General features: G+C 38.8%; 1 protein-coding gene across 6 annotated transcripts; it reads left to right on the forward strand.

The window, feature by feature from the left end:
• The first annotated feature begins 49,190 nt into the window (after nt 1-49,190).
• SCAF11 (SR-related CTD associated factor 11) lies at nt 49,191-121,426 on the forward strand. 6 transcript variants are annotated; one of them, XM_028532862.2, is made up of 16 exons: nt 49,191-49,430; nt 70,030-70,083; nt 78,353-78,434; nt 80,921-81,078; nt 92,929-93,006; nt 97,326-97,420; nt 99,290-99,348; nt 108,829-108,884; nt 109,057-109,166; nt 110,097-110,198; nt 111,837-111,943; nt 112,590-115,364; nt 116,113-116,459; nt 117,675-117,845; nt 118,247-118,366; nt 118,622-121,426. In XM_028532862.2, the coding sequence occupies exons 3-16, from the start codon at nt 78,374-78,376 to the stop codon at nt 118,766-118,768; spliced, it is 4,386 nt and encodes a 1,461-aa protein (XP_028388663.1). In that variant the 5' UTR covers nt 49,191-49,430; nt 70,030-70,083; nt 78,353-78,373; the 3' UTR covers nt 118,769-121,426. The 6 variants fall into 6 exon arrangements, with proteins under 6 accessions (XP_028388663.1, XP_035875039.1, XP_028388662.1 ...); XM_028532861.2 differs by having other exon boundaries at nt 49,192-49,430; nt 117,675-117,893; XM_036019143.1 differs by lacking the exon at nt 49,191-49,430 and adding an exon at nt 55,138-55,166 and having other exon boundaries at nt 117,675-117,893; nt 118,622-119,311.
• The last annotated feature ends 470 nt before the right edge of the window (nt 121,427-121,896 follow it).

Below are 121,896 nucleotides of genomic sequence, written 5' to 3' on the forward strand. Positions count from 1 at the left end.
CTTTTTTAATACAAGCTGTGTGACTGGGTTACCGAGTAGAAGATGAAGGGCAATCTCTGTTTACAGAAGCATTCTGTAATAAATTAGAATTAGAAAACCACCATTTTGCAACCCCTAGTGAAATAATGGGTTTGCCAGTCATCATCACCAACAGACTACCATCACTAAACTAGAGACAACCAGTATTACATGCCTCCTAATGAAGCAAGATACCACCTTACAAAGTAAGTCTGCCCGAAAAGAAATTAAACCTGAGTCTGATTAAAGCTCTGAATCCAGCAACCAATTTACAGGAAATCAAAGGACAAAGGAACATGTCACACAACAACCCTGCAGAAATGCAGTCAGCAAAATCCACACTGTAGGGAACCACCCGAGAAACAGGCTCCCTCAACAAATGTCAAGGTAAAAAAGATGGAGATGAGATCTGTATATTAAAAGAGATTCAAGAAGTATATCTACCAATTATCATACCATGAGAGGACTGTATTTGAATCCTAATTCACACCAACAAACTTTAATTAAATGAGACCATGGGAAATTAGATCACTGATTGGCAATTTGATATTAAAGAATTATTATTTTTATATAGTATGATTATGTTTAAAGTAAAATAATTCTTTTTCAGGATGAAGCATTTATAAATAAAATAATATTGTGTCTGTAGTTTGTCTCAAAATAACACTGGAAGGGAAAGTGAGAGGGATAGTGGTGTGCTGGTAAACGCCCAGCGACAAGCTGCGGGGGGAAGCCCTAACCCATCGCGTCACATTTGTGTCACCTGCAGACTTGCTGTGGTGTAAATATGCACAGCATGGCTGGCTGCAAGCTGTCCAGGTGCGTGACCGAATTTGGACTTGTAAAGAGGTGCATGCAGTCCATCTGAAGGAGGTATGAGCCGGTTAGGGCCCCTACTGGGGAAGGCGTGCAGGTTAGGCAAGGCTGGCCGAGTCCGTAAGATTTTCACTTCAGAGGTGGGTACCCGCAACTTCATTACCTTATCCTGAGTGTTTGAAATTTGTTTTGTTCTCCATAATAAAACATTTTATAATGAAATTATTAGTTTTCCTTCCGAAAATAGACCACACTACATGCTTAAGGCAAAAAAGTAGCAGTTTTTTTTTTCAGTTCTTAAGTGTTGTTTTTCTCTGAAGTCTGTTCTTAATCATCTGTGTAAGTAAGTATCTTAGCTCTTGCTTTTTCCTAAACGACAGGGATAACAGTAAAATAACATTTTAAATATATGTAGCTATATATATGTGTGTGTGTGTGTGTGTGTGTGTCATAGGGTATTGTTACAGGGTACAGCCCAGAGGGGGGCTCCAAGTAGGGATTTGGAATGGGGTCCAGAACTCAAGGTATCCAGGAAATATTAGAAAGAGATATAGGATGTCCTCCCCCCTCCCCCCACAGGTGTGAGTTGGGGGAGGGGACACATGGAGCAGGAACATGCAGAGCTGTTTTGTGCACAGCAACAGCTTTGCAGCTAACCTCTGGCATCGTCATTTAACATATCTATAACCTTTAACTTGTTGCATAGATATGTTAAATAGCTGTGGCAATGCTTTGAGCCAGGGGGATGGAACTAACTTCCACCCAAAACGAGACTGGGGGGCAGGTCCCCCCCCCCCCCATTACAGTGCCTGTGTGGGAGCTTGGAGAAGATTGGCTCCACGACATGGGGTCACACCTGCCCAGACTCAGGATGGCAGCCTGAGTAAACTTGTAAAAATACAGGAATCCTGGCAGGTGTAACTGATTGCAGGAGTCGGAAATGGGGGTACAGAGGAAGGTTGGTGCAGGAATTTAAACCCAGACTCGACAGCCATTGGAGAGAGTACCACATGGCTTTGGTACAGTGGGGACCCCTGCAGCTTTGGTAGAAGAGGACCATGCAGTTTTGGGTTGCTCCCTTTGGCCACATGGCCTAGGAAGCAGGAGAGAATTTGCCTGGAAGAAAAGGGGTGGAAGGACTCTCGCCGGTAGGCCATGAGAAGGTACCACATGACTTTGGATTAACTGGGGTCCAAAGCTGGGGATCCTGATGGCAACACAGCTGATAGTGCCGAGAGCCTGAATCTACTTCTTTTCCTGAGATACGGTACCCCAAATTAGGGCAGAGGGAGGAGGAAGGACTGTGCGTCTGTGGGTATCCTAAAGCACTTCAATATTTTAATGAAGACATTAGGTTACTACTTTGTCTGTATAGCTTTAAATAAATATTTCCTTTCCTTGTCACAAATCTCTGGCATTGAGAGACATCTCTTCTCTGGTGGCGGACAAGAGAACCTAGTGGGGGGTCCTTTCGGTAACAGTGTATTGTACCCCCCTTGGCCGTGTTCTGTAACGGTGTCACATATGAACCTCCAATCTCCCATGTGGCTTTGTAGACCTGACTGGAGAATATATCTGATTTAGGCAGTGGTGATTATAGACTATTGTCACAGGTATTTCACTACAAACTATGAAGAAAATATATACATAGTTTCTCAGATGAAAATAACTTTGGGGATATCACTGTATGATATTCCCCCCAAATAAAATAATGCAGAAAAACATATAAAGGTAGAGGCTCCTGTTATATTTAGGACATACTAAATGACAGCTTACCAGGAAGTAAATTGTTCCTTTTTTTAACAAATTCCAAAAATGTTTCTCAAAAAACTCCATGATGGTTTAAATTAATTTAGCAACATAAAAACCTAGACTTTTAATTACCATTATAATCATATTAACATCTCTTTAACATTTACCATGTGCCAGAAAACTATTAAAGGCATTCGACACTTGCGACAATACTAGGAGGCAAAGCTACTGCCATCCTCCCTGTCTCACTGGCTGGGGAACAGAGAGACAGAGAGGCTGAGGTCCCATAGCCAGGAAAAGATTCGAACCCCAGAAGCCTGGCTCACAGGGCTAAGCTCTGGATCCCGCACTCAACAAGGAGAGAGACTGGCCACAGCGTTCGCATCGTCATCCGCCCTGCGGCCGGCCGGCCACCTGCGGCGAATGGAAAAGCCTTGGAGCAGAGGGTGGGCTCCACCTCCAGTGGCTGGTCAGCCTGAGCAACTTATAAATCACTCTGACTTGTAACTTCTCATCTATGAAATGCAGATCTCTAAGGTATTTTCCGGGTTAAAAAAAACTAATGAATAATAATTTTGATGGGTGATATTGATTATTAGTATACATTTAATCAATTTCTAAGATTCAAGCATATTTTTCAGCTTTGTCTATAATAAAATATGTCTAAAGTTTACAGAATCAAATATCTCAGAGGCTCTTTGGCAATCTAGACCCTGCATTTATTGGACTTTATTCTCCTACTATTGTGCCCCAAAATGTTGCTGTACTTAATTTCAATCTGGTATTCCTGATACCTACTTTTTAAATTGCTATCCAAACAAATAAATAGAAACAGAAGGTCTAATGATATTGCTATTCAGCTACTATTTTAACTTCCAGTTCCTAGTTCTTCTGGTTTTATACAGCATGTAGGCATCAGCTTGAACGCTTTTGGATGAGAGGGTTAGGATGCAAGAGACACTCTCATCATGAATTTATGTCAAATTGTTGCCTGCCATTATCCAATTGCCTCTTAGGCATCACCTGATATTCCTAACAAACCCTGAGTATCAGAATATTTGATATCACAAAATTTACATTGAATGTTACAACCTGCAAGTCAGCTTTTTATTTTCTGCTGCAATTTTTAATTCTCAGACCTCTGTTTCTATTGTTCTGTTTTCTCCATATTCAAATACCCTCCTGAAAAGTACCTAATGCAACATTTTGTATTACTACTCCAGCCCCCCCTCTGTTAATCAAGATATTAAACACAGAGAGCGCGCAAGCCCTCTCAAACCCCATTGGGAGCTTCGCATATTGTTATTGCCTTGACCTCTTTATCTGCAGGCTCCAGCCAGTTTTCACCGAATTGTTCCATTTTGTGATTGCACATGTTTAAGGCTAATCTGAATTATTTAAAATTGCAGGAGGAATTGGCAAATGATTTGATAATGTTCAAACATAGCTGTCATCCCATAAGGAAATGATTCCATAATTCTATCAAAACTGCAGCAGGCTTTGTCAGAAGCAATTTGTTTTATAGAACCCGTTGCTTCGTCCAAATTATAATTCCCTTAGCCTTTAGATATCTGCATCTTCTTTTAATGTGCCTGACATTATGTGATGGTGCTACAGTTAAATTAAACAGATTTATTGCTGTCCTTCATATTTAAATTTGATGGTCCCCTAGTCTACATGTAAGGGCAGCTGAAGAGACTGAAGATGAGCAGCAGGGGCTATCGAAATGCTATTGCCCCCAAAGGGAGCGATGTTTTTGCTGTGGAGGCTGCATGGAGTTTATCCTGGACGTGAGCCACCCAAGTCTCCAGCTGCACTGTCTGCACTCAATCTGCCTGCTCCTGCCAGTTCCTAGCAATAATCTAGGCTCCATCACCCACCCTGGTCTTGTTCCTGGGTCACTTACTTTCAGTTGTTGCATTTCTGGGGTGCCTTGTTGTCGGTCATTACTGCTGCTGGTACCATTTCATTGCCATTATAGTCACCGTCGTCAGGCAGCAGATCCCGAACTTCTACATGAGCTAGACGGGCATGGAGCATGGAGAAGGCTCGTTTTCTGCTCTTGAAGGATGAAATGGCTCTATAGTTTTCTCTCATCACTACCCTTGCTGTACTCATAACTACCATTTATCATGATCTTCCAGATGCCAGCTTAAGCGACTTATAAGAATTATTTTAATTAATCCTGAAGATGAGAAATTTTACTGACACTTATCCAATAACACACTGACATGCAGCAAGGGTAGGTAAATTGTTCAAGGTCACACAGAGCTGCATCATGGGAGCCACCCTCTAATTCTCATGGGTGAGTGACATGTAGGAACAGGGGGACTTCCGGCCACAAGAGGAAGGAAGAAAGGAGCTGCAGCCCATGTCCTGTCTATAGACAGTGGAGTATGACGCCGATTGGAGGCTCAGCGGGGGGAGAGAAAGGAGAGTCTTGTACGTGGCCTGATGGAGCAGAGCAAGGAGGGCTACAGGAAAGAGTCTTCATTTCATTAACATAAAATATCCTCCTTAGTTTATGTTTTATTTTTAACCTTGAACTCTAATTCATCTTATTTTAATGCAACAGTTATATTGAATGAGCTGAGGTTAATAGTGTTCTAAATTAACTTATTAATGTGTTATAAAACATATTTATTCTTTCCCACCACTCTTTACTAAACTTGTTTCATCAATCTATTTTCTGTCCTTGGACAAAATCTTGGACAGGCCCTGCAGTTCTTTGGATCGCTCTTGGGTAATATAAAAATTGTCTTTTTGTTTTGATATACAGAGGGCAACGCAGTGTGACAATGAGAACTCCCGGCTCCTCCTCCCCCCATGCACCCCTTCTGAAGGCTCGAGTCTGCTCCAGCTGTGGAAGTCTACAACGGGCCAGAGGGGTGTGAGCAGCTTCTCTCGCCTTTGCTCACCTCCTTCCTCCAGGGCTGGGCCAGGGGGAAAGCCACAGAGTATTATCTACTGGTACTATTGGGATCTGCATGTTCTGAGCTGACTCTTTTTACTTACCGGGCAATTTTGTGGATTTAGCAGAGTCCCCCCAATGGAAACATTCTACTGTTGACCCCTTGTTACCAGCGGTCTGCTTTCCACTCCTCCCATAGCCCCAGGCTCCAATAGATTACCATTGATCTGGTGGCCCTCAGCCCTCTCGGAAGTACTCTGTGACTTCCTCAGTCCGGCTTGCCCACCCCACTCCAAACAGTATGGTTCATTTTTGGCCCACAGGAAACACAGAAATTGCCCCAGCTGTCATGCCACCAACTTGTTCCCCAAGCAGCCTTGCCTCTCTCTCTCCTCTGCTTCTTCAAGCCACTCTAACTAGCGATTCTTGTACAGCCCACACACACCCTTAACTCCAAGGGACTTGCACCCCCACCCTTCCACTCGGCAGTGGAAGAAGCACACAGCAGCCAACAACTCTCTCCGAAGCATGCCTTTCAGTTCTCCACCCTTCTGGGAGCTAGGGTACAGCCTTACCATTTCTTAGCATGTCTGGTATGGAGAATCTGGGGCCCACTTGTACTGTTTCAGCACTGGGCCTTCAACCAAAACTGAGACACAGAAGCCTTTTCAACATCCTCTCATATTTGTACTGCTGCTCCTGCCTTCCTTTTGTTAGGACATCTTTTCCCATCCTTTATTTTCAACTTCCTGTGCCATTTTGTTTTAGATGTGTCTCTTACAGACAGTTGATTTTTTTAAACCTAGCATATAAGTGTTTATGGTATCGAGTTTATTTCTGCCATCTTATCTTTTTCTATTTTCCAAGCTTTCTGTTTATTTCTTCTTCTTCTTCTTCTTCTTCTTCTTCCTTTGTATAAATTGAGTTTTCTTTGTTCATTTTTTCCTCAAATGGTTTGAAAATTGTATAGTTTATTTCTCTTTTAATGATTTCCCTTAACGTACATATTAACATTTTTTCCTGGCAATGAGGATCATTAATCAGAACCTACATCCCCTAAACAATATAAAAACCATAACAAGATTGTACTGCCTTCTGCACTCAGCCAATTCTCCCTCCCACCACCCATGTTGTTTTCAATCTTCCTGGATTTTAATTACAGATTATTAATTTTTTATGACCTATGCCAGTTTCCAGGTTATTAGGCCAATTTTATAATGCCATTTTCTAAACACATTATTGAGCAAATAATCATCTTCCTCTGGACTGCACGTACTTTGCTCGAGAACTTCCACAAGCACACTGTGATGGCGTCGCTGGGAGAGCAGAGGCAGGGTGGGCGGGCGCTGTCCTTGCTCTCCACTGTGCCCCCAGAAGGAGCGTGTTTTCCCTTCCCTCATCTCCTGACCTGCTCTCAGCTGAGCGTGGTCCCATCCGTCCTCTACCCAAGCCCCTCCACCTCTCACCAGTTCTTAGTCTTTATTTTAATTCCTAGTGTTTAAAAAAAGTACTCAACGATTTCAACATAGGACCCCTGAAGGGAGTTTTCCTGTTTCACTGCAGCCATGAAGCAGTTCTCACCCCAGCCCCGTTTCATGAGATACCAGCCTCAGCCACTGCCCCAGACAAAGTCGGAAATCACTTGATCTGCTGTACTTTGAGGCTCTGGATGTTTTGAGACCCTGGTGGTCTTGTTCCACATGGTCAGGTAGAGCAGTATCTTTATGGCTCGTTACCTTTGCTTCTTGGCTAGCTAGTAATTCTCCAGATCCAAAGGGCCGGACACTTCAACTCCCCAACCGTAGGCTCTGGCACCCTCTAGTGGCCATTGACAGACTTGCAGTGTCAGTGCTGAGTTCTGAACTTGTTTCCCAGCTAATTGCTCTCTAGTGGCAGCAATCCAGCTACCAGTGCAAGGATAAGAATTAAAAAGAACTCAGCACACTCTCCTACCATCACCTCAAACAGTTTCCTCTCCTGCTCCCAGTCCTCCGGAAGACATTCACAGACAGCTTGGAGGCCCTCCCGCGTTCCTCTTTCAGAAGTGCTTACCTATGGTGTTCAAGTGAGGCAAGGTTTGTCTTCTGGATCTCAAAGTTGAGGGCTATCTGAAGGCCAGCAGTGGCTCTCCGTGGCAGTAGACACCCAGAAAGCCCCTCTGGCTGTTTTGCAGCATTAAGCTACAGGTTAAACATCCCTATGTAGGGATATGACCACTGATAATACCAGAAGACTTTGCCAGGAACCTGTCAGCGAACTCTGCCCACAGGAAAGGCACCTTACCTGAAAATCAAAAGGGAACAATTCAGTCATGAGGTTTGCGTTCCTAGGAGAGCTCCAGGGGGACTGAGTGAGAGGAGGTAATATACACTGTCAGCAGTTCGGACTTGCCTTCCCTCCGAAGGGTCCACCTTGACCCTTGCCCACTGCCCTGGCCACACGCAGTGGTTTTCCACCTTCTCGTGCCGGGAGTCAGTGGCCCATGATCAGCCACTGACCATGATCAGTGATTTCCTAGGACAGGAGTTGGCAAAGTATCACCCACAGATTCAATCCGGCCTGCTACCGTTTTTTCTACAGCCTACAAGCAAAGAATGCCATTTATATTTTTCAGTGGTTTAGGAAAAAATCAAGAGAATAATAATACTTCATGGCACACAACAGTGACATGAAATTAAAACTTCCATGTCCTTGAATAAGGTTTTATTGGAACATGGTCACTCTCCTGTCACCACAGCAGCTTGAGTAGTTACAACAGACCATAAGGCCCACAAAGCTGAACATGTTTACTACATGGCCCTTCACAGAAAAAGCTTGCTGAGTTCTCTCCTAGAAGATCCATGCCTTCAGTTCATCTCAGACTTCAGGAGCCCACCTGCATGGGGTAAAGAATGTGCAACAGAGCCTTGCAGAGAATGATGGTGAATTCGCATTGTGAAGGCCCCAACTGGGAGTTTTGGGTTTAAGCCATTAGGCCAGAGGGAGCCTTTAAAGTTGGTGCCAGTATCAGAGCAGTCCGTTCTGGGACTTCACAGGGTGTCCGTGGGTGGGAGGCCTGAATGAGAGGAGACTTCTGAGTCAGGGACACCAGCGGTGAGGAGTAACAGTTGAGGGCTTGCAGTAAGAAATGCCTATGAAGAGGAAGAAGTGTTCTCTGGTGGCATGCTGGGGACAGTGGCAGAAGGCCGAGGACAGGTTGCCATCAAAGAGGCAGGGGCCACAGTAGCACGTGGTCATGAGACCCCAGGACCCTGTGTTCACAGGACATAGGGACATTACTGAGAGTGATCTGGTCGCACCAGCTTCACCAGACTCACTTTTGCTTTCCACTAGCATCTTTAAAATTTGACTTAGTACCTGACAGATTATGGACATGGAGCAAAAAGGGCTGGAGACGGGAGGTAAGCAGTCTGAGATTAATGTGCATCATTGTATAAATTCATGAGTTGAAGTGGCTGGGGAACTCTCCAAGCTAATGAGTCTGCTCCTAATCCCCTTAAAGTAATACTGCTTCTGCCCAGACACCTCCGGGCTCCTTGCCATACATTTCCATTAGGTTGAATTAACTGGTATGATCAGAACTATTAAGGAAAGGAAACCATCATAATTCTCAAAGAAAAGAAGGTTACATAATTGTTCCTCTATAATTATATCAGAAGGTAAGCTAATGATTTCTGCCCTGAAAAGTTCTCTAAACACATCTGTTTACTACAGGAAATGGGAAAACCATAAAGTTAATATTTTTTCAAAGGAAGCACATTGCAAAATGAAAATAACTTTATTTTATTACTTGAACTTGACATACAGCTCTATTGACACTACTCAGAGCTTGTCCTCAGTTTGTGAATGTACTAGCGATTATATGGTCCAAGTTAAACTCCGAGGCTAAGGCTTCGGTGAACTATAATGGCAGGAGAGTTGGGTTTATCTTTTGCATTCCCAGTTTAGAGTGGATAAAATTTTCTACAAGAATGGTTTAATAGCAGCATATATCTTTGCAATCGACATAGGGGGAATTTTTAAATGACAATTCATTGTTGTAAAATAGTGGTATAGCACAAATTTGTGGCTCTGTTCCTAAAATTTTTGTATATGTTACATTTTCTCTTATCACTCTCAAATTTCTTATACTACTCTTGGTTCACCAACTTCCTATTACAGAACTCACTCCCTCAAAATATTTTTTAAAATGATGTTACATCTAAGAGTCCATAAGATGAGAAGGCTTTCTGAGATTCCCCGCCCCCCCAAAGCACACCCAATGATCCCACAGCATCCCCAGTGCTATACTAGAAGCAGTAACTAGGATCGGATGAAGGCTTTCAGAACACCCAAACTACAAAGATGTGAAAGACCCCAAGGAAGTTAAACATCATTCTTTCAGAAGCAATGCTTAACATAAAAACATAAACACTTTAGGTGTGTATATACATAAATATCATAGAGAAAGGGGAAAGAGAGGAAGAAATTTAAAAATAGGAAAGCTCTATGAATAAAAGACAAAAACAGCTAACACTGGCCCACTCTTGATGTTCCTTCTGGCCTGACCTCTCCCAGCGCTGAGTGATTCACATCGATTCTCCTTCCTCACAAACGGCCATCAGTGAAGCTCCTGCTGTCTGGTCCAGCTGGCCATTGCTCTCGCTTGCCTATTGCTTCAGACACAATTGGGTAGGGGCTGGAGGGAAGAAAGGCAGTCAGGTAAGGAAAGTATATCCTTAGTGCCAAGATAATCTATGGGACTCTGGGAGTATCTAGAAGACATTTTGCCCAGGCTATTTTTTTTTAGAACAGTACAACACACCTACATAGAACAAATTCACAGAGCCCAGGAGTGAAGTGCTCACATTCTGAATTCTGCCACTTCCTGGTTCACCTGAATGGATGAGTTAACCTTCCCAAGCCCCAGACTCACAATCTATGATATAGGGTGATATTACAATGTCACATGAAAATATATTATGTATATTGTTACCTGCCTTATACAATTGTTTATAAAGGAATAACTGAAGGGAAGCAGTAACATTTACCATTGTGATTTGTGAAGAATAAATGCAAATTATGATTAACTTTGCTTTTCTTACAACCTCATCTTTAAAGGATAGCGATGAAGCAACCTTTTACTTTTGCATGATAGCAGGGTTTTGTCTCTAATTCAAATAATAGGCCCTACGACTTATTAAGTGTATCTTCTATACTGCATCTCATTTCATCCTCAGAGGCCCCCACTGAATATGCATTGTCCTTCGCACTGTGTCAGGTAGGGTGCTGAGCTAGAGAAGGTAAGTAACTCTCCCAGAGTCACACAAATTGTCACGATTTAACCTGGAATTCAATCCAGATGTGTCTGATTTCACAGCCCATGTTCTAGGGCAGAGATGGCAAATAGGTTTTACTTCTTACTTCAAATTAAAAACATTAGGAATCAAAGAACTGCCCGCTTACATCAAAAGGCCTGAGGACCCTGTGGAGAGGCTCTCCCTGGCCAAACGTGAGACAACCAGCGTCAGAAACCGTGGTGACCCTCATGGGTTGAAACACACAAAATGTATTTAAAAACTGTGAGTTCATTTTCATTCTTTTGTTTTGAAATAAGTTCATTTGATGTATTTTTAGGTGACTAGGGCACCAGCTCATTGTTCTGAAAACTGGGAAATCAAGGGAAAGAACCAAGCCTCGTCTTGTTTTTCCAGGGCCAGCTATCTGGGCTCGATCTGCAGGTATGAGGAGGAAAGCACCCAAGGCCGGTTCCAAGGACCTGGACAGGCACCTGCCTGCCGTTAGCAAGAACCGGCAGAGAGGCCCTGGGCAGGGACCTGTGTAAGAAAAAAGAAATGTCAGATGACCTCAGAAGGGAAATTGGGTGGGAGTGAGCATGGAGAGTTTTCTAGGCCATTGTAAGAGCTTCGGCTTTTTCTGTGAGAGGAACTGGGAGCCAGGGCAGGATTTTGAACAAAGAATTGACACAGTCTGACTTTCAGTTCTAACAGAATCGCTCTGACTGCTGTGCTGAGACTACATGGAAGGAGAAACAGGAGTACAATCAGGGAAACCGATTAGAAAGTTACTCTAATCATCCTGACATTTGAAGTGCAATGTACAACTTATTTGCCATCTCTGCCCTAGAATATGGGCTATAAGATGATAATGGCTTAACCCAAGACGGCAGCAGGGAAGAAGGTGAGAAATGATTGGACTCTAGGGTAGTCTTGAAGGTGGACCTGCCAGGAGTCGCTGATGGACTGGATATGGGGACCAGGAGAAAAAGGGAAGACAAGGATGACTCCAGGGCCTCAGTTGTGAGGAAATGGAAGTTTGTTGTGCCTTCAACCAAGAAGGAGAAGAGCACAGAAGGAGCAGTTTGGGCAGAAGGTGGGGAGGGGAAGAATAGGAGCTCAATTTACAAACATGACCTTTGCAAAACTTATTGTACATCCAAGTGAAATGACAAGTAAACATTGGATTTGTGGGGTCTGGAGGTATTTGGGTTGGAGATATATAGTCAAGAAATTATTTCAATAAAAGGGAGTGTCAGCTTTGTCCAGTCTTGCTGACAGATTAAGACAGATGAGGGCTGAGAACACACCATTGGATTAAGCAACATGGAAGCCACCGATGGTGCTGATAAGGACAGCTTCACTAGGGGCCCCAGCCGCAGCCCACACTCAGATTCTGGACACTGACGGTTACTGAGCAGGTGACGCCCAGGGCGACAGCGTTAACCCCACCCCGGGGCCCTGAGATGTGCTCGTGTCGCTTTTACGGCGAGACCTTCTCCTAGCTTCTCACCCTTTTCTGTCCTGTTTCCCAAACCACACGTCGTCATACAAACCATGGGGTAAGGACAACCTGCCCGACAGGCTCCCACACACAGCCCCACGGTGCTGTGCGGAAGGGGCCAGCGGCCCTGTCCCTCCGGGCACCGCCACCGAGTGGGCAGGGCACGGCGTCTGCTGGGCCGGCACGCAGCGGTGAACGGTTGATCCTAGAGATCTCTGTGATGATCCCTGCAAACACGTATGAGATTGAAATCCAGATGTCAAATAAAAATATTTAGTTAAAAAAAGCGCAGCTCCATCGGCAGGGCGAAGGCAAAAGTCTGATTGGAGAGAGGATGGGGGGAGGGGTGCTGGCCACCGCCAGGGCATCACTTTCTTGGGTTGACGGACAGGGAAGGACAGAAACGCGGCTGTAGCCGGGGGAGAGGGAGGGTCCAGAGAAGGTCTGTCCGTTTGGTTGGTGGGTTTGGTTTAGCTTGGTTTTTGTTTATAAGATTGGAAAAATGATAGCCTGTCTGTGCCCTCATGAGGAAGATACAAAGAATTGTCAGTGCAGAGGAGAGAAAGAAGTTGCTCCAGCGACGTCACTGAGCAGGGACACTGGATGGGAAGCGTGGGCTCCGCAAGAGGAATCGGGCAGCTGAGCCACAGCACCCGGAGCGGGGAGTGCAGCGGATGGGCGCAGTGCGGGTAAGAGGTGGTGGCGCCAACCGCTAAGGAGTCTGGATGCACAAAAGCAAAAACTTAAAAGCATATAGATGCCTTCCAGAACTTCAGGTGAATGCTAATTTCCCTAGAGCAGTGCTGCTGTTTTCAAAGACAGCTCCATCCTGGAGCTCGAGATCTGCTCACAGCCTTAGGCTCGCTCTGGCCTTGATATCTGGCCTGGGGCAATGACAGACGGACATCTGAAGTCCACGCCCACTGCACTCTTCCACCCGGGACCACCCTCCAGGTACCTGAGCCTTCAGAATTTCCTTCACCTAAACAAGCCATACTCTGGAGTCTGCTCATGCCTCTTCCCCGTGTCTGTCCCGCTGAGAGCAGAGCTGGCTTCTTCCACACACTCCCTCTTCCTTAGGGCATGTACCCTTAGGCCCAAAGGGTGGCGCCTGGGTGACTGCAGGGCAGCAGGGAGGGAAGGAGCTCAGACAAGGGAGCCGGGGGCCCACACACATGTGTGTCAGCCCTTAAGTTACAGAGCAGAGCCACGGGGCCTCCGTCTGTGCACTTTGCACAGAGACGGGTCTGCTGAAGGGAGTAACTGGCGATCTCTGTTGAGGAGACGAAAAAACCTAGTGGGTTCAGCCATCCATGGGGACAAAGGGGGCTATCCTACACAAGCCACAACAAAGAATCACAGTGAAGCAGAAGGAGACACTGTGTTATTTCTGACACCTAAGTCGGAGCCCCCTTGCGCTCCCCACTGAAATGCAGCAGAATGAGAGGGAAAGGTCCTTGGAGTCTTTGCTGTGAGGCTCATCCATCTCTGGAAGGCCAGGAACTGAGGTGAAATGGGCCCCCAGGGAAAAGAAAAATGAGATTTAGAGAGAAGGTGCCAGCCGGATAAAATATAGTAGGCAATATTCATGATAATCTCACACTAAGAAATTATTCCTTGTTTATCTGAAATTTAAATTTAACTGGGCATCCTGTATTTTTATTTGTTACATCTATCAGTCCCGACTGGGTGAGGCGGCACATCTGCTCCGGCTCGTCCCTCTGCCTCCGCACCCCCCCACCCCACCATCTCTCCTGGGTCACTCGGCAGACCTGAGCAACAGTCGGAAAGGCAGACAGGGAGAAGTGAAGGGTAAGAGGGAAGAAAGGAGAGAGAACAGAGGGAGAGCCAAGGAAAGAGAGATACAGAAAGAAACACAGACGGCATGTACCTAAAAAAAGTCAAGGGAAACAGACTTTTAAAAGCTAAAGAATTTCAAAGAAATTACAGACATAATTTTCCATTAGGAAGAGCTGAAAAAAGTAAACTAATTCAAAGAAGAGCTTATGAAGCAATAGAAGGAGATTAAAAAGTGAGCCAGCAAAGCTTAGAAAAGAAATAAGAGAAAAATTAAAATGTCACAGAGATAAAAAGCCACATTAGAAGCAATGAAAACAGAACGAACAAAATTTAAACACAGTTCTGGTGGAGAGTGGGTATAAGGAAATGAAATAAAATCAAACAAATGACAGGGATCGTTCCTGTGAATACGTTATGAATGGTAGAAACAGCAGATACGAAGTAGTAATTATTTATGTTTCTGAAGAAGGAAGCAAAACAAAAGAAAAAAATTAAGTCTAACAACATTAAAAATAACAATGGTAATTATAATAAAAGCATCTATTTATTCGAGCACTTACTATGTACCAGGCACCGGAAAAGTCCTGAGGATTAGCTCATTCGATCCTCACAACAATCATACCAGGCACTGCCATCGCCCCATTGTGCAGGTGAGGACAGCGAAGCAGAGAGAAGCTAAGTACCCGCATGGAGTCACACACGTCAGTGGCAGAGCCAGGATTTAAAACCGCTCAGGCCGCTTTCACAATCCTCGCTCTTAAATACTCGAAGCATTTCCGAAGTCAGCAAAGTCTTGAAACCGCAGATCCATAAAGCACATCTTATCCCAGGAATATCTGCTTCCGATTAAGTAGCACCTGCTCGTCTCCTGCCGCAGTGACTAAAAGGCGAGGGTGAGGAGGGGCGGGAGCGCCCGAGTGGGGAGAAAGCAGGTCGCAGGCCAGAGAATTCACTGCGCTGGTCTCGGACTTCACAGTCACAAAACGTCAGGGTAGCTGGTAGCGCTTCGGTGAGGGGCACAGGAAGTGCAATATGAAAACTTATAATAATAAGCCAGTTGCCCTGTAAGTACAAAGGTAATGAAATGTATTCAGAATGTAAGATTTCAGGAAATTCAGGACCAGGTAGCCCGCAGCATTTCCCTGCGTTAGACCATTCAAGACTGCGGATTGAAGTCTAAACTCTGGGGTCGGCCTTTCCGAATTCTTCCACAGCCTCCCTCCTACCTGCTTTTTCAGTCTTCTCTGGAGCCGCTTGTTCCAGAGCTCTAACTCGGCGGAAGACCATGTTCGGTTCGCAACCGTCCTTCACTGTTTTCGGTTCGGCGGCACTGACCGAGCACTGTGGATGGGGCAGGCCCTGCACTGGGCAGATTACTGTCTGCTGGGGGAGTCAGATCGCATCAGCGGTCACAAACAGGACGTGTGCTGCAGATGCACGGGTATAGGGGCGTCTGGGACACCAGGAAAGGCCTACCTGAAAGAACAAAAAAGGCATTTCAACTAAAGGGAGAGGTAAAATTAACTGGATGGAGTTTGGGACTTGGAGAGAATGGAGGCCAGAAGGAAAAGTCCCAGAGGTGAGAGAGGGTATGATATCGACGAAAAACTAAAACAAACGTAGTCATAACTTTCAATGTTTGTGCTTTCAGATGTACAGCGAGTGTCTTATGGACAGCACCTGCTTAGATCGTTTTTAAATTCAGTCAGCTCTCTCTTCTCACTGGAGAGCAGTTACGGGACAACTGTGCTGGCGCAATCAATAACATATAATAAATTTTTAAAAATCAGGTAGATTTTGTCATACGTTGTCTCCTCTAAATGGTACAGTTTTGCATTTTACACTTGGGTCTATGATCCACTTTAAGTTAACTTTTGTGAAGGGTGTAAGGTCTGTGTCTACATTCATTTTTTGCATACAGACATCCAATTATTCCAGCAATATTTGTGGAAAAGACTATCCTGCATTGAATTGCCTCCGAACCTCTGTCCAAAGTTAGACTGTATCTGTGCCGGTCTATTTCTGGGTTCTCTATTCTGTCTCGTTCATTTATGTGTCTATCATGTGCCAATACTGTAATACTTGATTCTCGTAGTTTCACAGTAGGTCTTGAAATAGAACTACTATTTCAAGAGTCCTCAATTTTATTCTTCTTTCAGTTTTGTGTTGGCTCCTCTATGTTTAGATCTGCATTTTTTACTTTAATTATCTTACTCAAGCACATTGTAACAGAACAGCCAGGCGTGGTGATCTTTAAACTTTGTAGTATTAGGTCAATGTGTTTCAGAAAGAGGAATACAGTTTCCAGGATCCCTGGCTAGGCAGTCATGGGAAGCAATGGGAAGATTTGTTGAAAAGACGTAAGAAAAGGCAAACAATTTATGAGGCTTCCTATTCTAAACCACTGTAGAAAATGTGGGGCTAACACCCTGGATCCCTAAGTTCTGTATATTATTATCATCAGTCAAAATGTCATAGGTGGGCACAGGTAACCAGGTTCTTAGTGATCGAGATAAAGAATTGAACTGAACACCCAGAGTTCATAGCAGAGAACATGGGAGCAGGCCAACTCCAAGCAGAGATTGAACTCATGAGCTGGAGGGACTCTATTCTTATAGGGCAGATCCTTCCTGACTAGTTTTGGTGGGCTTTTACTGTGCATGTGCAAGTAGTTGCATTACTTTAAAGCTACTGCACATGTGGTCTCCCATGATTTTCCCTGATTGGCCACCAGGGAAGAGGGGTCCCACAATGCTACCGAATTGACCCCCATTTCTCCTGGGGTCCCCCTGTACTAGGTTCACCTTTCCCTTCACCAGAGAGTTATAGTTCTCCATGTTAGAGATTGGTGAAAAGGAAAGGAGTTATTTATTCAAGTTATACAGACTTAAGAGTAATGACTTAATGTCTTCATTAAAATCCCAAAGTCCCTTGAAACACCCACAAACATACACAGTCCTTCCTTCCCCCTTTGCCCAGTCTGGGGTACCATATCTCAGGAAAAGAAATAGAAGTCCGTGGCTTAGGCAGCCCCCAGTTCTTCCCAGTAATTCGTGCTCAGCTGGTAGGCTTCCCTCAGTTCCCAGCACCATCAGCTGTGTTGCTGGGATCTCCAGCTGAAGCCGCCTGGTGGTTCTCTGCTAAAGCCTCATGGTGGTTCTTCCCATGGCTGTCGAGGGGGGCGGGGGTCCCCCCACTCTGGCCAAAGCCACGTGGTTCTCCTCACTGCCACAGCTGCATGGTCCTCTCTGCACAATGGCTGCGGGAGTCTCCACTCAGCCAAAACCGCATGGTTTTCTCTCCAGTGGCTGCTGAGTCTGGGTTTAAATATTCTTCCAGCTTTACTGGGCTGCCATCATGAGTCTGTGCAGGGGTGGCCTCCTGTCGTGGAGCCAATCTTCTCCAAGCTATCACGCAGGCGCTGTAACTAGGGGGAGTTGCCTCCCAGTTATATCTCCGGGGGGGGGGGGGGAGTTCCTTCCATCCTCCTGGCTCAGAGCAAGGCCACAGCTATTTAACATATCTATACAACAGGTTAAAGGTTATAGATGTGTTAAATGACCAGGCTAGAGGTTAGCTGCAAAGCTGTTGCTATGCAAAGCAGCTCTCAATGGCCCTGCTCCACGTGTCCCTTCCCCAACTCACACCTGTGGTGGAGGGTGAGGACATCCTATACATCTTTCTAATATTTCCTGGACACCTTGAGTTCTGGGCCCCATTACAAGTCCTTCTTTTGGGGTCCCCCTGGCTGCACCCTCCTACAAAAAGATTAAGTCAGGTCAATGTTTGAATTCATGATTCTACTCACTACCACTGAAACCACTTACAACACCTTAATCATGACAAAGATTTAATTTTACTAGAATACAAAATCTTCCAAGTAAGCCTATTCTTTAAAATTAGGATAACTGAAAGGGTTAGAATTTTGATTTGCAAGTAATGTCTGTGACCAGAATCACATGAGAGATAGCCTGTCACATTCCATTCTAGCTTTTTCCAATGAAGAAATTTTAAAAGTGAATCTGCGGCTGTGAGGAACAAGTGCCCTGTGCTTACTCCTGATGTCGCTGGTGAACTTGAGCAAATCTGAGAGCCATTGTGACGTTAATGCTTCTGAAGAACTGCTGTGTCCTCCACTTAAGGGGCCATTCGAGGCGGCTGCAGAATTAATGTTACTGTTTCAGAATTAGTTGAGGTACTCAGAATGACAGATTTTCAAACAAGCTAGAAAGGTCAAGAAATTCTATTTTTATCATTATTCAAAAGAAACTCCATATTCATTTCTTCCCTTGAGTAGTATGAATTTTAGTGTCTTCGCTTTAGTATTGTTTCAGCATCTTCAGGAAATGTTAAATGTTAAAACTAAAATAATTTGATATTAAATAAAATAAGCACTAGGGATGCCACTTGAAATAATTTGTCTCTACTTAAGGGTCACCGTCTCTCCACCTCTTCCTCAGGAGACAATATGGCAAAAGAGCTCTTGACGTTCAGTTATTTAGCATCTCATTTCCTGTTCCTCCAAAAACACAGGAACTCTTCCTTAAAGGTTCTATAAGGTGAGAACTTTTTCTGTCAGGTACTATGAAAATTACTTCTGTGTGTTTCAATTGGGAAGGAACAGTGTTAATGTTGGTGGTCTCTAAGTAAGGACTGCATTTATTTTAAAACATATTTGGGAGTGGAGTGAGTCATTCTTCAATTTTCTTAAAAGAAATTAGACTTCATACGGATTAATACAAAAGCTCACATTGAAAATGACATATTGTGACTTGGGGATAATAAATATTGGCTTGCTCTACCCATTGTGACACTATCTGTAAGCCAACAAGAGTTTGACTTTATCCTCTTAGTAGCCGAGTAGATGTCAGTTTAGCAAAGGTTCTCTTACTTAATCTGCCTCCTTCACTCGTCGGTAGCAACTTTATGCTAAGAAAAAAAAATCTGCTGCTGATTACTAACAGTGACAAAGGTAGAAAGGGCTTATGTGTCCATGGATATTAGTATAACATAACTGAATTTCACTTGGCATCACAAATCATGTCACATTCTTATTAAGGCCCAAATTTTACTTCCTAGTTACTGCGAAGTAACTAGGGATGATGATGATCCCTTGCAGGCTACCCTCGAAGATATCCTAGGATGTCTCACTTGTCGCAAACTCCCGCTGTGTTTGTTCCATGGGACAACACAAAAAGAAAATCTCTTCCACTATTGCATCCAGCAAAGCACTCCTGCACTGATGACTGCTGCCGCCTCACTGGGCACTGGTGGGAACCTACTGGCACCACCTGCTGTTTCTCCGCATTCCATCATCCCTCCCGCAGCTCTGCCAGGTGCAGCGGTTTTCCAGAAACAGCCACACGTAGCTCACCAGGTGCCGGAGCTACACAGTTGTCTGTAGCAGCCTTGGACAAACGGCTCCCTTGGGAATTCTAACTTATTACTCTATGAGTGGTGCACTAGAGATATTTGGGACCCAGTGGGTCAAGGAGTATAGTCAAACAGCTCTCCTGGTGTTTAGTTTAAGCCACTTAGTTCTCACTCCCTGGGATCCAGGAATGTGTCCAGAGGACTAGGCCCAAGACACATTGGGTAATCATCACTGAGCTGTATTCAGAACCCTTATTCCACCAGCAGGAAATACAGCCAAGTCCCAGGCTGAGGATCTTCTATGTTCAATTAGAGAGAAGCATGAACAAATTGTTTTCTTTTTAGTAAATATACAGAGGGATAACATTTGGATTGAATGTTGATAATATTTGAATGGAAGTGTACCAAGGGATAATATTTGAATTTTAAGTTATTTTTTGATGCAACAATTCTTTCCTCCTCCTTCAGGTTTTTCATCATTAAAATGATATCACTATACTTCTAGTTTCCAATATAGCATAGAAGGAGTTTAGAAGTTCCCATTTCATTCTGATAAGTAAAAAGCTAAACAAACTGAAGTATCAAAAACTCTTCTTAGGTCTGTCAGAGAAGTGAGGTCACAGGGGAAACCACTATTCCCCAAATTAGAGACACACATAGACAAATACTACACAAAGAACCACAGCTTACTGGAGTGGGAACCCACAATGGGAACCAGGGCCAGGGTAGGAAAACCTAACCTGTCACTGACAAATTTCTGGAAGCTCAATGTGGACAATTCCAATAGTGAAAACCACCATTTCACTATTGGGGGGGGGGGGCAGCCATAGATGGGCCCCTGTACTTCGGTGAGGTTCGACTCTCTACCAGGTCCTCTTTGGAGGGAAGCACTCTCGTGCTTCCAGCAGAGGGAGAGGGAAAGGAGCCATTGTGAAATATTCCAGAGCATTCTGTTTTAACAAGGCCTACCCTCAAGAGAAACTATTTTAGCAGAGCATAAACTGTTGGGGTTTTATCACAGCCTAACTCACTTGTGGAAAAGGAAATACCCAACTCAGCCCACACTAGCTATGATGTCCCTCCCTAAGGAGGAAGTGGGGAGTATTGAGAAGCACTTGTGAAGTCCTTGGCCAGAGGCACAGATTCACTAAAAGGTTGAGACCTAATCATAGCACTGTAAAATACTTTCCCTCTTTCTAGAATGTACCGCCCAATTACTAAAGGCCTATTGAAAACAGTTACTTGCATCCAATGCATCATATTCCATTCAGGCCACTATAACATAAATACCATGAAGACGGTCCAGGCCATTGCAGTAAGCTACTTAGACCAGCAGGGGATGAGGAAAATCTAGAATTGGTGGCAGAGAAAGGATATAATCAGCTTTAATTATAGTCCCAAGAGCATCTTCAAGGGCTGTAGTTAATTTTATGGTAAATTTCTCCAGGTAAAGAGGCCCAAAAGAATTTTAAGAGAGCTGCAGAGATCTTCCCATGCAAGACTGAAGCAGTCACTCTATTAGCTGCTGGAAGTGTTTCAACTGAGTCCTTCTTCAGAATTTACCGTTGGCTCAAGAGGGCCACCTTACCTTTCTGAGTTCAACCAAATTGACTGGTCATTGAAGGAGCATAGGGTCTTCAGAGTTCCTTTGGGAACAGCTGAGACCTTTGTTGGACTGTATCACAGTTCAGCTTCTTTCTCCACCCAGTCCTGCTTCCTGTACTCTTTCCACAGGAGGATCCCAAGAGCACTCCCTGATGAAATTTCTGCATTTTCATCTCAAGGTGCATTTCTTAGGTAGCTCAGTCTGTCATAGGTTCCCCTCCCTGTGTTTCTTATAACTGTTAGGACATTTTGGATTTTACGTTTTAAAAATATCAAAATTGCTACAAACAACAAGTGTTTGTGAGGATGTGGACAAAGAGGAACTCTAGTGCTCTGTTGGTGGGAATGCAGACTGGTGCAGCCACTGTGGAAAGCAGTATGGAGTTACCTCAAAAAATTAAAAATGGAACTGCCTTATGACTCAGCAATTGCATGTCTGGGAATTTATCCCGAAGAATCCCAAAACACTAATTTGAATACACTCACCCCTAAGAATACACTCACCCCTATGTTCATTGTAGCATTATTTATAATAGTCAAGACTGGAAGCAGTACAAGTGTCCATCAATAGATGAGTGGATAAAACAGCATGGTACATTTATACAATGGAATATTACTTAGCAATAAAAAAGAAGCAAAGTTTACCTTTTGCAACAGCACGGATGGACCACTATGCTAAGTGAAATGAGCCAGTCAGAGAAAGATAATAACCATATGACTTTACTTATATGTAAAATCTAATGAACAAATTAAACTAACAAGCAAAATAGAGACAGACTCATAGAGAGCAGGATGACAGCTCAGAGTCGTGGGGAGGTTGGAGGAATGGAGGGATCAAGCAAAAAAGAAAGGAAGGACATGGACAACAGTGTGGTACTTGCTGAGGCAGGGGTGGAGGTAAAAGAGAGTATGAGGGGATAAATGATAATGAAAAAATAAAATAAAATAATTGCTTAAATTAGGAAGGGGATTTATTGGCTCACATAACTACCCAAGTATCAGGACTGACTTGATTCCGTGGCTTCATGATGTCAGGAACCCGACTTTGCTCCATTTCTCTTCTCTGCCTTCCCCAAAAGCAGCATTATTCTAAAGCTAACTGTGTTCACAACAGTAGCTGCAATAATTCCATAGTTTACATTCTCAACCTTTACCACCAGGTGGAAAGAGAGCAGGCTTTAGGAGCTTTCTCTGAAGAACAAGGAAAACATCTTTCTCAGAGTTACTGGTTCTTCAAGTTTCTCTGACACGAACTAGCCAAAATCTGGGTTTCCTAAACCACTCACTATGACAAGAGGTATGGGGTTACCTTGAGTGGTTTAAAATAATCAAAGTTAATTGATTGGCTGTCTGTTTTACTCCTTGACGTTCATAATGATGTGGATGCAACACCAGGGGGAGGGATGAAAAATGTGGAGACAAGCTATATTAACTTGCTAGGGCTGCTGTAACAAAGCACCCCACACTAAGTGCTGAAACAAGAGAAATCTATTTTCTCATAGTTCTGGGGGCTAGAAGTCTGAGATCAAGGTGTTGGGAGGGTTGTTTCTTCTTGGTTTGTCGATGGCCACCTTCTCCTTCTGCCTTCACATGGTCTTCCCTCTCTGCCTATGCATGTCTGCATCCTAATCTCCTCTTGTTATTAGGACACCACTCATATTTCAGTAGACTTTATTTGAATTTAATCACCTTTTGAAAGACCTTACCTCCAAATACAATTACATTCTGAGGTACTAGGGGTTTAGGGCTTTAACTCATGAACTTTGGGGTGGGGGGAGATACTTACTATTCAGGCCATAACACAAACTCAACATCAGCATCTACTACATATTAAAATTATGTTCATCTGCTTGACTATTACACTAAATTGTAAATTCTCTAAAGGCTAGGGCAATAACTTACCTATCTTTTCATCGTCAGGGCTAGCACAGAGTCTGGTACACACTAGGCAGTCACCACGAGATAACAACTGCTTCTTGAGGTCAGTAAAAAGTTCACTGTATTTGGCAAGTAGGAGGTCACTAGTGACTTTTTGTTATGTTATGTTATGTTATGTTATCAACATAAGCTAATTGCAGTGGATTTAAGAATGAACATCTGTTCAGTATAGATTAGATATAGTATTAGATGTAGTTTAAATTTTACAGTATAAAAATTAAAATTTTATTATGACAAAAAGCCACTGTAAACAAAGTCAAAAGATGATTAGGAAAAAAAGAAGTACCCACCTATATGGGACACTAAGCATTATGAGCTCTAACATAAAAGGGATCCTATAAAAAGATCAGAAAAAGATGAAGACAAAAAACTTGATGTAAAAAGCTGGGGTCATAATACTTATATCAGACAAAATAGATTTCAAAACAAAGGCCATAAAAAGAGACACAGAGGGACATTTCATAACACTCAAGGGAAGAATCCATCAAGAAGACATAAATATTGTAAACATCTATGCACCCAACATAGGAGCATCCAAGTATATAAGGAAAATCTTGCAGGACTTCAAGAAAGAGATAAACAGCAACACAATTATAGTAGGGGATTTTAACACCCCACTGTCAACAACAGAGAGATCTTCCAAACAAGATGTCAACAAGGATACTGTGAAACTGAATGATGCATTAGACCAAATAGACATAACTGATACATACAGAACCTTTCATCCATAAGAATCAAAATACACATTCTTTTTTTTTTAAGGTAGGGCTTTTTAAAAAAAGATTTTATTTATTTATTTTTAGAGAGGGAAGGGAGGGAGAAAGAGATAGAGAGAGAAACATTAATGTGCAGTTGCTGGGGGCCATGGCCTGCAACCCAGGCATGTGCCCTGAGTGGGAATCGAACCTGCGATGCTTTGGTTCCCAGCCCGCACAATCCGCTGAGCTATTGCCAGCCAGGGAAAAATACACATTCTTTTCAAAGTCACAAGGAACATTTTCAAAGGTAGACCATATGATAGGACACAATACAAGTCATAACGAATTCAAGAAAATTGAAATCATACCAAACTGTTTCTCAGACCATGAGGGCTTGAAACTAGAAACCAACCCCAAGGAAAAAACTCAAAAACATTCAAACTCATGGAGACTGAATAGCATGCTTTTAAACAATGAATGGGTAAATGATGAGATCAATGAAGAAATCAAAAGTTGCTGGAAACAATGAAAATGAACACACAACAGTCCAAAACCTAGGGGACCCAGGGAAGGCAAGCCTGAGAGGGAAGTTCATAGCAATACAGGCCTACCTAAAGATAGAAACATTTCAAATAAACAACCTACCCCTACACCTACAAGAACTCGAGAAACAACAACAAAGACATCCCAGAGCAAGTAGAGGAAGGAAATAATTAAGATCAGTGCAGAATTAAATGACATGGAAACTAAAAGAACAATTCGAAGGATCAATAAATCCAGAAGCTAGCTCTTTGAAAAGTAAAAGGAAATAGACAATCCTGTAGCCAGACTCATAAAGAAAAAAAGGGAGAGGACCCAAATAAGTAAAATCAGAAATGATAAAGGAGAAATTACAACTGATACCACAGAAATACAAAGGATTGTAAGAAATTACTATGAACAACTATATGCTAAGAAATTTGAAAACCTGGGTGAAATGGACATATTTCTAGAAAAATATAATCTTCCAAAACTGAATGAAGAAGAAGCAGAAAGCCTAAACAGACTGATAACAGCTAGTGAAATTGGAGCAGTAATAAAAAAACTCTCAGCACACAAAAGCCCTGGACCAGACAGTTCCACAGGAGAATTTTACAATATTTAAGGAACAGCTAACTCCTATCCTTCTCAAACTACCCCAAAAAACCCAAGAAGAATGAAGACTCCCAAACTCTTTATGAGGTCAGCATCCTCCTAATCCCCAAACTAGATAAAGACACAACAAAGAAAGAAAACTAGAGACCCATATCCTGATGAACACAGATGCTGTTAGGAATGCAGGAGAAATACAGATGGGAGGAACCAGATCTCATCCAAGTGCTTTTATCTTATGCTGCACTTAGCAGGCGGGCTGCATCTACTGACTATAGCCCCAGAGGGAAGGCAAGAATGGGGTTTTTAAAAGAAAAAGTGTGGGGTTTGTGGTTGTAAGGAAGAGGTCAGTCTCTTGCTCTTCTGGGCAGGTGCCTCAGGGTTTCAGGATGTGAGTCAGGACAGTGGGTTAGGTAAAGGGTTGGTCTGTTCCCAGGTTCAGGAAGGTCAATCTGACCACCAGCCATTGTAGCTGGCACCAGATGTCTATTGTGCATGGTGGGAGACAGTTTCAATGGAGCCACGGGCTATCAAGTGAGTCAGGATAACTGAGTCACGGCAGGCCAGAGGGTTGGAAAACTGGCCTGACTCAGGCATGAGCAGTCTGGCGGGCTAGGAAACTGGCCTGACCCTTTCATCCCAGTCTGCTTTTTATTATTTTTGCAAGGCTGGGGGTCAATGGGTGAAGGTCTGTCTTCTGGAACTGCTTCTGGCGGGGAAGGGTCGTAGAGCTGTCCCTAAGCCATATCCATGAACTGTGCTTGTGCTTGAGCTGGCTGATGATGTTGCAGGACAAGTACTGCCCAGATTGGCCTTTTGAACTGCTCCAGGCTGGAAGATGTATACTTTACAAGCAGGTTAAAGATACATGGTCTGAGCATAAGGAGTGGGAATGTTGAGGGGAAGGGTCCCAGGAAAGGCAACAGGCAGGTTATGTCAGAGAGCCAGGAACTAGAATTTATTGAGGGACTCAGATTTTTGATTTTAGAAGCAGACTCCTGTAGACCCTGAATGTTTTGCTGGACCTGGCCTACTTTGCTAACATTGAGAAACAGTACTCTTGTTTGAGATACAGACATATCACCCCCTCTGATGCCGTGAGGAGGTCTAGGCCTCTTCAGTTTTGAAGGGCTACCCCCGCCAGGGAGTCTAACTGTTCCTGGAATGCAGCTAGGGCTTCCCCTGGCTTTGTCAGTGCCTCTGCTGTCTCTAGGGATAATTGGTAATGAATACCTAGGGAGGTGTCACCCACCATGGCCCCAGCCAGGGAGAGAACTCCTAGCAATGCTGTTATGGGGATCAATGGACTTCCCCTTTTGAGTAAGTGTCCCTGTCCCCTAAGGGGAAAGGGGAGTGAAGCATTTTCCCATGCGATTGATATGTGGGCAAGAATGTATCCCAGGGAGCAGGTCCCTGTCAATTTTGGAAGCAGGGGCCAATAGGCCCGTGATCCACAAATCCAATATACCCCTGAAGAGTGGTGGATTTCTGCAGAAAGTCTGTGTTCTGTAGGCAGGATGGGCTGGGTTTCTACTATGGTACATCTCGAGACTGTTTTGTGAGGAAGTTGCGGTAGAGTAAGGAAAATTTGCTGAAGTTGGATGGAGTGGAGGAATTTTTCTGCCTGATTGGATATTAGATCAGAAGTAACATATGGAGAATATAGTTATTGGCTGAGAGTAGGTCAACTTTTGTGCCTTGAGGGTAAGGGCGGCTGCTGCGGCTCTGAGACCAGTAGGCCACCCTCGGGCAGTGGAGTCTAGTTATTTGCAGAAACAGGCTATTGTCCTCAGGTCTGGACCTGACCTCTGTCCTAAGAGAACTAGAGCAATGAATGCTCCATCTTTTGTCTGTGTATAGGATGAAGGGTTTATTGAAGTCAGGGAGGACCAGAGCAGGGGCTTTGGTGAGAGCCTGCTTTAGCTCCAGAAAGGGTCCTTCAATGGGCTTCCCAGGTGGTAGTGGCTCCTGTAGGGGTCCTCTTATTGCTTCATATAATGGCTTAGCCAGAATGCTGACGCTTGGAATCCAGTTTCTAAAGCATCCAGCCAAGCCCAGAAAGGACAAGGGGTCTTGTTTAGCAGCAGGGATTGGCATTGAGGCTATCTGGTGTCATTGCCTTCTCAGTGGGTGTTAAGGTGACGCCTAGGTAGGTTATTGAGATTTGTGATATTTAAGCCTTTTAGGCTAAACATCCTAGTTGTCCTAGATAATTTAGGAGTCTAGAGGTGCTGTGTTGGGAATCTGGAAAGGATGGGCTGCATAACAGGAGGCCATCTACATATTGTAGGAGAGTAGATGGGGAGAGGTCAGTGTTGCACGGGTCATGGATTAGTGCCTGTCCAGACAGGTGGGGGCTGTCACAAAACCCTAGGGGGAGGGTGGTCCAGGTTAACTGTTGGGAATGATGTGTGTCTAGGTCTGTCCAGGTGAAAGCAAATAGGTCTTGGGAGTTGGGGTGTAAGGGGATGGTAAAGAAGGCATCCTTAAGGTCTAGGACAGAGTAGTGAGTGGTGGATTGTGGTATGAGGGAGAGAATAGTGTAAGGGTTTGGGACTACTGAGTGTATAGGAATTACAGCCTGGTTAATGATTCCTAGGTCTTGGACTAAGTGATGGGTTTTGTTACTGGTAAAATTGGAGTGTTATATGGGGAATTAGTCAGCTGTAGAAGTCCTGCCGATGGGAGGCAAGTAATTATAGGTTTAATTCCTCACAGTGCTTTGAGGGGTATTGGGACTTGGCCAGGTGTTGGGTTGGATCCCTGACACAAATAGCGACTGGTTTGTGGTGGTTGGCAATGACTGGGGTTCCATACCTCAGGGTTAACAGAGTGGGGGCAGGGGAGGGAAGCAGGAGGAGTGGGCTAACAGTGTATCTGCTAGAGAGAGGAGGAAAATACCCTGCAAGTGTTGAAGAGAAGGAATGAGTATTTGGGCCCTAAGCCTGGCAAGAATGTCTCTTCCAAGAACTAGTGTAGGCTAGTGTGGGAGCCCCAGGACCAAGTGAGTATATAAGTGGTCCTCTAGTGAACAGGGTAGGAGAGGGGTGGCTAATGGTTGTGAGACTATGTCATCAACCCCCCACTCTTGAGACTGAGGAATGGATTGCTGGCCCAGAGTATTCAGGGAGAGCAGAGTAAGTGGTCCCATGTCAATGAGAAAGATTGGCTCACCTGCTGCTGATAGTCCCCCAAGGTTCTGTCCTGTTGATTATGGTGCAGCCACATGCAGTTCCCAGGTACTGTCAGTCTTCTGCTACTAATCCCAGAAGGTCTGAGAGTTCGCAACCAGGGGTCTGATCCAAGTGAGTAACTGATACCCACTCGCCTTGAGAGGCCCAGGAGCAGTCGGACTTCCAATGGCCCTCTAGTTTGCACAGTGGGCACAGCCCCAGAGGGCTTGGTGGTTTGGACATTGTTTGGCCCAATGCCCAGGTCTTCCACACTTAAAACAGGTTCCAGGAAGGGTTTCCCCCTTCTGTCTGGGGAAATCTTGGGTCTCTTCTAATGCTGAGGCAAGTAGCTGGTAGGCTTGGTTATGGGACTTGGCCTTAGCTTCTTCCCTTGGTCTTTCTTGCTGGGCATGCTCCTCATCTCTGTTGTTGAAAACTTTAAAGGCTAGATTATCTATCTCGTTCTAGCTAGTTTGAGGGCCTGCCTCTAATTTTTGGAGCTTTCAGTATATGTCTGGAGCCAATTAGGAGATAAAATTCATATGGAAGAGTAGAGTGCTCTCCCAGGTGTCTGAGTTCAGATTAATAAAGTGTTGGAGGGCCTCCTGCAGTCTAGCAAGAAAGGCAGCAGGATTCTTGTCTGCTCCCTGGGAGAGTTCCTTTAGTTTATCACAGTTGCCTGCCTTGTATGCGGCAGCTTGCAGTCCCACCATGAGGCAAATTATCATGTGATTGCAGGACTGCCCACCTGGTTTCCCATCCTGACAGTCCCAGTTAGGGTCTTCACAGGGGACAGCGGTGGCTCCTACCAGGCCAGGCCATTTGTGGGGTCTTGCCTGTTTAGGGTGTCAGCGTGAGCCTGGGTTGCCAGCCAAACATGTTCCTTCTCCTCAGGGGAAAGACACATGGAGAGTATGATATAGAGATCTCACCAAGTGAGATAGTAGGAGACAGACACTGAAATTCTTTGAGAAAATGGGTGGGGTCAGAGGAAAAGCATCCTAGGCATTGTTCAACTTGCGAGAGATCAGAAAGGGAAAAGGAAATGTGGACTTGGATGGGCCCTTCTGGTCCCGCCACCTCCCTGAGGAGTAAGACAGGCTGAAACCTGGTGGACCTGGTCCTGTGAGGGATGGGAGGCAGAGGACCTGGGGTGGAGTCAGGAGAGGTAGGAGATTCATAGTCTGCGGTCCCAGCCCTGTCCCGCCCAGATGGAGAAGGAGGGGATGCATAGGGAGGGGAAGAGAGTCCTCAGAGGGATCAAAAGGTGTTTCTGCCAGAGCACTGGGAATAGGCAGATTCTGCTAAGGGAAGGATTTGGTAGGTGGAACAGGTCTGGCATAGGGAGGGGCACCTGCGCAGCTCAAAGGAGGCCTGAACATAAGGGACCTCACTCCACCTGCCAAGACACCAACAGAAATTATCAAGGTCTGTGAGGATTTGAGGGTCAAGCGTCCTGTTTCCTGGCCAGATGGACCCATTATTTAGCTTTTACTGCAGCCATGCAGTGTTACAGAAGAAAATGAGTCTTTTGGGTTTTAGATCCATTTCTAAGCCCATATCTTTTAGACTTCTGAGCAGACACCCCAAAGGGGCGTTGCAGGGAGGCAGTGATTGGGCCCATACATTATGAGGAATAGAGTTGAGAAGGGGAAAGGAGCAAGTCCAGTCTCCCTACCTTAGGACAAATGAGGAGGTGTCCCACCCTCAAGTGTCTTAGGGTCTTGACAGCAAAGTGGAAGGGAAGAGGAAGGTGCCCCACCTTCCTTCTTACTCCCAAGGGGCCAGGAACCGGCAGGGAGTGCTGGGATTTTCGAGACATTGTCCATGACAACAGCATAACAGAGGAGAGTGGTGGGTTGAGGGACAGGAATATACTCCTTACCCATGTTGGTTTCACCAATACGGATGTGAAGGTCAGACAAGTGGTCTTCCCCAATCACAGTCCTTCCAGGTTTTGGCACCAAAATGTTAGAAGTGTGCGAGAAATAGAGGTGGGAGGAACCAGATGGTCTGATCCAAGTGCTTTTATTTGATGCTGCACTTATAGGTGGGCTGTATCTAGATTGACTGCAGCCCTCAGGGAGGCAAGAATGGGTTTTTTTTTTTTAAAGAAAAAGTAGATGCAGGGTTTGTGGTGGGGGAGAGGAGGGATTAGTCTCTTGCTCTTCTGGGTGGGTGCCTCAGGGTTTCAGGATGTGAGTCAGGACAGTGGGCTAGGTAAAGGACTGGGCTGTTCCCAGGTACAGGAGGGTCAGTCTGTCTGACCACCAGCCATTGTAGCTGGTGCCAGATGTCTATTGTGCGTGGTGGGAGACAGTTTCGATCAAGCCACAGGCTATCAGGCGAGTTGGGATAACTGAGTCACAGGCAGTCCAGCGGGTTGGAAAACTGGCCCGACTGGGTCATGAGCAGTCTGGCGGACTGGGAAACTAGCCTGATCCTTTCATATGCTAAAATCCTGAACAAAATATTGGCAAACTTCATCCAGTAATATAGTAAAAAGATTACACACCATGATCAAGTGGAATTCATCCCAGGATGCAAGGATGGTACAAATCAATAAACGTAACACATCACATAAACAAAAGGAAAGACAAAAATCACACAATTGTATCAATAGATGCAGAAAGAGCACTTGATAAGGTACAGCAACCATTTATAATAAAAACACTTAGCAAAGTGGAATAGAAGAAGTGTTCCTCAACATAATAAAGGCCATATCTGAGAGACCTACAGCTAACATCACATTCAATGGGAAAAAACTAAAACTTTTCCAGTAAGATTAGGAACAAGAAAAGGATGTCTGCTTTCACCACTTCTGTGCAACATAGTATTGGAAGTCCTAGCCACAGCTATCAGACAAGAAGAAGAAATAAAAGGCATCCAAATTAGAAAGGAGGAAGTAAAACTGTCATTGTTTGCAGATGGCATGATAGTGTATGTAGAAAACCCTACAGACTCCATCAAAAACCTATTCAACCTAATAAGTGAATTTGGCAAAACAGCAGGATACAAAATCAATATTCAGAAATCAAAGGCATTTTATACACCAACAATAAAATATCAGAAACAGAAATCAGGAAAAATATCTCATTTGCTATAGCTACAACAAAAAATAACATACTTAGGGATAAGCCTAACCAAGGAGATAAAAGACCTGTACTCAGAAAACTACCCAACACTGAAGAAAGAAATTCAGGAAGACACAAATAAATGGAAGCATATACTGTGTTCATGGATTGGAAGAATTAACATTATCAAAATGTCCATACTACCCAAAACAATTTATAGATTCAATGTAATCTCCATTAAAATACCAATGACATATTTCACATATATAGAAAAACATTTCAAAAATTTATATGGAACCATAAATTACCTCAGATAGCCTCAGTAATTTTGAGAAAGAAGAACAAAGTAGGAGGGATCACAATACCTGATTTCAAACTATACTGCAAGGCCACTGTAATCAAAACAGTCTGGTACTGGCATAAGAACAGACACATAGATCAATGGAACAGAATTCAGAGCCCAGAAATAAACCCATGTCTCTACAGTCAATTAATATTTGACAAAGGGGACAGCAGCATAAAATGGACTAAAATAACCTCTTCAATAAATGGTGTTGGGAGATCTGGACACCTACATGCAAACAAAAAAAAATGAAATTCGATGATCAACTTACATGATACACAAAAATAAACTCAAGGGTGGATAAAAGAACTAAATATATATCACAACACCATACAAGTCCTACAGGAGAACATAGGCAGGAAAATTTCATATATTCCATGCTGCAATATTTTCACCAATATGTCCCCTAGAGCAAGGGACATGAAGGAAAGAATAAACAAATGGGACTTCATCAAATTAAAAAGCTTCTGCACAGCAAAAGGCAACATTGGCAAAATGAAAAGGAAACCAACCATATGGGAAAATATATTTGCCAATGATACCTCCGACAGGGTTTGATCTCCAAAATATACAAAGAACTCATATTATTCCATACCAGCAAGACAAACAATACAATTAAAAAATAGGCAAAGGACCTGAACAGACACCTCTCCAAGGAAGACATACAGAGGGCCCAGAGACACAGGAAAAAATGCTCAACATCACTAGCCACTAGGGAAATGCAAATTAAAACCACAATGAGATACCACCTCCCACCTGTCAGAATGGCCATCATTAACAAATCAACAAACAAGAAGTGCTGGAGAGGATGTGGAGAAAAGGGAACCCTAGTGCACTGTTGGTGGGAATGCAGACTGGTACAGCCACTGTGGAAAACTGTATGGAATTTCCTCAAAAAACTAAAAATGAAATTGCCTTTTGACCCAGTGACACTACTGCTGGGATTATACCCTAAGAATCCTGAAACAGCAATCCAAAAGAACCTGTGCACCCCAATGTTCATAGCAGTGTTAATTACAATAGTCAAGTGCTAGAAACAGTCTAAGTGCCCATCAGTAAATGAGGATTGAAAAGCTGTGGCACATTTACACAATGGAATACTACGCAGCAGAAAGAAGGAAGGAGCTCCTACCCTTCTCAACAGCATGGATGGAACTGGAGAACATTATGCTAAATGAAATAAGCCAGGTGGTGAAAGACAAATACCATATGATCCCACCTATAAATGGAACCTAATCAACAAAACAAACAAGTGAGCAAAATAGAACCAGAGACATGGAAATAAAGAACTGACAATGAGCCCTGGCTGGTGTAGCTCAATGGATTGAGTGTGGGCTGCAAACCAGGCATCGCAGGTTCGATTCCCAGTCAGGGCACATACCTGGGTTGCAGGCCATGGCCCCCAGCAACCGCAAATTGATATTTCTCTCTCTCTCTCTCTCCTTTGCCTCTCTAAAAATAAATAAATAAAATCTTAAAAAAAAAAAAGAACTGACAATGACCAGAAGGGTGGGGGAGGGGATAACAGGGAAAAGAAGGGGAAGGATCATTAAAAAACATGTATAAAGAATGCATGGACAAAGACAATGGGGGATGGGTAGTACTGAATGTGGGAAGTGGGGTTTAGCAGGGTGGAGACAAATAATGGGGGATAACCAGGATAACTCTAATTGAATAAGGATAAAAAAACTTAAAAAATAAAGGAAAAAACATACATATGCTATTAACAGCCCAAAAAATATATGAAAAAATGTTCAACCCCACCAGTAGTCAGGAAAACACTAATTATATAATACTGGGGTAGCCTTTAATGCAGATTACACTAACAAAAATTTAAAACTCATGCTTCAGCATTGACAAGACATGGAGAAAGACATTCTTCTACATTTAATTGGAGTGTATACTGTGATAATTCTAGAGGATATCTGGCAGCATGTCACTTAAGACATTTTTGGTTGTGAGCAATAGAAAACCCAACTCAACCCTCCTCTCCAAGAGACATTTATAGAATCAAACAACTAAAAACATAGATACAGGTGAATCCAATCTAACTAAATGGTATCATTAGAATCTAGTGTCTCCTTGTCTGAGCTCTGCCTTCCTCTGAATGGAAGTCATTTTCAGTAAAGGTTTCTCTTCATGAAAGCAACTAACATCCTTACAGCAACAAGTCCAGCAGAGAGAAAAAATCTTTGATCTAATTTTTATTGTCTTGCATTGAGTCATGTGCACATCCCTGAACTACAGAACATTCTAACTAGTGGGATATCATGGTCTTATTGACCAAATATAGAAGCCAGTGGAGGAGTCAGTGCCACTTGTAACCCCATGGATTAAAAGAGAAGAGGGACTAATTCATTGGAATAGAACTGAGGTGCTGTTGCCCAGAAAAAAAGGAGATGAATGCTGAATGGCAAAACAAAACAAAGCAAACCAATGAATGCCCTTTACAGGAAGTATCTATTAAGCTGAAAAGTGGACATATCTTTTGACTCAATGGTCTCACTTTAAGAATTCAATTCTATAAAAAAATAATTGCACAATTTAAAAAATATGTATAAGAACAGTTATTCCAGCATTGTTTATAATGGCACAAAATCTGGACAAATCTGCATTATCAGTCAATAAAGGAATGTCTTAAAAATTATGGTGCATTAATACTATACAATATTTCACAGCTTGTTAAAAGAATGAGCTAGACAAGAGTATCCATGATAAACTGCTGAGAAGAATGTTGCAGAAAAAATATATATGGTATGATTTGTCATTTGTAAAAATAAAAATTGGAACATCTATATGTGTTTCTATGACCATTGGAAAAAGTATGAAGAGAAATATCAATCTTTTAATATGGGTTTTATCTAGGATTAAGGTGGGGAGCAGAAAACTGTATTTTTATTTATGTATTTTTGAATATACTATATATGCTTCTGTGTTAAATAGGTAAAATGAATGCTTATTACTGTTTTAAAAAGTGAATAGAAAGTGAAATGAGGAAGCAGTTTTAAAATGTAAACTATTTTTAGATTTAGAGAGAAGAGAAATAATCTCCAGTAAAAAAAGAGATCGAAAATATTGAAAACAGGAGTTCTGGCCAAGATGGAGGTGTAGGTAGATACACTTCACCTCCTCATAGAACTAAAAGAAGGAAACAACCAATTTAAAAAATAAAAAACAACCAAAACTGCCAGAAAATCGAACTGTATGGAAGTCCGACAACTAAGGAGTTAAAGAAGAAACATTTATCTAGACTTTAGGAGGGGAGGAGCTGGGTAGCTGGAGTGGAGAGGAACCCCTGCAAGGTGGTAGCTGGCAGACTGGGTGGTCCCACATTCACATATGGATAAACTGGGAGGAACAACTAGGGAGTGAGACAGATCATGTAACTCAGGGTCCCAGCAGAGGCAGGATAAGGCCTCAGAACCTCTGGCTGTAAAAAACCTGTGGGGGTTCTCATGGCAGGGGAAACTGCCAATCTCTTGAAAACAGGGCGAGAGTCGAGCAACTGGCATTGTTCCCTGTCTGACCCTCCCCCCACATACAGTGCCACAATGTAGAGAAGTGGGTTGTCCCACCTTGGTGAATACCTAAGGCTCTACCCCTTACAATGTAACAGATATACTGAGACAAAGAAATATGGCTCAAATGGAAGAATAGATCAAAACTCCAGAAAAAGAACTAGTGATGTGGAGACAGACAACTTAACAGATGTAGAGTTCAAAACACTGGTTATCAGGATGCTCACAGAAATGATTGTATGTGATCAAAAAATAATAGAAGAAGTGAAGGCTATACAAAGGGAAAAAAGAAAAATACACAGGGAACCATCAGTGCATGGAAGGAAACTGGGACTCAAATCAATGATTTGGAGCAAAATAAAGAAAGAAACATTCAACTGGAACAGAATGAAAAAAAACAAGAATTCAAAAAAAAATGAGGAGAGGCTTAGAAACCTCTGGGACAAATTTAAATGTTCCAGCATCCGAATCATAGGGGTGCCAGAAGGAGAAGGGGAAGAGCAAGAAATTGAAAACTTATTTGAAAAAATAATGAAAGAAAACATCCATAGTCTGGTGAAGGAAATAGACATACAAGTACAGGAAGCTGAGAGAGTCCCAAAAAAGTTGGACCCAAAGAGGAACACACCAAGACACATCATAATTAAATTACCCAAGATTAAAGGTAAGGAGAGAATCTTAAAAGCAGCAAGAGAAAAGGAGACAGTTACCTATAAAGGAGTTCCCATAAGACCATCAGCTGATTTCTTAAAAGAATCCTTGCAGGCAAGAAGGGGCTGGAAAGAAGTATTCAAAGTGATGAAAAGCAAGGGCCTACATCCAAGATTACTCTATCCAGAAAAGCTATAATTTAGAGTAGAAGGGCAGGTAAAGTGCTTCCCAGATAAGGTAAAGTTAAAGGAGTTCATCATTATGAAGCCCTTGTTAATATGGAATGTTAAAGGGGCTTATTTAAGAAAAGAAGATCAAAACTATGAACAGTAAAATGACAACAAACTCACAACTATCAACAACTGAACCAAAAAAAACAAAAATAAAAATAAACTAAGGAAACAACTAGAATAGGAAAAGAACCACAGAAATGGAGATCACATGGAGGGTTATCAATGGGGAGGGGTGGGGAAAGAGGGGAGAATGTATGAAAAGGTACAGGGAATAAAGAGCATAATTGATAGGCACAAAATAGACAGGGGGAAGTTAAGAATAGTGTACAAAATGGAGAAGCCAAAGAATTTACATGTATGACCCATGGACATGAACTAAGTGGAGGAGATGCTGGGGAGAATGGGGTACTGGGAAGAGGGGGAGAAAGGGGAGAAAAAAAGAATGGGCAACTGGAATAGCATAATCAATAAAATATACTTTAAAAAATGAAAATATTGAAGACAGCATAACCCATGGACCATGTTCTGAGGAGATAGAGGAGACCTGTTTCAGAGCGGAGTTCCAAATGTACCAGGGCTGTGACAGCTTCACTCTTGCACAGGGAAATGCAAATAAACATAGTAGTTCACAAAATTTAGTTTTTGGTGTTACAAATGCATTTCTCTTAGGGAATCATAGAGATAAGAGATGGGAGCACTGTAAAAATGTATACTCTTACTTGACTAGATTAGAAAGCCAGCAGCCCAGTTCCCAAGCTATTAGAAATGTTAATGCTTTGTAAATCACAAAGTCTGGAAAAAAACAGATTTACAGCACAAGTAGAAAGCTAAGCCTTATCAAGAGAAGAGCTACTTCTCCCTGTGTGGTGGAGGACAACAAGTATATGTGGATGTAGACAGTTATAAACAGACTTTGGAGGTATAGGGAAAGAAGTTGAGAAGTTCTTTCCTATGAAGACTGTGTGGTAAAATCTGGTTTCAGGGCTGAAGGGCTCAGCAACAATGACTGTGAGATTGGGACTTGAGGGGAGTGGTAAAAACATGAAGGAGGTGCTGTGGGGGATGGGAGACCAATCTGAGAGAAAGTAGAATCTTCAAATATGGAGTGATAACTGACTACAAAGTTGACTCTTGAACAAGGGGAGGGCGGTGTTAGAGGTACCATGTTACTCTACTCCCACCCCTGAAAGCTGAAAAGCTGTAAGTTTTGACTTCCCCAAAACGTAACTACTAATAGCCTACTGTTGACCAGAAGCCTTGCTGATACTGATACCATAAATAGCCAATTCACACGTACTTTGTGTGTCATATGTATTACATACAGTCTTCTTACAATACAACTAGAGAAAAGACAATATGAAGAAAATCATGCCCCGGCTGGCATAGCTTAGTGGATTGAACGCGGGCTGCAAACCAAAGCATCGCAGGTTCAATTCCCAGTCAGGGCACATGCCTGGGTTGCAGGCTACGGCCCCCAGCAACCGCACATTGATGTTTCTCTCTCTCTCTCTCTCTCTCTCTCTCTCTCCCTCTCTCTCTTTCTCCCTCCCTTCCCTCTCTAGAAAGAAAGAAAGAAAGAAAGAAAGAAAGAAAGAAAGAAAATAAATTATAAGGAAAATACATTTATAGTACTGTATGTATTTGTTGGAAAAATCTGCATTTAAATGGACCCTTGCAGTTCAAATCTGTGTTGTTCAAGGGTCAACTGTACTTTGTTCAGATTTGCTCTTTTATGAACCTGTTCTTGATCCTTTTCATAGTCTCTCCCTCATTTGACATCCCCTATGCCACCCAACAATTTGTTTTTATTCCTTTTATAACATTTATATTATCCTTAGTTTGTTTTGGTACTTGACTTACCTATACCCACTGAACTTTTTGAGACAACGTTCATTCATCTATAATCACCTCCCAGAACCTCCCAGATAGTAGATACCCAAATGATTGTTGCTGAAATAAATTTAATTCCACATAGAAAACAACTGGATAATAATCAGTATCATCTTGATTAAAATTCTTTGCAGTTGTGAAAATAGAAACCATTAGCTTTTTTAAATTCCTGTAAATTAACTTTTCCTAATAGCATGAATTTTGTATTCCTCACAAAGGTACTATTTAGCTATGTTTTGCTAGTAGGAGACTTAAACCACCCTTTGAATTCATACATTTCTGCTATAAAAATGCCACAGAGATCACTAAAATAAAATCTTCCATTGTAATAGATATGGAAACTGAGGACCAGAAAAATAAGGTGAATGTTTTAAAACTGCAAAGGTCTTACAAACAATCCAATTAAAAAATGGGCAAAGGACCTGAACAGACACTTCTCCAAGGAAGACATACAGAGGGCCCAGAGACACAGGAAAAAATGCTCAACATCACTAGCCACTAGGGAAATGCAAATTAAAACCACAATGAGATACCACCTCCCACCTGTCAGAATGGCCATCATTAACAAATCAACAAACAAGAAGTGCTGGAGAGGATGTGGAGAAAAGGGGACCCTAGTGCACTGTTGGTGGGAATGCAGACTGGTACAGCCACTGTGGAAAACTGTACAGAATTTCCTCAAAAAACTAAAAATGAAATTGCCTTTTGACCCAGTGACACTATTGCTGAGATTATACCCTAAGAATCCTGAAACAGCAATCCAAAAGAACCTGTGCACCCCAATGTTCATAGCAGTGTTATTTACAATAGTCAAGTGCTAGAAACAGTCTAAGTGCCCATCAGTAAATGAGGATTGAAAAGCTGTGGCACATTTACACAATGGAATACTACACAGCAGAAAGAAGGAAGGAGCTCCTACCCTTCTCAACAGCATGGATGGAACTGGAGAACATTATGCTAAATGAAATAAGCCAGGTGGTGAAAGACAAATACCATATGATCCCACCTATAAATGGAACCTAATCAACAAAACAAACAAGTGAGCAAATAGAACCAGAGACATGGAAATAAAGAACAAACTGACAATGACCAGAGGGGTGTGGGGAGAGGATAACAGGGAAAGAAGGGGAAGGGGCAAGTCAAGGAACATAAATAGAGGACTCATGGGCATGACCAACGGGGTGGGGATTGACTGTTGGAGCAGAGAGGGGCAGGGCAGGGGAGAGCAAAGGAAGAAAAGGGTGGGGCAACTGTAACTAAACAACAATAAAAAAATACCTGCAAAGGTCTTGAATGACAGAGTCCATGTTACAACCAAGATTCCCACTTAATCCAATGTCTTTATACTGTGATTCCCAACTTAATTTGAATTTTATTTTGTATTCAATTCATAATGATAAAGTAATGATAGCAGTTAGCTCTGGTAAAGCTCTGTCAAAATCAACACACTGATTACCCTTCATTTTTAAAAATGTCACTGTAGGTTTCTGTTGCTCTATGACAGGTTTGATATTTTAAGTGTCAGTTAAAGTGTAACACACCAATGAGACATTCAGTGGAGTGTTGTTTTATGATGTGTATCTTGTGTTTTTTGATAGTTATAATCAAATCTAAAACGTTGATGATGATAATTGGTATATCAATCCTTACTCCTGCATTTTATAGTTCATATTTTATTTATTTAAAACTCTATCTCGTTATTATAAATAAAACATATTGAAACAACAGTGAGAATAATAAATCTTCATCATGCAAACATAATTAGGAGGATGCTGCATGTACAGAAATACACATGGTCTTTTCCCTGGGGAGGCAAGAGATGGCCCGTTACAAACCACCTCCCTCTTCTATTTTACACATGAAAGTAGAAACCATTAGCACATTAGAAGTAAGAGCATTTTTCTCTTAAAACATGCTCACATAATACCTAGGAGGCCAACTGTAAAAAGTGAAAAATGTATGATCTGCCAAGTGAATAAATATACCAAAAATTCATATTGTTCAATCTTGTTGAAATGGTATACTATTATTGTCAATTTAAAAATTATAGTTTTCTATTTGGCAAATGTTATCATTTGATCTTTAATTAAATTTTAAGAGAGAACACCCACCCCAAAATAGATTTTGATATAAAATACACAGAGGAGAATGCTGCAACAGAAGTCTCCATTTGAAGTTACACTCCTAAAGGTCTGCTTCCTTAGGGTGAAGGTATGCCTGTATCCAGAACACAGCTACACCCTCATTGTGTTGGGTAGCTCATAACAGTGATTTTTTATCTAGTTATATCATATAATTCTTTTTTATTTATTGATTTTAGAGAGAGAGAGGAAGGGAGAGAGGGAGATAGAGGGGGAGAAAGAAAGAGGGGGAGAGAGAGAAACACTGATTTGTTGTTCTACTTATTTATGCATTCATTGGTTGATCCTTGTATGTGCCCTGACTGGGGATCAAATCTGTGAGGACATGCTTAGCAATTTTAGCCAGAGGGGAAGGGAGGGAGACGGGGGTGAGGAGACATTGCTCGGTTGCCTCTTGTATGTACCCTGACCAGAGACCAAACCTACAACCTAAGCTTTTGCCCTGACCAGGAATAGAACCTGTAACCTTTCGGTTTGTGGATGATGCCCCAGCCAACTGAGCCATACTGGCCAGGGCTATCATAACTCTTTGAACAAAGTTTTCAGTGATTGTGTTAATCATCCTTGACAACATTTCTTATAATGTAGTGCTTGCTCTGATAGTGATAAGGAAAGGCCCTGCATAAGAATTTCCTTCTTCCACCAGAAGAAAGCATTTTAATTCCTCTAGACCTTGTTCCTTCAAATATCCCAAACACACGAAAGCCCATCTAAATACCCAAACTTCATATCAGAAACTATACATTGTCAAACTCCAAAGACTTTGAAATACAGACAAACAAGGCTGCTATTCGTATATTCCTTCAGCAATTATTTACCAAGGACTTAGTGAGTGACAGGCAGCGTGCCAGATGCTGTTGTAACACAAGTGACAAGACATTGTCCCAGTGCTCATAATGTGGGGCACACACTGAGAAGACCAAACACCACACATTGGATGAGAGTGCCAAAGAAGCCACCTCACAGTTCAGGGGGCAGGGAACAGGGCAACCAGCCTAGTCTGGGCGAGTGTGGCAAAGAGGAGGCCACTCAGTGGGGTCTTGAGAAAGTGGGAGGAAAGTCATCCTGGGCAGGGCTCAGTAATAGGAGAAAGCAGCACACACAGAAAGAGAGGAAGAGGTCAAAGTATGAGCAGCAAGGCAGGTTGTGACTGAGACCTGGGTAAGCCAAGTTGTTGGGGCAGCCCTGGGGGCTGAAGTCATCCTGCAGGAGCTGTTAGCTGAACAATGGCGTGGGCTGGAGCTGCTAAAGGGCCACCGGGTAGAAGTGTGGTAGACAGTTAGACAGACCTGAGCAAAGCAAGGACAATGGGCCAGGCACAGGAGGCACCAGGGAGGAAAGCCCTGGGTGTTTACTGGGAAAACAAGGACGTCACCCCCATGGTAACTTTTCCTCCCCTAGCATATCGCTGGTCATGCAGTTTAAACCCCCTTACCTTTCATATCGCTGGTCATGCAGTTCAGGCCCTCCCCTGACCTTTTTCTTGCAACCTGTTGCTAGTCATACAGGTTAGTTATGCACCCCTCCTTAGGAGGGTAACAAACAAAGGGGCCAGAGAGTAGCCCTTAAATATTACACCCCTCCCAGGACAATGAGGTGCTGAGGTGCATCAAAAACTTCTAGGCCTCAGTTGTTCCAGCTCCAGGCCCAGAAAAGCAGCAAAACCAAACAAGTGACACCATGGCTAACTAACCTCAGAAACCAGCTGCACTGACTAATGACCCCCTGCCCTGGAGCTGACCAATCAGCAGAGACCAGAACCTTGAAAGGACATACCTGGGAAGCTGATGAATACTCCATTGAGGTCCAACCCTGATATCTCCCCTAAAAGCTCCACCCTTAAAAGCCCTCAGGATTGAGTACTCAAGATTCTCTCTCCCTCCAGAGCATATCTGCTCACACCTTTCCTGTCCCGCTCCTCCCTCCCACCAGGTGTGTTACCTTTACCCTTCTCTCTTCTAAGCTCCAAGGGCCCTTCTTTTGCCTCTGCAACTTGTTTTCTGAGCCTATTTCTTCTACAACTCACTTCTTCTACCTCTGTGACTTTGTAAATAAACTTTCTCTTATAGTTCAAGTCTTGACTCTGGATTCTTTCTTAGCCAGAAATCAAGTATAGAAGTTGCTGAACCAAGGTCCAATCTGACTCCACCAGTCTAAGATCTGGTGCTGTCCTCGCCAACAGAAAGGGTGGACACCGAAGGCAGAAGAGTAGTCAGGAAGTTGATGAAATCACCCAGAAGAGAAAACAAGAGGTTAAAGAGCCAGGGACTTTGAAAAAGTCTGTAGAGGTATTTTTGAGGTTAAGACAAAAGATTTGGCAGCCTTGTTAGGGTGGTCAGTGATGTGAGCTGTGAAAGAATTCACAAAGAGAAGAAAGTGTAGAGAATAAAGGTTTTATTCACTCTTCCAGAAACGAGAGGGGCATGGTGTGGAGAGATGCACTGACATTGAGGTCTGGGGACTTTGAGCTTTTATTGGATTGTAATGCAGATGAAGAAAGGGTGGGGGTTGCTGTGCGGCCCCTGGGCTGTTGAGGCGTTGTAACACAAGGCTGCACTTGTTTCCAATGTTATCTTCCACCTGTGGTGTAGAGAGCAGTTAGTTCTGTTCTTGCTTCCAGTAATTTCCAGTCCTGGGGACAAGCTCAGAAGAGTAAAATGTCAGTCATGGTTAACAAGGTCATAGGCCTGCTTGCAAATGGTGCCACAAGAGCAAATGTGGCTGACTTTTTCCTTTCACTTCCCCCTCTGGTTTTAAAATGGATTTATTTTTAATGACCTGGTCCAGTTCTGGTTCTGGGGAGTAGGGACGAAGTTCTCTTCTTCTGGTACTACTTCCTGTGGATTTATGGACGTAGAGTTGTCCCTGCCTGTGGATCCAGGTATGGGTCATTAAGAGGGAGAGGGTGGAAATGGACAGTCTGAAAGGTGAGAGCTGTAGCCAGGGGTTGTTTGAGAAAGGAGTCTCCTGGAGCTTGGACACTTTGTTGAATAAAAGACATAGGACATTTTAGGAGTCAGTAGCCCGGTAGTGATAATGAAGAGAAGAGCTCTGATAGGACCTGGGACAGGGGCTAGCCAAGAGAAGCAGGACCAGATGTTGGTGTGAAAATCCCAGCAGTCAAATCCTCCTCTAGCCCCTTCTTTATAGAATTTATTGGCTTTGTCAATGATATTTCTTAGATTATTTTGTAGTTTTCCAGATTGGTTAATAAAAAAACAACAATCCTTATTACGCATCGCACAGGTCCCTCCCTGGTGAGCTGTTAGTAAGTGTAGGGCTCGCCTATTCTGTAAGACTACTCCTGTGAAAGGAAGTGATTTGTTCTTGTAGGGTGTTAATTTGGTTGGCTACATCAATTCTCTGCTGAGTTACTTCTGAGGTTAGTCGCTGGGCTATAAAAATGGAGTTTAAAAGACCTCCGATGCCAGTTCCTACTCCAACTAGAATGCCAATTATGATGATTATAGCTAAGCCCCCCTTTTGACTCCTGTGGGTTGGGAGTATGAGAGGAGAGGTACACTGATGTTGACAAGGGTGAGTTTGGGAATAATATAAGCAAGAGTACAAGTGCCCATCCAATTAGCAGCTAAACAAAGATAGGCCTTATCCCTGCAGAAGTAGGTGTGAGTATTTGAGTTTAGGCAAATATCAACTGTGATATTGAAGTAGGGCTTGGATAATCCTTTCCTGGATGCCTCAATGTCCTCATAGGTGGTAGCTAGAGCCATTCCCACCAGTGGGGGAGGCATGCAGCATTAGCTGGGATAGAAGGGAAATTGAAGGCCCAGTTGAAGGAAGGAATACTGGAGTCCCAGTCAATATCATAATTTGGGGGAGTGAACAACTTTTTACAGTTGTCGGTTCATGTGGCTGGAACCAGAAGTTATTGGTATTTGTAGAGGCAGATGTTCTGGGGGCCTGGGCAAATAGAAGTCCAAAAATAACTAGCTTGTCTCCATGTGGTAGTTATACTGTGTGGGAGGGGGCTGTTGGGATATAGATTCTGTAAAAGGGAGAGGCGGCGGAGTAGTAGTTAGGGCTAGCTGAGGAAGTAGAATCTAGGGAGACCCATGTCTGAGAAGAAAATAGGATAAAGGAGTGACTATAACTCTTAAATATGTTAGAAAAATCTCTGATTGATGGCTCTGGTCTAATCTCAGTTGTTAGACAGAGGGTCACTTGGCTAAAGAGATCTGTGGAGAATACCGGTCCTCAGAGACTACAACAGGCTGTTTGGTATAGGTGATCGTGGTCTACTGTGGGCTTGACCTTTTCATTAGCAGCCCATCTGGGTTGACTGAAATAGGTGGGGGCTGGATAGGTCTCTATTGACTCCATTCTGAAACAGGGATAGGAATTGCTATTCGTCCTGCTTTAGGAAAGGTGTTGGGCCAGATCCAACAGTTCTTGTAGGGCTGAGTAGTCTTATTGTTTAAAAAACTAAGGGCTTCCTGGACTGTAGGTAGGTAAGGGTGTTGCAAGAGAGCATTTCCCAAAGGAAGAATAATTAGGAGGAGTAAAACTAGAGTTTCCAGCAAGGACAGAGGAGATCTCTTAGCAGGACTGGCATGAAGTTGTCAAAGAAGGGGAGTTATCCGGTAGTACCAGATCATGTCACATGCTTTCTGGGACTCACGTGTCCACCAGCTTGACTTTGGTGAGTTGGAGCCTGGTATCTGAAATTGGCTGGTAGGCATAGGAGGGAAGAGTGGAGTCCAAAGGCAGTTCCTCCTGTGGAGAGTTCTAGGCAGGTCAGTGGGTTTGAGTCGGGAGAGATGCATTCATGATGGAAATTCTGAGAGCTTTGCTGCTGAGGGAGTGGTGAGAATTCCTTGAAAGGGACCCTTCCAGGGATGGAGGGGTTTAGTTTGTCCAGGGAGGTCCTTTAATGAAACCCAATCTCTGGGCTGTAAGTGTTCATTTGGGGGTACTTTGGTAGGTTGCGGCGAATAGGTGTCTGCATACTGGCAGAGGAGATGTCTGGCTAATTCCAGTGCTGGAAGATTGTTGCCTAGGGCTGGAGGTGAAATGGATGGAAAGGAGGATAAAAGTGCAGGACAGCTGTACATGAGCTCAAAGGAGCTCATAAAGAGAGGAGCTTTGGGGGTGATGCAAATAACGCAGGAGCTCTATCCAGCTTTAATGAGTTCTAGTGAGAGTTTGGTGAGCTGTTGTTTAAGGGTACAGTGTGCCTTTTCAAGCTTTCCAGAGGACTGGGGGTGCCAGGCTACATATAGCTTATAAGAGATGCTCAGAGCTTGGGAGATTTGTTGTGTGATTTGGGAAGTAAAGGCTGGATCATTGTCACTTTGGAGTGAGGTCAGTGGTCCAAGCCTGGGAATTATACCCTGGAGAAGACTCTAGTGACCTCTGAGTCCTGTTTAGTGGTGACAGGGAAGACTTTTATCCATCCTGAGAAAGTGTCAGTGATGGTGAGAAGGTATTTGTGTTTGTGATGGGGGAGTGAGAAGGTATTTGTGTTTGTCATGTGGGTGAAATCTACTTGCCAGACCTGCCTTGGTGAATGTCCCCACAGTTGGTGCATGGGTAGAGAGGGAGGGGGCCTGAGGTGGCCCTGTGGACTGACCTGACGACAGATGAAACTGTCCCTAGTGATGTTTCTTAGCTTGCTTTCTAATTGTTTTGAATGTAAGAGGGGAGAGGGAAGTACCTGTAGTAGCCTATTGACAATATAAAGGGAGTTGTGGAGATCTTGTAACATGGAGGTTTCCTGAAGTTGGGGAAGAGTACACTGTCCCCCATGAGAAGCCAAGTGGCCCCTAACTTGGTATATTGTGAGATTTCCTCAGGAGAGTACCTGGGTGTCTGGCCTGGTCGTGAGGGTAGGGATAGCACCTCGTTGCTGGGGATGGTAAAGAGGCTGCCAGTTTTGCCTCCTAATCAGCCCTGTGGTTTCCGAAGGCCTCAACAGATTGGGTTTGCTGGTGGGCCTTACAGTGAAAAATGGCCCCTCAGGTAGGTAATTGTGCTGCTTATATTAGTTCTGAGATTAAACTGGCATACTTAATAGAGGATCCTCGAGTGGTTAGGAGGCCTCATTCTTTCCAGGTAGCTGTGTGTGGATGGAGAATGTGGTAGGCATATTTAGGGTCGGTGTAAATGTTGATTTTGGGCCTCTTCTTAGTTGTAGAGCCCTTATAAGGGCGATTAGTGCAGCTTTTTGAGCTGAGGTGTTGGGTGGTAAGGGAGAGCACTCAACTCTGTGAGTGGTAGTAACTATTGCACATCCTGCTCTCCTCTACCCATCAGGACTGTAGCTACTCCTGTCTATGAACCAGTTATGCTCTGGTTATGACAGAGGAGTATCCAAAAGGTCAGCACAGATTGCGAGGGAATGTTCAAGGACATCTGTGCAGGAATGCTTAAGAGAAGAATGCTGAGGTCCTGGAAGCTCAGTGGCTGGGTTTAGGACCATGCAGGTTGAGACCTTGAGAGAGAGATTGTTTCAGAATAAGGTCTAGTATTGAGTGTTATGGTTATTGGTGAGGAAGTGACAGGCTCTGTTGTTAAGGAGATCTCTGAGAGGCTAGAGAGGAAAATAGCAGGATTCTCATCTGGCCCTTGAGTGATTTCTTTAACCTTGTCATAGTTAACAGGCTTGGTAGTGGCCTGCTTCATTCCCTCTATGAGGCCCGAGAGCATGTGATCCTGTTTACTGAGGTCACTGGACTTAGTTTGGTAGTCCCAATCGAGGTCCTGGTCCGGGATGGTTGTAGCACCAGGGGCCTAAGAATTAGGCTGTCTCTGATTTATGTCATCCCCATACCTCTGTGCCTTGGCCCAAATATGGCTTCTCTCTCCTGAATTCATACACATAGAAAAGATATGAGTATCTCTCCTGGAGAAGTCATAGGAGAGAGTGAGATATTCAAACTCCTTTGTAAACTTAGCTGGGTTTGCTAAAAAACTGCCAAGTCTGACCTCAATTTGGGGGAGGTCTGATATTGAAAAGGGAGCCTGGGCCTGAATAATGCCCTCCGATCCAGCAACCCCATGGAGAGGGAACTGGGTTCCAGGCTTCGGAGGTTCCTGAGATAACCTGAACGGGTATGGCCGGGAGTGACCCAGTCTTAAGTGGGGGCAGGAAGATAGGTCTGAGAAGTAGGGAGAGGAGGGGGTAAGAGTGCTGAAGAGTCACATGACAGGGGATATGGAGGAGGAGGTGCAGAGAGGGGGAGATCTTTAGAATCTTGGGAAGGTGAAGGAGAAAGGGAAGTAGGTGCACGTAATGTACATAAGAACATACGAGAGGAGGCACAGAGATCAGGATGGTGAGAGAATTTGAAAAAAGCCTGAATGTAAGGAACCTCAGGCCATTTCTCAGAGCGACAACAGTACAGGTCAAGTTGGAAGATAGTATTATAGTTAAGAGATCTATTCATGGACCAGACTTTCTGGTCACCCAGTTTGTATTGAGGCTAGGCTATGTTGCAATAAAAAACCAAGTGCTTAGGCTTGAGGTTGGTAAGTCCCAGAGCCTTCAAGTTTTTTAGCAGACATCCCAGTGGGGAGTCCTGGGGTGGGATCGATTGAGTATTGCCCATGGCAAGAACTACAAAAAGAAAAGGCAAGGATATCTCAGAGACAAGAACAAGCAAAGGGGGAGAAGTTTGAGAAGGGCATTCCCAACTCAAGCGACCTGGAGGTCTGCAGCCAGAGCTGAGCATCCTCAAATCTGAGGGCAAACCCAACACTCTAAGTTTCTGCCTTAGAGCCAGGTGTCCCTGGGCCCCAAGAGCAGAACAAACCAGCAGGGAGACGGTTGGAGGGGTCTCTCTCAGCTGAAACCTTGTGAACATGATAGACATGGTACTGGGGTTTATGACGATGAGACAAGGGGATAAGCTATCAACTTCGATAGGATGTTTTCATCCTGAGATTCAGAGACTTACTGATTGCTGGCTATGAAGATGGGTGAGAAGGAGGCTGTCTGCAGAGTCTGGAGGGACAGAGTATTGGAATTTTCTCTCTGAACCTCACAGACAGGGTTAGGGGGTTAGCCTGGGTTGAGTTTCTGCTGCCCACTGCTACCCTAGTCACAAATCTCAGGAGGCTGAAGGAAGAGGGAGAAATAGAGAATGTCTCTGTATGGGCCACCAAAATGTTAGCATGGTTGGTGACGGGGGCTGTGAAAGAATTCACAAAGAGAAGAAGGTGTAGAGAATAAAGTTTTTATTCCCTCTCCAAGAAAGAGAGGGGCATGGTGTGGAGGGATACACTAGCATTGAGGGTTGGGGGCTTTGAGCTTTTATTGGGTTATAACTCTATTAAAGAACAGTGGGGGGTTACTGTTGTGTGGCCCCTGGGCTGTTGGGGCATTGTAACAGAACATCACTGTTTGTTCCAATGTTATTTTCTGCCTGTGGCTATAGGGAGTGGTTAGACCTGTTCTTGTTTCCCAGTAATTTCCAGTCCCCAGGACATAAGTTCAGAATAAAATGGCAGTCATGTTTAACAAGGTCATAGGCCTGCTAGGCAAATGGTGCCACAATAGCAAATGGGGCTGACTTTGTCCTTTCAAGCCCCCTGTGGGGGTGTGGGGGGAGCAATTGATAAGGGTACACATGTTCCATGTCACAGGCTCTGACAAATTACTGAATGAATAATCGTATGTCATTATCTAGCCTCCACTTGGGAATTTTTTAAATGCCCACCAGGAAGGAAGATCGATGTAGGCTCACAAGTTATGGACACTTCGAACTCTCCACCTGACGTATTTTGGATGGGCAACGCTGCTGGGTGAAAACTCAACCCATTAACAAACAACCTATTAATACTCTTTTAATAACAGATAACGATAAAAATAGGATAGCAAATGTTGCACAAACTCCCTCACATCCAGGTCCCCAAGAGCCTCCTGGTTTGTCTCCAACTACTATTCTGGACCTCCCAAGCAGCACCTACTCCAGCACTCCACGTCAAGGCGCCTGAGCACCTCCCGCAGCTTGCGGGAGGAGGGCTGGACCGGGAGAATGTTTCCCAGAAGTCCTCGCCACTGGCTGCCTTTCTCCCTCCGGCTCCTCCCGCTCCCGCCCACAGGCATGACGTGACCCCGCCCACCACGTTCCTCTGTCGCAAACGGTGGTGGTTTGCCTGCGCCCCCCAGCGGTCCGGTCTAGCTCTGCAGTGGTACACTCTGGACCATAACAAGCGAGTACGGGAGTGCGGAGGGTGCTGCAGCCACCGCCGCCGTGGCTGTTTGGCTGCCTCTAGCGTGTAGGCTACAGGCGGCGCAGCTGAGGGAAGGAGGGAGGGAAGGGGGGGGGAAGAGGGAACGTGAGGGGAGGAGGAGGAGGCCCAAGGGGAGGGAGGAGACCAGACAAGGCGGGGGGAGGGGTATCAGCGGTGGCGCAAGCGGCGCGCGGAGCAGCAGAGCCTGGGTCCGCTCCCCACACCGCCGCCGCCTTCCCACCCGGCGGCAGAGCTGGCGCCCCGGCAGCCCCGGAACACCTCAGAACGGACGAAGGACTCCATGTTGGGGAACTTGGTGGTGGCGTGACGGGGACCTAGGGACTTACGGTGGGGCCACTGCTGGAGCAAGAGCCTCGACCTCGGCCTGAGGTAAACACGGGCCGACCTCGGGGGTGGATGGGCTCGCGCAGCTGTCGGGGCGAGGTGGGGCTTCCAGGTTGGCGACTGGAGGGCGGACAAAGTTTCGGAATTGCGTGGCCCAGGCGGCGTCCTGCGCTGGGAGGAAAGTTGGAGCCGCTTCTGGAGGCGGGGGAAGCAGCGGCGGGAAGGGCTCTTCTACCCGGCCAGGGAGGCCCCGCTCAGGCCGCCGCGGCCTCACTTTCGGCACCCTGTCCCATTTCCTCCTTGTGGCCTACCAGCCTCTGCCGGCGAAGCCGTCGCCGCCCGGGTGCGGGATGGGGGCTGGGGGTTGGGGGCTGCTCAGGAAGGAGACTCCACCGAGTGCACACACACACAGCCCCTCCCTGCGGTGGAAACGTGACCTGCTGGGCTTCCGGGAGCTCCCCAACCCTTGTGTCCGCTTTATTGGGGAGACTGCTTTTGTCAATTGCGTCCGAGCCCGCCCGTGAAACCAAACTTTACTACGTCGTGACCTCTCGTAGCGCAGGAATGGGGCGCTTGCTGCAAAACATCAGCGTTGACCCCATGCCCTGGATTTCAAACTATTCGCACTCCCGAAGTTTAAACCCCTTTCCTGGGTTGACAACAAAAGGGCCAGTAGATCTAAACTTCAGTCTCCCCTCCTCAGACGGGGATTTTGAACCATTAGAAACATTCAGTTTGCTGGCGGGCTTGTCACCTACATACACACATTTTGAAAACTTGTTTTAAAAGTAAACACCTGATTTAGAGTGGTTGCTTAAACCATTCACAGATTGAAATGTTGCATTTTAAAATACCCCCCCCCCCCAGTATATTTCTGTACTGGATTACATACCGTGTCTGTGAGTTGAGCATTTTTCATTCATTTTGGATTACATTTTACCTAACATCTTTATCATACTACCAGTGAACTGAGATATTTAAGCAAAAATGATCAAAAAGTTTTTAATGTAATGGTTTGGCTGGTAGACGCTTATCTTAAATTTTCTCAGGTTGGGGATTTTTGCTGAATTTTGGAAAAATATTAAAATGTATTTTTAAAAGGTTAATTGATCCAAAAGACTATTTAGGACGGTAGCAGAATATTGAGGGCAAAAGATTTTTTTTTAGAGTATTTACTTTTTTAGAGAGGAGGAAGGGAGGGAGAAAGAGGGAGAGAAACATCAATGTGTGGTTGCCTCTCGCCGGCCCCCTACTGGGGACCTGGCCCACAACCCAGGCATGTGCCCTGGCTGGGAATCGATTTGGTGGTCCTTTGGTTGAGAAGCCGGCGCTCAATTCACTGAACCACACTAGTCAGGGTGAGGGCAAAACATCTTTAGATAACAGGTGGTTTTTGTATTTTACTGGTAATTGTACTAAAATTGTGATGTGTAATCAAGTTTCTTTCCAGACCATTGCTTTCTCTTTCTTGTTTCTTTGGCATTTGGCTTCATCATCTCACTTTTTTACTATTGATTTACAGCTGGAGCAAAAAGTTTGTGGGACTTTTGTTTTTGTTATTTTAACTTATTGGGCGGAAGAAATGAAATTTTGAAATTGTCTTTGGATTTTTTTGTTTTATACCGTCGTACCAAATATAATCTGAGTTTACTTTGTATTGTTTATGCACTGAGTTATTTTTTAAAAATTAGCATTTCTTACTATTGCTGTGCTTTTTCACTGTTTTTTTTTTTTTTTTTTTTGGTGCTTGTAAGTATACTAATCACTCTGTTTTGCATTCCAATAGTGACCTTTTTGCCTGGGAATTTGAGTACATTTTGAGATTTAGGCAAGATTTGGATGTCTACTTAACTTTTTGTGTACTCATGCTGTGAAGACATTCTTCAGTATGTCAAGGAGGAAGAAAACTGTAGAATAAAAAAATACTCATAAATATGCTGCCTGAAATGTGTGGGGAAAATTTTTCAAGGGAAATTTTTTTGTCTTTTGGTGGTCCATGGGCTAAAAGTGAATGACACTCTTCAGGAGTCACTGACTTCCCCATCCATCAGTGCTTAGGCAATTTTCTTGAAAAGCTGTATTGGTAATTAGCAGAGAAAGGATGAATTAGTGCCATTATATGATATTGTTCATTCATCATCTGTAGCATCTTTTGGTAATAATGTGTAATGTTATAGTACTCATCAACTTAATACTGAACTTTTTAGATATTATCAGTGAGAGATAGTTGTTAAACCTAACTAAAGAGAGTGGCAGGCATAAGTGATAAAAAGTCATCCATCCCTAGAATAGTCATTGTAACTTTTTCTTTTAGTGGGCTCTGCCATCCTCACCCTTGTCTTTCTTTCAGTTATGTAAATTGGATCTTGACTTGTGAAATAAGCTTAAAGCCTGAATTCTTAATTATGTCCTGTGTCCCAAGGAATACATTACTAGCCTTGTACCTTATCTTGCATCTGAATGGTGATAACTGTTAGTAGCACAGAGTAGAGCCCAGAGTTACAATACCCAGTATCTCTGTTGCTGTTTCCAAGAACTCATCTTTGCATTGTTCTCGTAGTATTTTCTTTTCTTCCTCCCTCCCTCCCTCTCTCTCTCCCTTTCTCTCTCTCTTCTCTTTTCTTTTCTTTTCTTTTCTTTCAAGTTGTGGCTTTATGTGCCTAGCACTTAGGCACATAAAGGTTGAATATAAAATGTGAAAACACCATCAGCATCTCTCACTTGCAAAATGGCTTCCTAAAAAGTTTCACTGACCTTTGTTCACTTACAGTCTCAACAGCCAGAGTGATCCTGTTAAAATTTATCAGGTCATGTCACTTCTCAAATGGCTTCCCTGGTAAAATTCATAGTCTTTATTATGGTCCACCAGGCTCCAGATATTTTGAGCCTTTTCTTCCTCTCTGACTTCATTATCTCAGTCTTTCTCCAACCACACTTCTCTGCTACTGAGGTTTCCTCTGACTACTATCTATAAAATAGCAAGTAGTCTTCCCACATTTCCTAACCCTTTTAAATCTAGATATTTCTCCATGGCATCTATCATTTTCCAACATACTGTATAATTTACTAACTTAAGTTTATTGTATTTCTTCTTCACTCTAATGCAAGTTCTGTGAGGATAGGGTTTGTCAGTTTTGGTTACTATTTTGGCCTGAGCAACACCAGACTCATAGCAGGTATATATGTATTTAGTGGATTTTAAAACATTTAAACATTTTAAAAACATTAAAAATCATAATGATGGTTTGAAACTTTAGAATATGCAAATCTGTTTTTACATAAAATGCTAAGTTACTTCTACCCATGCATTATATTTAGTGGAAGGTCCCACATTTTTAGAGGGGAGTATGCGAGAATGTGACCTTGAAACAGATTTGTCAGTATAGAAAAAACTAGAACATTTAGCTTAGAGTGGTCTGTTTTACTGTTTAAAATGTTGTCATTCAGAGGCCAAACTAGACTGAATTTTGATAGCCCCAGAAGGCAGAACTACTATTGCAGTGATGTGTATAAAAAGGGAGGAGAGGCAGTAAGGGTGGATGTGGGAAAATTAGTGAAGGCTTTGCTGTAGTAGTCCAGAAGAGATGAGAATAGTTTGAATTAGGGTGAGAAATGTGGAGATGGGCAACAGTGAATGGGATTTGTGATTAGTAGGCCTCAGTTCACGGACTGAAGGTGAAGAAGAGAAAACTTTCAGAGATGGCTTCTCAGTTAAACAATGGGGTTGATGGTGGTACCTTATAAGGACCATGGTTCTTTTGATTCTGACATTGGGTTTGATCATACCTTTGGAACTTTCAGGTGGAAATGTCTGTAGGCAATTAGATATATTGTTCTAAAATCCAGAAGAGAGGTATGTTATGGGAATAGAAAGTTGGAGTCACTTACATAGGTAATTAAAGCTATAGATTGAATTGCCTAGGGAAGGTAATATAACTTAGAAAAAAAAGGTGCTAGAATGAAATCATAATGGTCTCTAACTTTTTAAAAAAATATCTGCTGGTGGAATATGAGCTCCTAAAGAATACTGGGAAAGTCAGAAATAGGAGAGGAGTGTGGCATTACAGAAACCGAGGGGTAGAGTATAGGCATATCTCATTTTATTGTGCTTTGCTTCATTGTGCTTCACAGTTGTTTCTTAAAAATTGGAGGAAAGACCCTACACCAGCAAAAAGATTATGACTTGCTTTATTGCTATGGTTTGAAACCATACCCATAGTGCCTTGAGATATGCCTGTTTTTCAAGTGGAGAGCAGTCAGTAGGGTCAGTGTTGATGAGAGTTGGTTAAAGTAAGAGCTAAAAGATTTTTCATTGAATTTAACAATGTGGAACTCAACTGGTCTTTTGAATAAGTAGGATAGTAAGATTAATAAATTATCTAACCATGTTAGAAGAGAGCTAATGTTTATCAGATATTTACTGTATACCAAACACTGTTCTAGGCATTTTACATCCATTTTTTTTTTCAGCAATCTTGACTTGATCAATATTGAAGTCTGTACAACTCTTTGACATTTAGTTATTCATCATATCATTTGGCCTCCCAGACTCCTTATCAGTGTAGTAGACCTTTCTGTGAAGTTGGAAGTGTTCTGTATCTATACTGCCTAATACAGTGGCTGACAGCAACAGGTGGCTGTTGAGTACTTGAAATATGTCCAGTGCAACCAGAAAAGTGGTTACTGTTTTGGACAGTGCCACTATAGATCAAAAGTCATTAAGAATCCAGTATATAATGAAGTAGTCTTTTCTTATACAGTAATACCCCTTATTTGCAGTTTACCTTTCTGCAGTTTAAGTTACCTATAGTCAACTGTGGTCCAGAAATATTAAGTGGAAAATTCCAGAAGTAAACAGTTCATAAGTTTTAAATCTCATGTCATCCCTCTCTGTCCCACCTAGGATGTGAATCATCCTAGCATATTCACACTGTATATGTACTACCAGCGGTTAGTCACTTAGTAGCTGCCTTAATTATAAGAGCAAACACAGTATCACAGTGCTTATGTTCAGGTAACCCTTATTTTATTTAATAATGGCCCCAGAAAGCAAGAGTAGTGGTGCTGGAAATTCAGATATGACAGAGACATCATAAAGTTCTTTCTTTAAGTGAAAATGTGAAAGTTCTTGACTATGGTGAGAAAAAATATGCAGTAAGGAAAGAAAAAATTGTATGCTAAGGTTGCTACAGTCTATGGTAAGAACAAATCTATCTTTGAAATTGTGAAGAAGGAAAAAGAAATTTGTACTGTTTTGCTGAGAGACCATGTAACATTTATTACAGTATATTGTTTTATTTTATTGCGTTACTATTATTCTCCAGCTGTGCCTAATGTATAAATTAAGCTTTATCGTAGGTATGTGTGTATAGGAAAAAACAGTATATGAGGTCTATCTGGGAAAAGTCCAGTTATATAATGGGAATGGTTTGCATGACATTGATGTAACCTGGCAGCCAGGGAAGGTAGGCTGCAATGTGCATGCTAGAACAAGGACGGCTTCACTGTACCAGGCAATGGGGGCAGTAGATGCTGTTGAATGGAGCATGTGTGCTGTGTGGCCATCACATTCAAAATGATTGAGCGAGTAGAGGAATGAATCTGCATCAGATTTTGCATTAAGCTTGAACATTCCTCTGCGGAAACTATTCGGATGATTTCAGAAGGCCGCAGCTATTGGGCAACTGGTGATTGGCAGCTTCATCATGACAATGCACTCGTTTATGCATCACATCATCACATCTCAAGTGAGGTTTTTTGGTGAAACATCAAATCACCCAGGTCAGTCAGCCCCCTTACAGCCCAGATTTGGTGCCCTGTAACTTCTGGCTCCTCCTAAAACTAAAATCACCTTTGCAAGGGAAGGGACTTCAGACCACCAGTGAGATTCAGGAAAATATCACAGGGCAGCTGATGGCAATTGGGAGAACTGTGTGAGGTCCCAAGACGTCTACTTTGAAGGGGACTGAGGTATCATTCTCCTATGTACAATGTTTCTTGTATCTGTTATCTTCTTCAATAAATGTCTCTGTTTTTCATATTACATGGCTGGATGCCTTCTGGGCAGACCTCGTGTATAGGGTTCTGTATAATTCATGGTCTCGGGCATCTACCAGTGATCTTGGAACATATCCTCTGTGGAAAGCGGGGAACTACTATAAGACTAGGAGAGGTGGAAACACATACTCTTCATTTGAAAGGAGTACTGTTTTGCTTATATGCTAGTTTCAGGGGCTGTAAGTGAGTATTGTAGGTAACTGTTTTCTTTTAAGTGAATATTATAGATAATACTTTTCCTTTTTTAAAAAATAATCCCAAATTTTAAGGAAAGTTCCAAGTAGAATACAGTTTTTCCCCTGAATCATTTGAGAGTAAATTACAGACACCATCCTGCTGAAGTCCCAAGTGTAAGTACAGAGAACTCCTCCTTCAACCATTTGAGAGTGAGTTGCAGATACATTTGGACAAGGACTTTCTGTTGCATAAATTATACCAAAATCAGGAAATTAACATTGCTGTATTTTTACCATCTAACCCTCAGGCTTTGTTCAAGTTTTGCCAGTTTCCACAGTAATTTCTTTTGTATCAAAAGGATCTAGTTTAGAATCTTGTGTTGCTTTTATTGTGATGTCTTTTATACTCCTTCAACATAAGACAGTCCCTAAATGCTTTCTTGATTTTCCTTACCTTGAAACTTTAGAATATTAGAGGTTAGTTTTGTTGTGAAATGTCTCTCAATTTGGATATGCGTAGTACTTCTTTATGGTTGGATTCAGATTGTGCATTTTTGGCAGGAATATCACAGTAACGATGTTGTGTTCTCATTGCATCCTATCAGATAGATGGCCTACGATTTCATTTTGTCTCATTGCAGATATGCACTTTGACCATTGGTTAAGGTGAAGTCTCCCAAGCTTCCTCACTATAAATTTTTTTACCTCTTAGTAATTAATAGGTGTGAGGAAATATTTTGAGACTTTAAATAATCCATTCCTTATCAAGCTTGCTATTTATTCATTCTCAAATTGTCTCAGCTTTCACCAGTGCAAGCCCTTTCACGATAGTTTCTGTGTTCTTTTCATTTGCTTTGAGCACTTCCTTTTTAACACAAGAAAATGTTCCAGGTTCACCTGTACTTTCCTTGCCCTGCCCTAGAATCAGGCATTTCTCCGAAGAGATATGTCTCTTCTCTTTTCCCTCCCCTCCCCTCCCCTCCTTGAGAAAGTTATTTAGGAACCAAAATTTGGGTGCTATATTCATTTATATACCTGTGTATTGAAAACCATGAGTTGGTACCAATTTCAATCCATAGTGTTTATAGTTTCTTCCTTTCCAAATTTCTGACTTTCTTCTCTTACAAAAAGAAACCCGATTCTCATTATCCTTCATTTGTCAATATTTACTTATATGATCAATCCTCAGTATGTAGCTATTTTCTAGTGCCACTGCTGTTCCCTCCCCTCGTTGCATAATTTTCACTCTGCCTAGGGTCTGACACTTTGCGCCAGGATGCATGTCTCTCTCCACACTTCCCATTCCTTATACTAAAGATCTCACCTTTCTGCTTCAGTTCCAGTACCTCACTTCAGGCTCCCTCGCCATCCTTATGACATTTGCTCATCAACTTGAGCTCCAATACTTCCAGGCAGAGTAGCAACATATAGAGACTTTTTAAAAGATTATACTAACTCGTTTCTTATAAAAGGTATTACATCAAAATTTTTAGTGAAAATCGGTGATAAAATGTCAACTTTTTAAATTTAAACCTTCTTGAGGCTCACATTGCTATTAGTGATAAGACTAATCTTCCTCCTTACTTAGTCTCTCTTTTATCCTTAGAGTTCTCAGTGCACTTCTGGGGGAGTCTTTGTAATGTAATTTTGACAATAAAATAAAAATTGACTTTTTGTATGTAGGCTTTGGAGTCCAATCAGACTTGGCTTTGAATTTTGGTTGTCCCATATACTGATTGTCACCTTGTATAGGTGATTTAAAGTTAATGTTCAACTTTTTTCAACTATTTTAACTAAGTAGCATTTACCTAAGTCAAAGGTAATTTCAGCTAACTGTATCCCTGTGTTTCATGTCCTTCAGTTAGTTCCATTTCTGAGTGATTTTCAAGCCTTTTCAATGCATTGGTGTGCAATGTTGGTGTTACAGTTTTTGATATATACTGTGGTATGGTATTTTGAGGATTAAATGCGAAGACAACTAGACTATTCAGTCATTGCCTGATAAAATGCAGGCACTCTCCCTACCCATAATCCAGTGCTTCAGGTTTGTTGATTATTTGTATCTATTAGGTCTGGGGATGAAACATGGCCTTTGCTCCTTAGTCCTAATCAGACCTTCTTTGTTGCTCCCACGTGTTCTTTCCATTTTTCCCTAACGTGTTTTCTGTACTTTACTCTTTTCCCCCATTGTGCTGCTCCATTGTCTTAAAAATCTCCAATTTAAACATCTTGAGAACCATTCTCAGGTAGATAAATGGGGGAGAGAGAGACTTTTCCTTAGTGATTCTGCTTTTTGCAAAACAGAATTTAAGTTCTACCTTGGACTTAAAGTTTCTTTACATTTGGGCTTATAATTATGTCTTTGTCCTTATCTTCTATTGCTGTCCTAAATGAATCCATTCTGACTAAATTAATCCTGAAAAATGCTTGTATCTCATATTTGGCACCAAGCATTTGCTGCCTTACTGTTCATCTTGAGTATCCTATTTCTCCAACTCTACTTTTTGCACCAGGAAGGGCTACAGTATCTTAATATGTCTTTGTATTCCAATGGCAGGCTCAGTATCCTGACCACATTAGTATTTCAGCAGTTTAAAGTAAATAAAAACAGAAATGTAAACATTAGAGAGAGCAGCCACAGCAACACTGCTTTGAAAGCTGTTCTCAGTGAAACAGCTTATAAATGATATATGATCTGTTAATGTAAGTATAATTGTAACACTATTTTGTATGCCTAGATGGCCTGTCAAGAAAATCATTTCTTTAACTACTGTTCTAATGGGGAGTAAAATATTAATAACTAAAAAATTTGTAAGCTATCATTCATTTCAAAACTTTGTCATAGAAAGCCTTCAGATAGGACAGCTTTGATGCATAAGGCCATACGTATTTCTTTAGGAACTGTGGTACATGTCCAGTTACTTACATACCAATATATGAGGAATATGAGGGAGATACATGAAACAAAATAATTTTGTTTCAAAACTGCCACAGAACTAGATAAAACTAAAATTGAAGGCGGAGAAGCAAATACAGTCAAGCCCTTAAGAGAAGTTTAAAATATATTTTATGTTAATATAGCCTCTCCATATTTGTTTATTATTTGTATGGCATACATATCTTTTCCATACTTTCATTTTAACCTATCCATATCTTTATATTTAAAGTGAGTTTCTTGTAGAAAGCATGTAATTCAGTCTTTTTAAAAATCCAATCTAGCAATCTCTTTTAATTGCTGCTATAGGGATTATAATAGGGATTATAATATAGGGAGTAGAATTAGGTAAACATTCAGTCTACCTAATATTTACCACTTGAAGTAAATGTAGAGGCCCTACAACTCCCTCCTGTATAGTTGTTACATGTAGTACATATACATGCAATGAAAACCCATCTACAATTACATAATTTTTGCTTTTAGTAATTATATATTTTTAAAAGAATTTAAGAGGAGAAAAGTAGTCTCATATATACCTAGCTGTTTACTGTTTTTCTTGTTCTTTGTTAATGATATTTCAGATTTCTCTCTTCAGGTGTTGTTTCTCTTCAGCCTGAAGAAATTCCTTTAGCATATCTTTTAAAGTAGCCCCAATGATAAATTCTTTGTTTTCTTAACTGGAAATGTCTTTTCCACTTCTATTTCTGATGGATTGCTTCACTGGATGTAGAATTCTGAATTAATAGTTATTTAACACTAAAGATGTCCTGCTGTCTTTTTGGATTCCATTGTTTCTGATGAGAAGTTTTTAGTAATTTGAATCATTAATTTCCCACGTGTTGTGTTTCTTGGTCTACATTAAAGACGTTTTTCTTTATCTTTGCTTTTCTTCAGTTGACTATGATTTGGTATGTGCTGAACTTGTGATTTTTAAAATTTGTGCCTTTCACCAAGTTTGGAGATTTTGGGACATTATTTCTTCAAAAAAATTTTTTTTTACTAGTCTCTTTCCTTTTTTCTGGAACTCAAATGACATGAATAGAACTTTGGATGTTGTCCCCTGGACCCTGAGACTTCATTTTTTTCAGTCATTTATTTGTCCATTCTTCAAATTAGATCACTTCTATCGATGTATATTCACATTTACTGACTCTTTCCTTTGTATTTGCATTCTGTTACTGAGACCTTATTTTAGACATGGTATTTTTCAGTTCTAAAATTTCCATTTGTTTCTTTTTTTATAGTCACTCTTTTCTTTTTTTAATTTATTTTTAGAGAGGGGAGGGAGGGGGAGGGAGGGAGAGAGAGACACACACACACACACACACACACACACACACACACATATCAATGTGCGGTTGCTGGGGGTTATGGCCTGCAACCCAGGAATGTACCCTGGCTGGGAATCGAACCTGGGACACTTTGGTTCCCAGCCCGCGCTCAATTTACTGAGCTATGCCAGCCAGGGCTTATAGTCATTCTTTTCTACAGAGGACCTTTGTCTTTCCATTCATTGCAGAAGTGTTAATTTTTTTCTCCATGGAGCATTTGTGTGTCTGTGTAGTGTAGAACCATGCCTAACAAATAAAATATGCTGAGTAAATATTACTTATGGTTGTTATATGTAAATCATTCATGCAGAACTGTTTATTAGGTACTCATTTGAAGACATTAGTGCTGGATCCTGGTAATATAGTAACCAAGACAGATAACATTTTAATAATTTTGCAGTTATTTGAATCATTAAGAGTCTTACCACTTCTGATTTGTTTGAATACTTTTAATATTTAGTGACTTGAATTAATAGTTTTTATTTTCTGGCACAAGACTATTTACCACTGGCTTTGTGACTTTGGACAAGTTACTTAATTTCATTGTATGTAAAATGAAAATAATCTCATAAAATACTGTCAGTGCTAAATTAGAGAACATATTACATGTCAGAAGTAATAGCTAAAAGTAGTATGAAAAACATAACAAAAATCCATCTCTTGGGATGTTCAAAGCATTTGTAATAAGATTACATTTAGGAGAGAACCCCAGTATTTGTCCATGCCTGATGCTAATATGGAAGAATTTTTTTAAAATAAGTTTTTGTACTATGTAATAACATATTTCCAGGTTAGAATATATAGTAGTGTTTCATAGGAGTAGAATTGTGAAATGCCTTTTTAAATTGTGAACTATCATTTGAGAACACATTGATTATACACTTATGTAACAAAATTGTATTTATCGCTAGCTGAGATAAGTATCTAGGATGAGTTTAAGAAATCCAGAAAATAGACATAGCTAGAGTAGACAGAGTAGAAGCCATGTTTACTATACAATACAGTTGCTTTTTATTTTCAATATTAGTTTTGCTATAGCAACTTGTACCAATTTAGAAGGGATTAGTACCAAGAAAGTGACATTTCTTGAGGTACCAGTCAGAGTGACATTTAGTGTTTGTGTAAGACTAATTTCTGGAGTTGACACTCTGTAATGTAAGGTTTTTAAAATCTTGTTTAAACAGAACCACAATATTTCAGAAGGACTGTTTTGAACATTGTTCTTTTTTCTCTATTGACATAGATGAAATCTGTCTCCATTTCTCTGTAACAAGCACTTTTAGGTGGTCATTTATTGTCATTAATTCCTCTCCTTTAATTCTTAGGATTTGTTTGTTTATTTGCAAGTGTTTCCTGTGCCTTGCCTAATTTCCCCATCTCCTTTTTAGGGGTGTCGGTAGATAAGCATTGACATTTCAGTTTATGAGTCTTGCCAAGGTAGACCAGGGTGAAATTAAAGATTAGTTGATATAGTTGACAGTTTTTCTGTTTTGGGTTAGAAGAAAAGGGTAGAAAGACACCAGTTCTTTCTTTACTTCCATACTTCCATCCAGGAAGCGTTTCTTCTCTTGGCATCCTTCCCAGATATGAGAGTACAGTGCTATTGATCCCAACGTAAGATGAATCTATTAACACTTCACTGTTCTTCTGCCTTTTGTTTCTAATAGGCCTAGGCATAATCTTCTAAATGTAAACTTTACCTTTCCATACTTGTAACTCGTCTCTTTCAAGTGAGCTGTAATAGGCATTGAAGAATTGCTAATGGATAGAAACCAAAAAAATGTAAGAGCTTTAGGTTTTCCTCTTTACCATTTAAATTAGGTATACCATAGTGCTTTAGTAAATGGAAATGAGAATTTCAGCAACAAATGAAGATGACATAATCAGCTCCTCCTAGTTCCTTCTCCATACCTTAAGCAGGAGTGGGGTTATTAGAGAAGAATTGCATAAATGTATTGAAGTTATTAGAAGACATATAGCATGCTGATATATAATTTTTTTCTCATTTGGAGGAATAGTGGAACCCTGTCATATATTAAGATTTCTTTATCAAATTCTTTATGGTAATGTTCAGGAACATAAAAGGCACTCATTTTTCTTTTTTAAAATAACGTATTTCCTTGGAGGTATGTTCTTCTCATAGAATGGACAACTGTTACATAAAAGTGTGACCCAAATTGGAGCCAACTTTAGTGCTTTGCTTCCCCCCAACAATTTAAAACTGGCCATCTCCATACCATTACTGTAGTGTTGGAACTGATCTATATCTCAACTCTGGCTTAAAATTTAGTGGGGATGTGAAATTGTGCCTGTTGTTTTCAATCTCTGTGTCTCCACAGGCTATTGATATGTGTTGTCTGTCAGACCTTTTAGTGCTATAGAAATGCAGGAACCAGAGATAGAAATTTCAGATTATCTCCTTTCAATCTCATCTGTGTGATATAATTTGGGTGGCCTCTTTGTGTTGGCTATCACCATTGTTTTGGTATACAACCATTTCAAAGACTGAGATGGTGAAATTGTCAGTCAAAAAGTACCTTTGTTTGCCCTGGCCTATGTGGCTCAGTTGGTTGGAGCATCAATCCTTAAACCCTTTAAAGGGTCATGGATTCAATTCCCAGTCATGGCATATACCCAGTTTGTGGGTTAGAGTCCTGGTAGGGTGGGGGGCAACCAGTTGACGCTTCCAGTATATTCTTACCCCTACTTGCTCTCATATTAGTCTTTACTTTTAAAAACATTTTAAAATTTTAACATACAGTAAAATTCACCTTTCTGGGGTATGTAATTCTGTGAATTTTAACATATATAAACTAGTATTACCACCACCAGAATTAGGATTTAGAATGGTTCCATCATCCCCCCCAAAAGACGCTCTCATGCTGTCCTGTATTCAGACTTTCTCTTATCCTAGGCAACCACTGATAATAGTTCATCACTACAGTTTTAACCTTTTGAGAATGTCATATAAATGCAATTGTGTAGTCTGAAACCTTTTGAAACTGGCTTCTTTCACTCAAAATATTGCCTTTATTTTATTTTATTTTACTTTACTTTAGTACTTAATACATGTGTTTTTTAAATTGAATTACATTTCATTGGTTTGAAGTTTCTGACTGAGGGATTGATCCATTGGTTCTCTTCGCAGAAAGTGGGGGATTTTTCTGGTATTATACATGCATAAATATGACCACCTTGATTTAATTCTACAGAGATCCAGAGTCTTATTTGTGTAATTTGTCAAGTCTGGATCACTGATACATTGTAAAAGGATATAACTCTGGAACAGCCAGATGGAAGAGAGGCATAGGGTAGCACAGGTGGGACAGGTTGTGGAGCTTCCATACCCTCTCCTGTTGTGCACCAGCCACTCTCCCTGCATCTCCATGTGTTTACCAGGTCAGAAGCTCTCAGTATATTATTTTTAAAAATTCATCTAAGTTGTTGAGTAAAACATTAGTCCATTCCTTTTTTTGGCTTAGTGGTATTCCACTGTATGGATGAATGTACTATAGTTAAAATTTTTGTTGTTGTTATAGTTGACATACAATATTACATTTGTTTCAGGTGTACAACATAGTGCTTAGAAATTTATACACCTTATGTTGTGATCACCATGCTAAGTCTAGTAACTATTTGTCATCATGCAAAGTTATTATGATGTTATTGACTATAATCCTCTGTGCTGTACTTCACAACCCTGTGACTTAATTCTATAACTGCCTGTTTGCACACTATAGTTTATTTTTATGAAATACAGTATATCAAATTTTTTCTTTTCTTGTATTATCTCTGGTTTTGGTGTCAGAACAATGCTGAACTCATAAAATGAGTTGGGAAGCATTTATTTTTTATTTTCTGGAAGAGATTGTATTGAATAAATATTATTTCTTCTTTAAATGTTTAGTAAAATTCACTAGGGAAATTATTTGGGCCTGGATTTTTCCTTTTTGGAAGACTTTTAACTATAATTCAATTTCTTTAAATAGTGCTAGGGTTGTTCAGTGCTGTTATTCTTAATCAGTCTTGCTAGAGGTTTACATTTATTGATCTGGTGAAAGTGCTTTTGGTTTCATTGATTTTTCTGTTTTTCTCTTTTCAATTTTATTGACTTCTGCTCTGTTTCCTTCCTTCTGCCTGCTTTGTGTATATTTTGCTTTTCAGTTTCTGAAGGTAGAAGTTCAGATTATTGATTTGAGACCCTTTCTGATATAAGCTCTATAATGCTATAATACTTTCACTGCATCTCACATGTTTTAACTATTGATTCATTAGGGTTTAGGTTTACCATTTTATATTCTGTGCCTTCTGGTTGTGTTCTATGACTCTTTGGGTTATGGAACACAATTTTTTTTAGTGTTCCATTTTAATCTGTTGTGTTTGGCCTCTATATAACTTTTTAGGGGTTGTTCTAGGGATTAGAATATACTTATATTTTATCTTAGAATCAGTATTTTAGTACTTCAAGTGAAATATATAAATCTTTCCACCATATAGGTCCCCTTCTCCTTCCCCTTTATGTTATAGTTGTCTTCTGTTACATTTGCATGTATTAGAAGCCTTACATTTGCTTTTAATTGCCAATCATTTTAAAGAATTCAAGAGCAGAATAGTTAATTGTATTTACCTAAATATTTACCACTTCTGTTGCTCTTTCATTATTCCTTGTGTTCCATTTCCTCTTACTGAAGAACATTTAGCAGTTCCTCTAGAGCTGGCAACTAATCTTACAATTTTCCTTCAACTAAGAATGTCTCATATTTCACATTTATTCTTCAAGGATAATTTCACTAGATTAAGGATTGTAGGTTATAGTTCCACTTCCTTCTAGCCTACATAGTTTATGATGAAAAATCAGTAGTTATTCAAATAATTAACCCACCTGCCCCTCATAAATATACATTATTTTTTCAGTCTGCTTGCAAGATTTTCCCTTTGTAATTTTCAGTAGCTTGATTGTGATGTGTCTGAGCACTGATTTCATTGGAAGTACCCTGTTTGGGGTTTGTGAGCTTCTTAAATCTAGAGGTTTATGTCTTTCACCAAATTTGGGACATTTCTAGCCATTATTATTGTTGTTGCTGCTGTTTCTTCCTGCTCTACCTCCCCCTTTCTTCTTCTTCCTCCTCCCATTGCACTCATTTTCCTCTCCTTCTTGAGCACTTGACATGAGTATGAGGGTTTTGGTATCCCTGGGGCAGTATTAATTTTTCAGTATTTCTTCTCTCATGCTGGCTAGTGTGGCTTAGTGGATTGAGTGCTGTCCTGTGAACCAAAGGATCGCTGGTTCGATTTCCGACAGGGCACATGCCTTGACTGTGGGCCGGGTTCCCAGTAGAGGGTATGCAAGAGGCAACCACACATTGATGTTTCTCTCTCTCACTTTTTCCCTCCCCTCTCCTCTCTAAAAATAAATAAATAAGATCTTTTTAAAAAAAACCTTGAATCAGTGGGTTGAATGCCGGCCTGCAAACCAATATTTCTTCTCTTTACTATTCAGATTGGGTCATTTCTATTAATTTGTCTTCAAGTTCACTGTCTTTCCATTCTGCTATTGAGTGTGTTATATGTTTTCTATTTCAGGTTTTACATTTTTCAGTTCTAAGATTTTCATTTGATAATTACTTATATCTTCTACTTATTTGCTGTGATTTTCTAGCTTTCCACTTGTTTCAAGCGTATATGCGCTTACTTATTGGAGCTTTTTATACCTGCTTAAAATCTTTGATAATTGACCCAGTGCTCTAATGTCTGTGTCATCTTGGTGTTCATTTCTGTTGCTTGGATTTTCTCACATGACTTTGAGATTTTCTTTGTTCTCTCTATGCCAAACAATTTTTTATTGTTTTGAGCATTTTGAACATTATGTTTTGAAACTTAGTGTCTTGTTTAAATGCTGTGGGAATGATGATATTTTTGTTTTGGCAGGCAGTTTGGCTGAAGCCACAAGTTCCAACCACCTTTCTATCGGTTGTGGTTTTAATCTCTGTTCTATTTTCCAAACTTTTGCATTGAATTCTGTTTGATTTTTTTCCATATGTGCACTACCTAGTAGCCATTGGGGGGTTATTCCCATTTTTTAATATTCAGAATCTATGGTATGCTGCTTATGGTTGGTTAAATCTATATACATGTGCAGTTCAGGGGCAAGCTGGGAGTTTATAAGTAATTTATAGGTTACTTTCTTAAGCTCTTTCCTCTTTGTTATATCCATGGTATTTTTTAAATTTCTGGGACCCTTTTTTCTGTATTCTACCTAGAAAGCTTGATATTCATTTACTCCACTGTGTTAAGTACTTTCCATAATTGCATTTGGAATCAAGTGACAGAGAGACAGGAGAGAAAAATCAATGAGATTAGGTGAGAGTTGTTTCAGGCAGTGAGGGTGGTCCCTCTTCCTCAGAATTTTAGGCTCCTGCTGACCCTGCTGCTGTCACCCTTGTAGCCAGCACCACCATAGGATTACCTGGGAACTGGGACCTGAAGGATGAAGAAGAGAGGAAAAAGAGATTTATTTTGTTTTTTCATATCCATTTCTCTTTTATTATTGGTTGGTAGTTGTAAAGTTGGGTGTAGTGAAGCTATTGGTAGAAGTAAAAATGTTGTTACTGTTTTTATAAATAGATATCCTAATTTACTGGTTCTTCATTTTACTTCCTGATTAAGAATTTTTTTAAAAAAGATTTTATTTCTTTAATTTTAGACAGAGGGGAAGGGAGGGAGAAAGAGAGGGAGAGAAGTATCATTGTGTGGTTGCCTCTCACATGCCCTGAAACCCAGGGGGCCTAGCCCGCAACCCAGGCATGTGCTCTGACTGGGAATCAAACTGGTGACTCTTTGGTTTGCAGGCCTGTGCTCAATCCACTGAGCTATACCAGCCAGTGGTATACCAGCAAGAATTTTATTTTTAACTGGAATGATACAATGTTGAAAAAATACGTAACTACTGTGATCATGAATAGAAAGAAATTGGGGGTCTTCCAGCCAAGATGGAGGCATAGGTAGACACACTGCGCTTCCTCGCACAACCAAAAGAAGGACAACAATTTAAAAACAAACAAAAAAACAAGCAGAACTGACAGAAAATTGAACTGTGTGGAAGTCCAACAACAAAGGAGTTAAAGAAGACACACTCATCAAGACCGGTAGGAGGGGTGGGAATGGGCAGCTGGGAGAAGAGGACTTGAGGCAAGATGGTGGCTGATGGACCCAGTGAGGCAGTGGATTGTGGAGTGGGGTGTGCAAGGCTGTAGTTGGCCGGCAAGGCGGCAGCTGGTAGAGTGGGAGGCCCCACATTTGTGCGCAGATAAACTGGGAGAAACAACTGGGGAGTGGGATGGACTGTGCAACCCAGGGCCCCAGCATAGGGAAATAAAACCTCAAACTACTGATTGAAAACACCTGTGGGGGTTGAGGTGGCAGGAGAAACTCCTAGCCTCACAGGAGAGTTCATTGGAGAGACCCACAGGGTCCTAGAAGGTATACAACCTCCCCCACCCCCCCCACATGGGAATCAGCACCAGAGGGGCCCAGTTTGCTTGTGGCAAGCTGGGGAAGTGACTGAAATACAGCAGAGAATGGAGCAAGCACCATTGTTCCCTCTTGGACCCTTTCCCCACATATAGCATCACAACACAGCGACATGGGTTCACCCTGCCCTGGTGAACACCTAAGGCTCCGCCCCTTATACGTAAGAGGCGTGTCAAGACCAAAAAAAAAAAAAAAGGACCCAAATGGAAGAACAGGTCAAAGCTCCAGAAAAAATATGACTAAGCGACGAAGAGATAACCAACCTATCAGATGCACAGTTCAGAACACTGGTAATCAGGATGCTCACAGAATTGGTTAAATTTGGTTGCAAATTAGATTAAAAAATGAAGATTATGCTAAGTGAAACAAAGGAAAATGTACAGGGAACCCATAGTGATGGGGAGGAAACTGGGACTCAAATCAACTGTGTGGACCAGAAGGGAGAAAGAAACATCCAACAAGAAAAAATAAAGAAATAATTCAAAAAAATGAGGAGAGGCTTAGGAACCTTCAGGACATCTTTAAATGTTCCAACATCCAAATTATAGGGGTACCAGAAGGAGAAGAGGAAGAGCAACAAGTGGAAAAGTTATTTGAACAAATAATAAAGGGGAACTTCCCCAGTCTGGCAAAGGAAATAGACTTCCAGGAAGTCTAGGAAGCTCAGAGAGTCCCAAAGAAGTTGGACCCAAGGAGGAACACACCCAAGACATATCATAATTACGTTACCCAAGATTAAAATTAGAGAATCCTAGAAGCAGGAACAGGAAAGGAGACAGTTACCTACAAAGGAGTTCCCATCAGACTGTCAGCTGATTTCTTAAATGAGACCTTACAGGCAAGAAGGGGCTGGAAAGAAGTATTCCAAGTCACGAAAGCCAAGGACCTACATCCAAGATTGCTCTGTCGAGCAAAGCTTTCATTTAGAATGGAAGGGCAGATAAAGTGCTTCCCAGATAAGGTCAAGTTAAAGGAGATCATCATCACTGAGCCCTTATTATATGAAATGTTAAAGGGACTTAGCTAAGAAAAAGAAGATAAAAAATATGAACAGTAAAATGACAACACCTCACAGTTACTAACCACCACACCAAAAACAAAAACAAACTAAGCAAACAACTAGAACAGGAGCAGAACCACAGAAATGGAGATCATCATGTGGAGGGTTTTCAACAGGGGAGTGGGAGGGGGAGAGAGGGGGAGAAGGTACAGAAAATAACTAGCATAGATGGTAGGTAGAAAACAGACAGGGGTAAGGTAAGAATAGTATGGGAAATGTAGAAGCCAAAGAACTTACATGTACAACCCATGGACTGTGGGTGGGATTAGAGGGGAATGTGGGTGGGAGTAGGTGTATAGGGTGGAGGGGAGTGAAGGTAGGGAAATGGGACAACTGTAGTAGCATAATCATTAAAATATATTTTTTAAAAAATTGGTGTGTTGAAGGGACATTTTGTTTATTAAAGGCCTATGCTATTTTTTATTCATGTTTGGTTAGATAACTAATATACTCAGATAATTTGTAAAAATGTACTAGTTTATAAAATTTGAAGAAAAAATACTTCTCTCCACCAGTAAATATGTTAATTAGTTTGAAAAGCCTTTTCTGGCCATAAGCTTTTAGGATGTGGGGTCAGGATGTGTCTTTTATTGCCCATTGGTCATTTCCATAGAGGAGGTCTAAAATGGCCACAACATCACCTGACATGTGTGCTCTTATTTGTGTGTATCCTTCCTTTTTTTTTAATTAAAATCCTCACTGTTATGTTAAAAAAGACAGTTTCAATTCTGAGTCCATAAAGATGGAAATGCTATAATAGGGGGTAGGTAGAAAAACACGTTTGTAATCCATTTGGTCTCAGTTGGTAAGCTTTTTTTTTTTTAAACACGTAAATCTTGAAAAGATTTGATGCTCACTGTATGCTTGTATAATGTACTTATCCCATTACTGTACCTGCTGCATTACAATGTTAATTGTTGGTTTCTGTTTTTGTCAGGTGTATCAGTGCTTAAGGCCTAGTGGTGCCTAGAAAATAGGGAAACTGACTAAATATTTATTAAATAAATAAATTAGAAACAGGCTGTGGAAATGTGGGGGGTCTAGAACAGGGCCTATTTGGAAAAAAGAAAAGTGACAACTGGTTGAGGATACTTTTAAGATCTTGAGTTAAGGAAATAATTTAAATTCTAGTAGTTGTTGAAATGCTGGGATGTTTAAGTATATTTTTTGTGTATTTTTTTCCTACATTGCCTTCTAAGGTGATGTGACCCATCTATTTGTTGGGATAGATTTTTTCTAACTCTCCATTACTTTGTTTTCAGTTGGCTTTTTCCTATATGCTGAAAGTGACTTGTGCTTCTGCTTCACTGAATAAAATGTTTTTATTATTGTTGGCCTTCAGCACCTATGTGTGTCTTCACATTTGAAGGCATGAAGTTACTCTGTCAAAGTGTCTTACATTCTAAATAAATTGTTTTCATATCCAGGGGCCCTCTGGAATAAATTGTTCTTTATACTTTCCAATATCTTTTTTTCTGAACTCAAGTTAAATGCAGGAGCAGCTGAGTGAAAGTGAGTAAAATGGGACTAATTTTTATAATTCCCTCCCCAGAACACTTTGATGGAAAACTGATTACCTGACTGCTTGACCTGAAGAATTTTACAGGTAAGAAGCTTGTGAATGTTTGTATACTTATTAAACACTTTAAATAACCCTCTTAGAAAACAGGTAAGTAAATGATACCACCTAGGTACCGCTATTGTGGTTACAGCTTAACCATTACCTTTTTTTTTGCTATACTTGCCATATGTTACAGCTATTTACCATTTTTTATGTAAAGTAGAAAATAAGACACAAAAATTTTAGGCTTCTTTGCTTTTTACCCTAGATTGTGTGTCTTGGTTCAACATTTTTATTTCCAGGTAAACCCAGAATCTCGATAAATATCACCAGTGTAGAATAAAGAATTTATTTGTGTTTGTGTTATAAGATGTTTGAAAAAGTATTTGACAATTTAAATTTCATGAACTTTTTACTCATACTGTTTTTTTAATATGTGGATATTTGAAATGCAGGAGTTTTCTTTTTTTAATAATGAAAATCTATTTGAGTCCTACAGATTTATCATGCTATACCTAATAAAATCCATTTGGGGTGGGGAGGTTTTCCTGTGTTTGTGTTTGTATGCTTGTTGAGTATTTTTGTGTTGAGCATTTTAAATGGATTATGTGATTGTGTAGTTTTAACTGTTACAATGACTGAAGTGGTTACTACTATATCTGTATTTTACCAACTAGAAAACAGGCTTTAAAGAGATTAAGGTCAGACAACTAGTGAGGTTTGAAGCCAGAGTTTTTCTAAAACCTGTGCTAAAGGAACTTTCTTGCCCGTATATGAAGAGTACTGGTATTAAAGAAAGCCTCAGCACCAAATATGCAAGTGAAGTATATTCTAAACAAAAATATGTCAGAATAACCTAGGCTACCTACAAAGTTTGACAACATTGTTATAAGGTGGAATTCAGGTAAGAAAAATAATACTTGCAGAGCATTCTGCAAGGGATTACAAAATTAACAGTGACATATCAGAGGCAGGAATCAGTTGATTTATGTAGCCAAGAAGCTGGAAAGGAAATAACTATCAAGCTGAAGGAGTTAATTGCCTTAACCTTACTCTGATGTGAATAAATTGAAGGCAGTAGGGCATATATTTGTGATAGTTTAAGCCAGATTGATAAAATAAAGGTAGATAAATCAACAAGATTACATAGCCATCAGGGGAATTTTAAAGGAAATCAAAGATGACATTGCAGAACCATTGACCCAAATGTATAATAAGTAGGTTGTGCCAGAGTACAGATTGAGTACAATGTAGATAGAGTCCTAATCTTAAGAAAGCTTGAATAGCCCTCTGCAATGAGAGACTGAACCACACCTCCAAGCTAGGCAATCTTCTATAGTCTTTAATAGGATTGGCAAACTTTTTATAAAACAGGCCAGAGTGTAATTATTTTAGGCTTTGCAGAGTATATGGTTTCTGTTGCAATTATTTAACTTTGTCATTGTAATGCAAAAGTAGCCATGGGGAATATGTAAAGGAATAAGCATGACTGTGCTTCAACTAAATTTTATTTGTAAGAAACACTCACTCCACCCCAGCTGGTGTGGCTCAGTTGGTTGGAGCATAGCATTGTCCTGTACACTGAAAAGTTGTGCGTTCAGTTCTGGTCAGGGCACATGCCTAGGTGCAGGATTGGTCCTGGTTGGTCAAGGCAACCAGTCAATGTTTCTCTATTATATCCTTGTTTCTCTGTTATATCAGTGTTTCTCTCTCTTTCTTTCTCTCCCCTCCCTCTCTCCCCCTTCCTCTCTCTCTAAAAGCAATGAAAAAATGTCCTTGGGTGAGGATTAAAAAATAGGAATAATAAATAAAACACAGCTAGTGTTGTTTTTTCCCACTGGACTACAATAATGGATAGACTCCCTCCCTAGACATCATTAACAAACAGCCTTGCTCATGGTTTCTCCAAGGGAAAATAACATGCTTACAGGTAGAATCAAATTTTTGAGTAGATAATTGAGAGGCACTTTATTTTAAGACTGGAAGATGCTGCATTAATAGTAATGGTTAACATTTGGATGTATGTTAAACAATATCATAAGCCTAAGTTTGCCTAACACTAATACCCAAGTCATTAATCACTTAAATAACATCTCTCAGAGTACCTTCCTGAATGCCCCCTCTTTTTAAAATTAAAGTTGTTTAGACAGAGAGTTGAATTTGGGGACTGATTTATCTTGGATATAAGATTAGAAATAAAGAATAAATAGGAATAGCCTATCTATGAGAAGTTCAGAGGGTCACTGTGGATTCTCTGAATACCTTAGCCATACAAATCAATATAGTATTTAGCATCTTCATGAAGCATTCTTTGTCCTTGGCCTTACGTGTGCCCAACAAAATAACAGCCCATTCTTTCTCCCAGGGTCTTTATCATTCAACCTTGGCTCCCATTTTTATAGTAGAGTCTGTAATGGCAGGATTGGATTTAGAAATGGGGTAGGAAACAGAATTAAACTTCCTCATGGCCATTCATATACCTTCTTTTTCTTTCTTTGTACCCAAAGGATCTGATTGTACCTTCTGACAAAATATTTTATTGGGTTTGGTGATTAGTTTGTTAGAAATGTTGATTTGTCTTTTTTTCAGTCTTGTGTTTGCCTTTGTCTTTCACTTTTGTCTCGGGAAAACAAAGAAATTGGGCAAACAACAATTTTATTACTGTTCCCTATTTTTCTGTTCTTACTAGCAGTGATGGTGATAACAACAGCCATTAATGACATGGTAGTGGAGTTAAGATTTGAATTTAGATCTGTCGGACTCTTAACATTATATTTATAACTAGAATGTTGATTTCTTTCGATACTGTGGGTTTGCTTGAAGAATAGTAGGAGGAAGCAAGAACAGGGAATTTTGAAGTGAACTGGAAAAGAAAGTTGTTCTGTTTTGTAGTTGATGGAAGGAAGCACACTTTGGAAGAGGACAAGATGAGAAGAAGGGTAGAAGTTTTAAATGGAGCCAGCCAAAGCTAAAAAGTTTAGTTTCTGTTACCAAAAACCTCTGGTCCTTTGTCTGGTTCCTTGAAGTGCTCCAGCAACTGCTGTAGTAGAAAATACATCATTAGCATTGCTGGTATAACTTGAAGCAATTTTCTGTTATAGAGGATGGTAGTTATATCCTAGAGCTGTGCTATCCAACAAAGTTGCCAGCAGCCACATTGGAATATGTAGATTAATTAAAACTTAAATAAAGTTAAAATTTTAGTTTTTTCACTTGCCAGATTTCAAGTGCTTTACAGCACTTGAATATAGTTCCCCCAGTAGGGAACAATTCCCTATTGGGCAGCACCGTTCTGGGGAACTGAACATCCTTATATACCAAGGTATTACTATTCACTGTAAGGACTGGCCTGGGACTCGCACGTCCGTGTGTTTCAGCGTTTGTGTGGGAAAATGTGTGTTAAGTTCCTGGAAACTGTTTCATGTCAGTGGTTTTATTTTTTTTCTTTCATTCCACATTCTAAAAGTTGATAGCTTTTATGATAAATAAAATTTTAAGGGTAGGCCACTTATTCTTCCCAAACTGTTTTTATGAACATATTTGAATTAGTATTTTCACATAACAGAGACAGTAATAGTAAAGGGCAACCTGGAAGGTAGAAGTACTTTAAAATCATTATATTAGGGATAATTGACTTAAAAGGTATTTTAGTTTGGAAAGGTACAACCTAGGAAGAGATGTTAAAGATTGAAATTTGCAAATTAAACCCATCTGAAAAGTAAAGAGTTTACCTAAAATCTAGAGTGAACATCCATTCTTAGAAATTTATTTGAGGTAAACTAAAATTAAAAGAAAATTGTTTGATTTATAGATAATTAACTTACAGAACTTAGTAGTAAGTAGTCTAGATAGAATATGACTGCCGTGGGTGGCATGGCTCGGTTGGGCATTGTCCTGCAAACTGAATGGTCACCAGTTTAATTCCTGGTCAGGGCATGTGCTTGGTTGCAGGCTCTGTGGTCTGCCCCTGTTGGGGTGATGGCAGAAGGCAACAACATTGATGTTTTCTGTCCCTCTCTCACTCCCTCCCCCTCTTTCTAAAATAAAAAAATTTTTTAATTAAAAAAAGGATTCCTTCTCCCCAGATCTCTACTCACCATAATTTAAAAAAAAAAGTCTATGACTTACAGTTATAGAGTCATAAATACTTAATCATGAAATTGGGTTATATCTAACTTTTCTGGAAACCACGAGGAAGGATAGTCCTGGCCGCCCTTAGCTTATTTCTTAGGTCCTTTATTAACCACAAATTACTAAGACCATGAGTCTTTATTGTATTCCTGTGCTCCTATTACTGGAAGTTCAAAGCAAAAATGGTATTAAAAACCCTCAATTCTTAGATTAAAAAGTGGAGTCTAGGCAGATAGAACAGATAAACATAAACAGGTTGCAAGTCGTTGAACTGAAATTTGAGACTTTTATCTAGTGGAAATGCTAAGACCCCATAATTTTGAATGAGTAAACTGGCAATGTAGTGTAATTGTTTTTTAGGTATGGAAAGTGTTAATGAATGAAATGTTCCAGAAGAAGCACACAACTTCTAAAAAGTTGTAACACTCAGCTTTTAAAGCAGATTTCCAACATACAAGGAAAAGTAGTCTGTAACATGACTGAGGTCTCTTAGCTTCTCAGTGATAAACTGTTAGGTATTTTCTTTTTAAGATTTTATTTATTTATTTTTAGAGAGGGAAGGGAGGGAGAAAGAGAGAGAGAGAGAAACATTAATGTGTGGTTGCTGGGGGCCGTGGCCTGCAACCCAGGCATGTGTTCTGACTGGGAATTGAACCTGCGATGCTTTGGTTCGCAGCCCTCACTCAATCCACTGAGCTACTCCAGTCAGGGCAGCTGTTAGGTATTTTATCACATGAGTTAGAGAAGACACTACTTATTTTAAAATATAAATTATGATATATTAATGTAAAAATAATATAAACTTAATGTTCTTAAGGGAGGAAATGTACAAATAGCGTGAACTATTCAATGGGACATAAATTATTTAGCTACATGAAAGGATGGTATTTTATATCTTCTGAAAAATTCCTAGGTTTTAAAAATATTGTTAATTTTCCAGTTAACATTTTACCACATCGAATTAAGTCCAACTTAAATATAGTTTTTAAATATTTAAGATAATGGGGGAGAGGTTATAGTATGACTTTCCCCAAATAAAGAATTACACTCAATTATAGATCATACAGGAGCGCATTATGACTCTAAAATCAATTAAATTGGGAAGTCGTCTAGAGCAGTGTTTCTTAGGCTTTAATGAATACGTGTGAATTATGTACAGATCTTGATAAAAATGCAGATTTGTATTCACTGGATCTGGGACTGTGCCTGATGTGTCTTGCATTTGCAACAAGTTCCCTGGGTGATATTGATACTGTCTTTATTTTTTATGTTAATTTATTGATTAGAGAGAGAGAGAAACATAGATTTGTTGTTTTTGCTTATTTATGCATTCATTGGTTGCTTCTTACATGTGTCCTGACCAGGGATAGAACTTGCAACCTTGGTTTATTAGGATGACACTCCAACCAACTGAACTACCCAGCAAGGGCAATACTGTCTCGCTGGGTGAATATCAAGTAGAAAAACCTATGACTACCTGAATGTTTTAATTTTTTTAATTTGTATTTTTTAAAGATTTTATTTATTTATTTTTAGAAAGAGGGGAGGGAGGGAGAAAAACATTGATGTGTGAGAGAAACATCAAACACTGACTGGTTGCCTCTTGCACACCCCCAACTGGGGATTTGGCCTGCATCCTTTCAATTCATAGCCCCACACTCAATCCACTGAGCCACACCAGCCAGGGCTACCTGAATATTTTAAAAGTAATCCTCTGTCTCAGCAAGTCCATCATTTCTAGTTGCTCAGTTCAAAATACTTTGGAATTGTCCTGGACTCTTGTTCTCTAACATATACCTTGCATTCGATCTTGTCCACAAATCTTTATGGCTGTAGTTTGAAAACACAACTGGAATCTGAGCACTTTTCATCATACTTGATACTACTCTGGTACAAGCCAGTGTCTTGTGCCTCTAGATCATTGGAGTAGTCGCCATGATGGCCTCTGCTTTTGGTTTGCCACCTCTTCTGTTTAAAATCCCCTGTAGGCCTGTCTCACTCAAAGAAGCAAATACCTTAGTCTTCAAAATGTTGCATGATTTTATGTTCTATTACCTCTCTATCCTCATCTACTTTTCTTCTCTTGTACTGTATTCTAGCTACATTAATCTGTTTTTGTTCCTTGAACACACCAGACATGCTCCTCTAGTCTGCCTTTGGACTTTCATATTTGCTGTTCTTTTTGCCTAGAATTCAGTTCCTCAGATACCTATGTAACACTATTGCTTCTTTCAGATTGCTAGGTCAACATGTCACTTTGTGAAAAAGGTTTTTTCTAAACACTGCATGAAATAACAGCTTCTCCACTTTCTCACTTTTAACCATACGATTAAGCCTAATTGTATGGCTTTTAAAAATAATTGTTTTATTTTTCTCTACCGCACTTCTCAACATTTAATGCACTAGATATTTTACTTTATCTCCCCCTATAGAATATAAAGGCAGGACTTTGTGTCTTAATCAGCTCTGTACTTGGGGCATTGCCTAACAGTATGTCCGTAGTACTCACTAAACTTTTGAATAAAAAAAATCCCACAATACATTGTTGAGCTCTCTTTGAATACCTTCACTGATAGATTATTCTACCTCCCTGCAGAGCATCCCATTTCATTTGAAGGTAACTGCTAACCTTCTCCTTACTCTTTAGGTTCTTCCAGGCTAAACAGTCTTACTACCTTACCTTTCTGCATATGGTGGTATGGTTTCCAGGGCTGTCACATTCTAGTCATCTTCCCTGGACACTCATCATTTTGTTTGTCCCAAAAGAATAGCACTAGCATTAAAACAGGTTGTACATGTAGGCTGAATGAGAAGTTTTGCTCTCCGTTTTGACGTTCTACTTTTATTAAGGTAGACTGTGATTGAATTGACTCTTTTTAAGTAACTCTATTCCTGACTAATTTTAAACTCTTAATCCAGTAAAACCGTTAAGTTATTATCATATACAATATTCTACTAAATTTCTTATCTTCTGCTTTACAGTTGGTTTTTGAACCAAAGTCAGGCCTCTGCATATCTTCTTATATAAACCTAATAAAGAATATTCCTGGGCCGTGGATTCTTTTAATGTAGAAACTAGCATGTGTAAATTATTTAGGAAAACTTATTTTTAAAAGTACTTAATATACATGTGGGAGAGTGATAACAGATGAAATTAGTGATTTCTTGTGTCTAGATATTCTATAAAGTATTTGAATTGTTCATTGAAATCATGTCTTGCATCAATTCAAGAAAGAATTCTAAGAGTTGATTTAAAGAACTTTTACCTCATACCTTTGTTCCTCTTTACTAACAAATTAATTCCCTTTCCCACACTTCTCATTTGCCTCTTGTAATCACCATTTTTCTAATTCTCTAGGCCAGAATAATCTCTGATTCCTTCCTTATATTGTTATTTCTGTATTTAGTCATCAAATCCCAGAGATTCTTGAACTCTTTAATTTCGTGCTTTTCTGTCCACTTCACTGCCAGTTACTGTAGCTATGCAAATCTCTCAGTTTCTAATGTCTCCCCGCTGAAACCCATTCTGTGCTTTGCTGGCAGGTCATTCTTTTAAAGGAATCACTTACATCACTTTTATCACGTTAGTCTTCTTCAGGGGAATCTATAAGATCGAATTTAAACTTCTCATCAACCCTTAGAGATACCTCTATAATCTAACCCTACTTGATTTACATCACTCTGCTTTTGTTTTCTTTACCCCTCACTGTAATCTTTCAGATGACCTTCTTGGCATACATGCTCATCCTTTCTCAGGACACACACTTTTCACTCACTCATTCTTGTTCTTGTCAGATTGGCCTAGCTAAATGATGTTTTTTCCCTTGATACTATGTTTCTCCTTTATTGCCTTGAATTCCTCCACGTATATAACCTATCACCTTCGTTGCAAAATTTAGTCCAAATTGATCTCCTTTTTTCTAAGCTCCAATTATATTTATATGTCTGACCACACAATTTAACATTTAGTCTTTGTTGTTTTAATACTTTTTAAGGCTTTTTCTTTCAGTAAGACTGTATGCTTGATGGCAAGGACTGTAAAAGTGTACTGGATTATCCACAGAATTTACTGGCATGTACTGTTTTCTTTCATGTGTAAAATAATTTCTCAAAGTTTTGGGTCCTTTTTATATTATTGGGAAAAGGCATACATTAAAATTCCCTATTATAATTCACCCTATAGGAAACCCCTTTTCAAGGAGAAATGAAGAAGAGAACTGTATATACCTTAAATGTGGGAGATCAGGAGTATGAAGATATGGAAGGTAATTTTTCATTTTTATAAAGTTCTTATGTTGAAAGCAAAACTTAGTGTATTCAAACTGTTCACTTGTATACATTTCAAAATATACAAGGATTTTAATTTTTATTTATTTTTGTTCTTAAATTCTGAAATAAGCTGCCTGAATAAGAAGTACACACATTTTTTCCCCTTTTTTCATGTCTTATTTTTGATTTCTCAAGGTTTTTGGTTTCTTGAGCTCTTTTCTTTTTCTTCTTGAATTTTTGCTTTCTACTGATGTATGAATTACATACTTTCTGTTATTGTTGTCTTTTGTTTTGTTTGTAAAATAATGGTGGTATTTTCTTCTGCTCTCAAAGTTAATTTTAATCTTCATGGCCAATAGTAAAAGAACCTTAGAATACTTTAACTGTGACCATCTTGCTTTAGTTTTATAGGTTGTAGTCATTCATCATTTTGTTTGTTTTTCTGAATACCACAAATGATATTTGATACAGATAGAATATTTGAGGGGGTCGTTTTTCTCCATTCCTTTTTTAAAAAATTTATTTATTTTTAGAGAGGGGGAAGGGAAGGAGAGAGAGGGAGAGAAACATGAATGTGTGGTTGCCTCTTGCATGCCCCCCATCGAGCATCTGGCCCACAACCCAGGCATGTGCCCTGACTGGGAACTGAACCATGACCCTTTGGTTCTCAGGCCCTCTCTCGATCAACTGAGCTATACCAGCCAGGGCTCCATTCCTTTTGTTCTGAAAGAAACCCATAAGTTCCGTTACTGGAAAGTCTATTGGTGATAAAGTCTGTTTTTGTATTGATTTTTTTTTTCTTCTCAAAACTATTCAAAGATAGAGACACAGTTCTGAATTGATAGTTTTTTCCCCCTCTTAGCACTTAATTTCGTCATTTTTTGCTATGAAGAGCTCTTTTCAGCCTTGTCATTCTGTTTTGGATGACCTATATTTTCTCTCTTTTGCTTTTAATATTGTTTTCACCATTAATGTACAGCTTTGCTACATTGCTAAGAGGTATAGGTTATTTTCATTTCTCCTGTTTGGCATATCGTTTTTTTATTTGTTTATTTTATCATTTCCCAGTAATTATTGCTTTAACCATTGCCTCTCCTTTATTTTTTTCCTTCTGGACTTCAATTATGTTAGACTGGGTCTGACCTCATTTTCTAACCTTTCTTTCATAGGTGATATCTGCTTGTGTGTCTCTTACAGTCTGAGTAATTTTCTTTCTCTTCCAGTTCACAATTATTTTTTTCTTCTGGGTCTAGTCTGCTGTTCAGTCATTCTATATAGTAGTTGAAAATTCTAATATTTGAAGTCAGTGTGAATCTAAATAAATTTATAATAAATAAATATAACATGTAAATATAAAAATAAATCTAAATAAATTCTTGTTTCTGCTAATTCTTACTCAAGGCAGTTTATTTTCTTAGGTGTGGTAATGTTTGATTATGAGCTCATATTTGATAAATTTAATTTGTGGAACCCTGGGGGGCCAAATTAAGGATGCTTTCCTGCAGAGGATTTGTATGTTTTTCGTCGAACCTTTGTTGGAACTACTTTAGCATCACTTGAAGGTCTTGTTTTAACATGGGAATCTCTTAGAAAGTTTCCCTACCGAGGTAGGTGTCCTAATGGTTAGTCTTCAGATCTGAACACTAGTGTGGATGTTTGCTCCCAGGAAGATCCCAGATTTTCTGTTTGCTTGGTGTATACTGTTCACATTTCAACGAACCATTTTTTTATTTTTGTTTCATTTTATGTTGAATTTTGGAGTTGCCTTTATTTACTTTTGAGTCAGCAATGCATAATTTTGTATGTTGGTTACATTGCTGGTGGGTATTTAAATTAGTGCAAACCCTTAGAGGTATAACTTGGTATACCCAAAACAAAAATGTACATATGTGTTGATCTGACATAATTCATTTTAGGAATTTAATTCCATAAAAAACTATTAAAATATGAAATTACAAAGTTGTTCATTGCAGTATTGTTATAATAACTAAAGGTTGAAAACAGGTGAATGTTCATCAGTAGGTTCAACGATACAAAAAGCAAACTGGTGTGTGTAGTGTTCTAGCATATGTGTGAAGGAGATTTGAAAGAACATGTGTTAGGATTTGCTTGTCTATGCATTAAAAAAATCTTGGGAAGAATGGAGAGGAAACTTAACAGTTGTGAAATGTTGGGTGGAACTGGATAGATGGGGGTAGATATGAGTGGGAGATTTGTCACTGTGACTTTTTTTTACTTCTAAATTTTCAAGCCATGTGATAATTTAAAAAATAAGTCATGAAAAATTATTTTCATTGCCCTATTAAAAATATAAATTAATATTGGGAGTATTGTGCTCAAAGTATGTTTTTATAACGTATCTAGACCTAATTACTTCATAGTAGAAAGGCCCTTTATTGTTATCTAGCCCATGATATTGCCACAAACATAAGTCATTTGGTCTGGGGAACTTAAAAGAATATATGGCTGCTTTCCTTTACAGGTGAAGAAAACAAAGATAATACTGCTACCACTGTTCTGTTGTACAGTGAAGCTGACAGATGTCCTATATGTCTTAATTGCCTGTTAGAGAAGGAAGTTGGTTTTCCAGAAAGCTGTAATCATGTCTTCTGTATGACCTGTATTCTTAAATGGGCAGAGGTGAGTCTTAAATATTAAGTAAGTATTAAATATTATTGTATTTTAGTTTCTTATCATGATTTCATTCCACCTAAAGATTTGACACTCCTTTTCATAAATTATTTCACAGTAATATGTGTTCCCCTTACTTTGGAAAAATTTCCCTGTATTATTCAAATTCTGTCAGTATATTCAGCTTTTGTTCTTTTATAAAAATTTTAAATATATACTTTAAAAATTTTTAATAACTTTATAGGCATAACAGATTAAGTATTCTCTTCTGGTAGAAATATAGTTACTCATCTTCAATGTACTTGATCCTCTTGGGATAATATCTCTTTACTACTAATATGTTCTGTTTACTTTGTGTTTTATATTTTCCAGAGAATTTTTACATAGATTATTTGATTTCTTGTTTATAGCAGCCTTGTGGGATAACCAGAGCAGATGTAATAATGTCCTTCCGTTTTACAGATGAGGAGATTTGGATTTTTGCATTCTGTAACGTGGCCAAGGAAGGTTTCAAAGCTTAAAAAGCAGAAATGAATCTTGAATTGCACTTTCTAATTTAGTCTGAACTCATTTCAGAGTCTGAGTTATATTACCAAATTTCTTCATAGATTGTAAATGATTAAAAAACAGGACACTTGCAGACTTTATTTATTGTGTTGACTCAATTTGGGCCTATGTAAGTTGATCATAGTACTGGTACATTGAATATTCATTATAAGGCCCATTGTTATGGGTTGTGAAATAACTCATTGTCATATTAATGCTATGTGTTCAGAATTAGTACTTTGTCAGTGTATAAGTATTAGTAAAGGAGGCAAATGTCAAATATTTTTAACATTAATTACATTCAAATTGTTTGATATCCCTAAATACATTGGACTTACCATATTTTTCGGACTATAAGACGCCCCCCCCCCCCCCCCCCCCCCCGAAAGGGGTGTGTGTCTTGTATTCCGAATATAGCTTATCTGACTCACTGTGGGGGTGGGCAGCAGCCTATGTTATTTATGTTATTAAGTGTTTTTTGTTTTTGTTTTGTTTTTTAAAGAAGGACTTCTTTATTTATTTTTTGAGAGTGAAGGGAGGGAGACAGAGAGAGAGAGAGAGAAAGTGAGAAACATCAATGTGCGGTTACTGGGGGTTATGGCCTGCAACCTAGGCATGTACCCTGGCTGGGAATCAAACCTGCGACACTTTGGTTCACAGCCCGTGCTCAATCCACTGAGCTATGCCAGCCAGGGCTGTTATTAAGTGTTTTATCACATTTTTTTCTTCAACATTTTTTTCCTATTTTCCTCCTCTAAAACCTAGGTGCGTCTTCTAGTCCTAAAAATATGGTATTCACTGATTACGTAATTGGGGTTTTGGAGTTCTACGTTGTACTCATATTTTAATAAGTAGTGTGGAAAGGAGAACATAACTGTACACTGACTATAACTGGAGTTTGGGAGAAGGGAAAGATTTGTACCAGTTGAATTCATAGTCATATACTTCGAAACAAGTCTATTTAGATTAAAACCTAAACTGGTCTTTGGCAGAAAGGGACTAAGGATAGGTGAAAATGTATTTAGGGGGAAAGTATTTTGAGTTTAATTTAATTATTTGATATAATTATAGATCTCTGTGTTTGCAGGAGCATTGACTAATGAAATAAGAATGCTTATTCTCAAAGGTGACTTTTTTTTACTCTTCTGGTCCCGAGATATGGCCAGAAGGGATAGCACCGTCACCAAGAATAATTTGGAGGTTGCCAAGGACTTGTTTTAAAGTGTTTTCAAGTCCGACCGAGAACTCTGACATTTAGAAAACAAACAAAAAGAATGCCTATTCTCTACCACCCAACTAAAGATTTCGTCTGCGATGAATTTAGTGCATCTGGGTTTGCTTTGTGATTAAATGTTTATAAAACAGAGATTTGCTTTCAGTAGAGAAGCAGTATTACCGGATTGGTAGAAGGCTCCAATTTAGTGCTTTTCATGAGATTGTGTTCAGTGACTACATAATTGTGGAGTTCAGCAACATAATCTGAGTATGTGTATTTCTCTATGAAAATTAGAATTTGTAAAATAGACACGATTCTCCATCCTTCCTTATACTGTAAATCAGGGGTGTCCAACTCATTTTCACCAGGGGCCACATTAGCCTCAAGGTTGCCTTCAAAAGGCCAAGTGTAATTTCAACTCCTTAACAGTTAAGGAGTAGTTACATTTATACAGTCCTAAATTTATTTTGGCCCTTTGGAGGCAACCGCGAGGCTGATGTGGCCCCTGGTGAAAATGAGTTGGACACCCCTGTTCTACATGCGTCTTTCATACAACCATAAATTTTACTATGGTGTCCATGTTCCTGGTTTCTCTAGAGTATATATCTAGAAGTGGAACCACTGGGTTGTACACTGTGTATATATGTAACCCTAATGAACAGAGCTAAACTTACCTATGCTTTTAACTCTTGTTAAATATTTTTAAGTTGAAAATACTTGATAACATACATAATGTTGCAGTCGACACCTTTCTTGCATGCAATACTTCTTTTGTGTTACTCTTGCATATAAACATTCTGTTGAAGCTAAATTGCTTTTAAAGGAGTACTTATCTGCTGTACTACCATTGCAACTAAATTGTGGTGGGGGTAGGGTGTTGTGGTAAATAAAAGTAATTAACCTTGAAAATGGAAAGTAAACAGAATATTCTGAATTATTTTATTGCCCTTAATGGGGATAGCAGCCATCAGATCAGTTAAATAAACCATTAAATAGAGTGGTAAGAAGAGTACAATCTACTAATAAATTGTTTAAGTAATAAATGAATACTGTTTAACAAAATCACTTAGTCTTTGAACTAAATTTTTAGTTTGAATCTTTTATTGGTATGATAAAAATTAAATGTGTTTTGAAGTGTATATACATACTCTGACAAATAGGATCAGATTTTAGATTCACTAGTGTTTTTTCCATGGCTATTAAGTTATTAATCTCTTCTCATTTTCCTCAAACCTCTCCTGTTTTTATTTGTTTGTTTGTTTGTTTGTTTTTTATCCTCACCTGAGGACACGCTCATTGATTTTAGAGAGAGGGGAAGGGAGGGGGAGAGGAAGGGAGAGAAAGGGAGAGGAACATCAACCAACTGCCTCTCTTGTGTGCCCTAACCTGGGACTGAACCCACAACCCAGGTATGTGCCCTGACTGGGAATCAAACCCGTGACCTCTTGGTTTATGGGATGATGTTCCAATCAACTGAGCCACACCAGCCAGGACTCAAACCCTTCCTGCTTTTAAAGAGAAGGCATATAGTTTACTTTGGATTTCAGGATTAGGAAGTAAATGTCTATATTTATAGTCTACTAATTGTCCAGGCCCTATGCTAATATTCTTTCATTTAAATCACTGTCAGTGTTTATTTGATATTCAAGGCAAGGATTCTGAATGCTAATTTGTTTCTGAGCATCTCAAGGATAGCCTGAAATTAAAATAATTTTAAAAAATTGATCTGTAGTTTAAATTTTTACTAATGTTCACTTCTAGTAGGAAGGTAGAAATTAAAGTGAGATTTCTTTTAAGATTTTATTTATTTATTTTTAGAGAGAAGGAAAGGGAGAGAGAAAGAGAGGGAAAGAAACATGTGTGTGGTTGCCTCTTATGTGCCCCCCACTGGGGACCTCGCCTGCAACCCAGGCATGTGCCCTGACCGGGAATCAAACTGGCAACCTTTTGGTTAGCAGGCCGGCGTTCAATCCACTGAGCCACACCAGGTAGGGCCAAAGTGAGATTTACAGTGGTTGAATATATACATAGTAAGAAAACAGTACAAAATGTATGCAGGATCATCTTCCTAGTCTTATGTGTTTTTCAGAAATTCAGCTGTACTGTCTGAAAATTTGTACTTAAGGTTCACTGAAATATGATTCAGAGTGGATATCAAGAACCAGAAAGAAGGACTCATTTATCTTCCCTTTAACATTTTAGGCATGAAGAAATTCTGCTTTGTAAGGAACAAGTAAAGTTAAGGTATATAAAAATTGAGTATATTTGTTTTGGACACATTCCTGAAAGTTTTTGTGTTTTTAAAGTATCTATATCCAAAGTTAATTTCAGTCTTTTCATGCTCTAAAATTTTGATTTGTGGTTATTTAAAACAAAAGCCAGGTAAGGACTTTAAAGTGATTAAATAACTGAACTTAGTCTTTAGGTATTTCATAGAATCTACTTTAGAGCAAAAAGATTCAGGATAATGGAACCTGTGGTGGCCTAAATGTCCCATGGCCTAATTGCCTGCCCTTAAGGACACTAGAGCAAATTCAGGTTAAGCATGTCCACTATAACTATGTTTAATTTCAAGGAACTCATAATAAGCCTTTTGGTTTATAAAATTATAGAAATAGAATATTGAACTAAACAAAGACACAGTAGTCGACACTTAAGGAGAGTTGAAATTTTTGTTAAAGCATCAATATTACAGTTGAGAATCTGCAATTAAACAAAAGAAAGCCTTTAAACTGATGAAATACATATAGAGCCAATATACTAAAGTTTATCCGCCACTCAGAGTTATTTATGTTACCCACCCTGTGAGCAAAAACACAGTCTAAACATAGAGTTTTTAACTTGCACATGAGTTTGTCTGAACTTGCACATTTTAAAGTACAGTCATGTACTACATGATGTCATTTTGGTCAGCTACGGCCTGCGTTTACAACAGTGGCCCAATAAGACTATAATGGAGTGGGAAAATTCCCTCGCTTTGAAGTTGTAGCCGTCACAGTGTTGTGGAACAATGCATTACTCACATGTTTGTGGTGGTGCTGGCGTAAACAAACCCTCTGCACTGCCAGTCATAAAAGTATAGCAATACAGTTATGTACTGTGCATAATACCTGATGATATGACAAACAACTGTGTTACTGGTTTATGATTTACTACACTGTACTTTTCTTTTAAGAGAGAGGGGAAGGGAGGCAGAGAGAAACATCAACCAGTTGCCTCTCGCACATGCTCCAATTGGGAACTGAAGCTACAACCCAGACATGTATCCTGACCAGGAATCAAACCTTCGACCTTTTGGTTTATGGGATGACACTCCAGCCAACTGAGCCACATTGGCTAGGGCTATGCTATACTTTTTATTGTTATTTTATAATGTACTCTTTTACCTATTAAAAAAAGTTTGCTATAAAACAGTATGCTGTATTAAACTGGCAGCAGCCTCGTACATCTTGTGAATACCTTGTCTCTTGAGTGCATCATTTTTTTTGTGTGTTTAATTTAGTCTGTTTTGTACTGTGGTGTGCTGTATGGGCTTATAGCCTGGGAGCAATAGGCTGTACCATAGAGTGTAGGTGTACAGTAGGCTAGACCACCTAGGTTTGTGTAACAATCACATAATGACGCATTTTTTGGAATGTGTCCCCGTTGTTAAGCAACGTGTGACTGTCAATAATTAGAAAGGCGAAGGCTAGAGAAGTCTGACAAATGCCTGTAGTGGTGACAGCTCATCATAATGATGATTCTTCGTAGATGAGAAGATACCCTGTTCACACACACACAGGTTAAGAAAATTTATGATTTGGCAGGTTGCCAAGAAGTGGTTAAACATTTGGCCCTTAAACAGTTAATGTTTGAGAATTTAGAAATGGTTCATACTTGAAGTGTTCAAGAGTTTTTACTTTATTTAAAGGGACATACAATAATATATGTGATTATGAGGTTCTTGATACCACCAGAGTTCTTTTATCTTTTAAATAATGCAAAACATTTTTCTTTAAGTAATTTTTAAAATGTTATTACCCTTACTATAAGTTATCCTCCCTCAGTTTATTTACCTTAGTCTTCTATTTCATACTGAATTCTGACAGCTTCAGTTTGGGAAAGTGAGGTTAATGAAATCAAAATTGGACAGTTGGCAAAGGTATGTTTTCTCTCATGAGACTAGAAATGAAGAGATCTTACTATGGTGATGTACAGTTCTTGAAGAAGTTAAACAACAGTGTTCAATGCAGACAGGTGAGGAGTACATTTTTTAATTAATAATACATCAAAAATCAAAATATGACTGACTGGTATCTTGACTATTGATGTATTTACATACAGATATTCCTTTATACTGTGAATATAAATCTATATATCATCCTGGCAATTATGTAATTTTTCAATTATGTAATTCAAAGTTTTGGCTGGATTTTTTCAATCAGTTTTTCCTATAATTTTAATTTTTCTTTATTCCTGAACTAAACCAAACTTCTCTGTTATGTAGTTCTCTGTGAATAATAATAATTTAAACCTAGCTGTGGAATGTTACTATTAGTACTTACCCTTATAATTTATAAAGCATAGTCAAATACATTATTTCATTTAATTATTACAACCTCTGCAATAGGTGATTCAGGGCTGTCTCTCTTTATCCTTAAAGTGAATTAAAGAGGTTGCTAGTTCTGATTTCTCCAGAAATTGAATTCATGACTTGATTTTTTCAAATCCCCCATTGCTTTCACCTTGTAGATTAATCCTCTGGTAAAACCCTTAATAGAACAAAGAAAATTTTTACATTGTGAACACTCATTACCTACAGCATATGTGTAATAGACTTTCATTTCATAGTTGTTTTTTACCAGTTGGATGAATTAATACATATTTCTGTGTGGCCTCACTTTAAATACCAGATTTTGTAAAATGATTTATACAAGTAGTTTATAGAATTTTCTGTTTTTATATTAGAAAAAGAAAGCCTTAACTATTAAATATCAAAAGAAATAAAAATTAAAAGCAATTCTACCCAACTGTTGTATAGTTGAGAACCTGAAAGATTTCCTTTAAGTAATTAGAGAAAATGCCTTCTCGGTGTTAATTTTGTCACTGATAGCCATTCGACTTTTAGGAATACGTTCCTGAAATCTGTTATAAAGAATCACAGTTTCACTAATATGGATTGACAAGGACTGTGTTGAAAGAACTGGTTAAGTGTGGTAGGGAACATGTAGGCTGACTACAGGTTGAGCACTTCTTTGGAGGTCCAGACTAGGTATCTCGGAACCATCAACTTAAAAGGATATGTCCCAGTAAATAGCTTTAAAATAAGCACCGACCTCTAATAGTGTACATTTCTAAGTCATCTTTATTTGATTTTGAACTGCAGTTTTATATAACATGCTGTGTTTGTTAGTAGCAAAGATAGATGTTGTAGAGATTCCCATGAACATACAAACCTTGCTGTAAGCATAGGTACTGAGACTTAGAGTCTTTAAGCACTTACCTTTAACACTTGCTTCTCTCTCTCTAGGAGGGGCTATCTGTAGTCAGCCTTTGTGATTGAGGATAGAGCAGCAGCAGAAAGCAAGAAATATTAGAAATCAAGAATCCTGAATTCCCAAATAAGGAAGGTTTCCTCTTGTTACATTTAAATATGGGTTTGTCTGAGCTGGGAATTTACAACGCTTCAGAATATTAGGGTATGTCTTATTGAAATCATTAGGAAGATTTTTGTTCTATCAAAATTGCCTCCTTAGCTGATATAATCTTAGTACAGAGCACAGTAAAATGTAAGCTCTGTTTTAAAATACACATTACATTGTAAAGCAGTGATCAAATCTATTATATTTTGTAGCTGTATCACAAAGTTGAATGATGATATTGGACTATTTTCATTATGACACTAAATAAATTAGATAATTTAAAAATTACTGAAATGAAAACCATGTTGATTTATTTTTTTTAAATATATTTTATTGACTAAGCTATTACAGTTGTCCCATTTACCCCCTCCCATATTGATTTAAGTAGGTGAATAATTAAGGATATTTTTGTTGTTGTATCTAAGGAATCAAATGGTAAATGATCAAGGGGTATTTATTTTGTTGTATATAAGTAAAACAGAAAATTTGGGATAATTTTCTCCAGAACTAAAATTATGTTTAATAGAATAGGTAGGTATATTAGTTAAAAAATTTCGACATTAGTTTTAAATGTGAATTTTTAAAACCACACAACTCAAAAAGAAAATTAGTTGAGTTGCAAAAACTCTGAAAACTAAGATTAAAATGTCTTTGGATTTTTCAAATGGATATCTGCTGGATCTAAGGGTGAAGTACCTTTGGAAATGCCTTAAAATTAGAGCAATGTGAACAATTTTTAAAAGATCTATTTGTAAAACTTTTTCATTACATTATGTATAACTTCATGCCTTTGTATCTATTGATGGTGTCTTTGAACTTGTATTGAAGTAGTTCTATACTTTCCTTACAGTAGACATTTAACATTAAAATTAAAGACCTACTTAATTTTTTAAAACCGGTCTTTAATTTATTGAAGTATGCTATGAAGACTTAATTTAGAATAATTGACTTTTCTGTTTCCCCTTTGAAATGCTTTGCTGAACTGTTCTGTGATCAGAAATGAATATCATCATTTCTTAGTAGCATAGCAAAGGTATTTTGTCTATGCTAGGTAGCTTGTTTTCCAACCTGTGCTTTTGTTAACTTGGAGAGGATAACTGGTTTTAAGAAATTTTTCTCATGGCTGAGACTGAGTCAAAGAAAATCTATTAACTTTTACTTTCTAGTATGAACTAGATTATTTTTGGGAAGTATATAAGTATATGCATGCAGATTATGATAATAGATAGCAGTGATTTTTCCAACTACTGTTTTTTCTTTTTGTTTTTATAATAACAGTGAAAACCTTCAAATGAAGCCTTAGACAAATCCATGGTAATTATGCTTAAGTAAAAAAGAATAAAACAAAATCTTACTCAAAACCCCATTATTTAAAACAGACCAGAATGGAATGGCTCAGGTTCAAGCTGTCAGTTTGAACATTGTAAAGGAAAAAGTGTCATTTAGCTGATGTCAACAGAGGAAATTTAATAAAGAAGAAAGTGGGATTGTGTAATTTCAGAGTTTTTGAAAGATTCAATGCATCTGATATAGCATAAATTTTTTGAACACACAGAGTGGCTTTCCTTGTATCTTAGTAAGTATTACATATTGGAATAGATATAATAAAATGACAAACTTTACTTTTTACATGTCATGAACTTTTGCAAGTCCAACAAAAAGTCATGAAGAACTCACGTCTCTCACATGTGTATGTAACTTGTACATCATAGTGAGGGTTATCTTTCTGTTAATCAGCCAGGCCTTTTTATTGTTAGTCCAGCAAACCTAGTTGGTGGAGCTTATACAATATTTAGTATATATCACACACTCTTCTAAGAATTTCCGTTCCTTTTTTTTTCCCATAAATACTTTAGAAATAAGTTATATTATTAACCCCATTTTCACTAGTAATGTAACTGAGATACAGGGGGGCTATTTGACTTGCACAGGGTTACACCCAAGGACAAGATATGAAAGTACAATGTAAATCCAGAGCCCCTCTACACATTGTCTTAATAGTTTTTTAAAAAACATTGAAGGAAACACATTTTCATTTATTATTTTATCTTTTTAGGAATGTTTATCAAAATTTACCTTTAATAGAAATTAAAGTATGTTTTGAAACTTCATAAAAATGAGTACTTGAAAGTTTTTACTTATTCTTTTGAATTATAAATGTATTAACATAACCCCTAGACTAAGAATTACATACAGTAAATGCTAATGTGGTAAACACAACCACACATAATCATGATGTTGAGTTCTTTGAACTAGAATTGCTCTTGGCAGTGCATTATTAAAAAGATGTGGACACCTTTGTCATTACTTGTAGTAAAGCTTAAGGTCAAGTTTTCTGTGGGGAAAGTAGCAGCATCTTAAATCCATAGTACTTAAAAGTAAGCTGAGCTGGATTCTATCCGAACCAATTTAATATATAGTAAGGTCACATTTCCTAATTCAGATGTGGTAAATAAAGCATTTTTATCAGGGCTTACTTACTTAACCTTAACAGAGTAATAAAAGTAACTCAATTTATATTTTGGTTGCTCCAAAGTGAGTTGCAAGCTTTGTGAAAATATATAATCACTGGCCTCACATAGCCTGACCTGCCTGCAGCTTGTACAAGCATATCTCGAAATGAACCAAAGTCCAGAATGGTAAAAATCACAACAGTTTTTCACTAGGGAATGTAAGATTTTATCAAAATTCCATTACTATATGTGGTCTTTTAGACTATTACTATTAAATTGTTAAAATCCTGTTTGACTTTTGAATTATTATTGAACCATAGGTATTAATAATACCACCTTTTAGTGTTTTTGCCGTAGGCTGTAGGATCTATTCTTCTATTCTGGTAGACAGCTCCATCTTAAATTGTTCAGATAATACAAACCCATTCCTGTGCAAATGTTTAATAGTATTATCAGAGAAATTCTTTTTAAAAAATTATTTTAGAGAGAGAAACAGAAACATCAGTTTGTTGTTCCCCTTATTTGTGCATTCATTGGTTGATTCTTGTATGTGCCCTGATGGAGGATCAAACCCACAATCTTGGTGTATCGGGACAACGCTCCAACCAACTGAACTACCTGGGAAGGATTCAGAGAAACTCTTTAATTATAGTTGATTCACATCAATTTTTAAGGTATAGGAAATATATTTAGATGAAAATAAAGTTGGTTTAGATTGACAGAATGATTAAGGGACAATTTTTCTTAGTCTATGAAGAATGCTCACAATTCCATTTGGAAAGGACCAGCAACCTAGTTTAAAAAAAAAGCTAGGCAAGGGGCATAAATAGACAGTTTTTTTTAAAGCAATTTGAAAACTTATAAAAACATGAAAATATGTTCAACCTAACTCAAAGAAGAAAATGTAAAATTAAAACTAATATGGCATACCACACTATTAAGAATGAGGCAGCTCTGAGGTGGTAATACAAACTAAAACACATAACTAAGAGAATTCAATTCAGTGTATGAAGTAATTATAATATATTTTATATTAAAAATACATATATTTATATACTCATTGGTTATCTCTGAAAGGATATATAAGGAACTACCAGATTTTCCCATGTATAATAAGCTCCCGTGTATAATGCACACCCACATTTTTTGGCCCAAACTTTCAGGGGGGGGGGAATCTTGCATTTTAATTTTTTAATTCAGTTATTTATTTATTTCTAAAAACAAAACTGATTATCATATTCCAGGGTATTTTGTATACAGATATCATTATTGCTTCCTAGGGTTACACTTTTAATGTATAAGCATAAATAAAAGAATTAAAAACATTTATATAGATAGGGAATTAGTACTACCCATGTGTAGTGTGCATCCTTATTTTTCCCTCAGAATGTGGGCAAAAAGTGCACATTATACATGGTAAAATGCCGTACTTCTGGAGAGGACATCTAGGACGGTGGGTGGGAGGGAGGGAGGGAGTGGAGGAATCCTTCATTTTCTTCATATCTTTAAAAAATGTTTATTGCTGGTTTAACCACCTATTTAAAGTAATTAATTTTGGAGACATTATTGCCATAGAATATTAAAATCTGTAAGGGACCTGTATAAGCTATTCCTTTTACAGCTGTGATAGCAAGTTGCCCAAGAGCTTTAGGTCACAGAGTTAATTGGTTTCAGCCCAGCTCTGTTTTCATTACCCCAGTAGTTCTCAACTGGACAAGTAGGTCTCAATAGGTATTATCTTGATCATAGAGATCTTTTCTCTCTTCATCATTGTATTCCACCTACCTACAATACAGTAGATGCTTAATAAATATTTGAATGAATTAAACAAATTTAAGGTATTTATTACTCTGTGTCAGGATACAGGTGGAAAGTTTTTCATCTTTACCCTTAAAAGAAGAAAAAATATTTTTCTGTTTCCTGTTCCAGTGGAAAGCTTATCATAAATGTGTTTGTTATAGATTAATTTTCATTTATTCCAAGGAAACGTTTCTCAAGTTTTATTTTGTTAATCAATTTTCAGACACTGGCTTCATGCCCTATTGACCGAAAACCGTTCCAGGCAGTGTTTAAAGTCAGCACGTTGGAAGGCTGTGTTAAGGTAAGGCTTATATTTTATTTTGCAACATGAACAGTATAAACTTAATTCAGTTTGTTTTAAAAGATCTCCAGTTTGAGTAAATTTGTGACTTCTTCAACTTTAGGTTTAATATGCGATTATCATTCTTCTGCAGCATAAAAACCTCAGTTTTCTACAAGGATTCAGAAATTCCAACTCTTTTTTTACTTTGCCCCTTAAAGAGGACATATTCAACATAGTCATATTTTGTTTTTTACAAAATGTATGAAATCCCTAAAAGTATTTCACATTAAGTCTTAGTTACAGAATATTTCAATTTTTAGAATATTGTTAGTGTAAGGATGTCTGCATCTGTTGATTAATTGGATAGTGCCTTGAATACATTTTTTAATTAAAAAATATTTGAAATGGACTGTTAGATTCAAAGACCAACCCTGTAAAAAACTTAAGTCCAGAATACCTGAAAGGTATGTTTTCATAAAAGAAAACATAATGTTGAGGAGATAAAGATAGTAAAATTAAGTGTAAAATGGTGTCTTTGTTCTTAAATTCTGGTGCTTCCTTAAAGGAAAATGAGTTTAACTGGAGAAAGATAAGGAGGTTTGTGGAAATCTTGAGAGGGACTTCTCAGAGTTTCAAGGTTGGCATAGGCAGATGACTTTATTCTTTTATTAAGTGTAATTTTATTGTAATGCTTGATGTTAATCATGTCTGTGAGATACATGCACTGTACATATCTCATTGGTGTTAATTACTAGGAACCATGATTATGATTTGTATGCACATTTTTGGCTTACAAATAAAAAAGAAATTGGAACACATTCCTGAGTTTATGAGTAAAAGGTTAAAAGAGAAAAGGACAGTAAATGGTTAAGTAAACTGTCTAAGAAAGAGATTTTTAAAAATAATTAATATATTTTAACCAGATGCTGTTATTTGTTCCAATAATGTCCCTTATAGCAAAAGAAAGTCTCTTTGCTCATGTGTTACAATCATTTGTCATGTCTCATCTCTTTCAATCTGCAACATTTTCTCAGGCTTTTTTTTTTCTATGACCTTGACAGTTTTTAAGAGTAAGTTAATTCATTAGCTAATTAATTAAAATTTTATTGATTTTATTGGGGTGATGGTTAAAATTATATAGGTTTCAAGTGCACAGTTCTATAATACATTATCTGTTTGTTGCATTATGTGTTCACCCAAAGTCAAGTCTTTTATCATCATTTATCCCCCTTTACCCTCTTCTTACCTGCCCCCACCTCCATTTTCCTCCCCTAATCATCATACTGTTGTCTATGTCTTACGGGGTTTTTTTTTCTTAATTCCTTCACCTGTTTCACTCAGCCCCCCAACCTCCCTCCTTTCAGACAGCCATCAGTCTGTTCTCTGTATCTGTGAGTCTGTTTCTATTTTATTTTATTTTATTTTATTTTATTCATTAGATTCCATATATAAGTGAAATCATGTGGTATTTGTCTTTAAGAAAGAGATTTCTTGCAGTATCTCTTAATAAGTCTCAAATGATATAGAGCTAAAAAGAATATTCAAAAATATATATATAAACAATGCCATTGATGGGGAAAGCAAACTGTTCCCAGGTAGTACTGTAAATCAACTGTAAACTTGTTTGCTGTCTGTGTGAGAGGAAGGGGTATGGAATACAACTGTTTAAGAATTAGATGGTTTCATTTTAGGTATTCGTACTTTGTTTTGGTAGGTTTTTAGTATATGTGTCTCGATGTACAAATAAGACTGCAACTCAAATAAAAAGACACATGAAAAATGATTTTGTTGTAATTGTTTAAGTGTGGACATCTATGGAAATTAACATACATCTTGAAGAAAATATATTAGTGTGTTATATTATAATCTAAATTAAAGCATGACTTCTCTGAAAGACATGTTCTCTGGTTTTCTAGACTATATGTTATATTGCTAATGATTCATTAACATGAGCTAGTGTCCAAAGATATTTTTCAGTAAGATTTTGTTTGTTGCTTGGAATAAGAATTTTGTTTTATTAATAGTGTTTGTGCTTAAAATTTTGGTGCACTGTTGTCAAACTTGAAAGGGATTTCTTATATATGACATTATCAATGTATGGACTCTAAATATCTTCCTTTGACCTTTGCTTCTTTTGACTCTTCACTTTATTATCTTTTTCCTTTTACAACTGAATTTGAATGAGGCATCTACACTTGCTTACTTCATTTTCTCAATTCCCAGTTCCAGTGAACATTGACCTCTGTCAGTTTGTCCTACTAAAACTGTCCTAAGGGCCAGAATAAACTGCCAACTGGCCAATCCCATCATTTCTGCATATAATGCTGTTGAGTGCTCTTATTTCCTTTGGCTTCTAGGTTATACTTCTCTTATGGGTATGTATGTAAGTATGTGTTATGTATGTGTTTGTTTTACATATCTGACCTTTACAATCTTCTTTCCCACCTCCCTGCCCTCCTTACCTTTTTTTAATTATTGATTTGAGAGAGAGAGAAACATCAATTTGTTGTTCCATTGTCGTTTCACTTAATTTATGCATTCATTGGTTGCTTCTTGTATGTGCCCTGACTGGGAGTCAAACTCGCAACATTGGCGTTTTGGGAGGACACTCTAACCAATGAACAACCTGGTTGGGGCTCCCCTTACCTCTTCTTAAATCACTGGGACTCCTTGCAGCAGTCCCCAACCTTTTTGGCATCAGGAACCAGTTTCGTGCAAGACAATATTTCCAGGGATGGGGGCGGGGGTGGGGATGGTATAGGGATGATTCAGGTGCATTACATTCAAGCTCATCTCCTGCTGCGAGGCCCTGTTCCTAATGACCTGGACCAGTACTCGTCCACGGGGTGGACATTGGGGACCCCTGCCTTTTATGATCTTCCTTTCAATTCTCTAGGTATACTTTCTCCCTAGGTCTTCTTTAAAGTTCTGTCATTAGCCTAGATCTTTTTCCATAGAACTAGACTTGTATTTTCAACCACTTGTTAGATATCTCCATCTATAATACAAAAGGAATCTAAAATTAACAAATCCAAAAATCATCAGGGTGTTTTTAATTTTTTACTCTCTGCCCCATCTTTGCCTGTTACTTCTGCTCAATGTCTTAAATGTGTCCCTTTTCCATGCCTCTGCTATTAACTCTTTGTAGGCTGTCATGCTGCCATCTGGACCAGTTCTGCCAATAGAAACATACAGGCCACTGTGTAATTTAAAAATTTTAATGGCCATGCTCTGACCAGTGTGGCTCAGTTGGTTGGGTGTTGTCCTGCAAACTGAAAGGTCGCCAGTTCAATTCCTAGGCAGGGCATGAGCCTGGCTTGCAAGTTAGGTCCCTGGTTAGGGTGCATACAAGAGGCAACCAATCGGTATTTCTCTCACATTGAAGTTTCTTACACTCTCTTCCTCCCTTCCCCCTCTCTTAAAACAAATAAGTAAAATCCTTAAAAAACCTTTTAATAGCCATATTAAAAGAGTAAAAAACAAAAACAAATTTTTGTAATTATTTAATCCAACATATCTGCTATATTATTTCAACATGTAATATTTTAAAATAATTGAGAGGTTTTTTCCATTTTATTGTTCTAAGTCTTTGAAATCCTGTGTATATTTTTCACTTACAGTACGTCTCAATTCAGACTAGCCACATTTCGAGTGCTCAGGAGCTCCTGTGGCTAGTTACTATTTTCTCAGTGTAAATCTTGACCATGTGTTCTAAGAGCTTTCTTTGGGTTTCCTTTCCTGGCCTTTATAGTCTTTCCTTAACTGCTTCATTCTTCACATCACTGCCACAGTTAATCCTAAAAAACAAATTCCATCATCTCTTTGACTTGCTTTAAAAACCTCACTTATTCTAATTCCTATAGAATTACTTCATTATTCATGGCCCTTTATAATCCAGTCCTAATACTTTACATCAACTTCATAGCCTACTAATCTTCCCATCTGGATTGACGTCTGTGTTTTTTCCTTAATTTAGAGTAATTTTTTTAGACAAATTTTATTTATTCTCTAAGACCAACTCATAAATCATTTACTCATTAAAGTCTTTCCTAGAGTTACTTTTCAGTCAGTGCATATGCTGATCTGTGCTTATATCTCTACTATGAGCACTTAATCTGTTTACGTGCCTATCTCCTACTCTTGTTTTCCCAGAGCTTAGCATAGGTATTAAGTTTATGGTTTAGCATGCTTGAATGAATAAGCATATGTACTTGGGCTAGAGTTTCATTCAGACAATTTTGTTTCTTTAATTTTTTTCTTTTCAAGGGAAAATTGATAGGTTATCATTTGTGATGCTAGATTATTACTCTAAATAGGTGGTTTTGCTTTTCTCATAGGTTCAAGTACAGTCAAGAGAAACAAAAGATAAGATAAATGAAAGCTCTTTTAAGAAACAGCTCTTCAGTCATGAAAATTCTAAAATCTGTACGAGGTTAGTAATGAACTTAAGAAGTGGAGTCAAAATGTGTAGAACCAGAAAATAACTAGTAAAGAAAAACTGAGTACTTCAAAAAAATGATATGTGGTTTAAATGTGTTTAATTGCTTCTTTTAAAGCATATACTTAATAATTTAAGGAAGGACCAGCTGAAATCTGAAAATATAATTTGAGCTCCATCTTTGATAAATTGGTTTTCTTAGTTTTTATCCTAATCTGCTTTTAGATTGATATTTTTATAAAATAAAATGTTACAACAGTGTAAAGTTTTTGTTAAATTTTATGAATGCTTACTCATTTTTGCATATAATCACAACCAACAATGGATAAGTAGTGGTACTGAGACCATATTTTTGAGTAGCACTGCTTTAGTCTTTATGGACAAAAAGTAGAAAGTAACCAATGATGTAACTCACTATTCATGAGATAGTTATTTCAAGTACTTACCATCTTTCTCATTTTGCTTCTTTGTCTTGTAGCAGGCACTTGCTATCTACTGTAACAAATGTTTACATTTTTAAAAGGTTTAACATGTTTGGATTTGTTTGTTTAATTCCTATTATTGAAGCATAATTACCTAGAAATACAGTGCTTAGTACTCGAGTATAATAGGTATCTAACATATCTTTTACCTAAGTTGAGTTCATAAGGTACTGGAAATTAATTTATTATTAAGGCATAAAATAACTTGTGGTATTTACAAAATTTAAGTCTGTTTTGATCTGAAATACATTTAGAGCTGTCCAAAAGTTGTATGGTTAAGTCAGTATACTGTCAGATTCATAATTAAATCTGTAATTCATTAGTTCATTTCATTAGAATATTAATTTCTTCAGAGAATAAATTTATTTTGTTACCAAAATAGTTGGCAGAAGTCAGATTTATTGAATCATGCCACTAATTTATAACACTCTAGCTCTCTAGATCTTAATTTTTGGGAAGTCATGGACTTCTTTAAGAATCTGAAGAAAACTGTATAGACACCTTCTTCCAGAAAATCATGTTATAAAACATAGTTACAGACAAAACTTTGTATATGACTTTAAGGGATTCATGAAACACCCAGTACAAGAGCCTACCTGTAAACCCATGTAACTGCATTAGATTTGATTTTATTTACATTTCCTTTTAACTGTATCTGAGTCAGTTTTGATTCATGCATATGTTTACATGGCCGATAGTAGCACATTTTTCCCAGGCATAATTAAGAAATACCTTTGCCTACTTTATTCTTAATACAGCTCCTAACACTGGTTGTGACAGTGTCATAGATATGTATTTTTGTGCTTTCTCAGAATTACCCCAGTTCTCTTGGCTCTTACTGAGAGTGCAGTGGTCATCACTATATGGCCTATAATAGGGTCATACAATGGGTCTGTGTAACACGGTTGAGGTGGTCCGCATGCTTAACTGCTTTTTCTCAGGGATTTATGGTAGGGGGTGCTGTGCAGAAATAACATACAAATAGGTAATTTGCTTTTGCCCATCAAGTCAGACTCTTAAATGATTTCTCCCAAGGTGGAAAATCTTTTAGCTATTGGGTGTTTACAGTTTATTCTTTTCAGAGTCTTTCCATTCAGTGTTGCTTGACCCTTCTGAAGCAGTAAAACCCTGACAGACACCCTTTCTTTCTGATAATTTCTGCCAGTTCTAGAGAAAGGGATTGCAATGGTATTTTGTTTATTGGTAGTAAACCTCCATTGTCAGTCACTGGAATGGGGAATGGCAACTAGCTGTTCTTTCTTTGCTAGAGTTTAAAAGTCAGTGCTTAATAAATTTCATTTTGGTAGGCAAGGAATTGGTAATAAATGAGCAAAATGGCAGTTTCCTCTTAATTATTTCACCTCTTTTCTGATGTTTACAGGAAAAAAATCATAGGAGAAGATCTATTAAGTGCAAAGTTTTATGACTTGAAGATGCATAGTAAGTGGCTTTTTACTTCTGTTTTCTACCTTGTTTTGGTTTTTCACTTTCGTGCTTGAGTCAGAGTTCTTACTAGTAACATTTTGGTTTGCAAAACAGTCATGCACAGAACTCTTTCGAGCTCTGTACATTCTGTGAAATCCTGTGCAAACTGCTTTCATGGAATCATGCTTTTCCTGCCCATTTTTATTTTATGCTAAGCTTGGAGGAAGGGAAGGGGAGAGTGCATGAGTAAGTGAGAGAAAGAGAAAGGCAAAGAAGAAAGGATATTTTTCAATTACTTGGTGCCTAGCAGCCTACATACGTTATGGTCTTACTTCACTCACTAGTGCAGAAGAACTTAGGGGAGAAGGGATAAACTAACCTAGTGGACCAGTAATTGTAGTAGCAAGAGAAGTTTGTGACAGTGCCAGTGTTAATTCATATTGCCAAAGGAAGTGGTGGTTTGGCTGTACTTCTAATTTGAAACTTTGTTTTGGAATAAAGCACCTTTTACATATTTATCTATACAAGCAGTTAAATATTCAGTATATTGTCTTGTGTTCTTATCTAGTACATAGTTCTCCAATACAGGAATCATTTGGGGCAGATCCTGAGAAAAATAGCACAATAATATCTTGTGACTCCTCCTTGGAGCTTAGCCTGTTTGTTTTATTTGAAAGAACAGCTTACTATGAACTGTTCATAAGCAAGGAGGTGAGCATTTAATTTCCAGGTTAGGTTGCAATGAATTTCTTCATAAATATAAAGAATTAATGAATTCATTGCTCTTAAAGGTAAATGATAATCAACTTGATTTTTTTACATTATGAATACCAAGTTTAATATTGTTACTGTGATTTCTGAATTTAATTAACGTGATCTCAGAGGTTTATAGATTCCAGATTTACAGATTAATAAGTATTCTGCCTTTGATAATTTACTATTAAAGTGAAATTATATTAAAAGGACTTAATGATTAGATTAACATTTTTCTTTTGTTAAAGAATCTTAGATATCAAATTTCTTTGTTTTTCTTTGGCATTGCTGTAGATTAGAATCCTTTTTTAATGGTTAGACTTTGCTTGGTAACTGTAGGATCTGATATAAAATTTACTTGGTAACTATTGGATCTGATATGAAATTTAATCTTTCTTAAGATTAAATGATGTTATACATTTTCTCTAGATAATTTGGCCTGCTCTCACTATGTTGATCTTTGTTTTAAGACTAATTACAATTTTCTCTTTATGTATGTATCTGTTGCCTGGACTTCTTTTTAGAGAGAGAAACCTAGGCAAATCTTACCTAAAGTATTTCAGTGTAGTAAAAACCACAAGAATCTATGATTGATTTGCATTTGAGATTTTTTTACAGTTCAGAATTGATTTACTAAACAAGTTTTTAGTGGATATCCTAAGCTAATTTAACATTGGATGGCTAATTTTATAGTTCTTAAAGAAATTTATTCATGCCAGAAGGTTAACATTGTCCAAGGCCTATAACCTAATGTCATGTCTACTTAAGTGAAGATGTCTGGACATCTGAAGTCATTTGCCAAATACTCATTTTACTTTTATAAGTGGGTGATCAAGGTAATTATGTGGAAATGTCTTAAATGAATGAGTTTGGATTCATTTTTTGGGTGCTAGCTACTTACTAATTATCTATTTAGTTTTTCTATAATGTTGCTTTTTACTTGGTAAGTTAAATACCTCTAACATGGCCAGTTTTATTTTTCTTTTCTGCTTTGGAATACATTATATACCTGGTGAAATAGTTGGTTGTATTTAGGTATTATGTTTAATGAAAATACTCAGGTTTAAATAAACATAAAAATTAATTGGTCACCCCTTGCCGAATAGCTCAGTTGGTGGGAGCTTCGTTCTCTCCTGTACACCAAATGGATGTTTCTCTTTCCCTCTTTATCCCTTCCTCTCTCTCTCAAATCAATAAATTTATCCTGGCGTGAGGATTAAAAAAACTTACTTTAACTAAATGGTCAATTTTGGAGGATGCTAAAAAGTTAACTCATTGTGAAAACTGGACCATTTGTAAAAAGGAAAGATCCAGGCATCTATCTTGCTTCCCTAAGTAAACTGTGTATCAAGATAATTGAACAGGTGGTAAAGGAAAGTTAAATATTTTTAGAAGTATTTCGGCAAATAATTTAATTGAAGATAAAAATATAGAATTTGAATATTAGCATTTTGTACACTAATGGAATTAATAGTTCTAGGAAGTGATCAGCAGTGGTTGTTAGCATCACAAAAGGAAAGACAACCATACATTAAATAACCTAATAGAAGGATATAACAATAAATATGCAATAATGTGACCAAAAAAAGCTAAAAACCAACCTGCATTTCATTAAGTCTAACTACTAATTTATTAGATGTACAGAGGGAGAGATTCATGTTAAGTAGAGGATGCAATAAGCTAAATTTAGACAGATGGCCTGGTTTCTTCAGTCAAATAGTGCCAAGTTGTTTAATAGGGATGGAGGATAACCTGTAGATTAAGAGACGGAGAGTCCTGGCTGTGTGACTTAATTGTTTGGAGCATCATCCTGTACACTAAAAGGTCATGGGTTCAATTCCCAGTCAGGGCACAAGCCTCGGTTGTGGGTTGGAACCTGGGTGGAGGTACTTGTATGGGAGGCAGTTGAAGAATGTTTCTCTTTCATATCAATGTTTGTCTCTCATCCTTCCTTTCTCTTTAAAATCAGTGTAAAAAAATAACATATCCTTGGGTGAGGATTTAAAAAGAGAGACATTCAACCAACCAGTCACAATGTGTAGATCTTATTTGGATCCGTATTATAATATGTTGTAAAAAATACAACTTTATGGACAGTTGGGGAGAATCTAACATTAGGTATTTGATATTAAGGAATTATTGGTATTTTTTGTTTTATCTTCACCTTCGGATGTGGTTATTGATTTTTTGAGAGAGGAAGTGAGAGAAGAGAGACTCTAGAAAGACACATTGTTTTGTTGTCCCCCCCCCCCCCCCCCATGCTCCACAAGGAGGGTTGAGGGTCAGGCCTGCAAGCTTCTGGTGTGCAGGGATGACACTCCAGTCAACTGAGCCACCTACCTGGTCACCTACCTGGTCAGGGCTTAATGGGGTTTTTAAATTTTTTTTTAATTGTGATAAGGGTGTTATGGATTTTTCCCCCCAAAGGGCACTTATCTTTTAGACTTAGTTATACACTGAAATATTTATACAATGTATAAATACATTTGATGCAATTGTATAAATACAATAATACAATTGATGTAAAAAATTTGTTTCAAAATGATCTAGAGCAGGTAGTAGATAAGTTAACATTAGACATGAATTAATAATTATAGAGGTTGGGATATTGGTTTTAGGTTGTTTTCCTTTTATATTTGAAATTTTCTGTAATTTAAAAAGATGTACTGTTAAGAATTTGATTGACCATTTTCCCTTCATAGTAGCACATAGCATAACTCAAGGCTGTAGAGTTAACTTCAGTGACAGTATGTTGTCTTGTTTTGCGTTTTTTCCCTAGGTTTTAAGTTTCTTATGGGTAGTAATTGTGTTTTTCTATGTAGCATTTACCAGTGATAATGTTATTAAGTACTTATTTGATTGCCCTTGGCTACAACTCTCTGAAAATGAAAGGTAACTGATCAATGGGTGTAACAAACAGGTAACTAAAACTTGGAAAGCTTAAGTAATAAGTGTGAGAATGATACCACTAATTTCAGGAAAGTAGCTTCCTCTAGTGAAAGGAGGGAAACAAATAGATCGATGTAAGTAAAAATGGCTAAATATTAACATTAATTACACCTACTCTGTAGGTGTCATTTTGGGTACTTTATGGAATGTTTAAAATAGTTCATAATTATAAACTTTAAAACAATTTTAAAAGGCTTAATATCTTGGCCAAGGTCACAGAGCTAACATATCCAGTGATTTCTCACTACAGAATAATCTAAAGCGTGATGGAGTTCGTGTTACCCACCTTAAAACCTCTCACTTTATGGTTGTCTGCAGCCTTTGTAACTCAGATTATTGCCTTATTCTGGTAGCTTTATTTGGATGTACTGTTGAGATTTAAAAAATTCATAATAGAATCAATTATCATTTTGACAGTATAGTGTCTGTTCCATACTTAATAGACCAACTAACCTTGATTATGTTGCCTTACCTTTCAGAAATGTGCTAGATATCAGTCTTTTTTTTTTTTAGGCTGAAGTTCATAAAGTTCATAAACCATAGAGCCTTTAAGAATTATTACCTTTAATTTCCTCATTTCTTATGAGATTTTTTAGATGTTAACAACTGGCTTTATTAGAAGACTCAGAGAACCTGTAAATTGTCTAAGAATTCAGGGGCAGTAATGAAACTATCATAACTGAGCAAGAACTAACAAAGTTAAGGTGAAGCTAGAGTTACTGGGAAGTTGTGCAAATGAAGTACATCTTTATTTACCCAGTTACACTGGGCAAGAAGCATGGCGTCCTAAGGATAATTTAAATTTCTTTTCATAAAAGAACATCTTGAGAAAATGTCCGTCTCTTTATTTAGGATTGCTTGGATAGATTTTAGAAGAACTAAGTTTTACCAACTTTAATTTCTTCAGGTTTTTTGAATCAGGAAGGGGCTGTTCTTTGAACATTTATGTGTGACTTTCTACCTGGAATTATTTATGTTATACACAAACTAATGAATAGAGCATATGACATTCTGAACTTCTTTTATCTGGATTAGAAATTATTAGTAGAAAATTAGTTAATACTTAGGCCTACTAGACAATCTTATTGGAAGTTGGCCCTTTGAGTTTTATACTAGTTTTTCAACTAAAATCATCTATGACTCTAGGAAAACTATATAAACTATTTAACCTAATTTTTTCATTTAATGAAGCTAGTGTTGCCTTACTAGTAGTATTGTAAAAGGTTAGCAAACCTTTTGGCAAATTTGTTGAGGAAGTGTCACTTTCATTCTTCAGTTAAACTAGATAACTGAATTATCATGCTACTTTTTAAAATATTAACCTCCTTTATGTACTTTGCTCTTGGGGCTAAGAGTTTATAATGGTGTTATATATAAAAATATCCCCTTTTCATGAATTTCTTAATGGAATGCTTCTTTAGTATATTCTATATTAATTTAATTATAGCTTTATTAATTTTGAAATAAATTGATCAAACTTTAATTGGGTGTTTGCCAGGCACTGGGTTCTAAGCTCAAAGCCTTTACTCTATGGGGTTATGTTATAGAAAAAAAATGTTTTCATGAAACATCTTTTGGGATTAGTGGTTCACAAGACATATTTGAGATATGATGAATTTAAACAATAAGACAGGCTTTCAGTTAAGCATAGCAGATTGAGCACCTGTTTAATTCTCTGATCTCTCCCAGAACCCTACTAAAATGACAAGGAAATGAAAAGAAAAATCTTAAGGGAACTAGAGAGAAGAGACACCAGATAAGAGAATCCACAATGTAGAAGCTTAAAAGTGACTATACCAGGTGAATGGTAAACTCTCTTAGAAGAAAGGTGAAACCTAAACCTTTCATGGGGAGAATGGAATTAAGAATTAAATCATTTCACATACAGTAGAACCTCAGACTGTCTTGGGTCTGGGAGCTTCCATTATCTCTGAAGGCAAGGATTTGAGGTGGTGTCAAAAATAGAATTGATTTAACATTTTTAAAGCAGTTTATTCTGCAGATTCCTGGCCAAACAGGGTAGTGAATGGACACTACCCAGGCAGAGGCTGGAGGCTTTCTCTCTAGAGTGAGTGGTTGAACCAGATTAAACTCTAACACAAATGAAGTACATCTTTAACACAGAATAGAGGAAAAAAACAGAATAAAGAGAGGGAAATTAAATCAAATGTTGAGGCCTCTAATTCTTTACCTCTGGTGATTTTTCAAAGCACTGACAGTCTTGCTTGTTTCCAGTGTGAGAGATAGAAGGCATCTTCTGGAATATTTATTGTGTTGCCTGAGAGAAAAGATTAGGAGATAGTGACAGTTGGGAGTCCCTGAATGAAATAGCCAGATCTCTGCTTGTGAAACCCATTGGTTGGAAGGTTATGACCACCCATCCACACTGTTTTCAATTAATATTTTAGTGTCCCATAAACAATCAGGGATCACCAAATATTTGAGGGAAATCTTTGGTCAGTATAACAGACACCACAACAGAAACAAAAGGAACCTGATAGAACAACCCAGTGCTGAGAAGCAGGAAAGAACTTAAAAATTAGTATCATCAGAAAGAAGAGAAAGGTATGTCATCAATGAAACAACAAAAGACTAAAACTTTAGGAAATTAAAAATATTATAGCAGACATTTAAAAAATTCAGCAGGATGAAAAGTCAAAGAGATGGTAGGGTAGTAGTTTATGAAATTCAGTACTGAATAATAAAATTTTAGAAAGGAAAAATAAAAGGCAGAACATTATCAAGGAAAGTACTACAAAGGAAAATTTCTCAGACTAGTAGGGTGTGTGTATTCAGATAAAGAAATAACCTAACACCTAGTACATGAGGAAAGAACTACACTAAATGCTCCTTAAAATTGTAGAACCTTGCAGATCATAATAATATCCAAAGGACTTCTAGAGAGAGAAAACAGACCACATATAACAGAATGTTATCAACAACAGATGGAGCAGTAGAGCAATGCCTTGAAAATTCTGAGGAAAAGAATTACTAAACTACATAATTCTATACCCTGCCAAACTATCAATCAAATGTTAGGGCAGACTAAAGACATTCCCACACACCTGAGTGCAAAGATTCACTCTCACAACACTTTTCTCAGATTTACACCAAAAGTTGTGTATGCTTCACTAAATGAGAAAGTAATGAAGAAACACTGTGAGATTTGGAAAATGAATTCCTATCCAGGAAGAAGATACTGGGGATTATTAAGATAATGACAGAGGAATCCCAGAATGACAATTGAACAGCAGCTTTTAGAGAGTTACCAGTTCAGATTAGAGCAAGAAGAGGGGAGAATATTTCTAAGAGAGTGGGGAACAAACTTGATGGGTGAGTTATGTTGGAGTACAGTAAGAGATTTATACTTTTGTTGTAGAGTTAGCTAAATTAATGATAGATAATAGAAGAAAACAAGGAAGAGAAAAATACAGCAGTTGTTAACTAGGAAAAGCAACAAGTTGTACAAGAACAATAATAATTCAGTATATGGTTCAGCCATGAATAATGTTTATATAGTTTTAATGTAATATTGCTTATATCAAGTGTGATATGTCAAAAAGAACATCAGGATGGAGGCAGGAAAGGAGATAGGTAGATCGATGGTATAAGAGAAAAAGTCTTTATCTTCTCTGGCAGTGATTTTCAACCATTTTGCTGCAAGAATTTTTAAGACATGCAATACCTGACTAGTCAGGGAACTGACCTTTTTCTTTTAGATTGTCAAATAAAAAAAAAATAACGGTGGTCAGCACAACAATAGTTGTCTGGTGTGAGCAAATCAAAATTATACCTACTTTTTGTCAGATTGGCAAAAAAATATGTTTCTTGGTATGCCACAAAATTTTAGTAGTTTATGTGTGCCATGAGATGAAAAGGGTTGAACATCTGTTCTACAGTAAAAAATAAAAAGAAAGAGAATATATCTGAACTTGAAAAAAAATCAAGGTAGCATAGTATAAGCATGTTATTTAGAAATAAAGAGCAAATATTAGAAGAAACAGCTAAAGGGATTTGATGAGTGCTTTGGGAACAGAATCAACAGTGGGGTTTCTGTAGTTTTTCTTTATAAGCCTAGAAGCACTGTTTGACCTCTTAAAGTCTGTACATGCATTATTTGATAAATATTAAATGAAAATATATATCACTGCTGTCCAAAGGCAAATAGATTAGTAGGGTGGATTTGTGAGATGGTCACCAAGAAACCACAATTCAGACAAATCAACTCGTACTGAACACTTTTGATATTATTATTGGAGCTGCTTAGCTATTATCTCAGAATCACACAGAAACTTGTGAAACAGCTTTTAGACTAGATTTTCACACTTAGTATTGGTCAGAAAACTGACAGTTCTTCCCATAGAGAGCATTTTGACTAATGCTGGCTTCCCAAGGTAGGCTTTCAAGTGAAGAAATGCTATGTAAAGAGTACACACTCATTAAGTCTTGAGTGAAGGAAACCTGAATGAAAACAGTTCAGCACATTTAGGGAATAAGAGACACTGTGTGGCTGCAATACAGCAGCTCTCTGTCTAGCTAAGGAAATAGTTAATTCTAAGGAAGTGGCAGGGTACGTAGCACACATTTTTATTTCTGGCTGCTTTGAGCAATGTTTAAAATCTTTTAAATATACATCAAAGGGTAGGAAGATAAGTTCCTGAGACTCAGCCAGCATTCCACTCCCCAGTGTTGAAGTTACTTGCTACAGCAGCTCTGGGTGGGGCATGTGTGAAGGATGGATACTAGCATGGAAGCAAACAGCTGTGCATAGTAACTTAAAAGGAAATTAGTATGCTATTAAGTAAAAAAAAAATAGGCTATAACCAACTGGACTGACAGAAGAAACCCCAGATACATATGGTCATCTAATAGCATGAAACAGGCCACCTAATTAGGGTGATCTCTTTTGAACAGTCAGTAAGCCCCCATGGCAAGCAAGGACGAAGAAGGAAAGACCAGTTGTTAGTGACATTGTAGACTTTTCCTGGAGTTGTGAGGAGAGAGGGAGGACAGTACCAGCGCAGCTCATTGCAGACAGCAAGTGTATTGACTGGTATCTGAAGGAAAACCAAGAGCAGTCAACTATAAAGATGCTAACACAATTTTTGTGGTTAGCAGAAACTATCCCTTATACTCCTTAACCTGGAAGTATGTATTCATAGAAATAAATTCCCAGATGGGACAGATAATGCTAAAAAGTAAGTCATGAGCAGTGCAGCCAGAAACATTTCTGTAACAGAAAGGTGTTTTAATCAACACTTCTGCTTTTCCTAATTGTAATTATGTAAAGTGTGAGGGGGAAAGAGGGCACTTACTGGAAGATGGTGCCCATGGTTAAATGGCCCCAGTACCCCTGGTTGGCTCTTGCTTGAGGTGAGTTAACAGGACCTGTTTCTTAGGTCATAGCTGGAAAAGGACATAAGAAGTGCATTATTGATAATGAAGTAATTTGACTTGTTACAAATACTTTTTTTGTTGCAAGGTAGTTTAAACGTGCATAGGGTGCCAGAAAATGTTGACTAAAACTTTAATACTCATGCTCTAAGCATAGCAGAATTAAATGCTTTCCCCGTCTTCGTCTGTTGTGGCCTCTTATATTTTTATATCTGTGGCTTAATAAGATAAGACAAAATTAGCATCTGGAAAAAATATGTAATTATAAGTAGTGTTATTTTAAATGCAACTTTTCTACATACTTTATTTTGTCAATATGTAGGTATCCGTACTGGTTTTACGACCTTTTAGAATAAACATTAGGACAAGGTAACCAAGTCTTTTTGTGTTTTTATACAGGAAAAACTAAATACCGTGAAATGGGAGGAAAGAAAAATGCAACAATAAAGATAAAGGTTTGTTTGTTGAAAAATCTTTTTCTTGGATAATACTTTATGGTTGTTTAGTACAGAACATTAATACCTCAGGTATAAATACATGTGATACCTAGTATTTAAGTACAGCTACTACATACTATTATGGAGGTTTTTTGTTTGCTGTTCCAGTAACCTCTTTTTACTTTTCTAGCCTCGAAGATCAAATCAGTGTACAAGTCAGTACTTCAGAAATTTTTTCTCCAATATGTTTTCTTCTAGCAGCCACACTGGAGAATCTTCTTTTACCTGTAGAGCTTACTGGTTAGTATTTTCTACGATTAATTTATGCTTTTTATACTTGATGCTTTAGTTATAATTAACTTTGGTAGAAATTGAAACTCAGGCTAAACAAACATGAAAGCCCACCTTGTTTCTGTTTTTATTTCTTTTGGAAAATAAACTAGTTTTAGCAAAGAAAAAAACCCATCATTTTGTGATGTTCTCTGTCATGCAGTGACTGCCTCTGCTGGTGGGGCTTTGTTTCCATTAATAATAAATTAAGTTGTTTTACTGAGGCTTTTTATGTGATGATAGAAATGTAGGCTGCTCCTTCCGTTGTGGCAGTAGTACCTAAAAAGCAGAGCCCTTTCAAAGTGGATCCAGTCATCTTCAATCCATAGTGACTGGAAGTTGATACTAAATAGATGTCTGTGGACTTGGATAACTAGATTGGAGTTTTAAAATCACATAGAGTTAGTTGAACTAACAAGACAGATTATGATTTAATTTATGAGTTTAGCAAGGCACCAAAGAAAGCAGTTACATCTGAATGGCCTTTGAGAAGCTGAACTGTACCCATTTTTTTGTTACAGGAATCGTACCTTCTTTGATTTTCTTCTTTTGTTCTTTGCATAGTTTCAGATGGGAACTCTTGCACCTATAGTTTCTGCTGGAACTGCTTGCTGTAGCTTTGGTTCATGGGCTAGAACCAGTGTTGGTTGTTTTTCTCTCAATAATGACATTAGTCTAAGTTTCAAAAAATTCTATCATTTAAATAGAAATTCAAGCATTATTTGACTAACTTTAGGAATGAGTTCATTTTTAAAGTGTTTCAATAGAAAAAGGTTCTAATTCTTTTAAATGTGATTTATAATGCTAGGTATGAAAATAACTGCATATATCATGAACTCATTTGTTTCTCCAAACTTACATTTTTGGAATTCTGACGAAGGTGTAAAATTTATCTTTTAGTACAGAATTTATAGAAGTCAATGAAATCAGTGCATTAATTAGGCAGAAGAGACAGGAACTGGAATTGTCATGGTTTCCTGATACATTACCTGGAATTGGAAGGTAAAAGAATTGTTTACTGACGTGTTCAAATGCTAGCATGAGCATATCATTAATACTTAAGTACAAATGTATCTTATTTAGTAGTTATGTTGCTAAGACAGTTTTGTGGAAATTATACTTTGGTGTTTCAAATGTCTAACAAACCTTGCTATTTAAAGAGCCCTTTAAAGGTTTTTTAACTTGTTTAAAATTTAGATATTTGATTTGTTTGAAAGGGAGAGTACCTAAACGATAAGATTCATTGTTAGTATAGTATTCAGATCAGTCCTCCCTCCACTTTTTCCCCATTCCAATCTTACCTATGTGCCATTAGCTGATTCACTGCTTTCATTGTGGTGTTCCCCTTCCACAGTGTTCTTTTAAATAATTATTTGATCAAGTCCCTACTGTGCCTTGGCATTTATGACTTTATATGATGTAGCTATTTCTTTAAGTCCTGAGACTACTAGCACTTTGCTAGGTACATGTTATATACTTAAATCAAGCTTGTACGTAAATCAAGCTTATACATAAAGAGCAAGGTTGTTGCCTATTACTTGTAACTTTATTTTATATATCATTGCAGTGTAGTTCTGCATAGGGCCCTACACACTTGGAATGACTTTGGAACAGATAGAAGTAAAATTAGGGAGTCCAGATATGTATAATATGAAACCTTTTCTTGGAGTTATGTATTTGTGTACATGTACATGTTACACATTTTTTTTCAAGCTTCTCTGCCCCTACTCTAGAATCTCACCTTGTATTGGGTAAGATAGTCTTGTTAGGTAGGGGACCTGAACTGATGAACAAATATGAATCAGAAAAGAAGCTGAGAGTAGATTCGGTTTGGATGCAGAAGCTTGTGTCCTTAGGGACACAAGGAACTTTGAAGAGCCACCATTGTTAAATGGAGGAATTTGAAAATGTAGTATAGCAACAGAAATCGGGTTTTTAAAAAATTTACATATTTTGATGTTTGGGGCCTTGATTTACACTGTAAAACAAAGAAGTGACAGAAACTGTGATGTCATCTATGAAATGCTTCAAAATTCAAGTAATACAGTTTTAAGTCCACTATTTCAGTTTTTACTTATTTGTGGACAGATTTCCCTTTGATCTTACTAATTTCTTTAAAACCTTGATTTGATTAATTTGACAGAAATCTTTGGTTGCCTGGGAAAGAAGTAGGGTGTGAGAAGCATGACAGTGCTTTCTGGAGTGGTGGAAATGACCTACTTTTGTATTGAGTTGGGGGTTATGCAGATACAGATGGTGGTCGAAAGTCATCAAACTGTGCACTTAAAATCTGTGTATTTTATTGTTCAAGTGACTTTTTTAGAATAGCAAAGAAAATAACAGCTAAAAAATCTTGACAAAATATTGAATTATTTTAAATAGAAACAACTATTGTGTACGTTGACCTTGATTTCCATTTTCCATTAATTTATCTAAAAAAACATGTATTTAAAGTCTTTTTTTCTTTGCAGCCAGTTGGTAGCCATCCTTGAACAATGAATTTACTTTTACCTATTTGGGCACAATATAATTTAGGCACAATGTATTTTAAGATCCCTAACCTGATTTGGGAAATTCTGTGGTTTAATGTTTTAAACCATTTGAACAAAAATGTCTTTATTTTTTGTTTTGAATTTTCAGAATTGGTTTTGTACCCTGGAATATTGGAACAGAAGTCCTTCCTCTCATCTCTTCTGTGATGCCAAGAACTATTTTTCCAACAAGTACCATATCATTAGAGAACTTTGGTAAAGTTTGTGAAGTTTTTTTCTACTTTTTAAAAAATTATGAGCTGCTTTTCACTCTCTTAAAAGTGAGTGTTGATGGCTTAGAAAAGCTATAAATAAGGTTTAAATGGTAAGTCCTAAAGCTTTGGACAGTGACTTGACTTTTAAATTGTTCAAACTAGAAAATCCCTCTTACTTAAGAAATTACAAGTTAATGTTTTCGAGGACTGATTAGAAATCTCCTTTCTGTTTAGGGCTTTAGTATCCAAACCATAGATCTTTAGAAGTATCATCTCCTACTTCCTATTAATTATTGACAAATAATTTGAGTCTTTATATGTGGATAACTTGTTTTTTCTTGTATTTTGCCTAGGTAATATCAATTCATAAAGCAAATGGCAGTTATCAGACCAAACATATTTTCTTGTTTTTTCCCTATAAAATTGCCCATGTGGATTCAAATTTTGTGATAACTTATTTCAGTAGCATTAAAGGAAGCTGATATACACCTGATATTACTCAGATATTAGTAGCTATACATTTATTCATAAATATATTTTGTTTTATTCTATTATATATATCTATTTTTATGTAAAATAAGCTAAAGCCAAACTGTTATCATTTATTAAACCATATGCCTTTACTTTTTTAAAAAATATGTTATTAGGTACTTCTTACAAGGGATATGCATTAGCACATACTCAAGAAGGAGAAGAAAAGAAGCAAACTTCTGGTACATCAAATACCAGAGGATCAAGACGAAAACCTGCAGCAACAACTCCTACAAGGAGGTCTACACGTAACACGAGAGCTGAAACTGTCACTCAGTCTCAGAGATCCCCAGTATCAAATAATTCTGGGTGTGATGCCCCAGATAACAACAATCCACCTGTAAGTGTTTCTTCTTCAGCTGAGTCTGAAAAGCAAACAAGACAGGCTCCAAAACGGAAGTCTGTAAGAAGAGGAAGAAAACCACCTGTACTGAAAAAGAAACTTCGGAGCTCTGCACCTCCCCCTGAAAAATCATCTTCCAGTGATTCAGCAGATGAAACAGCAGAATCTGACACGCCACCTGTTTTAGAGAAAGAGCACCAATCAGATGAAGAAAATAGTAACATTTGTACTGTGCAGACAGATGTAGAAGATAAGTCTGCTAATGGCTTGAAAGGTTGCAGTGAGCAAATAGAAGAAAGTGAGGAACATATTGAGAACCACGATACAGAGGAAAGAGTAGAAACTTCACATTCTGAGTCTTGTACTCAAGAAGATCCTGTGCTAGTTGGAGAGGAGGAGGAGGAAGTTCAAAAAGTTGAGAATACAGATATCAAGGCTAATGTCTTTTGTTTAGAAAGTGAAATATCTAAAAATATTTCTGAAAAAGAAGGTGATCCATTAGAAAATCAAGACCCAATATCTGAACCTTCAGAATCAGAGTTAAAAGCAGATACATGTACAGATCATCCTCTAAATGATTTTCTTACATGTTCAACATCTGAAATTGAAGTACACCAATCTATACCAAGCCTAGGTGACTCATCTGAGAATGCAGAGCTAGTGGTTAGTAAGGAAAATGTTGTAGAGGTTAATGAAGAAGCAATAATAGATGTTAATGATGAAAAGGTTATAGTGAGTCCTATAGTAGAAATTATTGATCATAAAGATACTATAGTAAAAGCAGAACAGCTTGTACACAGCCCAAAATTAGAGTCTTCTGAAGACCCTGAAGGTGAAATTATACAAACAGTGGACAAAACATCTGTTGAGAGCTCAGAGATTCAGTTACCTGGGCATGTTGAAACTGAAGATGCAGAAATAACTGCAATGTGTGATACTCCAGGGAATGAAAATTTCAGTAGTAGTCAAGACTCTGAAAATAATTTATTAAAAAATAATCTTAATACCAAATTAGACGAATCTTTAGAAGAAAAGACTGAGTCTCTGGTTGAACATCCCAGATCTACAGAATTGCCTAACACACACATTGAACAGATTCAGCAGCATTCTAGTGAAGACAATAATGAGATGATACCTATGGAATGTGATTCATTTTGCGGTGACCAGAATGAATCTGGAATTGAACTGGCTGTAAATGCTGATGCTAAACAATTGAATAAAAGCTCAGCAGAGGGAAGTTCTCAAAATAATGTGCCATCTTCTGATTCTGTAAGTGAAAAGGTTGAAATGGTATCTCAACCATTTGAAAGCCCAATAGAGATGATAGATAAAGCCAAAAAGCCTCGTACTCGAAGATCTAGATTTCATTCCCCATCTACAACTTGGTCTCCTAACAAAGACACTGGACGAGAAAGGAAGCAGTCTCAGTCTCCATCCCCCAAAAGAGACACTGGAAAAGAAAGCAGGAAGTCTCGATCACCATCTCCCAAGAAAGAATCCGCAAGAGGACGGAGAAAATCTCGGTCTCAGTCCCCAAAAAAGGATGTTGCAAGAGAAAAAAGGCGATCGCAGTCTCGATCTCCAAAAAGAGAGAGCACTAGAGAAGGCAAAAGATCAGAATCACTCTCCCCAAAGAGAGAGACTTCTAGAGAGAACAGAAGGTCTCAGTCAAGAGTGAAAGATTCCTCCCCAAGAGAAAAATCCAGGTCCCGGAGCAAAGAAAGAGAAAGTGATAGAGATGGGGCGAAGAGAGACCGAGAGAGAGAGAGAGAGAGGAGAACCAGAAGGTGGTCTAGGTCCAGATCTCGTTCTAGGTCACCATCAAGATCTAGAACAAAAAGTAAGAGTTCATCATTTGGTAGAACTGACAGAGACAGTTACTCTCCACGGTGGAAGGAAAGATGGGCAAATGATGGATGGAGATGTCCACGAGGAAATGATAGGTACAGAAAGAATGACCCAGAGAAACAGAATGAAAATACAAGAAAAGAAAAAAATGACATCAGTTCAGATGCTGACTATCCAAATTCTGCTGACAAACATAGAAATGACTGTCCCAGTTGGGTAACAGAAAAAATAAATTCTGGGCCTGATCCAAGGACCAGGAATCCAGAAAAGTTAAAAAATTCCCACTGGGAAGAAAATAGAAATGAAAATTCAGGGAATTCTTGGAATAAAAACTTTGGTTCAGGTTGGATGTCTAACCGTGGTAGAGGTAACCGTGGCAGAGGCACTTACAGAGGTAGTTTTGCCTATACGGATCAAAATGAAAATCGGTGGCAAAACCGAAAACCGCTCTCAGGGAATTCAAATGATTCAGGGAATGAGTCTTTCAAGTTTGTGGAACAGCAACCGTATAAACGGAAAAATGAGCAAGAGTTCTCATTTGATACACCGGCAGACAGGTCCGGGTGGACATCTGCATCTAGTTGGGCTGTGAGAAAGACTCTGCCAGCAGATGTACAGAACTATTATTCACGACGAGGGAGGAATCCTTCAGGTTCGCAGTCTGGATGGATGAGACAAGAAGAGGAGACCGTTGAACAGGGTAACATGTTCTGTTTATTAATTAACACTTTTATTTGAAGAAAGAGATTATAAGTTAATGCATTATTTGTATGAATTGAAATGACCCCTTTTTATAATTTTATAATGTTAAACTGAATCCCAGTTGTTTACCAGTCACTGTACATTATGTAAATGTACATACACATTAATATCCTTTCATCCCACTTGTGCCCCAAACCTTGCCAAAAACTGTAATATTTTAGGTACAGTTTGCTACAGTAGAAGAATTTGGGGTGTTTCTATGCACATTTTAACTTCTATTTCTTTTATTTCATACGTGTGCACTTGAATTATTTTGATCATTGTTCTTACATAAATAAGTAACTCTTCTAGTAAAGGTTTATCTTTGCTTGGCTTTTTTTTGGTTAACATTGCAAGAAAGAAGCTGTTGAAGATTAAAAATTGATTAGCTTCTAATTTAGTAGTCTAAATTTTGCGTTTATTTCATTAACTAGTCAGTAAGTTTCTTGAGGTACTGATTCTTTGATAATATTGATGGATGTTATCATCTAACCTTATTAAAAATTATTTTAGTTGAATGTTTTCATTTGGAAAACAAGCCCACGTTATTTAGAAATGATGGAATTAAGTCAAATAATTGCACATTGGTTTAGGTGGTCTGAGTCTGTTAATTGCTATTTAATTTTACTATAATCAGTGGTTCTTTGCTTCTCTGTCTGAAGAAATCTGTAATGTGATTTTTTTACAAGCTTTTTTTCTTTTGATAGATTCTAACCTAAAAGACCAAACAAACCAACAAGGTGATGGTTCTCAGCTACCTATAAATATGATGCAACCACAAATGAATGTAATGCAGCAACAGATGAATGCACAACACCAGCCTATGAATATTTTCCCATACCCAGTGGGTGTTCACGCTCCTTTGATGAACATCCAACGTGGTCCATATAATATTCATCCTCAGCTCCCCTTGCATCTGCACACAGGAGTACCTCTCATGCAGGTAGCTGCTCCTACCAGTGTATCTCAGGGACTACCACCGCCACCACCCCCTCCCCCGCCATCCCAGCAAGTCAACTACATGGCTTCACAGACAGATGGAAAGCAGTTGCAGGTATGTTTTCGGCAACTCAAGTTCAGTCAACATAGCCATTGTAAACATTCAGATGTTCAAGAAGGGGCTTCCTGGCATCCAAAACAATTACTTGATTAGATTTATGGTAAATCTTCATAACCCCTCTTTCACAATTTTTCCCCAAACCTCCCACCTCCCACCCCCCATGTAAGAAAATGTATATTATCAAGTCTAGGCTACATAATGCAGTCATTGACATCCAAACATTTTTTTTTTTTTCAGATTAAGAAGACCAGGTCATGGGTCAAACTAGAATCAAGTCATGGGTGCTTTAAAATTCTTCCCTAGTTTATTGGACACTTTAGGGGGTGGGAACTTATGAAAAAGCATTGTGATGAGGCTTGTATTGTCTTGTTTGAAAGATGCCAGTTAAAGCTGTACATTATCCATCACTACCTGTGCTTCATTTTCACTAAAAAGAAAGAGGTGCCTCTGAGCCATGTAGATAGTTTGAATAATAATTCATAAACATGTGTTGCTTATAGTTTTATACTACATTTCAGAAATTCTGGAGTCCTGACAGCAAGGTATAGTTGGAGGAACAGGGGAAGGAGATTCCAGAATATGGGATCTTAAATCTTTTTCTGCTGTCAACACTGCAAGCCATTTGACTTCGCTGCCTTATCTTCTCCCATCTTTAAAGGGGGGCACTTACTTTAGTTAATTTTCATAAAGAGCTTTGCAGGAAAGATGTTGTCCTTTAAATGTTGTTCCTGTTTTTAGAGTTGGTATCAGAACATTACAATATACATATAATTTAAAAGTCACATTGACATATTTAAATAGGGTTCTGTTGAAGAATGTTGCCCATTTTTCTTCAGAGTCCTTTAGATAGGAATGACCTGAAATACACATTTCTCTTAAGTACTAAGGTGGAATTGCCTTGAACGTTTTAAGATATTTTATTTATTTATTTTTAGACAGAGGGGAAGGGAAGGAGAAAGAGAGGGAGAGAAACATCAATCTGTGGTTGCCTCTCACATGGCCCCCAACTGGGGACCTGGCCTGCAACCCAGGCATGTGCCCTTACTGGGAATTGAACCAGCGACCCTTTGGTTCACAGCCCACACTCAATCCACTGAGCTACACCAGCCAGGGTGCTTTGAAATTTTTTAATGTTATTTCTAATATGTGGCTAAAAGTCTTCTAGTGAATACAAATAATTCATTAACTGATTACAATTCTTTAAAACAGGGTACTCCTGGTGCTTCTCATGTAAGTAATAACATGAGCACACCAGTCTTGCCTGCTCCAGCAGCAGCCCCGGGAAATTCGGAAACAGTTCAGGGACCAAGTTCTGGTAATACTTCATCATCGAGTCACAGCAAAGCCTCTGATGCTGCTGTAAAATTGGCAGAAAGCAAAGTAAGTGTTACAGTGGAAGCCAGCGCAGATAGCTCGAAGACAGACAAGGCAAGTTCAAGGTTGAGAGCAACCTACCTAATTTTGTATCTGATAAAGTTGAAAAATAACAACTTTCTATTGTATAAGTGGTAAAGGGAATTTATTGCTAGTCTTAAATTCTAATATTATTTGAAGGGTTCTATCTAGATATGTTGATGCTCAGTAAGTTACTAATAATGCTTCATAATTATTTTTAGAAATTTTTGATATGTTAGTAAATAAATTTTGTGTTCATAGTACTAATATTTGATGAGCTCCTTCTAATAATAGAAATGCAGAGTGCTTTTAATTTTATATCTTTTAAAAAATTTTTGGACGTATGTGATTGTACAAATAGTAATTACACATTTTCCTCTTATCAGAAATTGCAAATTCAAGAGAAAGCAGCACAGGAGGTAAAACTGGCCATTAAGCCATTTTACCAAAATAAAGATATCACCAAGGAAGAATATAAAGAGATCGTACGAAAAGCAGTAGATAAAGTAAGTTACGGCTTTAGTGGAGTTCTGTTTGCACTGTTTTCAGCCTTCTCTAGTTTGATAAAGGAATGCTTAAGTCTATGCAAAATAATAAGGACTAGCTTCTTCTAATTCTTGCCTGCTTTTTTACCTTTTGAATAAGTTCATATGAGATATGAAATACGGAAAAATGTCTGGTTTGGGGTTAGTTGTTTTTCACCAAGCTTCCCATTTTATTCCCTTTAACTATGAAAAAAAATTCCCCTCATTTTTTCATAGGTTTGTCATAGTAAGAGTGGAGAAGTCAATTCTACTAAAGTGGCAAATTTGGTTAAAGCCTACGTAGACAAATACAAATATTCACGGAAGGGGAGCCAAAAGAAAACTCTGGAAGAACCTGTGTCTACTGAGAAAAACATAGGCTGAAGCGGAGAGCGCTGGAGAGGACACTATCAAGATACCTGCAAAGTGCAATTTCAACTAGTACCTTTAACTGAAAATCGTACACAACTGTGATTGAAATTTGGTTTTGATAAAGTTATTTTTTTTAACATAGGATATAATGTTTTGTTCAAAATAAATACTAGTTCTGCACTGCAACTTCTATATCCTTTCCTCCTCCCTTCCCAATACAAGCAATTTCAAGGGAAAGTAAAGGGGTTAAAGGAATGTGCATTTTTACTAGGACTATGTCGCAGTGTGGATACTGAAGGTGTACAGCATTTTAATTTGGACGGTGGAGTGCATAAATTAGAGATTCCTAAGTGCACTGGTTTTGGAAGAGATGTACATATAATACATTTATTCTGCTAGGCTAAAAATAAAGTATGAACTATATGATTTTCCCCTCTAATTATAGAGAGTTAAGTAATGTATTACCATGAAAAATACTTCTAATAACAGAACATACCAACTGCAGGGTTCCTAATCTGTATTTTTAAAGCACACATCTGAATAAATTGCTTAGATAAAAAACAAATTATCACCTGAGTAAAAATTCAGTGTTCAAAACTTTGGAACACTGTTGACCCATTGTATCACCAAATAAAGGGTATGCTGCTTGTTTTTCTTTGTGCCTTTTTTCCCCCTACTGAGATGAAGCGGTTTGGTTTGCTAGGTTGACAACTTTGGCAGTATAACTTCTTTGCTGAATTTAGAAGACCAGTTTGGAGAAAGTGCTGACTTTGTAAAAATTATCTTCTTTCCTATTTCCTACCGATGGGAGATGATGAATTAACTGTGCCAACTGGAGAACTGCTGTTAAGTGATGGTGACCCTCCCTTGGAACTACGGTAGAACTATGCGTCTCACTTCAGTGGTTTTCAGGTTGTTGTTCATCTGTCCAATCACTAATGAAATTCTTTTCACACCTGAAAAATCTCCAAATGCTTCACAATGAACCAAGTGTTGGTTTGGTGACCACACGATGGCCACTGAACATGTTGCAAAAGTCTAGACACGTTAACACTTGTGTCTCGGAAAGAGAGAGGAATTAAGTCACGGAGTTTTGGTTAGGCCTTCAGGGACTAGGGATTTGGTTGGTTTTTTTAAATACTAGAATATGTTAATTTTTATAAAAGGTAAGTGAAAAGTGTTATAGTGCCATTGTTTTAATTGGCATTTTGGAAGAAAAAATTGGTTGTCTTTCATGATAATCTTTTATTCTAGTAACAATTTTCAACAGACACCAAATAACTGGAAAGCTGCTTAGATGTTAGTGACTGAAGATAGAGAGAAGCCTCAGTGAGACAGACCAGCCCTGCTACTGGCTGAACGAGCAAGAGCAATACTCTGTAGGGTTGTGATTTTGTGAATAAAGATTATGTGTTTCTCAATTTTCATGTGCACAGTACTTTCCTGGTGCTAGCTTTGATAGGCAAAATATTTTGAAACTATGTTCCCAGTAATGATTGTGCTAGTTCATAATCTTTATTAGATTATGAGTGTAATCCCAAAAACTGTTAGAAATATTTCCAAGGAGTTTTGATCTTTATTCTGCATTTCTGGGCATTAGTAATACTGGTATTCTACTGATTTGTATATATTTTTAATTAAAGTTTGTGTTTAGATGAAGATGGGGAATGAAGTTTAGAAGTATATTTCTTCCAATAAAATATTAAGACTTTTAAATACCAATGCACACATCCTCATTTGTTTTAGTTTTGAGCTGTAAAAACAATTGTGTGAACTTTAAATCTATTTTGAGTTAAAGCTGGTTCACACTCTGAAGATTTTGTAGCACATTGCCTGAACTGATTCGTCAGAGAATACCTACTTTTTCCCTTCATTTTCTTTCAGTGATGTTTGGGGGTTGGGTGACATCTTAAAATTTGCTTTACACCAGTTATCTTTTGCAAACATTTAAAATAAGTTCTGAAGAAAGACTAGGTGGCGTGGTGTGGTCAAGCTGCATATCATCAGTAGCGCTGCCAGGAGTTACGTTTGTCTTGCTTTCAAACAACACGTGTGTGCCCCACATCTGGTTGGGGTGCTGGGTAGACCGCATTTAAAATAGCTAGTGAAGAATGTTACTGGATGAGAGTTCAAACTTTGAAAACTTTGCAATATTTAAGAATGTATTAGAAAGTGCATGCTTTATGTTAAAAATACATGCTTTTAACATTCCCCATTCTTGCTTTTTTCAGAAATTTATGTTAATTCTGCATGGACATAAATTTAATCAAAAACATTTTGTGGGATCACAGTATTTATGAAGATTCAATATTAACTTGACCTTTCAAACTTTGGTCCCTTTAACTTACTAGTCACATTGACCAATGTTTGAGGCTACAGTGATGCCTAGAATTTTGAGACTGAAAGTAGTTACTTATTATTTGAACATTCCAAATTTTTGTGCTTTTGCCCCTGGTACTTACCACAATTTCTTCATTGTCTTCCTTTGAATGGTAAATGGTCACAGTGTGCACTGCTGGAGGGTCCCATCCGCAAGGTGCAGCTTCAGAAGCACAGGGCTGCCCGTGGGCGGGAGACGCTGTCTGAGGGGGGAGTGCTGGCTGCGGAATCCGTGCTCTTCATAAGCAGACGTGTAGTGTGTACTATTTTCTAATAAATTCTTTTGATAAACAACGTAGTGTCTTTAACATTTTATTAAGATTCCTGTGAAATGGACTTTTACTTCATTATAACTCTTTCCAAACATTTGTTGATTTCTTGAGTTTGCACCAAAGTAACTAGCATCGTAGTTATATTAATGTCCAAGTTGTAAAGCAAGCTTAGAGTTAGCTATAAGCATCTATTTTACTGGTATTTTTTCCTAATTAGATAATCACTGTAAAAAAGAAAATCTGTAGTAACTAAAAAAATTAGTAAAGATGGAAGAAACAGAATATAACAAAAGGAGGAAAATCATAATTCTACCATTTAAAGGTAACCACTATTAATACTGATGAAATTGCATATAAATTGTTGTAACACCCTTTTCATTTAATGATGTATTGAGAAGTTGCCATTTTAATAAAAATTATTCTACAGCATGATTTTTAATGGCTATATAAACATTCAATTACCCAGATATTCCTTAACCTGAAACAGCC

Source organism: Phyllostomus discolor, chromosome 2 (assembly GCF_004126475.2).
Source record: "Phyllostomus discolor isolate MPI-MPIP mPhyDis1 chromosome 2, mPhyDis1.pri.v3, whole genome shotgun sequence".
NCBI lineage: Eukaryota > Metazoa > Chordata > Mammalia > Chiroptera > Phyllostomidae > Phyllostomus > Phyllostomus discolor.

Excerpts from the sequence above, each read along its gene's own strand:
- SCAF11 (XM_028532861.2), top strand. The coding sequence starts at position 78,374 with ATGAAGAAGAGAACTGTATATACCTTAAATGTGGGAGATCAGGAGTAT. Across the intron at positions 111,944-112,589 it reads CATATCATTAGAGAACTTTG|GTACTTCTTACAAGGGATAT; the intron begins GTAAAGTTTGTG and ends ATATGTTATTAG. Across the intron at positions 116,460-117,674 it reads CAGATGGAAAGCAGTTGCAG|GGTACTCCTGGTGCTTCTCA; the intron begins GTATGTTTTCGG and ends TCTTTAAAACAG.